Source organism: Apostichopus japonicus, chromosome 20 (genome assembly GCF_037975245.1).
Source record: "Apostichopus japonicus isolate 1M-3 chromosome 20, ASM3797524v1, whole genome shotgun sequence".
NCBI classification, from domain to species: Eukaryota; Metazoa; Echinodermata; class Holothuroidea; order Aspidochirotida; family Stichopodidae; genus Apostichopus; species Apostichopus japonicus.
In genome coordinates, this window is record NC_092580.1 from 30,412,552 (window position 1) to 30,541,210 (window position 128,659).

At 37.8% G+C, this 128,659-nt stretch overlaps 5 protein-coding genes and 1 long non-coding RNA gene across 7 annotated transcripts; 4 read left to right on the plus strand and 2 right to left on the minus strand.

The window, feature by feature from the left end:
* Window positions 1-6,472: 6,472 nt before the first annotated feature.
* On the plus strand, window positions 6,473-11,694 carry LOC139960894 (uncharacterized). Its single transcript, XR_011790654.1, has 3 exons — window positions 6,473-7,206; window positions 8,124-10,620; window positions 11,298-11,694. It is a non-coding gene; the product is annotated as an uncharacterized lncRNA (long non-coding RNA).
* Window positions 11,695-26,333: 14,639 nt separating this feature from the next.
* Window positions 26,334-34,673, plus strand: LOC139960881 (uncharacterized). Of its 2 annotated transcripts, none has more exons than XM_071959550.1 (3): window positions 26,334-26,743; window positions 28,210-30,692; window positions 31,584-34,673. In XM_071959550.1, exons 1-3 carry the CDS (start codon window positions 26,638-26,640, stop codon window positions 31,851-31,853), a joined length of 2,859 nt encoding a protein of 952 aa, XP_071815651.1. In that variant the 5' UTR covers window positions 26,334-26,637; the 3' UTR covers window positions 31,854-34,673. The 2 variants fall into 2 exon arrangements, with proteins under 2 accessions (XP_071815651.1, XP_071815652.1); XM_071959551.1 differs by having other exon boundaries at window positions 26,334-26,739.
* A 4,510-nt stretch (window positions 34,674-39,183) lies between these two features.
* Window positions 39,184-47,965, plus strand: LOC139960891 (small ribosomal subunit protein mS25-like). Its single transcript, XM_071959563.1, has 4 exons — window positions 39,184-39,451; window positions 41,380-41,486; window positions 45,169-45,256; window positions 45,979-47,965. Exons 1-4 carry the CDS (start codon window positions 39,318-39,320, stop codon window positions 46,211-46,213), a joined length of 564 nt encoding a protein of 187 aa, XP_071815664.1. The 5' UTR covers window positions 39,184-39,317; the 3' UTR covers window positions 46,214-47,965.
* A 17,376-nt stretch (window positions 47,966-65,341) lies between these two features.
* LOC139961261 (coiled-coil domain-containing protein 162-like) lies at window positions 65,342-86,762 on the plus strand. The gene is made up of 22 exons (XM_071960346.1): window positions 65,342-65,495; window positions 66,340-66,437; window positions 67,136-67,339; window positions 68,693-68,914; window positions 70,064-70,187; window positions 70,880-71,145; window positions 71,321-71,408; window positions 71,926-72,163; window positions 72,909-73,080; window positions 73,415-73,478; window positions 73,793-74,017; window positions 74,622-74,864; window positions 75,615-75,714; window positions 75,966-76,122; window positions 77,324-77,424; window positions 78,404-78,552; window positions 80,666-80,836; window positions 81,705-81,800; window positions 81,982-82,225; window positions 82,704-82,730; window positions 85,808-86,013; window positions 86,451-86,762. The coding sequence occupies exons 2-22, from the start codon at window positions 66,358-66,360 to the stop codon at window positions 86,568-86,570; spliced, it is 3,297 nt and encodes a 1,098-aa protein (XP_071816447.1). The 5' UTR covers window positions 65,342-65,495; window positions 66,340-66,357; the 3' UTR covers window positions 86,571-86,762.
* Window positions 86,763-91,640: 4,878 nt separating this feature from the next.
* On the minus strand, window positions 91,641-105,311 carry LOC139960887 (uncharacterized). The gene is made up of 5 exons (XM_071959560.1): window positions 105,140-105,311; window positions 102,811-103,021; window positions 100,578-100,782; window positions 98,899-99,472; window positions 91,641-95,685 (listed from the first exon to the last, which is right to left on the minus strand). Exons 2-5 carry the CDS (start codon window positions 103,009-103,011, stop codon window positions 95,673-95,675), a joined length of 993 nt encoding a protein of 330 aa, XP_071815661.1. The 5' UTR covers window positions 103,012-103,021; window positions 105,140-105,311; the 3' UTR covers window positions 91,641-95,672.
* A 10,522-nt stretch (window positions 105,312-115,833) lies between these two features.
* On the minus strand, window positions 115,834-116,601 carry LOC139961374 (uncharacterized). The gene has a single exon (XM_071960518.1). The coding sequence runs from the start codon at window positions 116,599-116,601 to the stop codon at window positions 115,834-115,836; it is 768 nt and encodes a 255-aa protein (XP_071816619.1).
* Window positions 116,602-128,659: the final 12,058 nt, after the last annotated feature.

A 128,659-nucleotide genomic window follows, 5' to 3' on the forward strand; every position in this document is an offset into this window, starting at 1 on the left:
ACTTGCATTCCAATTTTCAGCCAAAAAGCTCGTGAAATCCGCCCAAGGCCCATTGTGCACCTCTTGAATCATTTATTTCGGCAATTGAAGAGGATGTAAAAACACAGACCTCTGCCCCAGACTTTCGTGACAATCTCAACAAAACTAAGAGACAGGCTATCCATGAACTCCGGAAGCGCGATGACATTGTCATCAAGCCAGCCGACAAGGGTTCTGCAATTGTCGCTATGGGCAACAATTCTACAGAGAGGAAGCCAACAGACTACTCGGCAACCCTCAACACTACAAACTCCTGGATTCTGATCCTACTCAAGAAATCACACAGTCTCTAACGGTTCCATTGACCGCAAGTTAGGCCAAAACCTCCTTGAAAATGACCCAAAACCTGGTAGCCTAAAATTTACAAAGAAGGCAATCCCGGGACGCCCATAATATCGGGTAATGGTACAGCGACTGAAAAAAATCCAACTTCGTGGATCTTCTCATCCAACCTCTTGTTTCGGCCCTACCGTTTCTGGACATGGCGTTCACTTCCTGGACACCACTGTGACCCTACAAAAAAAAAAAAAAATTCTGGGAACTAAACCTAAAGACCACGGCACCATTCCGTTTAAACATCAGAAACGATTTGCCGTCCCAGATAAACCCAAACAATTCCTTTGCAATTACGACGGAATCGGATTAAAATAATCCGACGCGGATTAAATAATCCGAATTTCTAAAACTTCTGCTCAATTCAGCAGAAATCAGTAAGTCGCTTTGACAACCATGCCGACAATCTTCTCTATAAAATAGTTTCAATTCCTGCTACTCCTTGTCACTTTCCGTGATCATGCACTGAAGAAGAGCTAGTTTTGCTCGAAAGCTCTGCAAAAACCAAACATCGGCTGATTTACTTCCAATCACTTACCTAATTTAATTATTGTATCTCACTCGAGATCCAGCCTTTCTCTAAATGCAGCATAGTTGTTCAACAGTTTATATATATATATATATATATATATATATATATATATATATATATATATATATATATATATATATACATATACATATACATATATATATATATACATATATATATATATATATATATATATATATATATACATATTGACATATATATACACACATATATATACACACATATATGTACACACACATATATATATATATATATACACATATATATTGGCTAGGTGAGACCTGCTCATCATGATATCAGATGAGATTGTTTGTTACGAAAATGCCATTTTAATGATATCATCTTACAGTCAGCTGATAAGCTTGGGAAATATGATCTAATTGGACATACTGTGTCAGTTCAAAACATCATTATATTGTTTTACCTAACTAAGAGAATAGCTGAAATTAGAAGGGTTAGAGGCCATGTTTTCTGCTCTTTAAATTTGTAAATAAGAAAAGGGAGAAAGTGAAGAAAGAAGAAACAAACTGCCATCAATGTTGCATATTTCCACTTTCAATGGGCAAATATCTAGTTGTGTGTCTTACTCACTACTAGTATAACTATTAAGTTATCGTTGTATTAAAACTAGTAGTAATAAATAGGTATAGGCTATATTTTGGCTAAGATATTGTTTTATGTAAGTTTCAAGTTGTACCAATAATGTGTATACCACAATATTTGATCAGTTGGAATGTCTCTAATGAATTCTAAAAGTTCTGAAAATGAGAAGCCTTGTTTTCTGCTCGTTAAGTTTGTACATGAACCAAGAGAGAAAGTGAAAATAGAAGTAGAATGATAGTATCTGTAGTACCAAATCCAATCATGTATAGAAACTAGTTTTAGACCTCATTGATCATTGTAATTCCAACAATATTTCAGGTACTCTTCTGTTTCTAGATTTTGAAAAGGCTTTTGATTGTTTGGACTGGGAGTTTCTTTATCAAAGTTTAAAATTCTTCAATTTTGGTCCAAATTTTATTAGGTGGGTTAGAACTTATTATGGGAACGTCACATCTTGTGTTATTAACAATGGTCATCTCTCTCAGTATTTCAGTATTTCTCGAGGTATAAGACAGGGTTGTCCACTCAGTCCTTACCTCTTTATCTTATGTTCAGATTTTCTCACATTCATGGTTAAAACAAGCTGTCGTATCAAGGGTATATCTATTAATAACTCTGAAATAAGAATTTCACAATATGCCGATGATACTGTTTTATTTTTAGATGGTTCACGCGCTTCTCTTGTAGAGGTTGTAAACATTCTTAATAATTTCTCTGCCGCTTCGGGTTTAAAAGTTAATTTCAGCAAATCATTCCTTTTTCCATTGGGTGCTATGGTTTCCAGGGTTCCCTGGTATTTTCATGAGTATGGTTTTAATGTTAATCTTGGTCCAGTGAAATATCTTGGTGTCACATTTACTACAAAGAATGAAGATTTCTTTTCATTGAATTATCTTCCCAAATTATCCAGGCTCAAACAGTTACTTGGGATGTGGTCAAAACGTGACTTAACACCAACTGGTAAAATAACTATAATTAAGAGTTTGGCCATTTCGCAACTTGTTTTTTCTTTTTAGTGTTCTACCAAATCCTCCTCTTAGTTTCATTAAAGAGGTTAATAAAATTTTGTATAATTTTATTTGGAGCAATAAACCTTATAAGATTAAACGGAGCACCCTTATTAATAAGAAAGTTAATGGTGGCTTTGATATGACAGATATTGAATCTGTTATTAAAAGTCTAAACTGTAGCCGGGTAAAACGGTATTTAGCCCCTCAGAGAGGAAACTGGAAAATATTTTATGATTTATACCTAAAACAGTTCGGTGGTGCTTTTCTTTTTAAATGTAATTTCAATAAGGAGGCAGTTTCTTGTATTTCGAATATTTTTTGCAGAGAAGTGTGTGAGGCTTGGGCTGAGTTTAATTTTTATTATCCAGACAGTAATTATGGTAATGAAATCATTTTAAACAACAGTCATATATTGGTTAACAATAAAGTAATTTTCCAGTATAATCTTTTAAATCACAGAACAATTTATGTGAAAGATTTCATTAAAAATGATGGCTCGGTAATTCCATATAACACGTTTCAAGCGAAAAAATATATTAGAAATTTTCCTTTTACTTCGTACTTTGGGATTATTCACGCCATTCCTAGTTATTGGAGGGGGTACCATGATTCTGTTTTGCTCCCAATGAGTGAAAATAACTTTAATATGTGCATGCGCACACATAAAATAACCAAAAATGTTTATAATAAGCTAATTTCCGGTCTCTGCACGCCCCCGTCGTCTATTATGAAGCGGCAAGCTATGAATTTTCCAGTGAAAATAGTTTGGAATAAGATTTTTAGGCTGCCTTATACGGCTGTGAATGACCCCAGAGTATCATATTTACAATTGCGTTTTCTACATCGTATTTTAGGCAAAATAGCTTGCTTTAAAAAATGAAAATGGTTAATTCTCCACTTTGTTCATTTTGCAAGAATGCCGATGAAACGCTTATACATTTGTTTTATAATTGTAGTCACGTTGAGCGATTCTGGGAGGCAGTGAATTCAAATTGCATTAAAACTAATTATTCTTTTAATTTGACCAACATTTGTTTTGGTGATTTTGGTTATATAGATAATCCTGTGAACTTTTTAATTTTGCATGCTAAAAAGTACATTTATACTTGTAGGTTGGATAACAAAATCCCACATGTGCACGAAGTTTATTTTAAGTTTCGCTTTCAACTTGACCTCCACTATTTCATTTCTAAACATAACAACAATTTGTGTAACCTTAACGACTTCTATGATTTCTTTATGTAAGCTTCTTATGTAAGTCTTTTTGCTGATTCTTTCGTATTATGTGTTACGGTATTGTAAATAAATACAGTGGAAAAAAAAAAATCATGTATAGAAACAACCTGCCATTAAGGGTGCATATTTCCACTTTCAATGTGCAAATATCTAGTTGTGTGTCTTACTCACTACTAGTATCATCGTTGTATTACAGCTAGCAGTAATAAATAGGCATAGGCTATATCCAATTGCTATGAGAGTAATGTAGAATTCAACTCAGGTAATGGTGATAACACATTTTGTTGCGACTGCGATGACAGTTGTTTTTTCAAGTAGGCCTATAAAGGCTTAACTGATTTGAAACTTCTAATTAAGCTGCTGAAGATGAAACACGACGGGGTCCTCTTTGTGCTTTCCAAGCAAATGACCATGAAGTTTAAATGTTTGTGGTAAATGTATATCCATCCTTTCTGAGGTTATGAAGTGATGAATTTTAATATTTTATGACAGCTTGAAGTATGCAAATGTGAGTCACCGTATATCACTGAAGACATTTGAGAATTGTAAAAACTTAGAAACAGGGTGTCAATCATTATTAAACGACATATTTCATTGAAAACCTATAACCATTGCATTGGGAGGTGGGTAGAGGGAGGTTGTAGGGGAAAGTTGGAAATTTAAGAGAGGCTCTCTATGTCTTCTTGATCTTTGTTTTGCAAGCAAGGTGTATACCTGTGTCCACTTAGATAATCTAATACGTCCATAGAAAATAGCCAGAAAGTACAGAGAAATATAATTTGAGAAGTTCAATACAAGACCTATCTTCCAATTACTTGCATCATCAATTTATACACAGTAATAACGGCATCTTAGTTGTTTTTTTACTAAGAGGTACCTTTTAGTTAAACAATGCAGCAATTTTTCGAAGATCTTTCACGAGCTTCAGCTATTGTATAGACTTAAATTGCCATAAAAATGTTTTACATTAACATGGCTTTGCAGTGTATGTCAGTATTATCATTCAATGAGCAGTTGTCTAAGGTGGCCGTGTGGCTTCATTTGAATATTAACCCTTCCCCAGCAGTCCGGTAACCAGGCCGAGGTCCAGGGGGCATGCTCCTCCATTTTCAGACAAGTGCTCTCCCACCACATCACTTAATTTGTCCTACTATCATGTTAACAAAAACTTCACAACCAACTGCACATGGGTATTGGTTCCCCCCCCCCCTCTCCACCCATAAATTGTTGGTGCCCCTCCAACTCGGGGTGCCTTCTCCCAAGGGGCCTAAATATTTATGTAAAGCCGCCTCCATACATTGCTGTGTAATAAAATTGAGCATGCTGAACAGTAAAGTCGACTGGGCTTTGTCCATATGCATGCGTAAACGACCCAATTTATTTAAAGGGGGGGGGGGGGCGGGGACTTCAGGGCTTACAATTTTGTGCCCGAAATTAGCCCGAATCCTTGTCCGAAATTTCAAAACTCACAACACGAGCCGCATGAAACATGCTGAAGGTTGTTGCGAGTATGATTTCATTGAAATTTTATTTAAAATAGAATAGTTGGCACCAGGGCGGATACTTGCTTTTTGAGAACGATCCGAGCAATTATCGGGAACGATTCGAGCAAATATCGGGATGATTCGGGCAAGTATCGGGAATGATTCAGTCAAGAATTGGAAATGTTGGAATGGAATGTTTATTTCCACCTCGAATACATTTTGGGACACATTTGTGGTCCAAATATGTTTGAGGTCATTTGGTCCCATAAGTGGGATTATAGTCAAACTTGTTACATATATATATACACACACACACATTTATAAATATATATATAAATGAAAATCGTAATGAGTTGGAAAATCAAGAACAGTGAAAAAACTTTCAGCCTACAACGGGATTCGAACCACGGGCCTTCCGCTCTGTACGCGGACACCCTAACCACTAGGCTATGGACGCTGATTGTATGTCCACAGGTTCGAAACCGGTAAGGAAGGTCGTAATTCCACTATAGGCGTTTGTCACCTGTATCGCACAATACTAGTTCTGTTTTTGATGACATATTTTGCCTTACTCTAGAGATCAAACATGATGCTAACCGACTCGAAATCATTTGTGATTCCTAAAGCCGGATCTCGAAAGAGATACTTTGAACAGACTTTATGTTAATGCAATGGAGGTAAACGACAAAGGCAAATGAATATATATAAATGAAAATCGTAATGAGTTGGAAAATCAAGAACAGTGAAAAAACTTTCAGCCTCCACCGGGATTCGAACCACGGGCCTTCCGCTCTGTACGCGGACACCATAACCTCTCTCTCTCTCTCTCTCTCTCTCTCTCTCTATATATATATATATATATATATATATAGCCTTAACATGCCCCAGAATGCACCATTTATCTATTTAATTTTCTCGCGGACGTTTTAATGACCCCGGAATAGCCCTAAACGCAAGATTGCTAATACTGCTAAAAACTAGTAATAAAAACTCTTGAGTTTTGTGTGAGGTTGAATAATGGTGGGGGTTAAGACACTTTACCCCGACAATTCCCCCCCCCTTCCCCCATTTGTGCATGCCACTAGTCTATGTACGTATATAATCTCCCCTTCGGTGTTCTAAAACGAACCCAGTTGGAAGTGAGTGATCATGCTATGAATAATTTATCTGATGAGGGGAGGGGTAGGGGGAGGGGGTTTGGCGAGAGAGGTATCTCAACTATCGTATAATTTCAACTATCGTAGACTGCGTCATGTTTGCAGTTTGAATCCATCCGTAAACTAACATGTAAATCATCAAAACTATCATAGGATACGCCAGGACTTCGCATTACTTACAACGGGGTTAAAATACCCAGGAGCGAGATTCTACACTGTCACAACGATCATAACAGAAAATAATATTATCTATGCAAAACGTTGCAAATGACGTCGAAACATATCATCACAGAAGTTTTGTGACTTAAGTGTTGCAGTAATCACTCAGCCAGTATTACGGAAACTCAAATATGAGACTGGTGGTATCGTTTAAGAGATACGCATGCGTGCGTATATAGTTATATAATATAAAACGATCGTTCAATAATGTGAACAACTTACTCCGGTTTCAATTTGGTTATAGCTACAGGTGATACCTGTATCGTGCTTCAGTTGTCCTACATTTCCGTAAAGATATCTGATAACGACAAGCCGAACTCTATTGTGCATACGAACCGATGTTCTTTAATCCCAACAATATACATGTATAACCTTGTATACTTCGATTGTTAGTTACGACAATCTGCTTCAGTATTTCTTCTGCTATTGGATTTCTCGTTGGAAAGTAAAGGATATACAACAAACTATGGCTTTATATACAAATCTGAAAAGTGTCTTCACAGTGCTTTGGAGTATTCACGCTATCGTGGTACTAGGACAGTCGGAACCAGAAACGGAACTACTACCAGTACGTAAGTACGCAGTTCGCTGTGTGGCTAATGGGGTCTGCGGTGTGTTGTGAGCAGAGTAAACGTAGTTGCTGATGATCTTCCCGTGGCTGGTTTAGTGGGAGGGGGGTAGGGATGCTTAACTGACTGAGGGTGAAGTCCACTTCCGCACTGCTTCCTTAAATGATGATATTGTAATCAAATTTCGTTATGTTAACTTTCATATTATTCTTAGATCTTCCAAAATACGGGCTCGATTTGGTTACGTAGGCGTGGCATGGGGGCAGAGGAGAAGGGGCGGGGGGGGGGGGTGGGGATTATGACTGTGGTAGATCCATTCATTTAATATTGTAACAAGGAACCGCCAAGTTAACCTTATGTAAGGTCGTACCACGTAAATCCTGTCATTTCAAAACAGTTCCAAGTACGTATTAGATCTACTTAGGCCTATGGGTTGATATAGTCTAAAGAGTGCAGTGCGTTTGACAATGGAAATGCAACCATTAGTATTAATAAACAAATATGCTAACACTGTTAACACAATATGTCAGAAATAAAGTCAACATTACTACGATTAAAATATCGGAATGGAATAAGAAATGAATTACGGGGCAAAACAACATAAGAAAGATTTAGAAATTTCTTCTCCTGTGAAAACAATCAGTTTCCTGTCATTTGTCAAACATCAGTATACATCGCCATCAGTTGTTGTACCAAAACAAATTATGGATATGTCAGAAAACTTATAACAAGAAGGCAATTCACGGATTTGCATATCTCATTGCCAGCAAACACTGATTTCAGTTGAACATGTTTAATATTAGCTATGCAATCTGGCAATCGGAGGAAATTACTACTTGACATTTGCATTATTGTCAACGTAAGTATTCTCTTAGAAGTGAGGATTTATAGTTTTTCTTTCTTTTCCATTTACGTTACAGAAATTGTACGGACTGTGTACTGCGCTAGAGATTATGAATGTAGTTCTTCATGTGGTTCTCTGACATCGGTCAAATGTTCTTGTCACCCAGCTTGTGAATTATTCCAAGATTGTTGTTACAATACTATCGAAAAAAGTAATCGCTGTTCCAACGATAACGACACCGAAATATTTTTGTCTGAAGTTCTTCCCGGTATGAGAGATTACTTTCAGTGTGCTACGGATGTTATATCACAGCAAAAATACTGGATGGTGTCTAAATGTCCAGATACATAAACGGGGCTCAACGAATGTGACGTCACAGGCGACGACACAGATATCACCGTGGGTAGATTGGAAGATAATTTATCTGGTATTCCAGTTTTATCAAGGAAAGGACTAACCTACAGAAATTTTTACTGTGCTCTCTGTCATGGAGAGGATTTATCCGACCTTTCACCTTGGTCATTCGAGGCTCAAGATTGTGAAGACAGTGATATTTTTAAAACAGCTTTGAACCTGACCGTTAAAGATCAAATCTCTCTACTGAGAGAACAATGTCAAAGCTTGTCCTTCCTTCCACCTTCAGATCATCCATTTTACGTGTTATCTGTAACACCTTGTTTTGAAATTACCGATGACGTAATCGATACATGTGACGACAACACAACTAGCGAGGATATCAGACACAAATGTTCGACCATAGCAGTTCCATTTCGATTGGAGGGTACTTCAAAAATACCTTCTGTGTTGAATGTTACTATTCTTCTCGTAAATATATCGACTACGAGGTTTTAGAGTTTTGTACAGCATTTAACCGCGTAGAAGAAATTCCGCCCGTTTTCTTGGCGCCGTGTCTCATAAACTTTGAAACCGGTGAAATCATATGTCCAACACCTGAACCTCCCCCACCACCCCTCGTACCAATTTCTATAACCTTTAATTTTGGTGGTAATTCTGGTGGTATATCCATCACAAAAAACAATGAAAGGATCCAAGAAATATCTGTGACTTGTAACGTTGGACAGGTTTTTGATCCACTCGAGGCTAAGTGCAAACTATTAACATGTCCTAGTGGTTACGTCCTGAGAAGTTCACTATGCGTACAACTGCCAAATATTACTACAAATTCGTCAGAAGAATGTAATCACTATTCTATACATATGAAAGCTGACAACGTAAACTTTATCAACAATTCTTGTTTGGAGAACATGGAAATAACTTTTAATTGCCTACCAGCGGATTTGGTATTACTTTTACAAGCAAACATGGAACATTACAATACATCATGCAGAATGACGAGCCAAGTACAGGTTGTTTTAGAAGTTGTCACGACTTCTTTAGAAATAATTGGAAGTCTCTTGGCAAAAGCTGGCAGTACATCTTCGCAAAATTCAGATGCATGCAAAAGTTTGAACATTGTGGAGTTTTTGGCGTACTGTCCATCCAAAGTGGAGGACCCGACCCTATATTGTAATTCGGAATGGTACAGTGAACCCCAGTGGAGTACATCTGGTAATATTACTGCTGGAATTCTTTTCCAAAATTCATCGGAAACTACTGACGTATCTCAAATAAAGATTCGACATTTATTTCAATTTTCATCAACACATGGTAACATCTCATCAGAGGACATTTTAGTACAAAGATGCGTATTTAACTCTAGTGAAGTATCATCATGCCCGATGATTACACTCGATTCAAACGTCTTTCTCCCTTTGGAAAACGAGTCCAGTGTTTTAGTATATGCGGCGAATATATCGATTCAATTTACTCCAGATATGTTTACAATACAACAAAATGGTGACATACAGGTGTGTAACTTTTTGGAAGCCTCTGGCACCGTTGTGACTTATAGGTTTTTGCCTCAATATTCCCAAACACAAAGTATCCTGAGCACGGTTGGTATTTTTCTTTCGGTGATTGCACTGCTTTTAACATTGATCAGCTACTCCGTATTTCCTACATTAAGAACCAGACTAGCAAACATTATAATCATGAACCTTTGTGGTTGCCTTGTAGTGGCTCAGTTACTACTTATCTTCGCGGGTATTTCTACACTTCATCGTACCTTATGCTCAGTAATATCTGGTCTTGGACATTTCTTTTGGCTGACTGCCTTCTCGTCTAGCTCAATATTAGGTTTTCTTATGAATCAGACTTTCAGTCTCAGAAACCAAACATTAAGAGGTGTAAAACCTTCCAGAAAGTCAATATGTCTTTTCATACTACTGTGCTTTGTTTTGCCAAGTATCATCAGTGGGACGTTACTGATTATTTACTCTGTGGATGAAGATGGCATTTACGGAATAGGGTATGGTTCTAACTCAGGATGCTGGATTGGTGGACCAAAGATAAACTTGTATGCCTTTGGTATTCCGGTGGCAGTGAGTGTTGTCATAAATATGATATTCTTCATACACATAACCGTCTCAATTTGTATTCAAAAGAGAAGTAGTCGGAGAATCAGAAAGACCAAGGAGGAAAGCCACTTACGTGAATTGGTGATTTATTCAAAGGTGAGAAGTTTGGCAGATTTCTTTACCCCCTTCTTCTCATAATGTGCCAATGACATCCAATAACTACCTTACCAGGATACGTTTGAATATATATATATATGATACAACCACAATTAAACATTAAAAACGCTGTTATGTGGATATTATTTCGAGAAACCGAGTTCATATGTCTTATGCTCATAGTGCCTGTAAATTAGTTTGAACAGTGTGAGAGATACCGCTGGCTTGTTTTTTTTTTAATTTAGTGTCTACTGATGTCAATGATAACGACTCACGGGCAATCTAACTAGAATTACACCAAACTTTCAAAACCTTACAGTGCAGGAAATTACAAGAGATTCCGTCCAAGTTTGTTTAATTACAGAGCTCATGCACAAGTGACTAAACATGTAATTGCTGAATAGTAACGATGTTATTTTTGAAAGCATTATCCTTACAACTACCTGACTTTAAATAGAAACGAAAACCCCAAACAAACCCACAAACAAACAAACGCATTACCCAAAAGAATTTTGAAATGCCATACATCTAGGAAAACAGGCATCGATTGCATAATTTACTTTTTTGTTTTGAATTGTATATAAACAATTCAATTATGCCAAGTTGGTCACTACTTGAAGCTCATAGGCTATTATTAATTCATTAAATGTGATTTGGTTATATTTTTGCTTCTTCAGATATTCATAATCCTAGGGTTAACCTGGGTCACTGGCTTTGTTGCTGCGTTGTTTGATGAACCTTGGCTATGGTATCTCTTTATCATATTCACGTCATTGCAAGGACTTTTTATTTTTCTTGCCTTCACTGTCAAATCCGAAATTTGGGGGATGTGGAGGAAGCGGCTGGGCATGTCTTCTGACTCGCACATTTCATCTTCACAAGGTGTGTATTATCAACCTGGAAAAGGAAGACAGACATCTGGATTAACGGCCACATCAACAGTGTAGCACCTGTCACCTGTACTATGCCTGTACTATATTACCTGTACATTGCGTGTGAATCGCTGCTTGTGTATATCTGTTTATATATATATATATATATATATATATATATATATATATATATACATAAACACATATATACATAAACATACATAAACATATACATAAACATGTTTATATATATATATATATAAACACACTCATATATATATATATATATATATATATATATATATATATATATATAAACACATATATATATAAACACATATAAACACACACATATATATATAAACACACATATATATATATATATATAAACACACATATATATATATATAAACACATATATATAAACACATATATATATAAACACATATATATAAACACATATATATAAACACATATATATAAACACACATATATAAACACATATATATATATATATATATAAACACATATATATAAACACATATATAAAAACACATATATATTGGCTAGGTGAGACCTGCTCATCATGTTATCAGATAAGATTGTTTGTTACGAAAATGCCATTTTAATGATATCATCTTACAGTCAGCTGACAAGCTTGCGAAATATGATCTTGGACATACTGTGTCAGTTCAAAACATCATTATATTGTTTTACCTAAGAGAATATCTGAAATTAGAAGGGTTAGAAGCCATGTTTTCTGCTCTCTAAATTTGTAAATAAGAAAAGGGAGAAAGTGAAGAAAGAAGATTGATATTATTTGCAGTAACAAATCCAATCATGTATAGAAACAAACTGCTATCAAGGTTGTATATTTCCACTTTCAATGGGCAAATATCTAGTTGTGTGTCTTACTCTCTACTAGTATAACTACTAAGTTATCACTGTATTAAAACTAGCAGTAATAAATAGGTATAGGCTATATTTTGGCTAACATATTGTTTTATGTAAGTTTCAAGTTGTACCAATAATGTGTATACCACAATATTTGATCAGTTGAAATGTCTCCAATGAATTCTAAAAGTACTGAATATGAGAAGCCTTGTTTTCTGCGCGTTAAATTTGTACATGAACCAAGAGAGAAAGTGAAAATAGAAGTAGAATGATAGTATCTGTAGTACCAAATCCAATCATGTATAGAAACAACCTGCCATTAAGGGTGCATATTTCCACTTTCAATGTGCAAATGTCTAGTTTTGTGTCTTACTCACTACTAGTATAACTATTAAGTTACGGTTGTATTAAAGCAGTAACAACTAGGCATAGGCTATATCTAATTGCTATGATAGAAACGTAGAATTCAACTCAGGTAATGGTGATAACACATTTTGTTGCGACTGCGATGACAGTCGTTTTGTCAAGTAGGCCTATATAGGCTTAACTGATTTGAAACTTCTAATTAAGCTGCTGAAGATGAAACACGACGGAGTCCTTTTTGTGCTTTCCAAGCAAATGACGATGAAGATTAAATGTTTGTGGTAAATGTATATGCATCCTTTTTGAGGTTATGAACTGATGAATTATAATATTTTATGACAACTTAAAACTGTGCAAATGTGAGTCACCATGTATCACTGTAGACATTTGAGAAATGTAAAAACTTAGAAACAGGGTGTCAATCATTATTAAACGACATAAATCATTGAAAACCTATAACCATTGCATTGGGAGGTGGGGTAGAGGGAGGGCGTGGGGAGAGTTGGAAATCTATAGAGGCTCTCTATGTCTTCTTCCATCTTGATCTTTGTTTTGCAAGCATGGTTCTACCTGTGTCTACTAGGACAATCTAATACGTCCATAGAAAATAGTCAGAAAACACAGATGCTGATGCCGGTTGCGAGTATGATTTTATTGAAATTTTTATCTCAATACATTACATGTATAGAGATATTGTAACAGTAAGTGGGACTCTCTCTTCTCTTAAAAAAAAATAATTCAGCGTCTTCATACAAAGTTCTTTTTCTCTGGAATTTCCAGAGCAAGCATATATCATATAGGCCGACAAAAGTTACTATTTTTTATTCGAGAATTTTATCTCATTCTATGACTTTTTCACCGATTTATGTCCAAATCGGGCTGAAAAACAGTTTTTGCGAGCCTTTTTTGCACACGCTCCGAAACTTGTGTTATTGCGCAATCGTTAAACACTTCGCAAAAGCGGTGAAATGCATTGTAGGAGCTTAGCCCATCACTATATTTTAGTACACTGCGGCTTGGATATCGTCAGAAAATCCGTTTTAATACATATTCATAAAGCAGCAATCGAATTGCTTCAAGCAAAACTTTGAACAAAAGAAGTTGAATATTCATTAAATATCTGTTTGCGACGATGTCGGACTCACAATGTGGATGAAATTCGGAAATTTCTTCGCCTCGGCTTGAAAAATAAAAACGAAACGCAAGTAAAATCCTTTCATCTTTCGAATTGCACATTTTCCGTTTTCAAGAAAGTACCACTTCCATCGTCCGGTCGATTGTTTAAAACAAGTTGATTTGAGGCTAAATTCGGAGTTTTTTCAGCATTCTGGGTTGAATTAAAGTGACATTTTTAAGGTTGCACTTGTTAACGGGCATCAACGTATCCTATCGTGGTTAATTGCATGTGTACATGTATATGCACGTTACCATAGTGTGTAGCCTAGGGTTGTAGTTTTAAGTATTCTATAGTGCAATGTATTCATATTACGGGACCGTGTGTTTATGAATTATGATGATTGCTTTCAAGACATTGTTTACGAATACAATGTCGTTGCCTTGAATTTTGGAGGACCTAAGCAGCAAGTAGTAGTTGGGTAGTGATAGTACAACTACACAATACTAAGCCTATGCTGGTATTATTAGTTTACTACTGACTAGAACTTAGTGTTTGCACGGGTTATCCGGGTACCCGCCCGACGCGATACTACCCGGTTCCTAATTTATTACCCGAATCCTACGTAGTGTGATTTAAAAAAAAAGAAAAAAGTGGCAAATCGACAGTTAGGCAGATTTCCCATTGACTTAGTGTGGTGTTAGGCTACCATGTGGTCGAAAATAACTGCAATTACGAAGGTACCCGCCCGACGCGATACTACCCGGTTCTTAAATTATTACCCGAATCCTACGCAAATTGTTTTTTTTTTTGGCAAACCGATGGTTAGGCAGATTTCCCGTTGACTTAGTGTGGTGTTAGGCTACCATGTGTCGAAGATAACAGCAATAACGAAAGAATTCCATCGATATCTTATAACTGCGTCACAATTTCAGCGGTATAGGCTAGATTTCCCCCATTGACTTAGTGTGGTGTTAGGCAACCATGTGGTCGAACGTAACAGCAATTATGAAAATATCCATGGATATCTTATAACTGCGTCACAATTTCAGCGAATAAACAGATGGTAAGACCTAGCTAGATTTCTCATTGAATTAGTGTGGTGTAAGGCTACCATGAGGAAGAAATTATTATATATTCATTCGTTTAATTCATGGAAGGAAAGGCTGACAAGGAATTTTACGAGATGTTTACGGATTATAGACGGCATAACTAAAACATAATAATAGCAAGTGGCTGTTTACTAATCGTTTATGCCAAATGCGATCAAATTGCGCGAATCGCGCAATCTCTCGGCTAATGCGAACCCTGGGCCTGCATAATAGATAGTAGTAGTTACAACTGTTTACGAGCTAAATTGAATATTTATATGGTGTGATCAATAGACGTGGAGAGCAAACATAAGCAGCGACGGAAGTGCGATGTTAGTAGTAATGTTAATTATATGAAGTTATTAACAAGTTAATGAAAGAAACAATAGCAAATAGAAATTATTGAGGAAGGTTTTATACCTTATCTTACACCTACGTTTTTGAACATGAAAACATTGTCAGTAGAGAAAATGATTCATTTATAATAGCATCCAATATGTCATTTCATTAAAATCGTGATACTCATTTTTTTCCGGGTATCCGGATACCCGACGGGTAACGGCTCTCGGGTACCCGGTTCCCGATTTTTGGACCCGTGTAAACACTACTAGAACTGTCACTGGTGGTTTTCAGCACTGGCAATACCTTCATGCCCAGTACATATAATATATTAAAAAAGTATATATATTAAAAAAGTACTGCCTTGGTCGGCTCTGGTTAGTACGAAGTATAGTTTTACCCTTGTGTGATTTTATCCGGTGTACCCAGACACATAGGCCCACCTGCTAATTCTGGATAAAGTCACTGTAGGCTACATTACAGGTTGGTCGAGTCAGTGACAAGTTAACATTGGTTCTCTTCTTTCCCCAATGGATAAGTGTGCACTGAATTTTCGTACAGTGCTTGCAACGCATTTTGGCAGTATTCTTTTGTTTGTGAATTCATATTGCAGTTAATTTTTTTTTGGTTATGCATCTGCCTATTTCACTTTGTTTCGAAGTTCTTCACCCTGTAATGCTGTATGTTTCTGTCATTTTCAGAGAGAAAATGCATTTACAAGTTCCACTACAACGTGTTATGTAATATGGGCTTGTTGTTGGGCTCTTTCATTTTCAGGACTCTTTCTGCATCTGCAGGTTGGATTCTCCTATGTGGGCGCTTGGGATATAGTAACTTTTGGACTTCTTAATTTATTTCAGTACTTTTCACGCCCTTTCATTCATTGCCTTGATTCAATAAACTTTGATTAACCTTGAAAAAACACATTCCTGTTATATTCTTTTGCACTAAATCGTACATTCACATTCACCAGTGTGAAGAAAAATTAACAAGAAGTTCCTACATAAGATGTGCATTTCACGTTTCCGAAAATACTTTGCAATTCATCACGAAGATAAGCTGATTGATGTCTAGAAAATACATCATAAACTATATGACCAAATAGTCCAACAGAGACTGACCCAAGATGAAGGATACCACATAAAAAACAAGTTCTTAAATATTCTATGACATTACTAAACCTTGCAACGCCGTTCTTTCGACACACATGCAATGGGCGCTAAAGGCAACCCTCACAGGATGAAGTGTAACCTGCAGAGACTTTTCGTGGCAAAGTAGCGTAAATGCAAGTTCTGTATTTGTTGTACCATGATTGATATTGATATTTGTAGAGACAGAGCAAAGATATGAAACTTTTGCCCGAAGTTTGAGTCCCTGAAATTGGAGTGGGCAGTCTTTCCCCTGTCCCCCGCCTCTTACGTCTATGACTTTGTGGTCTTTGTATCTAGTAAAGGGCCTAACGTAAGATTGTACATTATTGGGGAGATGCTAGGATTTTTGGTTGCTTGCTGGGAGCACAGGAACCTACATGCAGTCAGGTTGGCGTGTGTGGTTGGGTTTGTGTCTCTTTTAATGAAGCGAGCATTGGGAATAGAAACAATGGAAACGTGATTACAACAAATGGAATAAACTTCGTACTCGGTATTGAGATTCACATTAGTGAATAATAGAAAATCATATTGTGAAGGTCAGTTGAGGTCAGCATGCACATAAAAATCTGGAAACCTTACTGTTAAACGTACACACAAACTCCAAAAGTAAAGCATGAATGCACTTGATGGTTGATGGGTAGGTCTTTATTAGTGCAAGAAGCTTTGCTGATCATTGAAAATATTATAAGTAATGTTCAATGCTTAAAAATGTTAGAATTAATTGTTTTTAGTGTTACTGGTGCATGTTCTTATGTCAAATGTGATGTTAAAGGAATCACAAAGCCAATTGACGTTCTGATTGGTTCTTTGTATGTATAATAATCACAGCACTTACTCAGACACATACTCTACATGAGGATAATATTATACTGTGTATAGGCTGACCCGGTAACCACTACACTGCCAGATAACAAATTTACAACTTCCTTATCTTGCTATCACACAATTGACTTTCAATGTCCACACTTCTGAAACTTTGTGTGAGATCTGTCTACGTTTCTACCCTGTTTCCCTTTCTCTTTCGTTCTCTCTCTCCTCTCTCTCCACCCACCTCTCTCTCTCTCTCCCTCTGTCTGTTCTCATTTTGCTTGGGGTGGAGGGCGTCCGCCCCATCGCCCCCTGGCTACCCGCTTGAAGAAGGTCACTATACTCTTAACTGATAACTGGTGTGTTCTGTACTCATACGGTGTCCAATACATAAACGTATCGTTCACACTTTGTCTACAAAAGCCTATGCATTTCTTTATAATCGAGTGATTCATTTTTTTTCAGTAAAATTTGTTATTTTCATATCAAATTTAGAATTTGGAAAAACTTAAAAAAAAAAACATGCTAGAGCGATGGGATTTTGACAATTGGGTTCAGTTTTCTCCCTATCAATTGTTTTTCTTAAGTTTTGGTCTGGACTATTCAACAGTACAATTAATGTTTAATCTATCTTATTGTCTATGATTCAAATAGATTTGTATATGAAGCTCAGTTTCATCGATTTAGGCTTTATTCATTCAGCCACAACAACACTGTCTGTCCACTGAGCGCCATAGTCCATCGGTTTTATTACATTAATCGGCTTAAGTCTGTAAATTCATTGCAAACAATTTTTTGGTCAAGCCAATTGTAACGACTGATCAGTTTGTGTGAGTTCATACGTGCGATATTGAAATTACGTAATATTTGATGCTGCAGCTTCCAAAGAACAACATCACATTAACTTTGAAGGGTATAAAGTGGTATAAATTATAAACATACACATGGTATAAAAAGCATGGTAGCAGGTTACCTCGTTGGGTAGCATGGGTGTTGAAGGGAGGCATGGGTGTTGAAGAGAGGGACATGGTGGGCCCCGTAGCGATGACAGAAAGCAAACTAATAGGATAATTGTTAACATGAGATGCAATTTGGCTTGTATTAATTTGAGAACTGCCATCAATAACGGATTAACTTCAACCGCGAACTAGTTTACCTGAGCCTTCAAATGTAGTGTGTGTACTTCTTCATAATTACAGTGACCGAAATTCATTGATTATCATGAACGAAGAGTTCGAAGATGTATTGTTTAAGTTTGCCTCTGTGTGCAACATTAAAAGGGTTTTGGAAATCTCCTCTCAGACCACCAGAAGGTTAATAATCTTTCAATTTCTTAAACTGATCGTATTGAATATGTAGTATTTAGTTCAAAGACTAAAAGATGTACCGTGGCATGGCGGAAAGTTTTGCCTGTCGTAGTAGAGATCAATTTCCTCACTTCTCGGTAATGAGTTTACCATTTGTTGCTGTTTAAACTGCGCATGCAAGGTTTCGTCACATTTGTTCACACCATATATTAAAACGGGTTATCTAAAAGTTGATACCTTGTAGTTGCCAATCTATGCTCCAATGTGTTTTGGACATGTAAGTCCTAAAATCATAAAAAACCTTTATATTTCATCTCCTACCTCTCCTCTTCTCAAAGTTGTTTCTTTCTTCTCTTCATCACTTGTCTACTAATCCCCTTACATCTATCTCTTTTGTGTTCACCTTGCTCATTAACCTGTCTGTATTCTGTTCGTGTATTTGTCCCCTTTTACTATTACTTGTTATTCAGCCTAAGAAGAAGATGCTGGTAGGACCGAAACGTCAGCCCAACGTACTTTTATACAAGATAAGAAGTCAAAATTTTGAGATTTGGAGACTTTTTTCCCCCTCCTATGTCCTTATTGAGCCACGGTCCGTACACTTCCACTTGTTTCAAAGATTGATTCGTAAAACTTGGCAAAATAAAATTAGATTATTTTCATATTTTCTGCATCGCTTCATACCTTAGAGAAATAGATTTTACAATCCTCCTTTAATGTGTTAATCAGAGCACCGATACGGGTTTCCTATTGGGGGGGGGGGGGCAAGACAGCCCGAGGCCAACGGCTGTCAAAAGTCATTGCTTTGAAAATTATTGCCCACGCCCCACCTAACTCCATCCCGGTGTCGGTGGCTCTGTAAATGTCATTTCAAAATCTAGTACATATATGCTTGGTTTCATTACAATGTCGCTTTGTTCATGGAGTTATTTCGTTCAATGTTATTTTGCTTTGTTTCCATATCCTCGGAACTAGACCAATATATGGAGAAAAAATCTTTTCAACTTATCCTATTTTAAAGGTGTGTTAGTTTTCCCATACAAGAATACCAGATATTACAACCAAGAGATTTTATTACGACCGCCCTCTCCCCAGTTTGGCATAAAGGTTAGACCATGCTTGTCGCATATAAACGCAGTACCTGGGCTGTAAAAAAGCGCAGTATCGACGGATCCTGCATGATAGGGAGTTAATCCATAGACTGACGTCCCATCTGCCTTTCCCTAAATTTAGAAACGCATTTGAATGGCTCTCATCCACTCACGTTGTTGAAACCGGTTGACCGAGAACTGTATGGTCCGAAATGTTGGGAAACTTACCAGCTTTGGGATCACATCACAATTAATCTTTTGTTTCAAATTGCGTCTATTAATCTGTAAATATACCAAAAAATCATCACGACCATTTAATTGCAAATTCGAATAGATGTGGCTTGAGGATCAGAGAGCTATATAATAATAATACAATAATATTCATATGCTTGATATGTACTGCCGCTATTTGTTCTTTTTAATTCGTTGTTTTTGCGTATATAGACCTCTACCATACTAGTTTAAGAATGACAGCAATGGGATCAGTTAATGTTCTACTTGACGTCAAAAACACATACAGGTCATATAACAGTTTTTTGGCTTCAGGTTTTATCACAGAAGTGTATGAGCGGAAGCAAGTTTTTAACTTTTTAACTAAGTTGCGTTCCAAAAAAATTGAGCAGATTCGTCCCTGGGACGCACGTTTCAAAATCCTAGTAAATCACTGGTTCGTGAACCGTGATTGGTTTATGTTCGATATCAGATAACGATATTACGAATATTTTATTCCTGACGGTCTTCTTTTCACCACATGTAAAGTTGAGTTGCAACACTGATAATGGTTATCAGACCAGTTGTAAAAGCTGGCGCCTAACGTTTTGTTTTCGATCATAATCGTAACCTTTGCTTTCATGATGGCATATGCGTGTATGCGTTTGTGACGCCCAGCTTGTGTGTAGAAGAACCACATTTAGTACAAGAAGCCTATTGTTTTTTAGTGGAAATCATTTGCGGTCACCATATGTCAAATTGTGAAAACCTTGTAAACGAGATATCTCAAGAAGGTATGCTTGGACAGATCTAATATTTAATATGTATATGAACCGCATTGAGTACAAGAAGCCCACAGGTTTTGTAGGATTTCAAAGGTCAATTGGGGTCAGCACAGTTCAAATTGTGCAAACCTTGTAAACATGATATCTCAATATTAGAAGCTTGGACAGATCTCACACTTGGTTGAAGGTGTATAACATTGAGTATAAGAAGTCTATTGATTTTGATGGAGGTCAAAGGTCATTTCGCGACAACATGTCAAATTGTGTAAGCCTTGTAAACATGATATTGCAAAAGGAAACCTTGAACAGAACTCATATTTGGTTTGTAAAAGTACCATATCAAATGTAAAGAACCTATTATTGCTTTTGGTGGAGGTCAAAGGTCATTTGAAGTAAAAAAACGCCAAGTATTTACTTCACTCACTTTTTTACTCCCTACACTAACGCACATTCCTAAACATAATATCACAAGGGAATCTTGGACAGATTGCATATTTGGTATGTTATTGTAATACATTGAGTACAAAAAGCCTAATGTTCTGGGCGGAGGTCAATGGTCGCTACGGTTCACCAGGGGTCAAATTGTAAAAACAAAACATGTTTTAAACAATATTTCAACAAGGACAGATGTCATATATAGTATCACATTTAGTATAACAAAAAGCATAGAAAAGAGAGCGGTTCTACATTTATCCTCTGTTAACAGCCCATCACATTATTAGCATCTTCAACATTTAAGGATTTTGTAATCTCGAGGTCTGTGAAACATGGGGTTAGCTCAATACGTTGACTAGAATACAGGTCACCATAAAAGGATGCGAGTATGCGAAGAATGGAAGTAGTATCAGAAATAATTGAACCACCTGAATCATGCAACTTGCGAATAGCATTTCTAGTCTTGTTGTGTCTTTCTAGATTAAGGAAGTACTTATTATTTTTCTCCCCATAGCCTACCCATCTCGCCCTAGAACGTACAATAATACCACGCAGCTTGTTATCAAAACTCTGTTCAAGCTTATTTCTTTCAGAATTGAGCTTATGAAGAACATTTAAGGAAAGAGTAGCAAAATAGTCCTCTTCCAACTTAGAAATATTGTTAGCAACATCTATTTCATGTTTTCTACGAGTCCTAGCATTTGCTTTACTATAATTTGATGCACTGTACAAATTTTATATTTTATATAATCCTATTTTTGAGAAGGGTTCATAAAGGTTTCATTTGTACAAATCAAGTGAAGAGTTTCTTCAATAATCCTAATGCACTCCTCATCATTAAGTAAAGAACAATTGAATTTCCAGTACCCTGGACCTCTCTTCTCGCAGAAAACATTTAAATCAATATTGACAATAGAACGATCAGATTGTAAACTGGGAGAAAACGATGTATTTCTTTACAAGAGGGCCAAGAGAGCGAGAAATAAGGGAAAAAAAATCAAGCTTGCAACTATGGGGCTCTGTTAATAGATAGATACCTCTCCTATTATTATGCAAATATGCGAACACTTTTCGCCTTTTTTTTTGGGCTGCCTGATACCTCTAACGTTATATGAACTAATTTTTAACTCCGCCATTTTGTAACGAAAGAGCTATTAAATAAAAACATTTTTATAAAGATCGTTCAAAAGTAATTATGTTATTATAGCACAATGTACCGATGTTTAAAGTTGAACTCATGACGGCATATAGAAGAAACAAATAAATGGCAAGAAAAGAAGAAGGATAATAACAGTAAGGAAAAAACATCAAGTCAAATGGGTACAGGGCTTCCTCCAAAGCAACCGAATGGAACCCAGAGAACAAATCTCAGCCCAACTTACAGATTCCTAGCCGGGAACCATGGACGAGGAAACAAACAAGCACATACTCATAGAAATGGAGCTGGTGAAATCCCAATATGAACAATAAATAGCAAAGTAGGGGTACAAAAGCAAATAAAAGTTGTACTTACAAAAATTCTCCAGTTCGAAAAGAAAAAAAAACGTAACAAAATGTCCAAATGTCTGAACTGAATGTAATACATTAATATTCAAAACGAATGGTATCCCTGAAGCTTGACGCCATTTGCCTCCAAAAAATCAAAGTTTTGTGCCTTGATCATATAAATCTTTTACTTGTGCCGACCATTTCTTCTTCTCTGCTAAATCGTCTTTTGTCAGGTCGTCGACTATGAAAAATATATGTTCTGTCGAAGCCAATCTCCTCTTCCTCGTGATAAAGCCTTTATCCTTGTATGATAAAGAACGGACGAGGATGTGGGGTGGTCTATTGCCATGGCCCTTACCGTCTCGATGACATCGCTCTATTTGTATGGTGGGAGCATCTCCAAATAGTGAAAAAAAAAACTTTGTTTTTACAAGCTCCTCGCAATTTTCTCCTTCTTCTGTAGTGATACCAACCACTCTAAAATTATTTCTGCGAGACATCCTCTACTGCGTGTTCACAGTTGAGTTGTTAGAGGTGAGGGCGTTCTCTAATTTAGCAACTTTGGTTGATAATTATTTGCATTCCTTTTCTTTGTCCGCCATTTTCTTTTATAGATCGTCAATACCTTTTAAATTGATAATATACATATATATATATATTATATATACATATATGGTTGCCGGACAAATACCCCCCCTGACATATACCCCCCTGACATATACCCCCGGACTCATACCCCCGGGACAAGTACCCCCCGGACAATCACCCCCCGGACAAAAAACCCCGAGGACGAATACCTCCGAGGACAGCTACCCCCCGGACAAATACCCCCCGGACATACACCACCGAGGACAAATACCCCCCAGACAACTACCCCCGGGACAACTACCCCCGGACATACACCCACGAGGACAAATACCCCCGAGGACAATTAACCCCACCCCCAGCAATTACCTCCGGGAAAACTCCACCCGCACAAATACACCCGCACAAATACCTCACCCAGGTTACTACCCGACCTAAACCAGAATACGCCCCAGCCCCCCCCCCCCCCCCTTCACGAGCCGGCTAACCAAGCGGACCTTGAGCTGGCGAACTACGTAGTACGAAAAGCCCATTAGGGCCATGAAAGACAATTTTCTTAATCTGGTATATCAGATTATTATTATTATGATATATCAGATTATTATTCTGATATGAAACGTTATTATAACTAGGGAAAATTAAATTGATTTCTTAGATTATCATCATTCTTTTTGCAAACAGAATGACCAGTGAATAGGTTTTTTCAAATGGTAGTGACGTCGTGGTCTCAAGCCTCTTTCTTTACTTATGTTTCATACAATCGTACATACTATTATGAAACCTTACAGGCAATTCTGTTGGTGTAACGGGCTACACCGTAACCGGGTTTGACTATGATAGCCCAGCGGTCCATGAAACAATGCACGGGGGTATGGATGATGATCATGCACACCAAACTAGAGGGTTGGACCGTGGTTGTGCTTGCCCCGCCCCTCCCTTCTGCTCCTCCCATCCTAAAATGGGGTGCACTTACAGGAAAAAATAGCTTAGAATTAGCAAAACAAGAGGAGCGTGGAGGCCGAGTGGCTAATGCTTTTGTTTGATATATAATCCTGTTATGTTGTGTCCTTGGGCAAGGCACTTTTGTCTCGACTGCCCCTATCCATCCAGGTGTATAAATGGGAACCTGTGAGGTAACTAAGGTGTGTGCGCTGGATTCTCAGCAGCCAGCCTGATGACCAGAGATTCAAAGTGCTATGAGATGGCTGTGCCATATAAAGCGCTATACAAAAATTAACATGACATAACAAATCATCAAGTAAAATTAGTCAGAAGAAAACTTGAAAATGGTAAGCCGCAATAAGCCGGAATTGTTCGGAGATTAATAATACAGAATAGTGTCACTATAACAAATAGTAAATTAATAGTTACTACCAGCAGTGAGCAATTCCCAACCCAACCCCCGGGCCTCGGTCCATTGTCAAACCCTATCCAGGAGTATTGGGGGCTTATATATGAAAAGCTCGAATCTTTTTAAAAGTCGGGAGGAGGTTATAAGGGCTAGGGCACACGACGACCCTAGTGGTGCCAGTTTAACCGTCACCCTGACCCAATTGTAAATATGCTCTCGGAGCTGCCCGAGGGACCAGGGTTTATGTTGAGGCCCGCGGGAAACTAAACTCGAAAAAAGACGGGCGTATCCGTCGCTGTATCCGTCTCCTAAAGTTAACGGCATATGTCCAGGGGTATATTCGTCCGGGGGTATTTATTCGGGGGGTAATTCTCTAGGGGGGTAATTGTCTAGGGGGTATTCGTCCTCGGGGGTAGTTGTCCGGGTGGGTACTTGTCCGGGGGGTTTTTGTCCTCGGGGGTAGTTGTCCGGGGGATTTCTGTCCGGGTGGTAGTTTTCCTGGGGGTAGTTGTCCGGGATGGTATTTGTCCGGGGGGTATCTGTCCGGGTGGTAATCGTCCGGGGGGTATTTGTCCGGTCACGATATATATATATATATTTATATATATATATATATATATATACATATATATATATGTATATATATATATATATATATATTTATATATATATATATATATATATTTATATATATATATATATATATATATATATATATATATATATATATATATATATATATATATATATATATATATATATATATATATATATACAAGCACCTGTATCATCAGCGTATACACAGTTATAACGGCAGCTTGATTGTGAGGTTGAATAATGGTAGGGGTTAGACACCTGGACGAGTGATACAATTGTTCCCCCTTCACTGACTGAAGAACATCCTCGACTGAAACATGAGCCCCTCCCCAACCACGTGTGCCTGCTAGTAGTCTATTTACGTAAAATTCCCCCTTCGGGCGGTGTTTCAAACGAGCTCAGTTTGATAGTAAAGGATCCTTCTATGAGTATTTTATCTGATGGTTGGGGGGGGGGGGGTCGGGGGTGGCGGTGACATGAGAGCTGTCTCAGCTATCATAAAATCTTCTATTAAATATATATCCTAAGCTACTCTCAAATACACAATGAATGCGGAGGTTCTCTACTATTGTAGAATCTCACGCTCTTTGAGGGGGAAATCACAAAGTAACTTGAACACTTTCCGATAAAATGGTTCCTCTGTACATCTCGCATCACCAATTTCAGTTATTTGGATGTTTTTTGAAATATATGGGCACTTATGTAATTACATATTCATTTAACATTGGCAACAAATTGGAATCCAAATGGACTACATTTTATCATTCAGAACACTTTTATATTAATTCATTTATCTTTGAATGAAACTCAAAGTGTATATCAAACCTCTGAAGGTTCTACCACTCAAATAACAGCTTTCAAAGTTGCTCAACGTCGTGACAGGTATGCCATTGCCATTTTGTCATCTCGACAAATAGCTTGAGTTCACATGGTAAGGCATGACAAATCCAGGGACACAATTCTGAATAGAGAGCTTCTACTGAGCGGACTGAATATAGACTGCGTCATGATTTCAGTTTTTATCCATCCACACTTTTACACTGTAACACCGACGACTAGAATAGAAAATATCAAACTGTATGCAATACGCTGCAAATGACGTCACAACAAAGTCATCTCAAAAGTGCTGTGTTCTAAGTTTTGTTTCTATAGAAAACAATAAAGAATTCCTTGTAATCACTCAACTGTTACGGAAACTCATATATGAGATATGCAGTATCGTTTAAGATTTGCACATGCATGCGTATATAGGTATGTAACATATACGATCATTCAATAGTGTGAACAACCTACTCCGGTTTCGACTTGGTTATAGCTACAGGTGATACCTGTATCGTGCTTCAATTGTCCTGCATTTCCGTAAAGATATCTGATAACGACAAACCGAACTCTATTGTGCATCGGAACCGATGTTCTTTATTCCCAACAATATGCATATATAACCTTGTATACTTCGATTATCAGTTATGATAACCTGCTTCAGTATTTTTTCTGCTGTTAGATTTCTCGTTAGAAAGAAAAGGAAATACAACAAACAATGGCTTTGTATACAAATCTGAAAAGTGTCCTCACAGTGCTTTGGAGTATTCACGTTATCGTGGTACTAGGACAGTCGGAACCAGAAACGGAACCACCTCCAGTACGTAAGTACGCAGTTCGCTATGTGGCCTATAGGGTCTACGGTGTGTTGTGAGCAGAGTAAACGTATCGTTGCCGATGTTCTTCCCCTGGTTGTTTGGTGAGGGCAGTAGGGGGGAGTGGCTGGAATGCTTAACTGACTGAGGGTGAAGTCCACCACCAAACTGCTTCCTTAAATGATGATATTGTAATCAAATTTCGTTATGTTCACTTTCATGTTATTTCTATGATCTTCCAAAATACGGGCTCGATTTGGTTACGTAGGCGTGGCAGGGGGCAGAGAGGGGGAGGGGTGGGGATTATGACTGGGTGAGGGTAGATCCATTCATTTAATATTGTAACAAGGAACCGCGAAGTAAACCATATGTAGGCTAACAAGGTCGTTCCACGTAAATCGTGTCACTTCAAAACAGTTCCAACTACGTATTAGATCTACTTAGGCCTATTGGTTGATATAGCCTAAAGAGTGCAGTGTGTTTGACAATGGAAGTGCAACCATTAGAATTAATGAATTACTTTTTTGATTTGGTTACGTAGGCGTGCCAGGTCAGAGGAGGGGGAGGGGTGGGGATTATGACTGGGTGAGGGTAGATCCATTCATTTAATATTGTACCAAGGAACCGCGAAGTAAACCATATGTAGGCTAACAAGGTCGTTCCACGTAAATCGTGTCACTTCAAAACAGTTCCAACTACGTATTAGATCTACTTAGGCCTATTGGTTGATATAGCCTAAAGAGTGCAGTGTGTTTGACAATGGAAGTGCAACCATTAGAATTAATGAATTACTTTTTTGATTTGGTTATAGGCGTGGTAGGTCAGAGGAGGGGGAGGGGTGGGGATTATGACTGGGTTAGGGTAGATCCATTCATTTAATATTGTAAAAAGGAACCGCGAAGTTAACCATATGTTGGCTAACAAGGTCGTTCTACGTAAATCGTGTCATTTCAAAACAGTTCCAACTACGTATTAGATCTACTTAGGCCTAAGGGTTAATATAGCCTAAAGAGTGCAGTGTGTTTGACAATGGAAGTGAACCTATTATAATTAATAAACCAATATGCTAACACTGTTAACACAATATGTCAGAAATATAGTCAACATTTCTACGATTAAATATCGGAATGGAATAAGAAATGAATTACGCTTCAAAACAACCTAAGAAAGAAATTTCTTCTCCTGTGAAAACAATCAGTTTCCTGTCATATGACAAACATCATTATACATCGCCATCAGTTTTTGTACCAAAACAAATTATGGATATGTCAGAAAACTTATAACAAGAAGGCAATTCACGGATTTGCATATCTCATCGACAGCAAACACTGATTTCAATTGAACAAGTTTTATATTAGCTATGCAATCTGGCAATCGGAGGAAATTACTATTTGACATTTGCATTATTGTCAACGTAAGTATTCTCTTAGAAGTGAGGCTTTATAGTTATTCTTTCTTTTCCATTCACGTTACAGAAATTGTACGGACTGGGTACTGCGCTAGAGATTATAAATGTAGTTCTTCATGTGGTTCTCTGACATCGGTCAAATGTTCTTGTCACCCAGCTTGTGAATTATTCCAAGATTGTTGTTACAATACTATCGAAGAAAGTAATCGCTGTTCCAAAGACAAAGACACCGAAATATTTTTGTCTGAAGTTCTTCCCGAGATGAGAGATTACTTTCAGTGTGCTACGGATGTTATATCACAGCAGAAATACTGGATGGTGTCGAAATGTCCAGATACATGGACGGGGCCTAACGAATGTGACGTCACAGGCGACGACCTAGATATCACCGTGGGTAGATTGGAAGATAATTCTGGTATTCCAGTTTTATCAAGGAAAGGACTAACCTACAGAAATATTTACTGTGCTCTCTGTCATGGAGAGGATTTATCCGACCTTTCACCTTGGTCATTCGAGGCTCAAGATTGCGAAGACAGTGATATTTTTGAAACAGCTATGAACCTGACCATTAAAGATCAAATCTTTCTACTGAGAGAACACTGTCAAAGCTTGTCCTTCCTTCCACCTTCAGATCATCCATTTTACGTGTTATCTGTAATACCTTGTTTTAAAATTACCAATGACGTTATCGATACATGTGACGACAACACAACTAGCGAGGATATCAGACACAAATGTTCGACCATAGCAGCTCCCATTTCGATTGGAGGGTACTTCAAAAATACCTTCTGTGTTGAATGTTACTATTCTTCTCATAAATATATCAACTATGAGGTTTTAGAGATCTGTCTAATAAATGATGGAACAGTTTTCTTCAATGTAAATCCGCCCATTTTAGAGGAGTGTTTCACAGACATATGTCCAACACCCCAACCTCCACCACCACCCCTCGTACCAATTTCTATAACATTTAATTTTGGTGGTAATTCTGGTGGTATATCCATCACAAAAAACAACGAAAGGATCCAAGAAATATCTGTGACTTGTAACGTTGGACAGGTTTATGATCCACTCGAGGCTAAGTGCAAACTATTAACATGTCCTAGTGGTTACGTCCTGAGAAGTTCACTATGCGTACAACTGCCAAATATTACTACAAATTCGTCAGAAGAATGTTATCACTATTCTATACATATAAAAGCTGACAACGTGAACTTTATCAACAATTCTTGTTTGGAGAACATGGAAACAACTTTTAATTGCCTACCAGCGGATTTGGTATTACTTTTACAAGCTAACATGGAACATTACAATACATCGTGCATAATGACGAGCCAAGTACAGGTTGTTTTAGAAGTTGTCACGAAATCTTTAGAAATAATTGGAAATCTCTTGGAAAAAGCTGGCAGTACATCTACGCAAAATTCAGATGCATGCAAAAGTTTGAACATTGTGGAGTTTATGGCGTACTGTCCATCGATAGTGGAGGACCCGACCCTACATTGTGATTCGGAATGGTACAGTGAACCCCAGTGGAGTACATCTGGTAATATTACTGCTGGAATTCTTTTCCAAAATTCATCGGAAACTACTGACGTATCTCAAATAAAGATTCGACATTTATTTCAATTTTCATCAACACATGGTAACATCTCATCAGAGGACATTTTAGTACAAAGATGCGTATTTAACTCTAGTGAAGTATCATTGTGCCCGCTAATTTCACTCGATTCAAACGTCTTTCTCCCTTTGGAAAACGAGTCCAGTGTTTTAGTATATGCGGCAAATATATCGATTCAATTCACTCCAGATATGTATTCAATACAACAAAATGGTGACATACAGGTGTGTAACTTTTTGGAAGCCTCTGGCACCGTTGTGACTTATAGGTTTTTGCCTCAATATTCCCAAACACAAAGTATCCTGAGCACGGTTGGTATTTCTCTTTCGGTGATTGCACTGCTTTTAACATTGATCAGCTACTCCGTATTTCCTACATTAAGAACCAGACTAGCAAACATTATAATCATGACCCTTTGTGGTTGCCTTGTAGTGGCTCAGTTACTACTTATCTTCGCGGGTATTTCTACTCTTCATGGTACCTTATGTTCAGTAATATCTGGTCTTGGACATTTCTTTTGGCTGACTGCCTTCTCGTCTAGCTCAATATTAGGTTTTCTTATGAATCAGACTTTCAGTCTCAGAAACCAAACATTAAGAGGTGTAAAACCTTCCAAAAAATCTATATTTCTTTTCATACTACTGTGTTTTGTTTTGCCAAGTATCATCAGTGGGACATTACTGATTCTTTACTCTGTGGATGAAGATGGCATTTACGGAATAGTGTATGGTTCTAACTCAGGATGCTGGATTGGTGGACCAAAGATTAACTTGTATGCCTTTGGTATTCCGGTGGCAGTGAGTGTTGTCATAAATATGATATTCTTCATAACCATAACCGTCTCCATTTGTATTCAAAAGAGAAGTAGTCGGAGAATCAGAAAGACCAAGGAGGAAAGCCACTTACGTGAATTGGTGATTTATTCAAAGGTGAGAAGTTTTTTCTTCTCTTTTTCTTCTTATAATGTGGCTATGACATCCCATAACCTTAGCAGGATACGTTTGTATATGATACAATCACAGTTATTCATTAAAAACGCTGTTATGTGGATATTATTTCGAGAAACCGAGTTCATTTATCTTATGGCTCATAGTGCCTGTAAGTTAGTTTGAACAGTGTGAGAGATGCCGCTGGCTTGTTTTTTAAATTTAGTATTCACTGATGTCAATGATAGGGCAATCTAACTAGAATAACACCAAGCTTTAAAAACCTTCCAGTTCAGGAAAAGTCATGAGATTCCTGACTAGATTTGATATCTGCTTCAATTTTTCTGATACTTAAGCTTGTTCATACATCATCAGTTTGACAAAGGTATAAACCGATATAGAAACCTGTTCTTGTTATTCCGAACGTAATTTTGAAATTATTCTTAAAGAGATAGTATGGAGTTACAAAAAAATAGATGAACGTAAATTACACTTTATGTCATTGGCATTTCCCTCGGTAATTAATAACCAGCAACTTTATATGCGTCGTTAAAGGCTGTGATTCTGAGCAACACTTCCTTCCAATTTTGTTTACATTACGGAGTCACTAAACATATAATTGCTATATATAAAAAAGGGTGATTCATGAAAGTAGTACCCTTATAACTATCTGACTTTATGAAGAATTGAAAATTCCAAACAAAAACACAAGCAAACGCATTACCCAAAAGAATTTCGGAATCCCATACATATTGGAAAACAGGAATCGATTGCGTGAAGGTACTTTTCTGTTTTGTACATTAACAATTCAATGATGCCAATATGGTCACTACTTGAAACTTATAGTCTAGTAATTCATTAAAATATGCCTTGATTCTATTTTTGATTCTTCAGATCTTCATAATCCTGGGGTTAACCTGGGTCATTGGCTTTGCTGCTGCGTTGTTTGACAAACCATGGCTATGGTATCTCTTTATCATATTCACGTCATTGCAAGGACTTTTCATTTTTCTTGCCTTCACTGTCAAATCCGAAATTTGGGGGATGTGGAGGAAGCGGCTGGGCATGTCTTCTGACTCGTACATTTCATCTTCACAAGGTGTGTATTATCAACCTGGAAAAGGAAAAAAGACATCTGGATTAACGGCCACATCAACAGTGTAGCACCTGACACCTGTACTCTGCATTTACATGAGAAGGACAAATACTGGCTGCGTTGCGTTCCTTACACTTCGTTGCGTGTGAAATGTTGTTTGTGTAGATCTGTTTGCTTGTGTATATGTATATTGGCTTTGTTGTACCTGCTCATCATATAGGTCTCGCACCACAATTAATTGTTCCATTGACTGACACACTAAACTCGTCACTTTCAAGATCTGCCTAAGCATAGATAGAAGTTTTCAACTGGTATATTCTACCCACCACATGATAGCTGAAATCTTGGCCTATCATGGCACTTGCAAACTTCTATATCATGACCGTTTAGATTTTGAGCTAGAAGAGGAGCAAGTTTAGCATACTGAACCCCAACCCTTCCATCTGCTTGCTCGGAGTAATATCAACATATAACCAAAGATTTTCTAAAATGGTTTATATAACCTTCGATCCTCCCTATTTTCACACCATCTGTACTTTAAATTATGCTCTTTCATATAAAGGGAGAACAAACGATGAGAGTTACTGATAACATGCTTAAACAAGCTTTGCCTAAGCTACTTTTACCCCTTTTCTCTGACAATGGTTAAGCTTTCGAGCGGATGTATATACACTACTCTAATTGTGGTGCGGTACCTATAATCTGATACAATTGACTATTACGAATATACTATTTTTATGATATCATCTTACTGTCAGCTGATGCTGACCTTGGACAGACTGTTACAGTTGAAAACACCAGTACATGTTCTACATAACTAACAGAATAGTTGAAAATTAGAATAGTTAGAAGCCCTTACTTTATGCACTTTCAATTTTCTCATAAAATGGGAGAAAAGAGTAATGATATTATTTTGTAATACCAAATCCAATCATGTATAGAAAAAACCTGCCATCAAGGGTCCATATTTCCCACTTTCAATAGGCAGGTCGGTAAATGCTACTAAAACCCACTATCCTTCATTTTTCATTCATCGGTCTTTTAAAACTTATAATAATATTAATTTGTTTTCTTGCCTTTTCTGTACAGCCTGCTGCTTTTCCATGTTTTCTTTCTTTTTAGTTTGACTTGCTAACCTTTTATGTTTTTATTGCCTTGCGAGCAGTATAGTTTCCTTTGTTAAGGATCAATAGAGTTCTTCTTCAAGTTTATATTATTCTTACCAGGGAGTTGTTATGGAACATAACAATTCCCTGGTGTATACATATATAGTATGAGTAAGAACAGGGAGTTGCTATGGAATTCTTACTCATACTATATATGTATACACAACAAGTTTATCGGCAGGAAGCATTACTTAGCAAAAGCACTACAACAATACTCTGTCGTAGTTCAAGGTGACTCTATGAATAGCAGGATTCACGGTCAAGGCCAACCACGTACCATACATTTTGTATATTTTTACCCTACGATAAGATCACTTACAAAGAAAAGGTGTCCTTGGGAAACTTTTGTTCCCTATTTGATGACTTACTGCAGTACTATTTCAATCAGAACTGTGTGTGTACGTATATATGCCTGTGTTTGTGTGAGTGCAAATTATCCATCCAGTCCGCAGTATGCAACTTGTTTTCAATAAAAGAAAAACTAGAAAAAACACACAAATATATGCGTTAAGTAGGAACCGTTAGGAAAGAGTTATCATAAAGGATGACTTAATATGCATATGGTTCTATATTATAGATATGTTATATATATATATATATATATATATATATATATATATATATATATATATATATATATATATATATATATATATATATATATATATATATAGCCTACTTATGCTAATTCTAGATTTGCGACTCAATGCAGAACAAGGGTATTAGAATAATCCTCAAAATGTGAGATTTGAGATCTGACATTGTTTAAGCTCATTCTTGTTAATACTTTATTGTACAAAGGCATATAATACCGAAGTGTATTGCGCAATACACTATACACTTGCAGAATATCTTGTTCCGTCGTCATATTCGTCATGACTATGTGGTCTTTTATTCTAACATCACTGCTGACATCTTGGTAGAAGAAAATAAACAACACCCCGTTACGAAATACAACCTGGACTGACGAAATTTCGTTTTTCTTCTTCGGAATATGCTTTTTTAACATATAAGAATTAATTTTGTTATATTAAGTCATCATTTTACCTTAAATGTACAGAGGAGGCTGAACTACATATGGTAGCATCTGAAAAATGCGTACAGCCTCAGTGAATATGCGTACAATTCGTGCAATGATGAGTACATTTTACAAGAATCTTTCGAAGCGTAGGTGAAATACCTACTCATTGAAAGTCTAGGTTTCTCGGTGGTTGAAATATCATAAGATTTTTTTTTCTTCATGTAGGGCTACATTGAATTAAATTATACGAGAGGTTTGCTTGATTTAATTTAACATTTCGACCTATACAGCGCATTTTGGATGTCTATATTTGTTATGTTCTTATGATATGTAATAAAAGTTATTTTTTACAACATTGAAACGACATCGAATAACTGTCCATATCATTTTCAAGTGGCACATACAACTTTCAGAAAAGAATTGACATAATAGTGGAATATGTATATGGATGGAAATAGAGAAATTTGAAATTTCATCAACTCACATTTCAGGACTATTTCGATCAGTCCATAAAGCAAGGGCTATTTCAGTCCATTTTCGCAATTACAAGTGTTTCACATGCAACACAATCACATATTTTAAGAGCATTGGCCCCTTTCTAGTGTACATAATTATCAATTTTCTCCCAAAACTCATTAGCTCATATTGTTTTCCATCCGGTGTATCATTGCAATAGATAATTACTTTCACAGATCTTTTTACTCCATCGTTTGTCTATTAATTATATCATGCTTATTTTTGTTTTCATTCCGTAGTGGTTCTGCTGGTTTCTCATGTAACGAGATGTGAGAAAAAGATTCCCACAGGAGCTAAAACTAAATTAAAGCTATCTGCTCCGCTAATTATGTTAGCACCTCTCAAAAGACAAAAACAACAGGAAACAAGAGAGAATGGGAACAAAATAGTTTTACCAGTTTCCCACGAACTACAGTTTAATAGTTATTTTAATCGACAAAACTAACTTTCTTTGCTGTTTGTGTAAATTGTTATGCAAAACATTCAAATATTTTTGTCAGTTTAGAGATTAGTCATACCACTATAAAGATGGAAAATTAATGGGGCAACACTTGATTACCTGATTAGATATTTATGGACAAACATCTCGCCAATCGGCATGAGGCCCTTATTATAGCTAAAGATCCCTACGCCCCTACGACTCATGCCCCAACCAGGGACGTAGCCAGGGGGGAGCAGGGGGAGCGATTGCTCCCCCCTTTCAGTGTCGATTTTTTTTTAAACTGTCGTTTTTTTAGCATGGTATTTTTTCAGTGCTCTTTTGATCTTGAATGCTCGTCAGCTACGTTAACTCGATTATAATCGTAGTAACAGCCTCACGCCTACTGATTCAACTACTTACTTAGTTTGGCAGATGCAATTAGCTAAATTTAGCATATAGCCTACAGTTGGCCACTGCGTAATAAAATACATATTGCCTACCTAACCGCACTCTATGGAATGTCACGAACCGTATGCACAACAACGTCGACAACGTTCCTTCTCATCCTTTCTATGATTCGTCCTAAGTTGTTGCACGAACAGCATGTTATGAAGCTAAGCTAGCAATCGTACGTGATACGCACTTCCTATAAATAATTATTACACTGCTAAAACACTGCGATAACGATATTTGTTTTAAGGCTACTGCATATCTGGCTATATTACAAAATATGAAAGTTTATATTGTCCATCAGTTAAGTTCGTCAAATGTATTCAAGTCCAGACATTGGACAATAAACAAGAATCATCCTGGAAAAATTGTAAAAGAGCAGTATGTTTGTCTTTCTGATATATTATGTAAAAGAACATGTAAAAGAATTCAAATTGGAAACAAAATCTGCTGATAATATGATATCATATGATCAGGGGCGTAGCCAGTATGTAGCACTGTAGGCCCGGGCATACACTTTTTTGGCCAAGTTATCTTTTTTTTTTAAAACACCCACAATTCAAATCCATAGGCCTGCTGGACGAGTTTAAGAGTCTAGACAGGAAAAACTATTGAAATGAACGTAGCAAGAATATGGCTAAATTAGATGACCTATTCTTAGTCATCTAGACTGTCATTTCTATTATATATATATTCTATTTTAAATACATTAGTATTGAATTACGTACAATTTTAACTCGTGTTTTTTTTGGGGGGTTTAAAAGTGATATTGAATGAGGTGTCTGAAGTTAGCAAGAGGCCAGGGAACCAGAATGAACACTCGGGAAGGGCCGTTTCCGGCCATCTGGGGGGTTTGTAAAACCAAAATTTTTCTTGTACGCACTGATGGTGGCGTTTCGCTCAGATAGTCGTGGCTTCAACTTTGAAAATCCATATCAATCGCAAAAAAGTGCTCCCCCCTTTCAAACTCCTGGCTATGTCGCTGGCCCCAACCCCGAGCCCCTGGATGAATCTCATCATACTGGAAGAAAGCACTTTCCAAGGTGTGGTATTGATAGTCCTTGTAGCTTTATCCTCGTTCAGAACCACACCAAGCATAACAAATCATTTCAATATCTCTCGTTAACTCGTTATGTTGGTATAAGCTCAGTAGTAAACGAACCGGAAGTCTATACAGTTACACGCAAAGTTTATTCAAACAATGGAGTTTTGTGCTGGATGTCCTAGTATAAAAACATGTCTGTTTCTATCGTGAATTAAAGGATGTTTGCACAAGACAGCCCTGGAAGGACGACATTCCCTTCTGAGGTGAAATGATCTGACCATATATCCGCTCAATGTGAAAGCATATTTCCCGCTTCAAAGCTCCGATTCTTCTTTGAAGACTCAATTCAAAACAAAACAAAAGGAAATCTTGCATGAACCTCGAGGTCACCAATGGTTGAATTTTGGCACAAAAGTCATTTTGATAGGTTACAGACCGTTAGAAACACTGCTATTAGTTTAGTAACCTATATAAATATTTCTTGAGAATTTACCACATTAATATCTGAGGCATATGAATTAAAGTGGATAGACTACTTTAGTCTGACACGAACTGACTATTGGGGCAATAGTTTTTCTCAGATACCCAACAACCTATCAATCACTGAATATGGCCCAAACAACTTTCGCAGTACAGTATAAAACTTCAGTAGACACGGGGTAAATCACGAATGGTGCTCAATGTCAGCAACATGGTGGTATACTGTTCAATTTTATATGAAATTGGAAGAACATTGCTTTGCTTGAGTTATTAAAATTTTGTTTGATATGGCTAGATTATCAACATTGGCAACTAGATCAATACTGGGGAACTAATCTCATCATCAATTTAGCCTTAAAGGGGCATTCTAGAGATTAGTATATTTTAATACTGAATAAACCGGACTAACGATGTAGACATATTGATATCACCTTCCGCCATTTTGTTTGTGTTAGACTACATAGATTATACCAAGACTCACATGTTGTCTATAATGCCATCTCTTAGCTTAACTCCACAGCTTATTATAGATGCATGGCAATGAAAGGAAAGTTTCGAGCACACTTCACAAGAGCGGCATCAACCATCGACATTTTCCCCAGACATTCTAATCAGTTGAAACAAGACCGTTAATTATCTCATTGAGGCCGAATCTGACGATGGCCTTTATCTTCATGCAGCCGCTGTATAAATTTTAGAATGATTTTACTTGCCGTATAGCCTTTCATAAGAAGAAACTTGGATTTTAAAATGTAAGAGTAAAGTAATAATACTTATATAGACCTAATTTTTAGTCTTAATATGCCTCAGAATGCCTCTGAATTTTCATACATTTGAGTCGGTTTCAATGATACCACGTCATCACCCATCCTTTATTAAATACTTCATTCGCATCTTGCCCTCTCATAAATGTTCAGGGACAATTTTGAGTCTAAAGATCTTAATTATAGTACAAATAAGCCTCAAAATGTACCATTTGATGCCCAAAGTTTGTATTATTTTGGAAGGACCACAACATCTCCTAAATTGCTTCAATTAACCCAGGGCAGGATCCCTGCATGTATAAACAAAGTCGTTCGTCTGTAGCCTTTCCACAAAAGTTCAGCCCCTTACATAAATCAGTCTGGGGAAATTTAATTTGTCCCCACAACCACCCCCCCCCCCTCCTCAAACATTGAAATCCTGCGCATGCCACTGGTCGGGCTCTAGAGACAATTGACACGAGGCCTCGGCTGTATCTCCTCCCATCCTTCCATTATCGTCAGGACTGGACAAGTTGAATCCCTGTGATGAGATGACATGAATCATGTTATTTGATAGATGTTCATACTTCGGCTTTAAATCATTTTTGTGTAATATAAGAGGGATAAAACAAAGTATTATAAAACTGGTAAAATTTATTAACCTATGTAATGAATTTAACTTGTTCGCAAGTCGGATATCACGGTCAACCCAAGTCAGTGGGTGATGTTGTTTATAGCACCATGCACAATTGGGCCTACTGTGACTTGTTTAAATATACACAATTGATTGTCCTTCCTCTTTCACATGTTTATTGTTGAAGCATAAACTGGAAAATACCGGTACGTGGACAACCAGCGACAGGAAATGATGTCACCACTATACAGGATATGAGACAGGTCTGATGACCGAAAACAAAATAACTTCACAACCGGATAGAAAAGTGTAACGTCATGCGTGCTTCGTCTGCGCAAAAGTTGGTTGAGTGGTGCAGATCAGTAGAATAGACCAACTAGCGTTCAGAAGCGGCGAGCCGCCAATCCAGTTAGTGTACAGATCAGCTTTGAGCTAGCAGAAGGTTTGGGAGTACTATGCTAAGCTTTCACCTCTTCTGGCTCAAAATGCAAACGGATATGGTGGCGTAATTTCTTTTATCTATGCATTAGAGGCCTTGGACAGAGGTGGGGGTGGGGTTGGTGGAGGGGAGATCATCTCAGAAGGGAAAGCCGTGGATAAGAAACCTAAACCTTAGTTGGTCGATCAGACACTCCAGACTAGAACCGGCCACACGACCTATAGATTTCATGCATGCTTCTAATATGCCAACTCGACAATACAGCTGGAATTGACGGTCACTTTGATATGGACTCATAGAGGAAATGTCGAAATGTAAATTTAAAACAATTCATAATGAAAATAATCGTTTCCAGGGGTAGCGGAGCTGGTGACGCTGTGGAGCCTGGGGCAAAAGTGGGCAAAAATGGTAGCGCACAGGCTGAAGAGGATCTGTTACACATCTGTTCACCTTTCATTTCCAAGTTTGGCCTCAAAGGTAGTTCCACGACATGCATGAGAGATTTTATGGACGAGAACCGTATTAATCTCGCAAGATTGACACAATTTGGTGGACCATAGGTCTCTTACTTAAAAATCGAATGTTTATCAGAGTTTGAGCAATAACAGAGGAGAATAATGCCTATGAAAGGAAAGTTTCCGTTGAGAAGGACGTTGCGGTATCTTGAAAGGGGAAATGTCTACCTAAGAGACACAGTGAAAATTGTAACCATTAACTACAATACGTTAGGAGAAACGCACAAGGGTGCCAGGTATTTATATGTTGTAAAGAATTGCATACAAACGTGTCACTAAGGTCTGTGTAGGCTAGATCCAAAGGAAAGATTGTTAGCTTTGCCATATAGATCTAGTCTATGCAATCATTATAATCCAAATGAATAAGTACTCTAACTTTATGGCCTAGCCTAGGCCTAAGTAAGATAGACACTAGGCCGCTTAGCCTAGGCCTACTTTGTGAGCTAGGCCAACCAAGTTTGTGAATGATTGCAACTTGAATCCATCTAAGAAGAAATGTAGTGGTTGGCCAAAAATTTGGTCAATTTTTCTTATGTAGGGCCTACAGCTTAACAGTTTTATTTGTAAAACACAAACTTGTGGTATGAGTACTGTACAACAGCATTCAGAGTACTGTAGGCCCCACAAGTTGTTTTGCCCTAAATCTTACAGTGCTCTCCAAATCTCCCGAGTAGCTGTACACACAATGAGGCCGTGTAAAAGCACAGTTATCTTTTCTAGAAAATTCAAGAGTACAAGTATGAAGACATACAAGGTGGGATATTATTTACAGTAGGCTGCCTGTATTCAGCCAATTTTCTGTTCAATAATGATCCCGGTCATGGAGGTTAAATATGACTGGTGTAACACGTTTTAACTGACTGTTACATAAACTCACATGTACGTATGCGTGTATTATTTTTATAAAATTATACTAATATACCTCCTACCGAATTAAGATTATTTATCTTCATACAAACATGCTTTTCTCTTTCGAAAACTTGATATTCCAACATTGTCAAGAGTATCTTTCTTATTTTGTGACAAGAATGTCTATATTTTTTCCCAACTCAAAGAGATTTTAACAAATATAGCAATTTACTGTGCACAATTACAAGACTGTGGAATTGAAATTGCTAAGTTGCAGTCTTACACAATACACTGTAGCTAAGGCTACGTTGAACAGTACTTAATTAGGCTTGACATACATACATGATGATCCCAATGTATTCCTAACGTTGTAGTAAACTTGTATAAACAGCCCATTTGATGCTGGAAGATATATCTTGATAATTTTGCCAAATTTACAAATAATTTACACAACACTGGGAGCATCTATTCATGATTTGGGGATGCACATAAAGTGTCTGTCACAGTGTTTTCAGGTATGTGACATGTATGTGTTAATGAGCAAATTCAACTTGAAATATTAGGTCATTGAAGCGCAAACTAACATAGAAATGAATAATGGATACATTTCGATCACTCCACAAACAGCTTTCAATTAAAGGCATTGAAAACTCTGAAAAGTTAACTTTCCGTTGCTTGCAAGTGAAGTTTTCTGCTTGTCGCTACAAAATGCAGACAGAAATGAAACGTGATACCTTGTTATCTTTAGCTGGACCTGAGATGTCCATCGCTGTATCGTTTGTACACTGTGCTGTGGGTATTGACCGCAGCTGTATGGACTGACTGTACACTAGTGTCTAATTACCGACGGTAGCAAGCTGTGTGTGTATTTTCTGGGAACGATGGTGGTGTCTAACACTTCGGTTGCACCTCATTCGAAACTGGGTCAGATTATCGGCATGAGACATTTCTTTGTGCGCGAGTCTTCACACCCTTTAAGTATGAAGATCGAAGAAAGAATTTGGAAATTCCCTTTCCTGCCACATTCTGCCTCAGATTGAATGTAACTGGGCTTTTATACCTGGCTATGTAGAAATGCAAAGGTACCGTGAAAAGTCACGGTTTGGATCCCATACATACAGTAGATCTAGCTAAGCTGACGGAGTACAGCAGTCTGAAGCCTATGTCACTGGGTTTTAGTTTAGCTTGATCCTATGATTCTTGAGTCTTTCGAAATTTGTGTATAATATTCATACTAATGCTGAATAGTATTTCTGAGATTGGTTTAATGTTAATTAAGGTAATTGAATTTTCTTTCTTTTTGTCTCCTCTACAGGGATTTTGTTTTTTACAATTTACCACAGTTGCAGTACAAGAACCAGAATGTTCAGATGCAAACATTCAAGAACCTCACACCATCACCTTTTATTCGCTGTTTCTTAAGTAAGAACGAAACATTCAAATTCTTTCCTCTTTCGGAACTTTTATTTGTTCTGTAAATATCTATATTGTTGTCTAGCTATATGTAGTAGTAGATCTCACTTTTGGATGGAACCAAAAATGTGGTGAATGGAGAAATAGTATTGCAGGTTCCATAAATTTGCAAACAAAATGAAACATATAATGTTAATCCATTTTCCACTTTAATGTTTAAAACTATGAAACATTGACCATCACAAATCTAAAAAAGTTGATGTATATATAAAATAAATTCTTATAACTCTAATTCAAAGGATGATACTCTGATAACAATCCATTCTTCATTTTTTGGGACTTTCTTTGGTAACTTGCCTGAGAGCAAAGTACCTACGAAGGCTACGGTGATCTACTTTTACTGTATGCATTCCGAATAGTGTGTGTGTTTTTGTATGTCCAAGCTTGTAAACACTTTCTCTGTATCTCAGTACAGATGAAAAGCTAAGTAAAATATAATATTTCATAAACTACAACTAGGACATTAATTGTACATGCCATACCTAAAAGGGATGGGTTAATACTAATTTATTTTGTAGTAAACAGTGGTTAAATGTGTAATAATGGTTGGTAATTGTTATAAAGTCTATTCTAACCCTAACCCTTTGAACTCCATCCCATGCCCTACCATGATGTTAAGAGTAGAACAATTCAACTTGTGTTTTAGTTCATGTTGTTACATTAAATTACCACCGGTCTAGATGTTATCACTAAGACACATCATTATGCTTCCTATCTGTTATCAAATGATTTATTTTTCATAACAGACGCTTTGCTATCAAACACAAGCTGTTTTCTATCAAGAGACTTCAAAAGTCAAAATAGGAAAAAGTTGTTGTGATCTGCTATAAACATTTATTGATCAAGTATCGTTTAAATAATGATTTCATAATGCATTATGTCATTAAAATAACTTGTAAAATAGATCAATACTTAGAGAGATTATAAAAATCATAGTCTTCATTCTGCAGACAAGAGTATTGTGTTTGATAGGATTTTCACTGTCAAGGTTCATTTGTATCTAATGCGTGAATCCTGTCCATCTTTTGCTTGACAAGTTGACAGTAACATGGGTATTGCCCAGGTTTCAGAAAGTGCCAAAAAATGTTCAAGAAACCGCAATGTTGGTTTCCACTGCTTTCAACATGTGCTGAGATGTTGCCTCAATATGTGCCTCAAAGAACTGTTTTGTCAGATAAGTGACACCAAAAATATGAAAGGCAATGCTTGAGAAGTTGAGTACAGCACCTTAATGTGAGAACTAGAATTGAGAACTGGTGCTAAATGATCATGACTGGTGCTAGATGAATATAATTGGTGATAGATGAACATAACTGGTGCTACAGTAGATAAATATAACTAGTGGGAGATGAATATAACTGGTGATAGATGAATATAATTAGTGCTAGATGAATATAACTGGTGTTAGATGAATATAACTGGTGATAGATGAATATAACTGGTGGTAGATTAATATTACTGGTGATAGATGAACATAACTGGTGCTAGATGAATATAACTGGTGATAGATGAATATAACTAGTGCTATATGAATATAACTGGTGCTACAGTAGATAAATATACTGGTGCTACATGAATATAACTGGTGCTAGATGAATATAACTGGTGTTAGATGAATATAACTGTGCTAGATGAATATAACTGGTGCTGCAGTAGATGAATATAACTGGTGCTATGTCAGTAGAATATAACTGGTGATAGATGAATATAACTGGTGATAGATGAATATAACTGGTGCTAGATGAATATAACTGGTGATAGATGAATATAACTAGTGCTATATGAATATAACTGGTGCTACATGAATATAACTGGTGCTAGATGAATATAACTGGTGTTAGATGAATATCACTGGTGCTAGATGAATATAACTGGTGCTAGATGAATATAACTGGTGCTACATGAATATAACTGGTGCTAGATGAGTATAACTGGTGTTAGATGAATATAACTGGTGCTAGATGAATATAACTGGTGCTGCAGTAGATGAATATAACTGGTGCTATGTCAGTAGAATATAACTGGTGATAGATGAATATAACTGGTGCTAGATGAATATAACTGGTGCTGCAGTAGATGAATATAACTGGTGCTATGTCAGTAGAATATAACTGGTGATAGATGAATATAAATGCTGCTAGATGAATATTATTGGTGCTAGATGAATACAACTGGTGATACTGTAGATGAACATAACTGGTGCTAGAAGAATATAACTGGTGATAGATGAATATAATTAGTGCTATATGAATATAACTGGTGCTACATGAATATAACTGGTGCTAGATGAATATAACTGGTGCTAGATGAATATAACTGGTGCTACATGAATATAACTGGTGCTAGATGAATATAACTGGTGGTAGTTTAATATTACTGGTGATAGATGAATATAACTGGTGCTAGATGAATATAACTGGTGATAGATGAATATAATTGGTACTAGATGAATATAACTGGTGCTAGATGAATATAACTGGTTCTAGATGAATATAACTGGTGCTAGATGAATATAACTGCTGCTAGATGAATATAATTGTTGTTAGATGAATACAACTGGTGATAGATGAACATAACTGGTGCTAGACGAATATAACTGGTGCTAGATGAATATAACTAGTGCTATATGAACATAACTGGTGCTACAGTAGATGAATATAACTGGTGCTATGTCAGTAGAATATAACTGGTGCTAGATGAATATAACTGGTGATATATGAATATAACTGTACTAGTTGAATATAACTGATGGTAGATGAATATAATTGGTGCTAGATGAATATAATTGGTGCTAGATGAATATCACTGGTGATAGATGAATATAACTAAAATGAGTTTTACGGTTTAATAGCCCTATAAACACAATAAGTAATCGTTATACAGTGTTTTTCTTTCTGGAATAACCACTTGCTCATTTCTGTTCATTTAAAGTACAGCAGACACCTAGACCAACTAGCCTCATATTCAGTACATTTGTTGTGTTTCATAAACTCATTCAAAATCTGTTGAAATGTTTGAAAAGCTCCTTTTCTGTCCAAGATATACAGTACACATTTGAAGTCTCTGATAAATCTGGGAATCTTATTAAATATTTGCAAATTATGACGTGGAGTGTTGCCCTCATCAACATTTCTCCTTTTTAGGCCTTAATAAGTTAACCCCTAAATACAATCCCATATATATCATTTGCACAATGAGATGTTCCTCCTTTTTTTTATATAAATATTTCCAAAACTTGCCTTAGACCACAAAGCTGTGTTCAGTGTCCTTGAAATGAAGGTTGTAAAAACAAAGTAATAACATAACAGAAAATTAGGCAGTCAATCCCTCTACATCATCAAATATGCATAATTAGCTAATTTTTATTCATAAATCAAATTAGAAATTAAGAAAAGACTTGACAAAAGAATGGGCAATCTTTCATGTTTTTTTATGTGAGATGCAGCAATTTTCATGATTTCTAATGCCTTTTAGAGTGATTAGGATGATGCTGTCCATAGGTGTCTGTAGACATTAACTGACTATTGCACTCTTTTTTATTGAGTAACTCTTCAACTTACTGTTGGGTGGAGAATTTATGTTGATTCTTGAACAGTTTATGATATTCTTCTTCTTTTTTTTGATCTTTCAGATGATGGTGATGAGGTGCTTATAGATATTGACAGTAAATCCAATACATCCATTTTGGAACATGTAAAGAAACTTTTAGGAAAATCAGAGTGAGTCAGATAATTTTCAAAATTTGTTTTTACAATACGATTTATGATGTGTCCTTTGTTAGTATCTCTATAGTGGTACCTCAATAGCCAGCTCCTTTAAAATTTGAAAATGAAATGTTTTCTGAAGCATCTTGTTTGCATATTTGAAAAATAAATGGCCCCTGGCCACTTAAGTATTAGATTGTTTAAATGTATCTATTTTTATTTAGAAGCTGTCAAAAAGGGGGGGGGGGTCAGCTGCCTCTACCCCTTCCTATGCATATTGTACAGCTTTATCAAAGGCATGCACCAAGTATTTAATATGCCAAGTAAGGCAGTAACCTTTTCCATACAGATCTATGTTAGTTCGACCAAATTTGTATCTTGAATTTGGGCATAAATTGTCATAGTTCCCAAAGAACTGATAGAGCCAGAAACCACCAAAGAAGACCTGTAAGCTATACCCTAGATGTGGCATGCCCGGTATGTACATATGGCCGATAACCGCGCTTAGTGTGAGCTATACACTTAGATGTAGCATTCTCCATATGGCTGGTTAGTGTGTAAAATAACTGCCTCCAATCCCAATAGTTTGAGACAAGGTGAAATATATTCTCGTTATCAAATGAACTAACGGCACATTGTCAACTCATCAAAGCCCTCCAGGTGTACCAGATATCTAGGCCACTCGTCTACAAATTTGATAAATAACAAGCTTGGTCAAATTCTTAAACTTTTTGCAGAGAGATTCTGTCTGCAGAAAGGAAAGCTAGGGAGAAGAAGACAAATCCAGCTAATTTCGGAAGAGAGTTTGCCAGGGAGTGTATTTGCCAGGTTCCAGGACAAGTACCGTGTCCATCTGTCGTGCCTCTACCCGAAGAACTAAGAGGAAAGAATATCGATTACAGAACTCTATTGCTTAAATCCGCCCGTGGAAGAGACCCAAATATTCCAGATGAAGAGGAGGAGGAGGATTAGTAAGGGTGATGAAGCTCTGACAAGAGGAAGGAAAAAGAATGGAGAAGTGGCTTTCGACATGCAATATAAACCTGTTAGTTTTCATTGAATGAATGCATGGCATAGTCAACAGTCACGTGGGACAGTCACGTGATGCTTACACAAACAGTTAAAAGAATTGTTCTGACCATATTTTGAACAACAAATGAGTAACAACATGGATTTGTTCCTATGGGTTCTAGTTTTGAGTGGATTGTGATACAGTTTCTACTATGTATGTAATATCATGACATCATGGACATAGATACTGTACTTTCAAATTGATTGTCTGATTGTCTATGCACAATACTAGTACTGTATTATCCAGTGGGCCCTTTGAGGCAGTTAACTAGGGGCCCATTGTTCAAGGGGTTTTTGTGATCCTTTCCCAGCAAAACATACCAACTTTCCAATTTTGAGTTGTTCCTGCAAATGGGATAAATGGGGGGGGGGGGGCAATGGGTTGGTGGGAGTGGAGCACATGGGGTCTAAGTGCTACAGAGGAGTTCATCTAGCACTGCACATCACTAAAATTCTCAACTTCTACATCAGTCTGTGGATGTGTACATTCAGAGTTGGCAGAGGAGGGTCCAGTTATGGAGGGATCAAGAGGGTGAGGCCCCACACTAAACTTCGAAGGGCAGTGGGACATGTGACTTTGTTTTGAAGGGGCAAACAACAAGATTGTCATCAGAATGCCTCGACAGAATTGGCCCTCAGTGCATTTTGTACCACAAATTCCTCCACTTGTACATTTTTTCTCTCAACAAAACAGCCCTTTTTTAATTACTATTTTGTTTTGATCTTTTATCCAAAACAGCCATTTATTTTGTCACATTGTATTATTAATTTCTCGACAAGAGGACATTACTAAATACACAAGAGCACTTTCTCACGAAAAAGATAGCACAAAAGTTAGAACAACTTAGGATAACATTGCAGCGTCATGGAACACATACAGTAGTTATACAGCTCCTTTCTCCATATTGCATCTGAGGTATGACCCTCTAAACTTTAGTTGGACAATTTCTCTTTGCACCCGCAACTAGTATTGTGACTATTGAAAGTTCATAAGCTAAATCTTCATATTTTCCATATTGATGTTTTGCCACAGATTATGAACATGGCTTTACATTCTAGCTTCACCTTTACTTTTGTGTCAGTTTTTGGGGGACTTTTGGAGGTCAAATCTTTGCCCACATGAGTGGTCACATGAATCCCACATCACAAACATAATGTCAATAGGAATATATCTACATTCAGACACATAAGTAAAGACCCATGGCCAGGCTAGAGCACAGGAGGACTGTGCACCTTCCCCTCCCCACTCATGTGTGTTACCATCATGTCTACAAAAACTTCATATAATACAGGACACAAAATACTGTGCTCCTCCTTAAAATTGTTGGTGCCCCTCCAACTCAGAGTTGCTGAGTGGGCCTACAAAAGTAAGCAGGAGGGCATAAGCAATTTATAGGAAAACAGCATAATGTATGCATGCAAAGTTGGAACCAAGGGAAAAGTTTTCTTACGTACTCCTTCTTTATGTGTCAAAGGCTCACCCTGTGGTCAGTAAAGCTTGTTTTAAATTTTACATCACTTAAAGACATATGATAGGTCTACTAACACACCCAATTAATTTAGTACTTTACTCTACCATGGTGAAGTGGCTGTTTGAAACATTAGAGTGAAATTTTAAACCTGATGAATGGAGATTATATTCTGAAAACCTAACTTATTTGCAGTTTATTTGTATTTTTCATATTTTTGGGGTAAAGGGAAAGTTGCTAATGTAGGAAAGGGGATGAAACGATAGCATGTGGGAGTTGATTTGTTGGTGTATTTTGATTGAAATTACTAGTTTATGTAGTTAACAAGTAGGTGTTGTTAGGAAGTGGTCCAGAAGTAGTTTTGCATTAAAATTTTGAAGAAAATTGGTAGAAAAAGAAAAGCAGTTAGGAAATCATTTTTATATTCTCTCTGCCGCTCTGTTTGCTTGTTTGTTCCCTTCCTAAAAAAAAACACTCACAAAACTCTTTGCAAACAAAATGTTGAATGTTTTACTGTTTATGTTGTTCCAGACATGCATATTTATATGGATCATAGGAGGAATTTTATGTAATACATATTCATTTCTAAGTTCATTTGAGCTCATATGGAAACCACTTAATAGTTTAGTTACCTACTACACAGACGGTCCAAGAAAAACAAAAAAACAGGGGTCTATGAGAGGGCGCTATTCATAAATACCTGATCACAGTACCTACTGCCGAGTTTGTTTAGCAGGAACGAAGTACATAGCCTATGATCTTTAACTGTATTTCAAAACTCACGCCTATTTTCACTGGCGGATCCAGGGCCTTTGTTTGGGAGGGGCCAAAGTGGCGTTAGAGTGATATGGGGCAGGGGTCTAAGGGGAGGGGGTGCCCCCCTCCCCTTTGAAAAATTTCCTATTGCTGAATGCCCTCAGATGCAATTTGGTGCGACAAAAGTGTACAATGGTGATGTTAATTTACTTCTAAAAAAAATGTTTACCAGGTGTAATTTTCTAAAATATTTATAAAACAAAGTGCCTATTTTGAGACAAAGAAGCCAAAAATCATGAGATACTTACCCCAAACTCCATCATCATCGTCCTGATGCCCATCAAATTAATAAATGGAGTTTGACCGTGACAAAAGAATTGTACAACATCTCTGTAGAGATTTAAGGCAGATACTAGTGGATAGTCGCTTGAAGTTACAGGCCAGATGTAATAACTGCTGAAGATATTGTCAAGTCAATGCGGTAGAGAATTTAAAAAAGTCCCTTTCACGAAACGGTCCGCTTCGTGTCTTGTAATAAGAGAGGGGAGGGGCTTCAGCGTTCCCAATACGTACTATGGCTAATGGTTATACGGACGTGGAACTTTATCAGCATCCTCTGAACATCCAATTTTGGACTCTAAACGAAGTCGAATAAATAAATGGGGGCGTTTAAATATTAAAAAGTCAACCCCTAAAAACAAAAACAATAAATAGAAAGACGGAAGAAGCAAATCAAGTGCCCATTCAATGTAAGGAGTAAATAGTGGCTGACCTTGCCAAGCACGTATTTACGAAAGATAATTATACAAACTATAATAAGCGAATTCCTCGCCTTTGTTAAATACTACGGTTGTACTACTACTCTTGATTGATGTGTTTCACATATATGTTGGGTACGTAACCCGACCCATGGATGGTTACGGAAATAGTAACTCAAGTTGCGAGGGTCTGTTCTAATCACCGTAATGTTTGGAATTAGATAGTCGGTCTCATCACCGTATTGTTTTGAATTGTGGGAGTGGTTGATCCAATTATATCCCTCCTAACATGCGATGCGTTGTGTTTGGCAATATATTGTGAAAGTTCATCGTAATGTTACCTGCCGTGCACCACTGCGGTTGATTTGATTTGATTTGATTTGATTCGGCAAGATATCAATCTTCAACTGCATACAAACAAAAAAATTGCACATAAAGATAAACATTTAAAATACAAGAAGGGAATATACTTAAATGCATCAAAAAGAAGATAACATGCCAAGGATAACCCTTTAAGCTAAAAGCTTAATTCCAAAAGGGTCCTTATAACCATTAAAATACAAAAGATAAGAAATAAACTATTAAAAAACTAAAACATGCATACAAACACTGTAAAAAAGAAAGATATTTACAAGCTAGACATTCATATGATTTAAAAGGTAGGCTTTGGCATCTTTTTTAAAATTGTATTTCAGCAGGATGGATTTTATGTTTTCAGGTAGCCTGTTCCAGTTTTTAATTGCATTGTAATAAAAAGACCCAGCACAGTGCGTTTTAATTTTGGGAAGTTGAAAATTAAAACTACTACCTCTTGTGTTATGGCTATGAACACTATTTACTCTAATAAAACTCTCCCTCATATAGACTGGAGAGGTACCATGGAAAACATTAAAAACATGATTAAGACGAAGCTGTTCAGCCCTAGTGTTGATGTTCAAAATACCAAGAGTTTTAAAGTCAGCATGGTTAATGTGGTAATACAAATCTTTACCCAGAATGAATCTGATAACTTTGTTCTGGGCACATTGTAATCTACGAGCGTGGTACTTAGAAATACCTCCATACCAAGATGAGATGGAATAATCAAACAGACAAAAAACAAGGGCTGAGGGTTTCAACAAAATGCATATGCCTACCGATCGTGTTGATGCCTCAGTGCTTGGGCACTTTGCCATCAGGTGTGGTCGCACTCTTGAGGTGAGTAACATGGCTTGCGAACAAGGGCGGCGGAACCGGTAGGCACAGGGGGCACGTGCCCCCCCCCCCCCACTTTTCCTCAGGTTAAAAATGTGCCCTTTTTCTACATAAAAATTGAGGTGTCTCAAGTTAGCAAGAGGCCAGGGAACCAGAATGAACACTCGGGAAGGGCCGTTTCCGGCCATCTGAGGGCATTGTAATACCAAAAATGTTCTTGCACGCTCCGCGCCAACCGATGGTGGCGCTCCGCTCAGATAGTCGTGCACACAACTTTGCAAATCCTGGCTACGCCCCTGACTTTTAATGAATTTATGTGGGTCAAACTCAAAGCTATTTCGAATGGAAACAATTTGTTAAGATATTAAGAAGATATAAACTCCAATTCGGAAGTTCCTACATTATCAACTAGCATGATTTCACCTCATTCTGTCTCAAAAGAAAACTTGTTCCTTGTTTCCCAATTTGCACATTGGATATTGCAGTATTGCAGTGCTAGTATGCATATTTTCCTTGAGGGTGGGGGGGGGGCGGGCGTTGATGGAGTGATGTGTATACGCAAATAAGATAATACAATAAGAGTTATAAAGGGTACTAAATATCAGGCTGTATCAGTCCAATCGAATTTCTGCAAAGTGCCCTTCGACGTCGGTGCCCCCCCCCCCCCCAGATTAAAAGTGCTTCCGCCGCCCTTGCTTGCGAATAATGGGGACTACAACTGCCATGGTGTACAACCGGTTGAGGTGGTCAAATCGCCACGACGATTTGAGAAACCTGTAGGTATGTATTCCATCTTTGTGACTTTATATATTATGCATGCTTTTACGTTGTTGTGCTTATATGACATACTCCTATGCAGGCTTCTTCATGACTGTCGTATTAGTTTTTGTGATGTCGAGTATTATCTGCTAACATCACTTATCAAATTTGGCTGCTGATATCACCGAATATTCTTTTTTGGCTCCGCCTACCCCTTGCCGATATGTATTAATATTTCCTGATATCAATGTATGTACATGTTTACATGTGGTACCTCACTTTACGGTACGCCATCATGATCACGTGGTTACAGTCTCAATATATAGGTCAGAGGGTATTGGGGTTGAAAGTGGATCAAGACTTTCCCAGGGTCTAACTTGAGAGGCTTTTCTAAAAAAAGTAAATGGCAGTGCGGATGGTAGTGTACATGTGTGGCGCATAAATGGATACTCCTTTCGGCATTTTGACTGGTCATCTGTGATCATGCACTCGTGTTGAAATCGTGGTACTAAACTGGAGTAAGACTACACCGGAGTAAAATGTTTATCGCCCCCCGTTTTATTTTCTGTAATGGAGATGCCAAAATAACACCAAAATTCTGAATATGACCTAATGAATGCATGGTTTCAGTGTCAACACTTAGCTGTTTAGGAGGTAAAAAGGGGGGGGGGCGGGGTGGTCTGCAAAATATATAAGCTAAAGGTGATAGTATGATACTTTGCAAAAATTTAGATCCACGATCAATCAGGTTGTTTCGATACGTACTTAAACATATATAAAGAATGTAAATAGTTATTAAACCAAACTGTCAATCTTAAAGGTTCATTATGTATGGGCTAATTATGGTTATAAGTCTTAATGAAACCAAAAAAAGAAAGAAAGAAGGAAATAAAAGACAATAGGAAAACACAATGAGGAAATTACGAGAAAAATAATCTCAAAACTAATCATTCGGGAGCATTTTCAACTGTTTAGAGAGCGCTTGTCCTGAAAGATAAACATGAAATACACAAAACCGAAATGTTGTGATTTTTAAAACCTTTGAATCAGAAAATAGAAAGGATTATCCATCCTTAAATGTCGATTAATGAGCTGAGGATTTCGGTTTTTGTGTGAAATTGTTGTATATCATGATCTCACTAACACATACCTGTACCGGATGCCGGGTGACGCCCTTCCATTTAAAGAGAGGTTTGTGATCGAAACCGATTCGACGGGTGCTTGTATGTTCTTCGTTCTCTTATTTCTATTTATATATTTTTTGGTTGATGAAACAAGGATGATACGTTGAAATGGTTCTGGTGGCACAAGGTTATATTTTCTGAAAGATACTTAATTTGGATATATTGAAGTACCGGTATACAGGCAACCGAATATATAATACAGATATGTAATAAAGTAGATTACCCATAATATTGAGTACGGTGCATACCGTATTGAATCACCCTGCACCAAGGATATAGAGCTGTGAATTCCACCTCACCAAACGCAACAAGTATCGTAATAGTAAGATCGCTGTTAAATTCTAATAAGACACTCGTCATGACGTTTCCAGCATATTAACGTTACTTGGCTCAGCGCTGAATAATTCTACTGGAGAGCGCTGACTGCAGCCGACTCCCCCGCTTTCCTTTCGGGCAGGCTGGGAAAGGAAGACATAAATAGAAGAAAACATATATTATGCATAATGATTGTACTAAAAGTGCTCTCTACTACATTCACGCTGCATATACATAGGTATGCAGACAACACCTTTCATGGTTTCGTACATGCGTAAGCGTACTGAACCCGTATTGAAACGTCTATATGTTAGTACTCGCCGTATTCCATATAACACACTCCGTGGATTTATACTGGGACTCTATGCATGACGTACCGTAATACATCTAGTAAATGACTTAATAGGGCAGGGTTAATACTTACTCTTATTCGCAAGTATTGTATTCGTTCTAGTACTCAAACCAAGGACATTAAGTGTATACTTCCAGACATTGAGAAGTGTTAAAGTATACTACTGCAGTGTACCAGTGTACTTGCAGACATTGAGAAGTGTTAAAATATACTAGTGTAGTGTACTAGTGTATTTCCAGACAATGAGAAGTGTTACATTATACTGGTGTACTGTACTAGTGTACTTCCAGACATTTAGGAGTGTTAAATTTTACTACTGTAGTGTACAAGTGTACTTACAGACATTGAGAAGTGTTCAATTATACTGGCGTACTGTACTAGTATACTTCCAGACAATTTTGAATGGTTTCCCATGGTACCGACAGAAATTAGCAATCACATGTGACAATTAATGGAACATTTTAGGCTTTGATAACTCTATGCTACCGTTAGCGAATTTGTAGTAGGGATGGTGTTTGAAATATCCAAAGCAAAGCATAAATAATGTGATATAAAAGTTTACAAATAAGTTGCAGATGTCTTAAAGACTCCAAATCCACCATTCGACTTGAAATAAAATCGATTCAGAATACCAACTGCTTTCAAACGGTAAACTATAGATAATGGGCAGGTTGTATGCCTCCAGTGGCGGAGAAACAGGGGGGTTTTTTTTTTTTAATCCCCCCACTTTTTGAAGAGGGGGGTTGGCCCACACAATCAACCCCCCTAGTTTTTGCCAGTAATGTTCTGTTATAGCCTATGTTATGTGCTCCAAATGGCATAATAAATCAAATTATTAATTTGAAATTGTTAAAGTCATTTCAACCTTTTACCTGGTAGGCTACATCAACAATTAACGACCGAAAACCGAGTTAGAATTGACCCACACAATATTTCTAGCCCCTTTCCCCCACCTTGCGCATTGGAACTTGTAGCTCATAGCGCTAACTTCACCCCACAACAGACATACACAAAATAACGTTTTGTTGCTGTTGAATAGCTTTGGAACTGTATACACTTGCCAACTTCAACGAGGTGAAGGAAGGAAAAGAAAAAGAAGAAAGAGAGAAAAGGAGAAAAGGATGGAGTAGAAAATACGGCAAGAAAACGGGAAGAGAAAGAGGAACAGTGACAAAATTATTCGAATTTGTAAAGCAAACAGCAGATATCACATCATATCAGTGAGCATGAAAATGGCGTTCCACGATAAACAGCCTCCAAACCATGGGCGCAGATCCTGGTGAGGACAGCGGGACGCGTCCCCATCAACTTTTTCAGTAGTGGGGACATGATATACCGTGGCCCCACCAATTTGTCTTGACCAATAGCTGCATTTCAAGTTCCCCTGTATTGAACTTTGGCGCAGTTTGATCCAGCATTGTGCAAATGACATGCAGCAGTTCTCATTTTATTGTATTATATCCACAGTTGTTAAATATAGGACGGAAATCGCATTTGCGGCAGTCTATATTTGTTTTCTGGGAGAGGACCCCAGACCCATCGTATATACATAAGTCTGCTTGGATTATTTGTCCCTGATTTTCTTTCTGCAGACGCCCATGTATTTCTCCAAACTAAATTTCTAAGCCATGAGATCTAAAACTTAAGGAGGTTTAGGAGCATCGATAGGTCTGGGAAGTGTTATTTCCGGCGATCTGGGAGGTATATTTGCCCAAAAAAATCCCACGCTATACGCGAACCCATGGTCGCGCTCCGCTTAGATAGTATCATAGAACAGACACGCGTCCCCACCATTATCCAAGACTGATCTGCGCCCATGCTCAAAACTGTCGATATGTGTAGTGTTCGGTTTCGGAAATATCTGGTATATTTTTATTTCCTTCAACGAAATTTTTTAGTAGCCGTCTGAATTTTCGAAAATTCCCTAACCAACATTCTTCATCATACTTCATCATACTCGTGCAATTTTGACCCGTCTGTTAGGGTTTGAAGGAGGTTTTTCTATATCGGTTGTCCATAGATGATATTTTGTGCAACATTATGGGTATGTTTTGAAGTGAATTTATTCACGAGAATTGTGAATTTTCAAATTCTGAACAGTGGGGCTGACGGATATTGTGGGCCGCGATGAAAAATCACCTACAAAAGCAATGATCCACAGGATATGTGATGAAGTCGAACGTGATGTGTGACTGGTGACAATCTTCAAAAAGGTTAGATGAGAAAAAAGTATTTGGAAAAAAACTTGGTTCTCAGGCAAAAGTGTACATATGGTTGGTCAGTTTCAAGCCCGAGAAGTGCCATTTCCGGTGATCTGGGGGTACCAAAACCAGAAATTTGCTTGTACGCTGCGCGCCAACCAATGGTGGCGCTCCGCTTAGATAGTAATACGCGCCCCCCGGGTTAGAAAATCCTGCATACGCCCCTGGTTAAATGCAGCTTTTCAAGGCCTGGGCAGTGCCATTTACTGCAATCTGGGAGGCAATATTTGCCAAAAAATTCTTGTGCACTTCGCGCCAACTTATGGTGGCGCTCCACTTAGATAGTGAGCCAGCAGTTATGACTTTTTATTTCATCAATGGTCTGCAACCCCCCCCCCCCCACTTCTGACAAGAAATCTCCGCCACTGTATGCCTCTACACTTCAAACGAAATTACAACAACTATTCACATTTCATGTGGAATAACTGATGATATCTAAATATGATTATATAGCTGATCCATTCGGATATTGATACTTTAATAAATTCCCATTGTTGATGGAAGGCTGCGACGCCATCTATCCCTTATTTGTCTCGATTTGTGTGAAGCCCTTTTCTTATCATAGTCCTACTAACGGGAGGGGGAGGGTGTTCTAAGATTTTACTAAGAGTTGGTCGTGTAAATGTTCGGTGTGATTTCACGATGATTTTAGAAGCTACGCTTATTATTGTAATACTGTTTATGACTGGTAAACTAATTTCAAGTTAGGTAATTGAGAACTTCTTTTATATTTACTGTTTCTTTTTATCCCGCTCAATATGCAGATTAAACCATCATCTTTGTTGTCATAATCATCTTGTCCTGCCAGATTGTCATCCTACAGGGAGACATCTTTACAGTCTAGGAGCTATGTGACGGAATAAATATGTGTCACTGCAAATCTGTGTTTTTTTTGTATTCACGATAGTCTTACTAGACCTAGAAGTATCGATGAGTTCACTACAAGGGCAGATATTGCAACTGTCACAGTATTAGGGGCTACAGGATTATAAGAACAATGTTGGGCCACATGTCAGCAATTATCCCAGTTTGCGCCACTAAAAGTAAAGATATTTCCTTTGACAAAACGTATTCAAACTTTGAAAACTAGGTCAACATCTTTTGTTATTTCATCTCTACACGTTGTGTACTGGGTATCAGTGGCGGAGCGTCCATACAGTCAGGGGGGCGGATGCCCCCTGACGGCCTCAAATGGACTGCTGGCGCCCTTTTCAGCTTTTTACCACTTTGTACTTATTCCCGTTTATTGAGTATTTCCAAGAACTGTACGGGGTTTTCGATCTTTACTATACGCCACGCGCAGAAGCTGAAAGCGCCCCTACAGACCATTCTCACCCCCTGACCAATACCCCTCTCTCCGCCACTGCTGAGTATGTGATGTTTTACTCTATTTGTATGCACAAATTGAAAGTAAAATTGCTGCCCACCTCAGACCTCAAGATGCACTGACCTTAAACTTGGTGGGTTGGTCTTACTTAGACGTCATTTTCAAATAATCATCACGCCCTGAGAAGATTTCTATTGTTAAGGAGTGTTGCTGGGGTGAGGTTACGTGGATTTGAACAATACGTCCCTCAGAAACCCACCATGTAAGTCGTATATGGATGTGTGTTTGTGTGTACATGTCTAGGCATCACGATTGGTGACCTGACACACCCGATACTCATAGCTAGTACAGTAACTACTGTTCATGTTCCACACTGTAACACATGTTACCGTGTTACGAACACAGCGCAGTAGTTACTGATGCACGGTTGTAGTTACTGTACTAGCTATGAGTATCGGATGCCTGGCAAGAAAAGAATCCTTTCTGCAGTCAAACACAAGAGAACAATAGTTATCGGTAGTTTACACAAATAGTTAAAACCAAGGGAAATGTCATGGGTTGTATAGCTTATATAATAGAAAACAACTCTCAAGTTGGATATGTGGGTGCATGTATGTGTGTTAACCAAAATGCATGAGATATAGTACTCAGTGACTTGTGACGTCATAAGATTGAAAGTCAGAGGTCAAAGGTTAAATGTCATAACTCATAACCAACCACGATATTTTTGCCCAAATGTTTATGCGAACAAGAAAAATGGCCGAAACCTTTAAAACCATGTATGATATCAGACTCTTCTACTTTTTTTGTGCATTATAATAATGCTAAACGCCAAAGGTCACGTAATCAAAGGAGGTGAAAAGTCAAACTTCACCAATGTTGTATGAAAATATAACATAAGCATCATGTCTCTTAACTGCACTATAATCAATTTTCATTTCCTCATTTCTGCCTAATTTCTACTTTGAAATTTTCAGTAGCCGCGTTTTCATAGGTTCCAGAGTGGACTTATTTTAAATTACATTTGAGCATTCTCGATAGTTCAGTAGTTGGAACGATCCCTCCGGCCACATATGACTTGGAATATGATGTTGTTACGAGATAATGTGCACAGCACAATCTCTGGATACGAATGGTATATCTTAAAGGTATACATACAGCCACCACATAGTTTATGTCATTTATATTGATTGGCATTACAATGCATAACATTATACCATCTTGCAATGGAGAACTCGCCTGGACTCGGCATCAAGTCCGAGGCCCATTGTTCTCCGAGTCCACTGTCCAATCCAACAAGAGTCTGAATCCACAAACAATTATATAATGGCTTGAGTCCGCGTCTGAACTTGAGTACTACAGCAATGTTACCTTTATATATTGTTTTCCTAAAGTGTAAATAAGAATTGATGCTTTGGCTAACTCCTAGAAAATAAGGTTTGTACTGGACAATTTTCTTGCAATAAGTATCACCAATTACAAACGTCTGTTGTCAGACTAATTAAGATGAAAGTATAATTGTTTGGAACTTCCATACTACTGCTGGAATTGCAATTGTCCTCTTTCATGTAAACTTTGACAATGAACACATCTAAGTTCTTGCAACGTCCACCGAAGTCTCTTTAACTATGATACAACGGAACGCAGCTAAATATGCTATATTTGTTTATTAATTAGTCTCTGTCATGAAATTTTTATGTTATTTTTGAATCGTTAACACGATGTAACCTCTATCGTTCTTTATACTACGTAGCCTAAATGGGACATTTGAAGGGGTATTAAGAGAGCACATTTCTGGATTCAAAGTAGATATTTCGACTAAACGATATATTTCCCAATGTCCGTTCTGTGCCACTATACTGTACTATACTGTTCGTCTTCTCTTTCTTTCTTGTATGTTACCGTGTGAATCATATCATCGACACTTCTTATTCTTATTTAAGCTAAGTTCTGAAATATTCGTTCCGGATACTTTGATTGATAGATAAAACTTTAAACACACGTATCAGAGGAACAAATTTAGGAATGGTGTAATAGGGAATGCTGTTTGAACTATGAAGGCGTGTTGAGCCTCACTCAGGGGCAGAAAGGCTCATGATAAGCTAATGCTAGTGCTTGGGAAGTTTGTGATTGACATCCTCACAACGTATCACTCACTATATCTGTGCTAATATAAATTTAATATTATGATTATTACAACGAAAACAGTTCTGTGCATGCAAATCGACCAATTCGACATGATCACGGTCATTTTTAGGCTACTACTTTCAATCCGCTGAATAGAAATGTACGAAATAGGACAACCATGCAGCCTAGTTTACCGAGCAGCCTTGAGGCTGTTTGAAATGCCTGAATTATGTTATTAAAGTTTGTTTGTATGTTGGCATGTCAGGTAATCCTTACGTATGATAATAGTAACTAAATCTGTCCTTTATAATACAAATGCGGTCGATGATTCTTGTTCTCTTTGCATAGTAAATGGTAAACATTAGTCTTGTTTTTAGTACGCTGAATACACTGCTTTTGATCTCTTATCAACCTTTTACAAAGTTTATGTGTAGTATCTATTCCCTGTCCATTAGACTCGTTATACCTGACGTGACGTAACACGATCATACCTACACGGTTACTGTCTTCATGACAAGGAAACGGGCTTCAGAGTTAATCGTGCATGTTTGGTTTTCCTGTTTAGACTTTGCCTTGGGTGACTTTTCTTACAACTTATACCAACTATATAATCCTGGTCATAGACTGAAAAATATTTATCATAGTACTTTTCCAAATAGCATTTGACAATTTATTCTATGGTCAAGATTGCATATAAAACGTCTGCTTCGATTTTGCTACACGCCAACATTTGCAGTGGTACGATTTGACGATATGCAATCTATATATTAATGCAGACTACAGTAGACAGTGATTTTCAAAATAAATTTTATTTTATTATATTTAATATTTTTATATATGTAATATATTTTATCTATTTAATATATTTGGATTCGGACTTGAGATGTTGAAGTAACAAGACCTCTAGTTGCTGGGCGTAATATACTTCATAAAAAAGACACAGAACGGACCTGCGGTCAAGAAATACGAAGCCTTTAAGCCACATTTTATATAATTTTAAGCTCCTCTTTGCTACTCTTTGCTGCAAAATGCCTGCTGGACGCCCCAAAGGAAGCCTGGGAAAGAAAAAACTCCAAGAGTCGGCTACACAACCTAGCCTAAGCTCCAGCCTAAGCTCCAGCCTAACCACACCTAGGCATGGAGACTCAGGCACAGAGGGGCTCAACGTAAAGAGAGACGTTAACTCGAGCATTGACCGGGTACGCAATACTCTCCTACAAGAAATAACATCATTGCAAGAAAGCTTCAACAAAGCAATTTTAGACCTCAGAGGGGAAAATGCCGCATTAAAGAGACAGTTTAGCTCGCTTGATAATAGAGTAACACACCTAGAAGAAACCCAAACCATCCATGCCACCCTGTTAAACAAGCAGGGACGTTTCTCTAGAAGGAACAACATCAGAATCGTCGGCATAAAAACATCACCTAAAGAAGACTGCATTGATTTAGCTACCAAGGTTTTCGAGGATTTAGGAGTCAAGCCGTTCAAAATTGAACGGGCACTTCGAGAAGGTAAAGCCATACCAGGGAGGGACAGACATCTACTGGTTAAAGTATCATTATACTAGGACAAAATCGGAATTCTCAGATCTGCCAAGCAGGCTCTTGCTAATCGAAATCACTACATTTTAGACGACCTCACACAAGCTGACCTACGTGAAAAGAGAAAATGGGGGCCAAAAGTACCACACCTCTATCGTAATGGAGTGAAACTAAGATTCCTGGGGCCTCTGGAGAGGAAGCGATGGAAAACCGTATACATTTTATTGATGTATCTCCTGGCAGCCCCTAAAATACTTCATCTACCCTGTAATGTCTCCAATCTGTTCTACAATTAATTTACCATTCCTGCTGTCCAGCAACTTTTTTGTCAACATTGGAATGCATCCCCACAAGAAGCCACCGACGGGAGTTTTGTTTACCCAAGTGGATCCCAGTCTCGTTGCTCCCTTTTTAACAGTTATCTTGGATTTCATTTGTGTTTTTTTGTGTTTGTGTATTTGTGGACTTTATTTCCATCTTAATTCTGTTTTTCGTTGTAAGTACAACTACATGCAGAGAATGTATTTCAAATTTCGACTCACATGGCCATAGCTGATTTTAAGATTTGCTCCTGTAATGTCAGGGGCTTAAGGCAGAGTAAAAAACGTAGGCAACAATTTACATATTTTCATCGCCATCATTTTAATATAATTCTGTCCAGGAAACGCACAGTACCCCTGAGGTGGAGCGCTTCTGGACTAATGAGTGGGGAGGGAAAATGATTTTTTCTCATGGTACTGCTTTAAGTAAGGGGGTCGCTATTCTTTTTAACTCCAATCTTTCTGTTGATATTGTTAAAGTGCATTGTGATCAGCATGGTAGACTCATTATTGCTGACTTTTACTACAATCATCGTCTCTTTACCATTATCTGTACCTATGGCCCTAACCAAGATAACCCTGCTTTCTACAATGAAGTTTCTCGTAACTTAAATTCGTTCAATACTAAAACTATAATTTGGGGTGGGATATCAACTTTGTATTTAATCTTGCCATCGATAAACTCGGTGGTGACCCTAGAACAAACTTTAAAGCCCGTGATGAATGCCTAGCTCTCATGGATATTCACAACCTGGTCGATATCTGGAGAGAGAGAAAACCTCTCTTAAAAGATTTCAGCTGCCATTCTAACATTGCCGATATTCATTGCAGATTAGATTTTTTCCTTATATCTCGTAGTCTTGTTGGTAAAATCGTCAGTATTGAATTTCAGCCTCCTCTTAAATATGACCACTCTATGGTGGTTTTATCGATTCAAATTCATGAAGATAATAGAGGTCCGGGTATTGAAGTTTAAGAACTCTCTTTTAGCTGATTCTGCGTATAACGACCTAATCCGAAATCTAGTTGCTACTGTTACTCGCAGCACACGTTCTCTAAACCCCTCCGCAAAGTGGGAGAACCTCAAATATGTCATTCGCTCCAAAACTATGCAATTTGCCAAACAAAAAGCTAAAAGTACACGTAAAAGCGAAACGCAGTATCTCCAACCTGGAAAGAGAGTTATATGAAAACCACTCTGATGCCATTCGTCAAAGTTTAGATAATGCCCGTAATAAATTAAAAGGTTTTTATCATGACAAGCTTCGTGGCATTATTGTTCGGTCGAGAGCTCGTTGGGTTGAGGCTGGTGAAAAAAAACACTAAATATTTTCTGAATTTAGAAAGGCGCAACAAGGCAAATAACAGCATTTTTAGCTTAAATATGAACAGGGGCAATGTCACCACCTACAGTAGAGAAATTCTTCGTGAAATTCGTTTGTTTTACAGTACTTTATACTCTCATTTACAATGTTATCCTTCATATCTTATTAGAGATTTGCCTGACTTTCAGAGGAATCGGACTCCAGCTCTTGCGACGGGCCCATTACTTTAGATGAATGTCATAGAGCCTTAAGCTCAATGGCCAACGGTAAATCTCCTGATAGTGAGGTTCTCTTTACTGAGTATTATAGACATTTTTGGTCATTTCTTGGTCAGCTTGCTGTCGATTCCTTGATTTTTGGTTTTGATCATCATTCATTATCCTGTGAGCAAAATAGAGCGGTCATTACTCTAATTCCTAAACCGGATAAGGACCATAATGTTATAGCTAACTATAGGCCTATTAGTCTCCTTAACACTGACTACAAGATAGGAGCAAAAGCATTAGCTAACCGGTTAAAATGGGTCGTCGACAAAACTGTTGGGGATAACCAGACTGGTTATATCAAAAATAAGTTTATTGGGGAAAACATTCGTTTTGCGCTTGACCTAATCGATCATACTACCACAAATAACATTCCGGGTCTTTTGTTCTTTATTGATTTTGAAAAAGCTTTTGATTGTATTGATTGGGATTTTATTGACCACACTCTTATTTATTTCAACTTCGGGAACAGTTTTCGTCGTTGGATCAAAACACTCTACACTGGTAGTTCTTCCTGTGTTCTAAATAATGGTCATTCGACAGGTTTCTTCCGTATTCAGAGAGGAGTAAGGCAAGGTTGTCTCCTTAGCCCGTACCTCTTTATTCTTTGTGCAGATATTTTAGCTAGAAAAATTATTTGTGACAACACGGTCAAGGGGATTAACATATTTGGGCGGGAGATTAAAGTACTGCAGTATGCCGACGACACCACTTTATTTTTAGACGGTACCCGCAACAGCACTGTTAAGGTGCTGAACACTCTAGAGAATTTTCGACTAGCATCAGGTCTCAAAATTAATCTCAGCAAATCCCAGTTTCTTCTCCTGGGTCCTTTCATTTCAAATAACCCAGCTCATGTCAATGAATTCAATATTTTGATTACTAACTCTCCTATTAGGTATCTCGGTATCAACTTCACTCACAATGGTAACGATCTCTTTCGCTGAAACTATGGGCAGAAAAGGCTATCTAGGCTGAAACACAAGCTTAGAGTTTGGAATGGGCGTGATCTCACACCTATTGGCAGAAACACAATAGTGAAGTCTTTTGCAATCAGCCAACTCGTCTTCCTTTTTCAGGTTCTGCCTAGACCCCCAAAAGACTAATAAAATCCAAAGCACTATTTTTGACTTTATTTGGAACGGGAATCCGGACAAAGTTAAGAGGCTTACTTTGTATAACCCAATTGAAAAGGTAGGTTTAAAAATAATACATATTCACAGTGTTGTGGAAGCTCTTAAAACCTCATGGGTCATGCGTTATTGTAATAATGCCAACACTGGGTATTGGAAGCTCTTTTTTCATTACCCTCTTTCGCCGTTCGGTAAAGAGTTGCTTTTCAAATGTAATTTTCATGTCAAGGATATTTCCTGTATCAAAAATATCTTCATTAAGCAAATTTACATGGCTTGGAGTAAAGTTACCTTTAAGAATCTTTCGGATCACTTTGGTGATCAAATCCTTTGGAATAATCATTTTATTAGAATTGATAATACCATTGTTTATGACAAAAAACTTCACGTTGCCGGTTTACTGTTTGTTAAGGATATATTTTTGCCAGATGGGAAGCCATTGTCCTTCAATGCTTTTCTAACCAAATTTAAGATATTAAGGTATCCTTTTACTTGTTTTCATGGGATCATTTCTGCAATTCCTAGAAGTTGGAAAGATTCTGTCAGTTTAGAAAACGGTGTCGAGGAACAGCAAGATCACCTTGTCTATCTCATGTCTAGCATTTCTAAATTGTCACAAGTAGTCTATCCTCGCCTTATAGACTGTATTTCACTCCCGCCAAAAGCCTGCTCTAAATGGAGCGTTACCTTTGACTTCTCTCAAGACGATTGGTTAGTGATATTTAAGGTGCCTTCCCGTACGCTTTCTGAAGCAAAAATACAATATTTCCAATTCAGATTCTTACACCGCATCTTAGGAACCAATCGGCTTTTAAATTTAATGAAAATAGCGGCTTCTCCACTCTGTACTTTTTGCAATATTGAAGAGGAAACTATTGAACATTTATTCTGGTCCTGTCATGTGACGTCTAATTTCCTTTTAGATTGCGAACAGAAATTTTTTGGTAGACAGTTTATCTGCTCAAAAAAAGATCTTTTCTTCGGTAAACTGGTAACAGGTTACGACCCATTGAATTTTTTATCCTTCACATCAAATACTTTATCTTCAATTGTAAACAAAACAATGTTAAGCCTGACTGCTACAATTTCTTCTATAAAATGAAATTCATTCTTAACGTTGAGAAGCACATTGCCTCGAAGCGAAACTCTACTAGCTCTGCTCGTAGAAAATACATGGCATTAAAGACTTGCTTTTCTCATTCAATCAATGAACTTTGCAACTCTTGACTTAACCTCTGCTTATCATCTATGTTTTTCTGGATATGTATACATATATTTCGGTATAAGTGGAGAAGAAGAAATACTCAATTCAGAATCAATTTTCACATGATGTTAATAATTCATTTGTATCATTCAGATGACATACCTATGTTGTTATCAGAACTTTAAATATAATCGATGTACCACATACATGTTTAATAATCGTGAATAAATGTGAATAAAAAAAAATAGTTTTATAACTTTACTAGTAGGATGATTGAAAAAACCCTCCAAATGGAAGTAACCAAGCACATGCAAGAAAGTTATGAAATATTAGTTTATACTCTGATGAACCAGTTTGATCTGTATAAATGTCTCAAGTGTCACTTGTGGGTTTAATATCATCTCATCAACTGCAGTGAGTTAAAACTGAGATATCACTCCATGGCTCACAAAATTCTTTGAAAGGTTAGTTTTCTTAGCATATAAGATCTTTCTACTTTAAGGTTAAAAGGATCCTGACAACAAAGTTACAGGCAACTTTGTAACCTTTTTCTCAGAATTTTTACATATGGTTGTTAATTGTAACATACCTTACAATTTGGTTGTAATTCCTTTGTATGTTTCAACACACATTTTGATTAATTTCCTCAAAGTTTATTTCTTCTCATATCAGACCTTCAGTTAGCACCGTTGCCTTAAATGTACGTTTTACCATTGTTTTTCTTTATTTTATAGTATCAAATCCTCCGATTATAGAAGTGAGAGAAGCTCATTACTGGCCACAGCAGCAGGGGATGCGAGCAGTGCCGCTAACGCTTTTGTGCATCAGTTGAAGGCTCATACCGAGCATGAGAAATTTACTCCGGAATCATTTGTATCACTGCAACTGGAAAAGGTTCCCTTTTAACTTAAGCTACAAATTTAATTTCCACCTTGATTTTATTTCTCATATTTCTCTCACAAGGATTGAAAAAAATGAATTTCGGGTTTTCTTGTCTGATTAAAACTTAAAAAAAACATTTGTGGAAGTAATCTGGCAACTGTAAGGGTATTAAGTGATCTTTAATACATACAAGTACTGTAAGTACATCTATGTAGACTTAAGCCATCTTGTATCATGTTAAGTGTGACACTTGGTCAGTATTCAGAGTATACAGTGGTGACATTTGCTGCCAATTAGAGGCATAACCCTTCAAAGTTTGGTTCTGCATTTTTGCTTTATATTTAACAACATATCTTTCATTGATAAGAGTGCACATCTGGATCTGATTGTGCATGTATGTGCACATATGTGTGTGTGTGTATGTCCTTTTGTGCTAACGTAGGGGTGTATGCATTTCAAGCAAACATTTTCTACACCATACCTTTTGCCACTCTTGGAGGAAATGCTTTGTTTGAATGATTTGTTAAAGCAAAAAATGATGCAGTTTTTTTTATTTCTAAAAAAATAGGGAAAATATGTTTCTGTACAGACAAGTATAAACAGTTAACCTAGACTGACCACACTTTCATGGTAGATTTACATAGCGTAGCCTACTTTCCATGTTGGAATTCGAGCTAGCTAAAATAGTTGTTTTCAGTACCTTGTGTGGCTAACTATGAGCTCATTGTTCACCTGTTTGGTTAAACTACACATTTTGAATGAAACTAATAACAATTAGAATATAGTTGTCATAGGCAACCGTCTACTATTAAAAAAACGTCATGTTTACCGCTCTACTGCTGTTCTATTTAAACAGAGACCTTCTAGAGATGTGATGTTGAACCATTTCCTGAATAAGAAGACCACGATGGGTACCATCTTGAAAAATCCAGAAGAGGCCGAAAAGCTGAAAAAGTGAGAACAGTTTTATTTTAAGTAGAGTCTTCTTATCTAAGTGATAACCAGCGGTAAAATGAAACTGTTTAAAGAAACATTACATCAAAGGGTTTTCTTGACATATGTTGACACACACACAAAACCTCATTGAATGGTTCGTCATGGCTATAACTGTCTTGTGTGGTTAATAATCTCTTAGCTTGAAATATTGCTAATGCAAACATCCCCTCCCCAATGATGTAATTTCTATGAGAGTGTTTTTGCACTTAAAGTTTGTCACTACTTTCTTCTGCAAGAATTTTTTCTTTTTCTGCCATTTATTCATTATTTCTGGATATATTGACTTTACAGACATAGGTGCCAATGTTTTGTGTACCCAGGTTATTGGGGGTTGGGAGTAGGTTTGGGGAGGGAGAAATGGGTGGTTGAAAAGAGGATTTTGCTCAAAAAATGAAAATCCAGTTGCATCCTCCAATTTCTTTACTAATTTTGGCCACAGATTACAAAAAAAACCCCAGCACATCTATTTTACGGTATGAATCAATAGTATCTACTGTTAAAGTTGGTTCTTCGCTTTTCTTACTGTAAAAATCTCACAATGCAGATTGCAGTATTTTATTTAGAAGTTAAGTGTTTTTTCCCCCTTCATTACTACTTTGTACCTTTAATAGTTTTCTGAACAACGTTCATAACTAATGTTGCGATGGTTTTTACAGGTCTCTTATCGTAGAGTTTTGTCAGAGGTTCCACACTCGTATCTGCCAGTATTCACTCCGAGGTCAAATCATCGCCTACCTGAACTGCTTCTTAGTTCTTCTCAAGGATTTCCCGGCGGTGAGAAAGAACCACTTCGTGATTGGTCAGCCCAACGAAAAGAAAAGTAAAGACGACAGCCCTGCAGGACTTACAGCAAATCCAAGGTCAGAGATATTTACTGGAAATTTAATATTCGAAGAAGATTTTAATCATTACCATCTCGATGAAATATCCTTTAAAGTGGTCGTCAGTCTACTGCTTTGATGAAACTCAAAACACTGATATAACACTGATGTAACACCGTTGTAACACCGTTGTAAACCTGTTGTAAACCTGTTGTAACACTGTTGTAACCCTGTTGTAAACTGTTGTAACACTGATGTAACACTGATGTAACATTGATGTAACACTGTTGTAACAATGTTGTAACATGGATGTAACACTGTTGTAACCCTGATGTAACACTGTTGTAACCCTGATGTAACACTGATCTAACACTGATTTAACACTGTTGTTACCCTGTTGAATGAAGTTTCAGTTAACATTAGCAATGCAGTATTTATCTTTTAAGTTATTTAACACCCTAATATGTCCCGATCCTTGCTAGGAAATATCAATAGTAAATGTGCTTCTCTGTGAAGGATTTATGTGTAGGGAATTTGTTGTTTAGTTCATGCACTTGTCATTAAAAATATCCTACAATGAAGCCTTACTGTGATAATAAGGTACGTTTAAGGCTTAGTCTTATGATTTAGACAAGAAAGGGGATGATTTGACCTTAAGACAAGAAATTATAGAGTTAACTTCCCAACTTGTATTTTACATCTCAAGAATACTACCACCGTCTCTTAATGGGTAATGGCTCAGAGATAACGGTTTAGGTGAGGGGAGCAGGGATGAAGCTCGTCAACGAGAAGTATCTAATAAATATTCATGATGGAAGATTCTAGTTCTGACTCAGTGTGGGGTTTAAATTCTTATTTTCACTTTTGCAGATGCATTGACAGTTCTTTGGTATGTTATAAATCAGGATATGAATCTGCTAGTTTGCCGAATAGGTTAAAAAACTTGCACTGCAAACACAAGTACATTATTTCCTGAGGTGGTTTACATAACTTGGATGAATTGGTCATTAAGTAAAGTCCCCTCCCCAACCCTTCCTCGTCCTCGTCCCTGTCCCTGTCCCCGTCCCCTCCCCCTCCTCCCCTCCCGCTCCCCTTCCGCTCCCCCTAATTCTAAACAGTAAATTTAAGGCTACTGGGTAGCCCCAAGTGACCATTATTATTCTAATATATTAGGATAATTTGTTTTTTCCAGGTTATGAACATCTCATGCCATTTTTGTCATTTTGTTGGATTGGCAATCGGTTTTCAAAATGTGAATTTGTCTGATTGGGTAAATTACATCATGTAAGAGCTTTCCAACTATAAGTTGCTGTCAAAAAGGTACTTTTACTCTGATGGTTGTTTAAGAAAGAAAAAAAGAAGATGTTTTATTTGTCTTTCTTAAACCAACAGAGAGCTCAAAAAGAGACCCAGAAGGCTTTTATCCCAGGATGGTTCAACTTTGTTAAATTTGTGGTTTCTACCTCATCACTCGGAAGTACTGATCATGTTTAAGACTCTCGAAAACGAGGCTTGCATGAAGGCTTTACAGTGCACTCTCAGAATTGTATCATCGCTGCACGACATTTTACAATATCTCTGCGCTCATTCTAAGCTTGGCAGCTCTCCAGGAAGGTGAGACATCTTGTCATTTCAAACAAATGTATTCTAGATATTTATTTCTCAATCAGTTTCTTAAAAGTCCTGTTGATTGGTTAAAAAATATATTTTAGAAAACTAACAAAAAAAATTTGGCCGTACATTTTTTTGGGGTAAATTGTTCCAGGGAAAAGAAAGAGAAGGGAACTAGTTCATTGATCGAATAAAAAGAAATTCTAACTGTTCACCAATTTATGTTTTTTATCCATGAATTTACGAAAACTTTGTGATGCAAAATGTCCCTGGGACGAAAACTTTGTGATGCAAAATGTCCCTGGGCCCAACGTGACTCTTGATGGCCCTGGTCTTTACAAAACAACCATACCTGGCCTAGTAAAGTTGTGTAAAGTGACTAAATGTGGTATATGTCAACTGAGAAACATTTTATCCACAGGACTATGGTACTTTTATAGCTTTAAAACTCAGTGTTTGACTGCTAAAGGCCCGGTCACACTATACCGATTTTTTATCGGAATACTATCCGATTTCCCCGGAGGAATCGAAACAGCCTGTTTTTCGTTCGGGTCTTCTAGCCACAGTGATAAAGGACCTGATTTGCTATCTGTTGAGCCATTCCAATGTGGAATAGCCCTCTCCTAACTTTTGATATTAACTCCGTTTCCTTTTATCGGATAGCTATCCGATTTCTCTTCCGATTTTTATCGTTTTTCGATGTGACGTCACTTCAGAATGTAGTCGGTTCCAGAACCCCTCAGATTTGGAGTAGGTATTCGAATATTCCACTGCATTCATTACATTCACTACCACAAACCTCACTCTTCGGCCTAAAATCGGAAAAATCGGACCGTATTCCGATAAAATATCGCTGTAGTGTGACCAGGCCTTTAGGTTTGCATTTATGAAAATTATGTTTTTTCCATGAATTTACAAAAACTTCAAAAAGGGGGGCTTTGTGATGCAAAATGTCCATGTGGCCCATCATGACTCTTGATTGCCCCAGTCTTAGCAAAACAACCATACTTGGCCTAGCAAAGTTATGTAAAGTGACTAAATGTGGTATATGTCAACTGAGAAACATTTTATCCACAGGACTATGGTGCTTTTATAGCTTGAAAACTCTTGGGTGTGCACTTTTTAATAATACATTTATATGGTTTACTTCAGGGTACACCTACAGCAGAAAGAATACATCACGGCAGATTGGGGAGGTACAGAGGGCATCATAGCTGAACTGAGAGAAACCCAGAAACAGATTAACCATCTGGATAATCCAACAGATCCAGAACAGGTAGGAACCACAAAAGCCCAGTAGGACTTATTTCTTATATCTTTCAAAGCTCAACGTCCCACATACCTGTGACCCCCCCCCCCTCATGTTTCCTGGTTAGGTTTTCATATGTTGTTTCTGAGACCTCCATAGTGTAAACCAAAGTAACATGATGCTTGAGCATCTTACTTGTGTGTAATTTTGCTAAACCAAACAACAAGAAATGTGACAAATAGTAAGGTTCTAATTGACCTTGTTTTTGTGTTAATCTATGGTTTGCTGAGTCAGTTCCATAGAATCGACTTTTTAATAGAAATGTCGCTATGTCTTCTGTGGGTTTGCATTATTTGGTTGGAATTTTGTCGTCAAATCTTCATCTTCATATTCTCATTACTGATTGGCAGTGACTATAAAAATTTATCCAAGTTTGCTGGCTTCATTATACGGTGCAAAAGGTTCCTAGATTTTAATATTGGCTTTGGATCAGAAACGGTTTGCCATTTCTATTACAGTTTGTTGTCATAGTTTCGTTTGTAATAGTTTTTACAGTGTTTAAAATTGCTAATGTAATTATTTGATATTTAGTAATTAATTGTCAAAATAGTTTTGAAGCATTAAATGAATGTTGTACAACACTTTTTCTAAAGTACTAATAATTTAATAAGAAGTAAGGGAATTAATTTTGGTATTTGCTTTCATTTTTCGACGTCAAGATTTCATATTTATTATCGTTGAGAAGAGACGTCTTATTTTTGGAGTTTGATGCTGCCGTCCGTCACTCTCTCAGAAACACTTTACTCTCGACCAAGAACGCAGATGGTTTTAAGAAAGTGACCAATAACATGAACGCGGGCTTACCGGCCTTGAGCAACATACAACAACCATCGATTTATGGTGCATATCTGCGGATACCCGACCCTCTGCAACCCAGGGATTTTAAGGCACAGGAAATTTTCCCGTGGAGAGCATTTCTTGGCAGGTAAATTGATTGGCTCGCTGTAATTTTGTTTTAAAAACTCTCACATAAATGACATGACAATGTCTCATATTGAATAATTCAGTTTTTTATTTGTATGATCTGTGTTGGGTAACAATTAACTCTTGTCGAAATTCCAGACTTAAATTTGGTTTTTGCATCTGCGATAATTTTTCAGGAGGGGGCCGTATCCGATACGATTCTGGCAGTGGACCAGGATTGAGTCTTACATGCAGCTGTGCTTATGTGAACTTAAAGATGTTGACAGTGTTTAGCCAGTCAGAATAAGTTCCATTCAATCAACCATATCTTGAGTTAGGAACAAGCTATTGAGATGGGGTTTTCAACTAACAGTGTGGAATATTTTTCTTTTCCATATAAGCATCAAATTGTCTGCCACTTGAATATCCCATTTAATGTTTCAAGTGCAGAAATGGAAGTGAGAGTGATGAGAAAACTGTAGTAAAATTGTGCGTTTCAGTGATAGAAAAGTGTATGTTAGTTTCATGACAAAACTTTTATGCACTCATAGAATGAAAACTGAGTTAAATAAAAAACAAAAATAAAGGGGACAAAATGTTTGATACATGCACTTGATGCATTGTACTCAATGGAGTTGTGACTTGTTAGTGTGAAGTTGAGGAATTTGTAGGATTAATTTTGACCAGAAACACCTTCAATGTATATTACGTTTGATAGCAAAACTGAAAAACATCTGTCTATGGGGAAAGAACTAAAAATATATTATATATGTAGCTTGACTCCATCCTTGTTATGATTCTTAGACACGCCGCCAACGGTGAAATCCTGGGTGTGGCATTACTGATGGAGGACGTCTTACAGGGTGGACAACAAGAGATTGTGATGTCACCTGACGAAGGCAAGGGTGAGGATCAGCTCATCGAGTCCGAGAGACCGGGCAGCGCTGCTAGACCTAAGAGTTCAGCCAGTGTGAGAAGTAAATCATCACAACAGAGCCATGCAGAGGAAGATGTGGAGGAAGAGAAGAAAGATGTTACTGGTGAGGAACTTTGAAAAATTCTTCCAAAGATAGGGAATCAGTACCACCCCCCCCCCAAAAAAAAAGAAGTAAAAAAGTAAAAACAAAGGCCTATTTCAATGAAAGGACAATCTCCTAGTCGCTGATTCAGTTACATCATGACTCTGGTCATAAAGATGGTTTCCATAGTCTACTGTAGTGATTCTGCTTAAAAGTAAAGATAATACAGATGATCGTAGCTAAAGTTTCGGAATAGTTTACAGAAGTTGTATGACAGGCCTTTGGAAGTCAAACTAGTTTGCCTAACATATGTTCATGATATTAGACTTAGATGCCTAAAGCTTTTGTGATGAATGGTTGTAAAGACATTGTATGATTTTTAATTGATTTTGTTTGGTTTGGGGAGGTTTATGCAAGTAATTTCTTCACAATATAATACATTGGATATTACTCGTTTCAGAGATTTTTTGCGAGAGTCCAAATATTAAAAACGATATGTGTGGTTCACGTCGTTGCAAAAGAAGAATTTTACAATCCTGTTAATGATTTGAAACAGTTTAATTAAACATTTTCAACTTTGAGACAAAGATAGGATGTCATCATTTCTTTTGTATCCAATGAGATTCTGTTTTCAATGTCTCTAGTTGTTTTGCAATTTTATTTTCCTATTTTCTCTCCATATTTAACTATTTTCTATAGAATAAAAATGAGATGTGTCTCTTACTTTTACTGACAAATAATATTCACACTTCTTTCTTTTTTTCAGTTTCTCTAAAGAACAAAGCTCTTTCTCGGACAACTGAGCCGGTGAAAGCTAACATATTACTGAAGGACTTCCTGTTGCTATGGAAACGATTGGAAGTGTTCAAAGAAGAGTGGGGTCAAAGGAAACTTGGAGTGCAAGTGATTGATTCCCCATTCCTCTACCAAAAATTCTGGTATGTTTTAACTTCTTTTGTAATTCTTCTTTTATGAAAATTTTAGTTTTTCTGTCAGTTTATTGTATTTATGTGTATTATGTTGCTAATCTTTTTGTCTGAAAGGGTAAAATTACTTTTTGCATTTTGCATGAGATAACTGCAGGTTTAAGCATTGTGAAGCTTTATGCCTCTTCCCATTCCTTAACTCTGGTACTCTTACCCTTCAGGAAATCACTATTGATCGTTTTTGTTCACATGTCGATATGTGACTGTATGTATGGACCTAAGTTGCAATGTACATCCTTGTCTTGTTTATCTCATATTTATCTGATACCATCTTTCTATTTTATAGCGATACTTACAAGATGGACATCTTGTATCCAGTGGTCAAGAGTATCGCCAGCAAATACGGCCAGGTCAGTAATATTACCATCTTTCCGAAAAGTCCTGACTCCCGTCTCTTTTACATCACTCTTATAACTTAGTACAATACTAAGATGCATTAAGTCATATGGGCAATTGTTGCCTTAGATCAATAGAGCAGGAATGCTCTTCATGTTAGACTTTGGAAGCATGCAAGATAGCTTGGAATTGAAGATTTTCTTTCATCCATCTTACAACTCTTTAAGTTTGAAAAATCCTACGTGGAAGTAGGATTATCATTCTTCTTCAAATTGTTTGTGCCATTATTTCCGTTAATATAATTTTTCTGCAAAATTCTGTCCCACAGGGAGACCTGTACGAGGGAATGACCTTAGACAGTGAACCTATCGTTGCATCGAAGGAGGCCTCTGAAATGGAGATGAGAGCCAAGCAGCTGGTCAAGCTTTTGGATGAGCTTGAACATCACATGATACACGAAGTCCAGAGGAAGATAGCTAGGGAACATGCTCTAGTTATCGCTGAGAGGGCCAGGGAAGAGGGTAACCTCCCCACCGACCTTTGGAAGAGACCGGTGAGTGATGATTATAAACCTCAGAGGCAGGGTACATCCTCCCTGTCTAAGGTTATACACCCTCACAGCTGCCTTGAAGTTGTCAGTTTCTTAAAGTTTTGTTAGAGTTTTACTGGCGTTTGGTACTATTTTGTTTTACAAAACTTAAAGGGTTTTGTTCAAAGCATGAATTTATTCTTAAACTTTGACAATTGAACAGCTTTCGTCAGCTTAATAGTAAGAGCTTCTCAGCATTCTTCAAGTTTTGTAATATTTTAGCAGAAATAACAGGATCAGATGTGACAAGAATTCCCCTTTATGAGCAAAGAAAAAAAATATGGTAATAATGGAAGAACAAATTAATCTTACTGCAATGCTGAAACATTACAATTTTGAGATTACACAACCTATAGGAACACTGGATTTAAGGGTCTTGAAGGAACAAAAAGAATAAAAAAAAATTCTTGTTTTATTTTGAAGTGGGAGTTAAGTGAGTTACCCAACAAACTTATCAAGGGCATGACAGTGTTGGCAATCACACACAAGTGGGACACAAGACCCAGGTTTTGTTATGGCACTCAGTTGGCTAAAACATCCTATTAATTCTTTTGGTTTCTCATCACAGGCCATTAATGAGAGACCTGTCATCCCCAAACCCCACATCGCTGAGGACTTCTCCAGGGTTCTCCTGGGGTACTGCCGAGAAGATGGAGATAAAATGGTCATCCCCAAATCCGACCTGAACGATGCACTTTCAAGTTTGACTAATGTCATCATGATGAGAGAAAAGAACAGCTACGAGAATTATTCAATGTTTTATGAAAACCTGATACGACAACATCATCAGTTACTGTACCAGAAAGAACAGGTGACTGTCACGTGACATGATAATAATTTACATATCTGCATATATTATGAATTAGTTGAGAAAAGAAATCGTAAGAAATTAGCAAGCCTTCTGTTCTAAGTTTATATCATACTTATAATAAATTCACAACCAGTATTGAGGGAAGAGCTAATAGTTTGGAAGTCCAGAACATTGAAACAGCCATTTTTGTTTGTCTAACTGTTAACTAGGATTTGGAATTTATTGCTTTTAAAGTAAGGCTTGCATATTTTAAAGGTTTCCTGGTAATTTTATGGGCTCCTTATATGTCATTTGTAGATTTGTTTGCCTTCTTATTAGTAACAGCAATGTTTAATCTATCATTTGATCCACTTATTCAAAATATGGATCTCAAAATTGTGACCAACTTTACAGATTACAGATTGAGGACAACATATGTAAAAGTATTTACAACTTATCATATCTAGGCTTTTCAAGAAGCTCTCACATGCCCCAAGGAATTGTTTGTTATCTGAGTTTATGGTCTAACATACCAAGTGATTCATCTTTCAAATCAGTTAATGGTGTCATTTGGGACAAATGTTAGTACCAACAACCTATTATATAGAGGTTTTCAAGACACTCTCACATTTCCAAAGTAATTGTTTCTTCTCTACCTTTGATGGTCTAAACATTCCACGTGATTGAAGCTTTTAGTCAGCTGAAGGTACACTTCTCAGTGAGAAGAGTCTAAACCAATTTTTATGGTTTGAAATCTTTCTAACTTAACAGGAAATTAAACACCTGCAGAGGGCTTGTGCAGAAGCTAGCTCTGTGTCTCTGGTTGACGTCCAATGCCAGCTTGCTGACAGAAGCCATGAACTGATTTTAGGTAAGACAAACATTACAAACACTAACAAAGGTAGGATGTGGAAGGGTGGGGCACGAGGGTGGGGAGGGGCGGGCTGAGTGTGGTGTGGAGTAAGACAAGAAAAACTAATTTTGCCCACACACCCTTTAAATTTACTACCCATGTGAAACATTACCAACTCAAATAATATCTCCATCATGCCTCCCCTCCATTAAGTTATCTAATAGTTCATGTATTGATGAATGACATGTTTGTCCCCTACGTCGTTTCAGAAATCACTGCCCTCCGCTCAAAGATTCACGAGATGCGGGAGATGACGCTGACCCAGCAGCAGGAGATACGAGAGCAGGTCAGAGACGAGTACGATCAGCTCGTTCAAAACTTATTCTCGTCAACCTTCAGCCTCAAGAATAAGTTTGATCAATTTGGGTGAGTGAGAATACTGTATGGGATCCAGAACAATGAGTCAGTTTCCAACCATGTTGCTAGGGGTTACCATTACCCCAAAGGTTGCATATTGTTACTTTATCATCTCTAGTACAAATTGAGGTAACTGAAGGCTATGTTGGGGCTGGATTTACCATTCGAGTAGAGGGGGCTCTTTAACATTGGATGGGGAAATAAATTTAAAGGAAAAAGAGTGCAAAAAAAAAGAAAAGAAGAAAAGGACATGAAATGAACAAAGAAAGAGAATTATTGAAAAATATTCTCACCGAAAGATATTGACTGACAACACCTGGCTTGGTTGCCTGTGTCTTGGTTGCCAGTTAGGGCACTTACATAGCGTATTTTACTGTGTAATTGACTGTGTTTTAATTTGTAATATGCATACTACGTTTGGAACAATTTACCTAATTCTTAGCATTTTTTATAAATTTTTCCTAATTTTTTTTGGTTTATATGCGTTTAGGGCTTCAGTTATTATCGTGTAGTACGGGTGTTTTTCATATTGTTGCTTTAGGCTTTTACATTTTATGCCTTATTGGTTCTATATATTTAATATTTAGGTTTTTGATACTATTTGTTTTTAGGTTTTACACTTGTAAAGCGCTTTGAGCAGCCTTGCTGATTATGCGCTATATAAATATTACTTATTATTATTATTTTCCTGCCCTACCCTCATGAAGCTCACGTCCAACCCGACCATATATGCCTAAGCAGTCGGGTCCAAACATATTAGTGCCTTAGTAAATGAGGAGTTTGTTAGAAAGATGAACTAGGTTATAAGAATTTCATACTTCTGTCTTGTAAACCCATGTAAAGGTACTATGTAGTTACCTTAAAATTACTAACTTGGATAAAATGGTCAGCATTGCTTTTAAATCTTTAGCATACTTTGGGCATTTCCATTCATGATATATATTAGCTATGAGAAAACTTTGTATTTCAAAATGTTTTGTATCCAAGAGGATTCATTCTGGAACCAACTGGCCAGATAGTTAACCTTCTAAACCTAGCTAAAAAAATTAGCTTTTTTATTATTTTTTATTAATTAGCTTCATAAAGTTTTGGCCATTTTGAACAACTTTTTGGCGTTTATCATCAAAGTCATGTCATATTTTGTATGTTAGCGAAACATCTACTCAGAAAATTACAAAAGTAAGTGTTTGTCTTTGGTAAAATTTATCAGAAAGGGCCTCTACGATGAATGCTACGGGATCGTGGCTGAGGTGAGAGAAGAATCCGCAGAGGCAATGAGCAAATACAAATCTAGATCTGTGGGATCTGGATGTGAGTTCACTTTCATTCATTCTACTTCTTCTGATAATCATTTTAAAGTGGCTGTTAGTGTTCACCGACGTTCAAGAACTTTGTCGCATATTTCATTCCTAGTTCCTTGCAGTATTCACTAGCATAACGGATATTTGATTTCTTGAGAAACTGTCTTTTTGCTTGTAAGGAAATGTCATTACATAGAGTTGTGTATGTCACTTTAAAAGACTGAATTGCTTAAGTCTAGGCAAACTTTGCATCTTTAGAAAGGCTAATATTATTATTGTTGTCAAGTGAGTGCACAAATCTCTAATTAATTGCTGGCTTTCTTCTTTGGTGAAAAGAAATACTTGCAAGTGTTAATATGTAACATTGTTATTTCTTGATGAGAAAACAAGTTCATTTGTTGAGAATTAGGCAAGGGTAGTATTTTTTTTGGGGGGGGGGGAGGCGGGCTGGGTGAAGCACCAATTTCTTTAAGCAGATTTAAAATTGTTGCAAGTTCTGTGAAGTATAATTTGGACAGATGGTTGATGAGTCTTTGAAACTTTCATTCCTAATCATGCATGTGGGTGGTGTACTTAATGTCATCATTATTTTATTTCACTTGGTAAAAATTTTTGCAACATCCAGATTATTCTTTTGAGAAGATATCTGTTGAAAACTGAAAAACCTGAACCACAGAAAATATCAGAATGATAAGAAAATTGAGAAAAGGTTCTGCGGAGCGTGGAAAATAATGGAGGCCAAAACAAGAGCTATGATGTTTGGTTGAGTCCTTTGGGTCCTTGGTACCCAAGGGTCCTTGGTACTTTGGGTCCTTGGTACTTTACAACAGAACTGGTATGCCTATCTCTCCATGGAGATGCCATCAAAGTTAAACATTCTAAATGGCATAGTTGCACATTGTTACTGATATATTTCCAAGCTAGTTGAAAACTCTCTTCACCATGAATGTTCTTGTTTTCATTTTTTCCCCTCTTATACATCCATTTAGCTGATGAGGTGATGGACATCAATATGAAGAGAGCTCAAAGTCTTTACCAGATGAGGAAGGAGAATGAGGAGATGGGCCAGGTGGTTCTGAAAATGAAAGCACTGACTAATTGGAAGGTCACAAAGATAAAGGAGACATACAACAGGAAGGTAAAAATGATTACTTGTTGAGCGTTTTTAGGTAATCGTAGCGGCTAGAGTGACTGCCCGACAACCTCTAGGTTTCCAGGTTTAATTTACAAACCACCGACAACCTCTAGGTTTCTAGGTTTAATTTAAAAACCACCGACATCCTCTAGGTTTCTAGGTTTAATTTAAAAACCACCGACATCCTTTAGGTTTCTAGATTTAATTTACAAACCACCGACAACCTCTAGGTTTCCAGGTTTAATTTACAAACCACCGACAACCTCTAGGTTTCCAGGTTAATTTACAAACCACCTGCAACCTCTAGGTTTCCAGGTTTAATTCACAAACCACTGGCAACCTCTAGGTTTCCAGGTTTAATTTACAAACCACCGACAACCTCTAGGTTTCCAGGTTTAATTAACAAACCACCGACAACCTCTAGGTTTCCAGGTTTAATTTACAAACCACAACTGTAGAAAGTAGATTCTTGTGACCTAACGAAACATTGCTGTGCAGTGTTGTTGAATGGATTCTATCACAAGTTATTGCCTTTTCTGGTTTTAGGAAATGGGGATTAGGAAACAACTCTGTTCACCACGGCAACACTGCAGCGATGATGAATGAGGTGTCCTAACCTCCCTCAGTATTTAAGAAATTGTTCACATGCTGAGGTACCTGCTCATGTGAAATTACATTACATGCCTTGCTATCCTCTGTACAGTCAACTCTTATAAAAAACGAGAAGGCTTGACATGAAAGGGGTGGGGGGGGGGTGTTGTTCGTCCATGGTCATCACATGGATAGGGTTTCAGAGGAGCATATGTTAGCTTACTATATAACCTGGCTTTTGGAATTACTGAACTTAAACTACAAAGACTATCACATTTGATCAAGGAGCACAGCTGGGCTGTTTCAAGCCTGAGTTTTGTTTTCTTCTGCTGCATTAAATATCATGTTGTTGTTTAGATAATTGCTTGAATATTCAGTGACATGCATCTTCTGCCTTCTGTTTGTTGACTTTATCATACACGATGATGCCGAACAGATGACTTGTATGATGTCTCGGTTGTTAGTGGCATAATTGCTGGATTGTCAGGAGGGAGCTGTAAACATTTATTTTACTGATTTACATGATCATCTACATTGTGAATACTGTCAGATTTAAATAACTCCCTTCCCAGATTCAAATTCTTTAATAAGAATGAAAAGTGATTAGGTAACCTAAATGTCACTCATTGATAAACTAACATACATACATACATCCACGCATACACACAAACAAACACGTAAGTGTAAAGACTGTTGTCTTTGCTGATGGTCAATCTACACCTTATATCAAGTTCAATGGAGTGTCATGTACTTGGAAAGAAATGATTGGACAAGTAAAATGTAACCATTGAGAAGGTTATGTTTTCTTGGGTAATGCTTTGTGGGTGCATTTTATGAATATGAGGTTAATATTTATGTAACCAGGGCCTCGGGTTAGATTAGCTTGTTAGCTAACCGAGTCTTTTAACCCTGTATGAAATGTATAATAAATAATAATAATAAATATGAAATTCAAGAGCTGCAGTTGTTTTGAGACAACTGGAGTAAGACAATCAATTGTTGACAGTTATGAGCATACCAGCAAATGGAGAATAAATTACCTGGTACCACCAGTCAATACGATATGCAACTTGATAGTCAAATTGTAACACAATCCAAAGATGTATAGCAGTGTTTATGAACATGGTATGCAGAACCATATACCATTTCAGTGTCTTTAGTTAAAAAAAATTACTCCACATTATGTGAAGACTTCTACATCAGTCCTTGCCTGCCAGAAAATAAATCACAGAAGAAATGGTTCCCAGAGTGACAAGTTGTATCACAAATACTGGGACAAGAGAAACCCCCAACCCCCCCCCCCCCCCAAAAAAACCCCCGGCTATTCCACAGAACAAAACTTTGCACCTAATCTGAACTTGAATCTTTGCATAAATAATTGACATTTTTGTGTGTTTTTAAAAATCATTTGTAGTTTTAAATATACTCAAAAAAACAGTAGCTGAACATTGACAAAATGTGCACAATTGTGGCAGCTGTAATTTTTTTCGTGAGATTGCATCTGATATTTCTTGTTGACATTCAGGTCAGCCGGCTACAGAATGAGATCGACAAATGCCGGAAAGATTACCTGTTCATCAAGATGACCGCCGAGGAGGAGGTCATCCTTCTCAGGCAACAGGTGGTCGCTCTGAGGGGCGCTCTGTCCGAATCGGAACGAGAGAGGGAGAGCACATCCAACCTTTTGGAGAAGGAGGTACCATCATCTACCCTTTAAAATAATTATGATTGTCCTTTGAGAGGATAAATATTTAAAAGTTCTGTTTTAATGCCATATAAGTTGTTTTACAGTATGTTAAAAAGGCTGATGCTTTAATAATTTTAGCAGCCATTTTGGTACATTTATTTCAATGAAAAGTCTTCCCATTTTGATACATTAATTTCAATGAAAAGTCTTCCTTTTTTCCCTCTTGATTTATCATTGAATGGAGAACAAAAACCCTGCCGTCATCATTGGTCTATGTGACAGAGATAATTGTCACGACCCACTTTCTCGAAGAGCGACAAAAAGTTTTAGTCCGTTTGGGAACTTTTAGAAGGTTTTGATGCTATTTCACACACAAGGCTGAAGGCTTGATCAAGTCTAAATATGACATCATCAAGCCACATGGACTTCAATCTTTAACAATTTTGATTTATTTATTGCAATATTTATTTTCTGAAAGATGGGTTTTGAAAATGTTGAAGTGTGAAATAATTGAAGCTCTTGACTAGATCTAATGATGGCATTCGGTTCCAATGTCAAGAGTTTACCTTGAAAAATTGAAAAAATGAAAAACAGCAAAAAGTCATAGTTTTCAGATCTTAGTGACACTATGACGTTACAGGTTTACAAAATGACAGCCTTCAGACACACCTTTCAACTTTGGATATCTCTCAAACGGAGCAGTATTTTTCGTAGCTTTTGGTAAGCTGTGCATCACAAAGATCTCTGTTGTATGAAGTAAAGACAATGGTTGGGTGTGTGTGTCCTTTGAACTTTATTTACATTCAGCCATTTTTGTATCCAAAATGCTGTCTTAGAGATGCTGTACAATGTGTTGGTTTTATTTGTCTCTCTTTAGTTTCGGATCAAAACAGACAGGAAACACAGAGAGGATCAAGAAGCGTATAACGCTCGGCAGATGGAGCTAGCCAGAGCGGATAATCTTCAAAAAATGGTGAGATATGAAATGACATTATTGACTTAGGTTTTTTGTTTTTGTTTATGGTAGTTTTGATTTTAAAGAAATCCTTCCAAAAACACCACTGCTAACTTGAGGTTGACCATGTTTTAAAGCGAAAATGTCAATGTCAATTCAGGTTCTAACTTCAAAGTTCCTAAATGCGTCTGTTTTTTAGTTGGAAGACATCGACGACAAAGAAGTGAGGATCCAGATTATGTCGGATGATCTCCAGCGTACCACGCACCTGCACCATACCGCCCAAGAGAAGAATCGCAGAGAGTTCACTCACGTGAAACAGAGGCTACACCACGAGAGGAATCTCAAGCTGGACGCCTTCCAGAGAGTCGACGAATTACAGACGCAAGTCTACGACTACGAGGCAGCCATGTCCAGCTTGTCTAGACCGTTCACTTCAATGAGTAAGGGAAGCCTGTCCGCCATTTTTTGTCCCATATGTCTATATATTTGTGGGGTGATCCTTAGCTCAGAGTCGAGTTGAAAGTGCAGTAGGGCCTAACGTCTTGATAGTCCTTGGAATGAGTGGGGTGTTGGGATGGTTGTCTAGAAGCATTCCTCATTCTCCAGCCATGAGGGGTCTACAAAATTTCTGGAAAATGAAATGTATGAGGGAGGGTAGGGGAAACGAGAGGGGCTGTCAGCAGAGGATAGGGGTGAGTAGAGAGGGGAGGGGGACGAGAGTGGGATAGAGAGAAGGGGGGAGGGGAGATGTAACGGTTAAAATGGGGATAAGGGTTGTTCATAGAATGCATGTAGTCAAGTTCACATTTTAACAGTAGATGCAATTTGAGCATTATTTCTTTAATGCAAAATAAATGCAACATACAACAAAATCATAGCCAACAGATAATTTTGATCGCCTTTTTCCCTCACAAACAGGCCTGTTTTCATCAGGAAAGCTTCCTCGTAAGTCTCACACAGCATCTATGATTGGTTACATAGTCTATCCCTCAAATATGGACTTTTCACACTCACCTGTTAACACTCTGATTTTTAATACATTCTTGTTTGCAAGAAATCAACCAAATAATTAAGTGACTTGAATTTGCTTCAAAAAAATATCTACTTCCATGTTAACAATCATTTAACACCTCAAACAGTAGCTGATTTTAACATCAGGTCATATCGAAGGAGAATAATTTTTTTTTTTTTTTTTTCTTGGTTATTTGACACGGAGACTAAGAGAGTTCATGAATTTCGTACATTGGAATAATTGTTAAAAAAAATAATAATTAAAAAACAGGACTTGTCTCAATTTTTATTCTGGTTTAAATTTTTGCAAAAATGATTTTGTGTGAATTGAATCCTGCCTTTCTAGGTCAGAATAGTGTCTCATGTAGATGATGAAAACAAAAGATTTCATATTTGATTCACTTGTTCGACGAGCTCTGTCCTCAGGCTCCTAAAGAGACTTTCAAGAATGTGTTATAAGAATAATTTTAGTTTATGAGGCATTCCATTAAATAAGTGGGGTCCAACTTTGTGACAATTGTGTCTACTAAATGACAAAAACAAAAGATTTCATATTTGATTCACTTGTTCGACCAGCTCTGTCCTCCTAAAGAGACTTTCAAGAATGTGTAATAAGAATAATTTCAGTTTATTGGTCATTCCATTAAATAAGTGGGGTCCAATTTGGTGACAATTGTGTCTAGTAAATGACGAAAATAAAGATTTCATATTTGATACACTTGTTCGACCAGCTCGGTCCTCCTAAAGAGACTTCAAGAATGTGTTATAAGAATAATTTCAGTTTCTGGGTCATTCCATTAAATACATGGGGTCCAACTTTGTGACATTCTTGGGTTACACACAGAACCAACTTGGTTTGCCATTTGTAAAATAACTGTCGCGCAAAATTGTGATAATTGGTTAGCTTGTCTACAGTGACGTTATCTCACATGTGTATTCTTTGCCTTGTTACATTGTAGTCGAAGGTTTCATAAATCCGTATCATATATCCATCTGTTTGCAGTACAGTAGCAAACCTACAAGAGAAAAATGTCACAAGCTAAAGTAGGATACCTAATTTATGGAATGACTTGTTTGTTGGTCCTTACATGATTGGTATACAACCTATCATACCATCATGCACCCTTTCAAATTTGTCAACATTTCCTTGCATTTTAACAGTCGTTAACCTCTACTTCATAGTTTTCTTTAACACCAGTTCATGCTCTTACTGCTGTTTAATACTCCCTCAGCCATGATTCCTAAGCATATCCAGTGTTTATCATGAAATACCTTCTTAGAAACGATTCCTGCTGAAATTTTTCCGTGGAGAAACACTCTTTAATGTGGTTAAGTGAAGGACTGTTGAGGAACACTAAAGTGTACCTATCTGACTAGTTCATGCTAAGTTTTTTGTGATATAGAAAGAGGAATGTAGTTACAAGTATAGTAACAAGTATATAGTCACAAGTATGTAGTAACAAGTATAATGGTAAGTATATAGTAAAAACTATCAAGTATGTAATAAGATTTTAGTAACAAATATTGAGTTGCGACAAACAATTTTATATTTAGATACATGTATAGAGTAGGTGCTTATTTAGTAACAAGTAAATGGTAAGGATATAGTAACAAGTATGTAGTAAGTATTTAGTAATAAGCATATTTTAATAATTTAGTAACAACTATATTGTAAGTATTTAGTAACAAGTATATTGTAAGTATTTAGTAACAAGTATATTGTATTTAGTAACAAGTATATTGTATTTAGTAACAAGTATATTGTAAGTATTTAGTAACAAGTATATTGTAAGTATTTAGTAACAAGTATATTGTAAGTATTTAGTAACAAGTATATTGTAAGTATTTAGTAACAAGTATATTGTAAGTATTTAGTAACAAGTATATTGTATTTAGTAACAAGTATATTGTAGGTATTTAGTAACAAGCACATAGTAACAGTGATCAAGTTTTAACAAGTATATATTAGTTACATAGTGACATATTTAAGAGCATGCTCACTAGTTACCTGGACTAATTGCCATTTAATATCAACTAAGAGTTATGGTATCTGCCTTGTCAACTAAATCAATAAACTAACCCACATTCATCCTAACCTTTATATCTGAACAATACACTGTGTCGATTAATTCAGCTTGTAATATCTAACATATCTCTTTTATCATATTACTTACATGCATGAAACATATTCAAGAGAAAACCTCTTTTGCCACGGTTCTCTTTGCTAACCTTTATGTTACCGATTGGAATGAATGGCGTGTAAGCCATTTACAAGAAAAGTAATGTCTTCTCACAACAGAATAGTGAGAGGTAATTCTTACTGTGTATATCGCTTTCGAATTTGGTTTTTTTGTATATAATGGTGTTTAGCTTTTACTGTATATATGGTGTTTTTTTCATCAGCAAGTTTAAAAAGTCATACCTACTGTACCTAGTTTAAAACAAAGAATGTTGACTTGTCTCCTAAGGGTTTATTTCTACTATTTCCCCTAAAAAATTAGCATTTACATGCAGAATCTTTTATTTAATGAAGAAATGTGTACTCTCTTTACATCCAAACTCCCCTCACCGCCCGCCCCCCCCCCCCCTCATCATACAGCAACTTTTTGTGTATGAATGAAGGATAATGGGGGAATGTTGTTCTTATCATGAAATGGTGAGTTCATTAGAAAAAGTGCCTTGGAGAACTTTATACTAAATAATCAGTGAATTTGGTTGGATGTAAGCGATGAAGCAAAGTTTCATTTCAAAAGAATTTCTATTCACCTCCCAAAACTTCAGGTTGCACTCATAAATCGAGCAACTTCTTCACACTCTTTTCAATCTCAGTAAATGATACTTGTTATTTAACAAATCCTACTCAGTATCAAATGGAAACAAGCTTCCTGAGCATCATGAAGATTCGGCAAAGCTAAAAGACAAATGATTGTATCTTACATCATAGCAGGTGGGTTCTTCTTTTCATTCATCACTGCCTTATTTACAAAGATTTTTTTGTTGTTGATATCCAGCCATGCGGTCTCGTGCCAGCACATCTATGGACAAATCTGCTAAGAGTAGGGCGTCGACTTTCCGAGATACACCGAGCAGCACACCCTGGCCGCCGGGGACCAGTTTCCCTCCAAATTATCTTCAGAGGTCATTGACCCCTGACCCAAGGATGGTGTATCAACCGGGTGAAGACAGGTCAGAGAGAATGACCCTTCGTCCCAAAACAGTAAGTTACAATCCACGAATGTCACCACTTTACAAAGGTCATCAGTATTAAATATGCTACAAAATGTGCTACAAAGTCAAAAAATTGTCAGTCATTTTGAAGTTTCTAGAAGCCTTCTACCGTCACCCTCAGAACTTTTGTCGTATACAATTATCCAATTGAACCCTCAACTTTATGAGTCATCAGAACTTCCAGGGAAGTTATGTGGGTTACATGAATCAATAAATGCCATTTTTTTTTTCGTTTTATTTCTTCAACAATTGATTTGCAAAGTGAATACTTTTATGACAGTCACTTGGGTCCATTCCTCTTACTTTGCTCTCATACCAAATCTTCAGATCAGGATTACTGATAAAGGAAAGGCCAGTTTGCTATAGAGATGAATTATTTTCCTGTTTCTAAATCTATTTTTTTTATGTTTTATTTTATTTTAATAGGTTGGAAGCAGATTAAGGAACAAAATTGCTGAACAAGTTTTGACTAATCTTGAACCTGATAATCACCAAATGATTCTGCAGCTACAAGCGATGGAACAATCTAACAACAAGTACAAATAAATAATTCAATTCTTTGTTTTCTATCCACAATGCATTGTATATGGATTAGACTTTTGTGTGCTATGGCCATCTGAGAGGTCACCAATGTTTGTTAGTTTTCTTTCCTACAATATTTCGGATTCTGCAAGAATGGCATGTATGGTTTGATATGGAGCAAGAGCTTCCTAGTTAATAATTTAAAACTTATTGAATGAAGATAGATGATATGATTGGGGGGGGGAGGGTGGGGGATGGCAGGATTGCAATTAGATGGATTAGGATGGTAACTGTCTTGAGAGATTTTTTGGCCTAATCTTGTTTAGTTTCTTATAGTTTCAGTAATGCAATTAGGTTTTTTTTTCAAACTTTATAGAAAGATTGTATAATTATAGAATATGGTGTAAAGTCACTTTAATAACTTTGTAAATATTATGATGTCCTAGAAATTAAATCTTCATGGACCATTAAAGTCTCTTTCATCAACTTGAAGTATGATGTTGTTAAAAGTAAAATATAATCCAATATCCTTGAGCCTTGATTGTATGAGCAGTTGGTAGTTCTGTTCTTCTGTGAATCTCCAAGTTGGTTAACATTTTTTTGTGCTATTTATAAAATTTTAAATATTTTGATTGCATGTGTTAGTTACAAATATACAGATAATATTTTTTACAAGTCGGAGACTCTTGTCTTTTTGCCATTCCGTCCTGTTCAAGATAGAAACAATTGACTATTATTTAGACATGACATGAAACAAAGGGTTAGGGTATGATCCAATTTTTCAAAATTTTGGTGAAAGTAATAAGCAAGTTATTATTTCTTTTGTATTTTTACAATGTCAATTTTGTATCAGTATCAATGTATCAGTTTCAATGAATTATATTTATGGATTTGTAGAAAATAACCAAAGTTTACACGAATGAATCATTGCAAGAAGGGATAACTCTTCACAGTGATTCCTTGTGAACTATTTATTTCAGTCAACAGTGCTGTAAGATTATGAAAATATATTTACCATCCAGTCAAATATAATTTCACTGCTTTCAGCAGAAGTAGCAGAAATCTAAATACTCAGGTGCCTTCTAATTTTAATAATTCATAATACTTAAAGGCTTCCAAAATCGTTAAATGTGAAGAAATTAAATAATGTAGATTTCTTTCTAACTTTTATAACTGTTCTTTTTGCTTTTTTTTGGTCAAGAAATTGGACTTAGCATATTGAACAATTATTCTTTTTCAGCCAAATCTTTTGTGGGCCATCTCACTCACATGTGAATATTATCAACCATCAATCACTCCAATTCAGAATAGATGCAGAAATGGAAATTTGCTATTATGAATTTTATCAGCAGTCTCATTCAACAGTTTCATTGAATTCAATTATATGTTTAATTTTTTAAGCATCAGAAATTAATAGACCAATTGGAAACGTCTCGTTCATATTTCTTAATGTTTCAACAGAGGCTGTATTCATTGGTCAATACATTAATTTATTAATAACGGGTTCTGCTTCAGTGAAGTATATTTGTATTTCTTTGTGAAGTAGGTAGCTATTAATATATCTGTGATTACTAACAATGTGCAATTTGAAAAAAAAAACCTTGAATTTCCAAAATCATGTCACTTCATTCCCAAGGTCCATTCATGTTGTTGTTATTGTTGACTTGGGTCACTATATTATCTCTCTTTTGGAAGTTTGTGTCTTGAGTCATAACTGTTACAAAACACTGGGTGTCACACCGGTCACCTCTAAATCAACTTGGTGCCTTATCTGTAGTTTTGCATTATATTTAATATCTTGAGATAAACAATTTTTGAAAGTTCAAAATTTTTAATAAAGTTTTGTGGCTCTTCAAATAATTTCTCTTTTGTACCCAAAACTAGTCATCATCTTCCACAAAATGTATACCTCAATCTTTTATTAAAACTTCCAATTTTTTTATATTTTTATTTATTAATTTAGCCATTATTAATATTTTTGTAAGAATATGATTCTTAAAACGTCGGTTTCTGGTGTCATCGTTTCGTCTAGAAATGAAACTTCTCAAGTGACACTCCAAAGCACAAATAATTGTCTATTACTTGGAAAGTCTGTTAAATATCAGGCATTGCTTTCAAGTAGGCTTGAAAACAAAGAATTCCATCAAATGTATTATGGTGGTTTTAATTGTTGAAACTGGTGCACCAACCATTTTATTTATGGACGAATATTTTCAGGGAAGAAAACTGATGCATGAACTTATTGACATATTGCTGGTTACTGTATCTGCTAATGTTTTCCTGTTTTATAAGAGCTTAAAAATGTTTTTCTATAATTTATGAACCAAAATATCCCTCCAAAATTATGATAATTTTATTTTGAATAAATATTGAGACTAAATGACTACAGTGTCATTTTTTCTCACAATAACACAAGGTCAAGTGTCGTTAAATTATTTCTTAAATGTCAGCGGGATTGTCTTCTACATCTGATAAAATTAACTTCCTTACAGTCTAAATTGTTCTGCCCAGTGGTTTTTCACCAATCCACCCCACCCCACAACCCCCTGCAAATAAATAACAATGATACTAAATAACCAGTTCGTAAAGAGCCAGTAGGTCTGATGGGAGGGAGGTGGCTGTCAGATGCAACTGAAAGCAGGTGAACTTGAGGGTATTTGTGGATGCAAAAAGTCAGCAACTTTACAGAAAATACCAGCTATGACTCCCCTGGTTTCAGCAAATTTGACCAGAATCCCTTATAAGAAAATGACACCAAATTAGCCAAGAGAGCAAAGCACACGATTTTATATAACAGCTGACTGAACATGTAACTCTAGTGAATTATAATTGTGAACTTTGTAACCAAACACTGGGGTGCCTCTCAATAACTCGGGAGGTTGACAACTGTTGAGTTGACAACTGATAAAAACTTCTTTATCTTACGTCAGTCTGGCTTTGAGCTCCAGATAAAGTCTTCAGCGTCAAAAGCTGAAATGAGTTTTGTATTTATGAAATGATTAACTAGCTTTGTATAAGGCATTTTGTTGTGGCAAGGAAAGAAGCATCTCTTGATGATATTAAGAGATCAGTGAACGATTAGTCCTATTGTGTCGACAACGTCAACACAAATTTCATCAGAATATTTAGAGCACCATGATGTAAGCAGCCAGAAAGTTGTCAAGTTAATGTTGCAATTTTGGTACAAGTATTTGGCCACTTGAAGGGAGGGGGAGCCAAAAGGGAGGGGAGCCAAAAGGGATAAGGAAGGGGGTGGGTGGGGAGTTAGTAGGGTGATGGGGCGGGGAACAAGTTTGAGGGAAAGGATCGTAAATGAGCTGCTGTTGGTTTTATCACCAGGCTTGATAAGGAACATGAGTTGAGAGATGCTTTCAGGAATATTGTAATTATGAGCTAATGGTTGCCCGTTAGGATAGACCTACATTTCTCCTATGCGTTAATGGCTGTTTGTTACGATAAACCCAACTTTCTCCTATGCACCAATGGCTGAGGGTTAGGATAGATCAACGTCTCTCTTATGCGTTAATGGCTGCCTGTTAGGATAGACCTATGTTTCTCCTTTGAGCTAATGGCTGCCTATTAGGATGGACCTACGTTTCTCCTATGCGTTAACAGCTGCCTGTTAGGATAGACCTACATTTCTCTTATGCATTAATGGCTGTCTGTTAGGATATACCTGTTTCTCCTATTAGCTAATGGCTGTCTGTTAGTATAGACCTACGTTTCTACTATGCGTTAATAGCTGCCTGTTTGGATAGACCTAACTTTCTCCAACTTCCAGCATGCTGCGTTGGTGATCTCCTTACTAGGAGAATTTGTGGAGTATGAAAAGTATAACTTGGTCTTGCCCACTGATCTGTACACTAACAGAGTTAGTGTACAGATCAGTGGTCTTGCCCCGAGGGATTGGGACTTCCTAATCTCAAACCAACAAATGATGAGAAAATATGTTTACACTGAAGATTTATTATCTTCTTTCAAAGGTCAATCAATATTAATAAAACAGAAATCCATCAGGCAGTGGCGGCGCCAAGGGGGGGGGGGGCTTGGGGGGCTTTAGCCCCCCCCCCCCCCACTGAAGTAGTCAGCCCCCCCATTAGCCCCCCCCCCCCCAACTGAAATAGGCAACAACCAAAAAAACCTCATTGAAACAATATAGCCCACCCAAATTTTGTCAGCCATAACGCAGTGCTACAATGGTCAATGGAAATTTAGATGAATTTTTCACATGATAATAGTCAGTGACTCAGTTGTGGTGCAGGAAGCCTTGTTTTGGTGACTGATAAAAACAATTCAGAATCCAGCTTTATCCGCCAGGTGTTGATGAGTTGTTTCTCAGGACTGCAAGCATAAAACATTCTACAATTTTGCATGTAGGCCTTTCCAGGATTGGAAAAAATTTCAAAAGGGGAGGGGGTCACCCCCTCCCCTTATACCCCTCCCCCAGGATGGCGATCACTCAATCTTGTAAGCCACCAAAAAAATGGCTCAGCCCCCCCTTAGCCTCCCCAACTAAAAATTCCTGGCGCCGCCACTGCCATCAGGCCATAACTATAAATGATCAGAGACCTGTTAATTCTGAAAACAGTTAACTGTAGATCTGAGAAGCTCCTAATAAAATATTGATTTGCATGAGTGGGGATATGTTTGACATTATGATCAATCTGTTCATAACACACTCATCAAGTCTACTGATCTTTCAATCACAATTGTACTCAAATGATATAGAACATAAAATGAAAAGATAGGAATATAATCCCCTAGATACACATATATATATATATTTATATATAACCATATATATTGTTTTAATGCCATCAATGCAAGCACCATTGTTTAGAACCACAAAGACTTGTTAGGAACCAAAAGGAAAGAAAGTGAGATGTGTCTTACTGCGCTCTAGATAACACGATTGACGATTGACGATTGATTATTAGTAGTGTTTGGTCATACTGCATAACTTCCTGGGTTGGTAACATAAATAAGACATCCAAGAAAGAGTTAGATGATACTGTTATACGGGCAGGTAGGGCTGTTGGGAAACGCTTGCCAATGGTTGATGGTAGTCGGGTTGATGATAAGCTTCATTCAGTTGTCAAGGATATCGATCACCCTCTCCACGCTCCATTAAATAATTGTATTATCCCTCGTAGTGGGGGATGAGACCTCCGAAGGCTCATACTAATCGTTACCCCTCATCTTTCATGGGACAAGCTGTTAAAATTTTTAATGCATCTTTTAATCGCTAATCTCTTGCCTTTGTCTTTCCTTCTTTCATTGGGTTCTTATCATATTTACCGTTTGTGATTTGTTTATACTTTTTATTCCTTGCCATTCTGTGAGCTTCGGCCCATCTGTTCCTGTTCCTTGTTATTAGCATTTCTTATGCTTTTATTGTCCTACTGTTTGTTCTCTTATTGTTGTATAGTATCGTTTTCATATCTTACTGTTTTATCTGCAAGCATGTAATTTCCCTATCGGATGCAATAAAGTTTATCTTATCTTATCTTACCCCGAAAGGTCTCCCTTATTTCTATTATGAAAATGGATATATTATTCTTTATCTTAATGTTTTATCTTCCTTTTGACCAGGTGCCCTGGGGTATTAGCCATCTAATAACCCCCCCCCCCTCCCTTTTTGTCAAGCCTGAATGAGACACCATACTTTCTATTTCTCATTATATATTGATAGTTATAACCAGATGACAAATAGTGGTTATGAAGATCATACTTCCTTGATGTGTATCACAATTATATTTGAGTAGCAAATGCTAACGCAAACTATGAACAATATAGTCTGTGCTCATCTGCTTCAGCAACACCAGACAGTAGAATGATAACCCAATGACAACCACTGCACTGGCACCAAGAAACAGCATGAAGATTAATTAATAGAGGTTAAGAGATAAGAATATTAAACTGTTTACTTAAAACCTTCAGATTTATCTGCTTACAGCAATAATCCTTGACATCTATAGACATTAACGTGTACAGCTTGTTGCAGATGACAAAATGACCTTATGTGGTTAGGTTTATATATCTTTAAAAAATGCCCACTCATGGCAAAATAACAACACAACCATGGTACATAAAATGTTCATTTCATCTTCTATACTGCATCCTATGACGACTACCAAATATTCATGGTTCCTGAATTTCGTCTCTGTCACTACACAGGCCAATTGAAAAATTGGACGGATTTTGTTTTCTTAACAATGAAAAACTTCAAAACTGAATAATTGATTATACACCATGTCATTAAATATAGTTATTTTATTGAACTTTACAAACATTCACCTACAAATTATTTCAATAGTACTTTTTTATAAGAATTAAAACATTCTTCTCATTCGAATATTTCCAATTTATAAATATATATATTTGTTATATAATTTACTGGCAGAAAAATGGCATGATTTAATACTGAAAAGTTGCATTATATTAACATAAATATCATTCTCATTTGGTCTCTTTGGCATCTGGCAATAGTTGTAAAATATTTTTAACTGAAAGACTAATTGATTAATAATACAGATAATACTTTTGCTGATAATAAAGAGAAAATTTATAGTTCTAATCTACCAACGTTGTTAAATGGAACCCCACAAAACAATTTAATTTATTTTGATAAGATTTTTAAATGTATATATTGATAATCATGTTACAAAGTCAATGCAAATATTTGTCACACAAATCAATGTTATCTCTGTTTATGCATTTTTTTTAACGGTTCGACTTATAATATAGATTTGACTGCGTGCATCTTATGGGCTTCGATTTGCCAGATATGTATGTTACTGGTATGCTATCAAGAATTAATTCAAATAATCTGTGGTGCGGAAGAAAAAAGAGAGAAGAAAAAGGAGAAATTATGGGCACATCTGGTGTTTCACATTCCACCATAAATTTCTTCATAGTAAGTTTAGAGTTATTGCGAAAGCTTTATCAATTACAATTTTTATATTTGCACAAACTAATATTGCATAATTTGCAGTACTCTTCTTGCTATTTGTTCAAAAGTTACAAGGAAGAGATATATTGCTATGTTATCATCATTATACAGAAAGGTAACAGAAAGTCACATGTTTAGTTAACGTTAACACCTGACACCAAAAGTATATCTACCTTTAACATCTTATACCACCATATACACCTGCATTTGCCACAATGCACCATTTATATTTCTCTTTAACACCTTGCACTAAAACACAACTACGTTTATATGACATCTTGCACATTTGACACATAGCACCATGTATTTTTTGCATAAAGTACCATGTATGGTTTTTATCTTAAACACCTTGCACCACAAAACACCTACGGTAACAGTTAGCATGGCACCAAGTACAACTATCTTTAGCACCATAGGTAGATTAGTTGCTTTGCACAAAATGTAATACAAATGCTAAGTAAACAGTTTGGACTGATTGGTAAAATGAAAAAGAAAACACAACTTAAAGTGAAAGACGTTATCTCTCTTAAAGACATGGAAAGAAGTGAATTGGAAAAGAAAAAAAATGCCCAAATGAAAAGCCTTAGGCTACTTTGACAGCAAACATTATGGAGGAAGTTTCAAGTAACTTTTCTTTCAAATTCAGAACTTTAAGAATAGTTCTAAAGTATGTATCACTTTTAGTAACATATTTGTACCTTATAACTCTATAGCTAACACATTGTACCATGTACCATACCACTAGTGCTAACACATTGTACCATGTACTGTACTACTAATGCTAACACATTGTACCTTGTACAACTAACATATTTTACCTTGTAACCCTATAGCTAACACATTGTACCTTGTAACCTCTATAGCTGACAAATTGTACCTTGTAACTCTATAGCTAACACACTGTGATATGTACCGTACCACTATTGCTAACACGTACCATGTACTGCTAGTGCTAACACATTGCGACATGTACTGTACCACTAGTGCTAACACATTGTACAATGTACTGTACCACTAGTGCTAACATATTGTACCTTGTAACTCTATAGCTAACACAATGTACCTTGTAACTATATAGCTAACACATTGTACCTTGTAACTCTATAGCTAACACATTGTACCTTGTAACTCTATAGCTAACACATTGTACCATGTACTGTGCTACTAATGCTAACACATTGTACCATGTACTGCACCACTAGTGCTAACATATTGTACATTGTAACTCTATAGCTAACACACTGTGACATGTACCGTACCACTAGGGCTAACACATTGTACCATGTAGTGTACTACTATTGCTAACACGTGCAATGTACCACTAGTGCTAATACATTGTGACATGTACCATACCACTAGTGCTTACACATTGTGACATGTATTGTACCACTAGTGCTAACATATTGTACCCTATTCCCCTATGGTTAACACATTGTACAATATATCTATATGTTTAACATAAAGTACCCTGCATCATTACGGTTAACACATTGCACCATTCATGTTAAGTCACTTTGAACATTGGTAACATTAATGTTTATACTATTTCCAACACAAAAATCACACCTATCATTAATGCCTTGCAAAATACATAATACATTTTCAACGATTTAAAGCAGCCTGCACCATCGAGAACCTCAAATTTAAATGCTCACATACAGTGCTCAATTTACTATTTAAAACTTTGTAACTAACCTTTAACACTTGAAAAGTTTATCCAAGAAATCTTACAATTTTACCAACATTTCCAGAATAAATTTAATGAATATTAGAGGAACTTTAAATCACTACTCTGCCACTAAAAATGAGGATATACCTGACAAGAACGAAACAAATTTCATTTCATTTTACTTTCCATCATGATTCACTATTTATGATTTTTGTTTGTTCTAAGTAGAGAAGTTTACAAGTTGAATTTATTTTCCAGCTTCTGGGCTGAACCTGATCTTACCAAATTAAGTTCAGAAGAAGTGTAGCACCAATGATAAACAACCCTAAGTCCTCACGAGATCGCAGATCAACCGCGTCGTTCATTTCTTACAACAACTTGACGGCTTATCTGGTAAGAGTTGGTTGCGTTCAAACAAGTGTCCCTAGAATTTGGAACCAGATGCTTCCGTTCACATTAAATAATACCACATAGCTTGTCACTGGGCCAATGGTATCAAATGGCGTTAGCATGACAACAATAAGATAAGATAAGATAAGTAAGATAAGTAGAACTTTATTACTCCAAAGAAGGAAATTAAGATCTTGCACATAAAATGTAAAAGACAGTACAAAAATATAGCTATGTTACAAATATGAAAAACAGGGAAAGAACGGAACGATAAAACATTAAACAATCGAACAATAAAACACACATAGGCAGGACCTAACGGCTCAAGTTATCATTGTAAAGCCTTATTGCACGTGGAATAAACGAATTGCGATGACGGTTTGTTCTCATGGGTGGGAGACGCAGTCTGCCAGTGCCCCTAGTTATGATATTATCGTGCAGATAACAGTGAAGCGGGTGATCATGGTCATTCCAAACAATGTCTAGTTTGTTTTGGAGCAAGCACACATAAATTTCCTCAACTGTTGATTGGGGGTCTCCAATGACTCTACCCGCTTTACGAATAATGCTGTCAATACGGTCTCTGTCAGTCCCCGTGGCGTTCCCGCCCCAACCGACGAGACAATACCGCCATACGCCACAGATAGTAGCGTTGTAAAAAATATCCATTATAGAAGTACGGACGTTAAAACTGGCCATTTTATTTAAACAATACAACCTGCTATTCAGCTTCTTGATTAGAGCATCCACCTGATCGCCCCAAGTTAAAGAATCGTTCAAGTGAACGCCAAGGTACTTGTAAGAGGACACCCTTTCAACTTCCATACTCTTGATAATGACAGGTGGTGGTGGGACAGTACTACGGCGAAAATCAATAACCATCTCCTTCGTTTTGGAGATATTCAATTGAAGAAAGTTGGTGTCACAGTAGTCCACGAATGACTGCAGCTGGCGGAGATATGCCTCATCATCATCACCATGGATGAGACCAGCCATGGCTGTATCATCAGCGAACTTGATGAGGGGGCACATCTCCTCCTGAGACCTACAGTCAGCCGTGTACAAAGTAAAGAGAAAAGGTGCAAGGACAGTTCCCTGGGGAGCTCCAGTGTTGGACAAAATTACACCTGACCGGCATGTAGGACCGAGACTAACAAACTGGGTTCTTTCTGTCATATAATTCATTATCCAGTTAATGAACCCATGAGGGATGTCCATTCTGATCAGTTTCTTTGTGAGAATGTGTGGCTGGATGGTATTAAAGGCGGAAGAGAAATCGAAAAACGTCACACGTGCAGAGGTGCCTTGTTGCTCTAAGTGAGAATATAACCACTGAAGTAGAACGAGGATTGCATCCTCGCAGCTACGACTGGCTTTGTAGGCAAATTGTAAGGGGTCTGAAAAAGGGGTGACCAAAGGCTTAAAGTGGTTCAAAAATAAACGCTCACAGACTTTCATGGGCACAGCCGTTAGGGCAATTGGGCGGAGGTCATTCATACACGATATGACCGGCCGCTTAGACACAGGAACTATCCTAGATTGCTTCCAGAGATGAGGCACCTGTCCCGTTTCAAAAGATAAATTGTAAATTTTAGTAAAAATATGAGCCAACTCTAGGGCACAATGTTTTAAAACTCTGGGTGAAACATTATCTGGTCCGGCAGCCTTTGATGGATGTAACTTTAAAAAATGCCTGCGAACCTCATTCTCTGACACTACTATGTTACAATTAGAATCTGTTAATGAAGTTTTCAAACCATGGAGTTCATCCGAAAAATCATGATCATCAAAACGGTTGTAAAATGTGTTCAAATGATTGGCATAGTCTGTGGTGATTGCAGGTAAGTGGCAAGATTTAGATTTATTGCTATAGCCACTCATAAGTCGGATACCGTCCCAAACACGTTTCATATTATTGTCTTTGAATAAGCCCTCGATCTTGTCACGGTAAGCGGATTTTTCTTCGGCGATCACCTTTTTGAGCTCCTTCTGTACCTCTTTCAATGCATTTGTGTCACCTTTTTTGAAGAGTCCTTTCTTCTTGTTGATAATTACCTTCACCCTCTTCGTAATCCACGGTTTATTATTCGGGAAGATCTTAACCTGCTTCGATGGGATGGTATTCTCGACGCAGAATGAAATGTAATCACTTATTGTCTGGGTTAGCTCGTGCACGTCAGCGCTGGCCTCCACGAATATATCCCAGTCGGTAGAGTCCAACTCTGCCCGGAGATGGTCAATAGAGGCATTATTCCACTGCTTTACTGCTATTGTTCGGGGTTTCTCCCTTTGTATCTTGGGTCTATAGCGAGGCACCAGATTGACAAGGTTGTGATCGGCTTTTCCGAGTTTGGGTAATTGAATGGACAGGTAAGCATCTTTGACATTCGTGTACAATAGGTCCAGGATAGCTGCATCTCGGGTCGGGCATTTAATCTGTTGGTAGTAGTTCACGCTACTCCTTTTAAGATTACAGTGATTGAAGTCGCCATTGATAATAGTTAAAGCATCTGGGGCCATGGTCTCAAATTGATCAATAATGTCAACAAGTTCTGATGCTGCCGATTTGGCCACGTTACGATTTGGCACATAAACAGTATGAACAATCGCATGCGAAAACTCTCTAGGCAAGTAATAAGGGCGTAGACTAACAGTTAGAACTTCGATATTCGGTGAACACGAATGGCGCTTGATGAGTGCATTGTTCTGGTGGCACCATTTCTCATTTACGTAAATACATACACCACCCCCTTTTCCTTTGCCAGATTGGGCAGTCCGATCCCCCCGTAATAGTTTAAATCCATCGATTGAGACATATGAGTCGTTATGATGATCTGTAAGCCAGGTTTCGGTGAAGGACAGTATGCTAGCGTTACGGAATTCGTGGAAATATTTACAGTTAGCAGAAATCTCGTCAATTTTGTTGGTCAGTGATTGTACATTACCCATTACGATGGCTGGTAAATAGGGCTTGTGCTTCAGTCTCTGCATTCTCTTTCGCACGCCTCCTGCTTTGCCGCGTTTCCGTTTGCGAACTTCCTTGGGGATCGATATGTCCGCACTGAGTAAACGTTGTAGGTCGCCGTGTATAGGCTTACTACGCAGTGCATAGAGTTCGGCTGTAGTGTATCGGATACTGACAGGTGGCAAACAATTCTCCATTTCCCCGAAACAAGGATATAATATCGAGAGAAGCATGAGTAACATGATCGTCCATGTGGTAGAATCCATCCTGTATGTGTGAGTATAAGTAACTTTACGATATAGACAGTGAAAAAGACGGTAAACAGACGAGAACAAGTGCAAGCGTGTCGCCACTAGAGCAGCGCCGTCAATGTCCAAATATTACAACAATACTACAGAACGAGAGCATGACTAGTAGGACGATAGAATTACATTGATTGTGAAAGCCCTGATTCCCTCCACACAGCTCCAACGGTTGCTTCGGCACACACCCCTCGTTGACCTCCTGTATGAATACTGATACTGTATATGGGTGATTCTGGGCATACGTGCATGGACCACAGCTCGAAAGATCGGGGCAGTTCTCCGTCGGGTTGCACCAACCGTAGATGGCCACAAAGTAGTGACCCGGAAAGAAATCGGGGTCTGAGTATCTCAAACTGATGCTCCTCCTCTCGACGGATGCCAACTTCCAAGAATGGTCCGATATACTCGGCTGTTCGATGGACCGCGAAACGATCAGTTCGGGCCAAGCGTAGTCGGTCGGGCAGGCTTTCGGGTCCACGCAGTTCGTCAGGAGGACCTCGATGTTGGAACAGCTGCTGGGCACGCAGAATCGATAGTAGTCGTATCCGTTCACCGAGAGGGTCCCCGGCAGAGTGCCGTTTAACGAGATCTCTGAATGTGGATGGACCGATGTCACAGTTGTCACGTAGACGGAAAACCGAGCATCTGTCAAAAATCGAGAGAACACAAAGCGTTACGAGGGAAGAGTACTTTTCACGATAGTCTTCGTTATAACTCGGATAAACCTGTCGGGCTGACCTACAGTTGGCAAGAAGATACTGCAGAGGGTTATAGTAAGGATCTTATACATGAGGGCATGTGAGGGCCTTGTGGTCAAGTGGTTATGGCAGTTGACTTGTGATCTAAGGATTACAGGTTCGAGTCCTGGCCAGATCATTGCGTTGTGTCCTTGGGCAAGGCACTTTATCTCCATTGCCTCTCTTCACCCAGGTGTATAAATGGGGACTTGCGAGGTGACTTGTAAATATAGTTGCGTGTGACGATTTGTGGCTGCACCCTATGGGAAGTCCCCCGGGGAACACGTAGTTATGGTGCACAGTGGTGCCCCAGGAGAGATTGATTGAATTGTGCACACTTTGGTGTGTAGGTGTGTCAAGTTACCAATGACCAGGGTTGTAAAGTCGTGTGAGAGGGCCTTGGCCCTGAACAAGACTGTAAACCTAAATAATAAAAATAAATAAATAGTGATGTGCGTGATGATCCTGTGAGTTAATTGTCTGATGCTACTCGACTTGCATTGTGTGATGTACTACAAAATATCATGACAGTGGGTGCATGTCAATATATCGATACAAGGGGTTTATCATGTCTATGATTTGTAGAAGAAACCAGCCGAGAACCCAGCAGACTTTGTTAAGTATTTGTCACTATCTGAGCGTTTCTGAATCAGCTTATCCCATGACCATGGAAGCCACTGTACTGTACATATCATTTATCTGATTCAACGTACAAATTTAAAATGTGATCAGATTTCTACCATGGCAAACTTTGGAATATTTTTCATCTAGAGTTCTCAAGATTTCTTGAGTCCATGGGAAGGAGGGGTGAGGGTTTTAGAAGAAGGGTCGGGGTATTAGCCATAATTTCCATGTCCCCCACCAGATGAACAACTAAAGTAATAAATAAATCTCCTAAAAATACATGTAAGTAAATGAAGTATTGTAAAATTTCTCAATTTTTCTCAATTTCCCAAATTCTCAAAAGGAAGTGACATTTTACATGTATGTTAAATTGCTGTACTTTTATTTACCAGTGTATCCCGTATCAACGTCATCTCCACAATAGGCATGTACTCCAATATAGAAGGTCCCAGTAGTAAACTCTGGGTCCCAGCTTGAGATGACCAAATCTTCACTGCCCCAATCATAAGAGGACCAAGCCAAACTGCTGTAGGTAGGGTACAGGTTCGGGCTCTTGCTCACATATAAGTTAGGTTCACCCTCAATGACGTCAACCTGTCGAATTATCAAAGAGTATATACATAGGTCTGTAGGTGTCTTCAAGGTGTATATCACTATTGTGCAAACATAAACAATAACAACATCATCATAATAATAATCATAACAATGATGAAAATAATGATAATAATAATAAAAATAATTTAAAAAAAATCATAAAAATAACAATACTAATAATAAATAAATAAAATAATACTCCAAAACTCATCTTGGTTTGAGTATTCACAAATATCGATGCTTACCTTTCTCCAATCCACATAGCCAGCCAGCCAACCAACCGACCTAAAAACTCCCCGGTTACACTAAACCTTCTAAGATTGCAGAGCTACGCAACATACATACTTTTAATACCTAAATATATTTTTAACTGTGTACCTTTGTTTCATACATTACACACATACCGTGTTTGTGTTTGCATTCATACAATCTGTTCCAAGATAAGCAGGATAATCAAAGACACTAATAAGAATACAGTGTACATGCAGTAGAGTGGTAATCTAATCTCTTTTATCACATTCAGTCTCTGCCATGTTGGAGATTAACCTTCATATCCTTGAACACACATGCAGTGACAAATAAATGACCAAGTATCATCTACATTAATATTTCATCATCAGTCAAAGTGCAAATGTATACAGACATCATGACTTTGGAGTTCACTGTGGAAAGTTTCACAGTTGGCAGTAGGACCGATCCATTTCAAGTTTGCTCAAAGGTATTCTTAATTTCTTACTTACACATAACGTCATGAACACAAAGAAAAATATGAAAAGTGTGAAAAGGAGAATTTGTTGAAATAATAAATTCTCACAACAAGTGATATCGGCAAAATATTCTAAGCTTGTAGATCATGCAATAAAATTTCTCGGTGTGTTAGAAGGTTTAATCTCAGAACACAACTCATAAATGAAGGCCAGATTTTCACATCTAAATGCAATTTGTACTGGCATATAACACAAATGATCTACGGGCTAGAGAATTTAGATCAACTTGTAATCATAAACCGTTCTGGTTTACGTCTTGCACTGTGAACCACCATACTACTGTCAACTGGGATCCTGAACTGATGCAAAGCAATTAAGGAAAAAACTGTAAACAAGTAGTTTCATCCGGTCAGTAAAGGTCAGTTTGGACCAAGGAGTTACTGACACGCCTGACGGAACAATTATGCAACAGGGCTGTGTTCATGTGACACAGTGGTATCTCTAGTTGCAAGTGACCGAAGGATCCCTTATCCTCTCATTCAAGGACTTCTGGATCTTGAAAGCTTGGAAAGCATTCATGACATGAAAGTACATGTATGCATACTACTTTGTGACTGATAGGTTTAAGAGATATATGATAGTGGGAAGATAAAAGACAAGCCCCTACAAAGAGAAGAGGAAGGGAGAGGTTGTCGGGTGCGGTGCAGAAGGGGAATGCCCCAAGAAAACTTTTTAGTATTCCAATTATCAGACTGCAAAAATGTTTTGTACAGGGATGTTATGGTTTGTACGTACTAACTTACCAATCCCCACCCTCATCCCATCTTGAATTAATTGCTTCTCATGACTTTTGGTAACTTTAACTGACAGAGTAACTGCCGAACAAAAGTTACATAAAACCCGAGACAAGTTATTAAGCATTTTGTACACATTTTGAAACAAATATCATATCCCTTGTGGCCTTCTCCTCCCAATTTCTCATGTTGTCTAAAAACTGAGCAAACTTCTGGTAACATCAGAGCATTTTGCATTTCACTTATCCCTCACCCTCATCCCATCTTCAATTAATTGCTTCTCATGACTTTTGGTAACTTTAACTGACAGAGTAACTGCTGAACAAAAGTTACATAAAACCCAAGACAAGTTATTAAGCATTTTGTACACATTTTGAAACAAATATCATATCCCTTGTGACCTTCTCCTCCCAATTTCTCATGTTGTCTAAAAACTGAGCAAATTTCTGGTAACATCAGAGCATTTTGCATTTCACTTATTCTAATCTCTTTAATACTTGATAAAAAGATTAGATTATAAAACTCACCTGGATACGTAGGTCTTGACATGGCTCTGAGACATCTATCTTATAATATGCATACTCATTACACTTAGCAATCTGATTCACCAGTCTTTGGCCGAAGGTCAGCTCGTTGTGCTGCTGTGCTTCTGTTAATCTGACGCACGACGGTACCAGAGCAGCCACCAGCACAAACGATAAAATAGGTGCCAGACGTTTAGTCTCCATCTTGAAAACCCTATAAAAAAAGAAAGAAATGCAAACCCAATATTTGAAAGATCAAAGGAAAACAACTCAATTTGAAATATAGAGATCTATAATGTTAAAGAATAAAGTCTGTTTGAATACAAGTTCATGTTCATCATGATGCAAAAGTGAACCGGATTCTATGCAAAAGTTTCAAGTTTCTTGAGCTCTAGTATACATACATGTATACCTCCAGAGTTATGTGCAATGATGACTTCTTGCTTGCACTCATAAGATTCAGGACTAGAATTTCACAAATTTTGGCCAAAGACAGTTTGTGAGAAGGATAATATTTACTGGATTATAAGCAGTAGCATACTTTTGGTATGGAAATCCTGCCTATTTTGTTACATATCATGTCTTTTATGATTACTTTTAGAGTGATATGCAAGTGCATTTTTCTGGCAAAGGGTGAAATCCAGCATCCAGCATTTAGTCAGTAAATATAGCACGATCTTTAAAGCCAGCTGGGATTGCTTTTGAATGCAAACTATTGACTATTCACCATTGTATTTATATTATGTGGAATTAAATCAAACTCATTATTGACCATAGGACCAACTTGGTCCAATTTCCAGTCATATGCCACAATCAAAACCAGCATTTCCTCAGAGGTGCTCCCAACTTGTATACGGCATAAAACTTAACCCACAAATTTATGGATCTCATATACTGTAACTAACACAAGTCTGAGCTCTACTTTCAAACTGGAATTTCAGCTTCAGAATAATGATAATCATGATAAAACTAATTTTAACCATAAATTGTAGATTCCAAATTGGCAGAGTCTGACGGTTATGGATGACTTGCGTTATCTGATACCTGTTAAGGTGATCAGAAATTTCATGAAATGATGAATTTGGCAGTTTCTTTAATAAAGGATTTAATAATGGTGTCCGAGGGACCGTGCAGTGTAATATGGTATCAGCAATCAACGTTTTTTTTTCACCTGCAGTTTACAAGGTTCACTGTACAGCACTATAATTTGAGTACTAGTATCGGAATATGGATAGTAGCCTACTTTCAATTTAAGGGCTCTTTTCTGGGCAGAAAACAGTGAAAATACTACAACATTATAAACATATATTTGAACAACGTTGTTCAAAGTTTGTGACTGATAGTAATGTTTCGTTCTAAAATATTATTTGAAGTACAATTTAAATGTTGAAAACTGCAGACTGCCGTGGGGATTGGAATGCTTTGCCATCAGACATTGTGCATGCACCGGCCTAGCTGTTTCAAAACTTTAAAAAACAAGCTTACTAACTCTTGTTTTGTTAACTAATAAGTTATACTCTTACTCATACTTGGTTGGCGTTTATGTCCTTTACTTTAGTATATGATTTTTGCCGATTTAACACATCTCCAGATTCAGATGTGGTGCGGAATTCTCCTCATGCACTGCCAGAAGCCCTCCCAATTAAGCGAAAACCCAAAATGTCAGTATATTTTATCTCCTCTTCCACAACTGTGATCAATTTTGTGTAGCATTCTTGATCAGGCTCTGAAGTATACCTCATGTAAAATATATTGGTTCACATGGATATATGCTACTTGCTAGTATGTTTTTCCACATGTTGTAGCCTAGTCTATAGTAATTTAAGCATTTTGCGATGTGATTCTGGATAAAATATTCTCTGCAAAGCAAGATGTTTTCATTGTCTTCGGACGTAATGAGATAGCAATATAATGGTAGTGTAGTTTAATGAATTCTGGAATCTCGAATCGCCAAATACCCCCTCCTTTACCTCATGTACATGTGCAACGTTAGGGGTCTCTGTCTGAACAAACAATAGCTTGCAAGGCAGCCTAGACCCTGGGTAACAAAAGCACCATCAATGCGTCACATTGACAGTTCTTCTAGGGCAATAATTTGGGTACGTAGGGTCTAGCCTTGGGAATTGGAACACTACGTTGGAGGACTTGTTTAGCCAGGCTAAAAAGGAGATCCCATCCGTGGGCTACGACCTAGCCTACGCCTAACTTAGAGTCAGACCTGGGAGTGGGACCTAAGCTAGATTACAGTAGGCTGATTAGGTCGACTGCTTTCAAGTCGAGATCTCTTGAAGCAATCATCAATAGCATATACATGATACAAATAGGATATTACCTTGGTAATGTCTAATGCGTCGGTGAAGACTAAACCAGTCATAAAGAAGCAATTATTGAGCACCGATTGTGGCTATCACCGCCTCATTAAACACGAAGCGCAATATTATCAATCAGTTTCACGAGAAATCACTGATTGCTTAGATGAATTGACGCCAGCGAACAGTACAGTAACCTGGTTAATTATTACAAACGATTATTCTCGATTATCTAATAATAACATAGCACTACGGAGTACACGAACGACCATGCAGTTTCTGCTTCTGCTTCTGTAGGTTCTCGGGTATCACAACGAGGATGTTGGTGTGCAGCGCAGCAGAGCTAATAATAATGCGTGGGCAATCTTGTCTTAACCCCTCAAGACTAGGGCTCTCTTTAACGGCCAAGGATAATGTATTCCAGTCTTTTATGGTCCTAGGATTAATAGCTATACTGAAAAGCACGATGATTGTGTAGAATTTTAGTATAGCGACCACGCCTCTCTGGTTTCAAGAAGGGATTAGTCTCGTTTGGGACTGCAATTAGGCCATAAATAATTTGGTAAAAGAGCATAAGTCTGGCTCTTCCTTCTTTCTGTGAGGGGCAGGGGCGTCAATCCGATTTGAAACGTGGGGGGGGGGGGGGGACGGAATCGATTCGAGTATTCCGGCCGTAAGTAGTCAGGTGGCTTAGCAACTTTAACGTTACCGGCCGGACAAAAGTACCAAATTTGGCATGGAGTTTCTTTTCGACCTATCTATCGATTTTATCCGTGGAACCCACTTTATGGGTTCCGATTTTTCAAGATGGCGACCAAAATCCAAGATGGCCGCCAGGAAAAAAGGAAATGTCATATATCTGGCTGTAAAAATCGAAGATGAACAAATGAGGGGTCAATTCAGATGTTTCCGGGGTCACTGAAACAGATGATGACCATGGCATGTTGCTTGACTAACCCACTTCCAAGATGGCGGCCAAAATCCAAGATGGCCCCCAGAAAAAAGGAAATGTCATGTATCTGGCTGTAAAAATCGGAGATGAACAAATGAGGGGTCAATTAAGGTGTTTCAAGTGGGGGCGGCAACAATTCATACAGTTGATAAGGTTCGTAATTTGGGTATTATTTTTGATAAAAGTCTTTCACTTGACTTACATGTTGCAAATGTGTGTAGAAAAGCAAATTTTAGTATTCATAAGCTTTGGCATATTCGTAGTTACTTGGATGATACCTCATGTAAATCACTTGTTCATGCATTTGTTACGTCACACATAGATTACTGCAATTCATTATACTGTAACTTACCTTCACATCTCATAGATAAACTTCAGAAAATCCAAAATGCTGCTGCCAGACTTGTAACGGGTACTTCCAAATATGATCATATAAAACCCGTCCTACATAACTTGCATTGGCTTCCAGTTAGAGAAAGAATATCTTATAAGATTTTATTACTCACTTTTAAATGTATTTACAATATTGCACCGCAGTACCTTTGTGATTTAATTTCTCTTTACACTCCCTCTAGACCGTTGCGTTCCTCGTCCGCTCTGCTTTTAACTGTTCCTAACATAAGAACTGCAAAATTTGGACCGAGATCTTTCAGCTATGCTTCGCCTGTTTTATGGAATTCACTCCCTGAGGTTTTAAGAAAAATTGAAAGTTTTACCCTTTTTAAATCCAAACTTAAGACGCATTTGAATATATATATGTTATAGTATTTGCGCTTTATAAGGAACCATAATAATAATAATAATAATAATTTCCGAGCTCACTGAAACAGATGATGGTCATGGTATGTTGCTTGGGCCACCTACTTCCAAGATGGCGGCCAGAATCCAAGATGGCCCCCTGGAAAAAAGGAAATTTCATATATATTCATTCCCAAGACCCCCTGTTCCCTTTTTTGATCGGGACCATCAAACCTTCCGTCCTCCAACGTGTAAATGAAACCGGGCTAGCACCCTGACTATATGTTATGGCTGGTATTCTAATTGTGTCACTTTGGTTCAGGAAGACACTTAGGACTTATTGGGGAACTTTGAGGTGTGATCGACCGTGGATAGACACTGTCGCAAACCCGTTATTATATGGGAGTTACGAGTGTCATGTAAGACTGATTACATTGAGTCAACTATATAATAGGGTAACTTGAGGTAAAACCGACCAGATGTGAATACCGACTCATTGAGAGATTTTGTACGATTGTGCACCCTTCATAAACACAACGTCAATTGTGCGAACAACACACGCTAAGCAGGTCACTAGGCATCTGAGGTATTTAAGTCGTTCTTTTCGAACCTGTACCCCAGGGCTACTGTTAGCGAGGATCTCCAGGAAGACTCGTAGTCTGGTATAGAAAAGGCCCCCCCCCCCCACTCATAGTAAAACTATAGCTTGGGTTCGAATCTCTCCGTTGGTGAGCTCTGGACAGCGGTAGCAGCGATGAAGAAGGGAAAGTCCCCGGTCCCGATGGCCTCCCTGCTGAGTTCTATATGACCTTCTGGGAGGTTCTCGGTGGGGACTTTAGAGACGTGTTCGCTACCGCTTTCCAGTTGAATTACATGAGCCAAACACAGAGGGCTGGAAATATTGTTCTCCTCCCAAAGTCAGGAGACCCTTTGGACCCTAATAGGTGTACAATAACGCTGTTAAATCTTGACTACAAAATCCTGGCCAAAGCATTAGGAAATCGCTTAGCGGATGTGATGCCGGATATTGTAGGTCCTCTCCAGACTTGCGCTGTGCGAGTCCTTCGGATTCGTTGGGTCTCGTTACTATATAAGGACGTCACGAGCATGGTCACTGTTAACGGATTTACTTCTGGTCCCATCCCGGTTCGAAGGGGAGTCCGTCAGGGTTGTCCCCTCTCCCCGTTGTTGTATGTTCTCTTCAGCGAAACGCTCAGTACCTCGCTGAACAGATGCTTGGGGTTTCGACCTTTCAATGTACCGGGTGAGGCTAGAGTTAAATGCGTGCAACATGCCGATGACGTCACTTGTATTGTGTCGGACCTCGTCTCCTTCAAGCCTTTATCGAAGGTTTTGGCCACCTTCCAAGAGGCTACTGGTGCCAGACTTAACAAGTCCAAGACCAAAGGGCTACATTCAGGAGGTTGGCGTGGCCAATCCCTCCCGTTCGATGCTACTTGGTCAGATGTCATGATCAGGGTAATTGACATCTGGCTAGGTTATGGTGCCCCGGAGGCCACCACTTGGACCGAGAAGTCTGATCAGGTGGAGGCAAGGCTCGACACATTCAATCGGAGGTCACTCTCCCTCCCTGGGAAGGTTACAGTTGTCAATCGTTTTATTGTTCCTGTCCTTTGATATCCTGCTACGGTGATCGCTGCATCAGATTATGCCTTGGTGCGATTGGAGAGGATCATTTTTTATTTCATTTGGGGAAAGTGCAAACCAAACCTTGTCAAAAAGGACCGTTCTGTAAAAGACCCCCTTGAGCGGGTGGGCATGGTTTGGTCTACCTACCATCTTAACTGCGCTTTCTCCGATTGAAAGGTTTTTTCGTTGCGTTTGAGAATAACTCGTTTGCCTTTTTTGTTAGGTTCTGGGGTGGTTTTCTTTTTCGCCACTACTGGCCCGGATCCTTTTCCAATAACCAGCCAAGGGCGACACGCCCTTCGGGGGTGTATACTCAGATTGGTGACTCACTTTGCCATCAAAGAGGAGGGTGGGCCAGATGTTCTGCTGAACGTGGCCCCCTCGGCTTGCCAAACCGCCATCTCTCCAGATGTGTGGTGTTCTGTGTGTTGTAAGTCACTAGAAAGCCGTCTCCGGGACTTGGCGAGGAGGATTGCACATGGGGTCCTCATCACTAACCATTTTCGCCTAGTCAGGTGGCGATTAGGTTATGGGATTTGTCCCTGTGTGGGCTGTAAAGCCATCAGGACTATGCAACACCTTTTGTTTGAGTGTCCCTTTGTCTGGTTGGTGTGGGAATGATGGTTTCACGCCTTCATTATTGGTGTTATTGGTTGTTATTGTTGTTGTTTTGGTTATTAGTGTTATTGGTTGACCTTAGATGACTAGTGACCTAACTTAGCGTGTGTTGTTCGCAGAATTGTCGTTGTGTTTATGAGGGGGGGGGGGTGGGATGTACCTCAGATGACTAGTGACCTAACTTAGCGTGTGTTGTTCGCACAATTGACGTTGTGTTTATGAAGGGTGCACAATCGTACAAAATCTCTCAATGAGTCGGTATTCATCTGGTCGGTTTTCCCTCAAGTTACCCTATTATATATTTGACTCAATGTAATCAGTCTTACATGACACTCGTTACTCCCATATAATAACGGGCTTTGCGACAGTGTCTATCCACGGTCGATCACACCTCAAAGTTCCCCAATAAGTCCTAAGTGTCTTCCTGAGCCAAAGTGACACAATTAGAATACCAGCCATAACATATAGTCAGGGTGCTAGCCCGGTTTCATTTACGCGTTGGAGGACGGAAGGTTTGATGGTCCCGATCAGAAACGGGCACAGGGGGTCTGGGGATTGAATATATATGAAATTTCCTTTTTTTTTCCAGGGGCCATCTTGGATTTTGGCCGCCATCTTGGAAGTGGGTTAGTCAAGCAACATGCCATGGTCATCATCTGTTTCAGTGACCCCGGAAACACCTGAATTGACCCCTCATTTGTTCATCTCCGATTTTTACAGCCAGATATATGGCATTTCCTTTTTTTCTGGCGGCCATCTTGGATTTTGACCGCCATCTTGAAAAATCTGAACTGATAAAGTGGGTTCCACGGATAAAATCGATAGATAGGTCGAAAAGAAACTCCATGCCAAATTTGGTACTTTTGTCCGGCCGGTAACGTTAAGCCTGAAAATTGTTGCTAAGCCACCTGACTAAAGTACTATCTAAGCGGAGCGCCATCATCGGTTGGCGCGCAGCGTACCAAGAAAATTTCAGATTTCAATATCTGCCAGATCGTTGGAGATGGCACTTGCCAGGCTGGATAGCAGCCATCTGGTTGCGTGATTTCGGGAGAAAATTACAAATTCGTCACTCATGAAATCTGCAATAAAGTTCATGCGACCTTCACTTTTGGTGGATTATTTCTTTTAGTGATTCCAATTGACAAGAACAATTAGAACCCAGTGCAAGTTTACAAATGATGCGGCGAACTGGAACTCCAGCCCCATTTTGCCCTATGTTTCAGGATAAAATACCCCTCATTTGTTCGAACCCATGACAACTAACAATCTGTGAATAAATATACTTCGAAATGGGCACATTATATTGCACCAAGTCGGTAAAGGAATTACCCCAGGGCCTCAGAAATAGGCCTATAGCAGGGGTGGGCAACCTTTTTGAATGAATGGGCCAGATTTTAGGAGTGAAAGATTGAAAGGGCCGCACCTAACCAACGACCTGCTGTTGATTTCAAACCTTTGCTTCCGAGGACGTTCAAGCAATAGATGTGCGTACTACTCTGTATTCACAAAAACATAATGTCAATACAGTCCAGTCGATAATAAATGGTGATAATAGACCTGACAGCATCATTAGTGCAGATAAATTCTAAGCAGCTAGTTCGTTTTATGTGATGATGTAAAATAGATTGATTTTTCTTAAGACATCTCACGGGCCGCAAAAAATCACTGGCATGTGGCCAGCGGGCCGTAGTTTGCCCACCCCTGGCCTATAGGAACGATGTCCCAAAATGTCCCCGGACATATAGGCGAAGGAAGCTATCCGCCGCGACTGCATGTGAGTTTCTCGACTTGCCGTCCTGGGAGTCATACCACAAATGGTGCATTTCCTCATACGCCATTATTAATAATAATTTAAATAACTAACTAATTAGGCACAGACCAGATCCGAGTTCGTATATTGAGCTTAGCGAAAATTTGGCCAAAAGTCGTCATATACGCCAGCATGTTAAACCACCAATGACTTTTAATGCCACCCGTGACACACTTCCAATGGGACTGTGTCAGTTTAAATGTTTTGCTAGGTCTACGAGAATACATTTCTATGAAATTTGAAACAAGAATGGCAAGACAAACCACTTTAATTATGTTTTCAGGACCTCACACACGCGCATGTATCGTCAGACTTAGAAAAGGTCCCATGTGAGTGGTGACTAAAGTGATGAAGGCATCAAAATAAATCAGCGGTTGTTCGTTGGAGTCCTCACGCAAGTTACCTCGGTTGCTAGGTGGATCTGCATCTGGTAATCGGGTGAATTCTGGTCGGAGCGTAGTATGTAACCACCGTGTACCCAGGGACGTAGCTAAGGCCTTATGATTGGGGGGGGGGTAGTGGCTGAAAATCCAACTAGATGGGTTTTGAAGGAAGAAAATTCCGACAGCTGATTTGTACCCCCCCCCCCCACACCTCGCGCTACTCGTCAACGATACGGTCAGTGTCAGTCAGACACCCAATCTTTCGCGACTGTACTTTTGTTCCGAACTTTTTTTCGATACATTTGTACCAACTGGCACTCATTTCACAAACTTATTAGCCCCCCCCCCACCCCAACCAAATATTTTTTTGAAAATTCGGGCAATATGCTGATAACATTTCGGGCCCCTACTGAAGGAAGATAATTTGCAATGTGTTTTCAGTGGTTAAAGTCATATTATTATTACCATTGATATTGTAACGATTTCCCCAATAATTCTAACCAATATGGAAATAAGACGGAAAATGATTGTATGTTATTTGCATGCGATGTAAAAACCGATGCATGTCTACATGATATGCACATTAACATGTGGAACGCGCGCTAAGCGCGCGAAAAATGTTGGTTATATTTTTTGAGCAAGTCGTTACAACCCCCCCCCCCCCCCAATCAAACTGGGCTTCTAAACCTATGACGGTAGTTCTATTAGGCATTTTTTGGGAGTATTCAAAATCATACGAAGTTTTGTACGGTGGAGTATAAGAATCGCGAGATACAATTTCTCAAAGTGGCAAGTAAAACGTGGTAAATATAACGGATTAAAGGTCAATTTTGACCACAATTTTTAGGTCATGCACAATCACAGGAATAAATGCATAGGCCTAGATAAGCTAGAGTGCGACTGTCGGAAATTCCGACTACAATTTTCCAACTATCGTCAGTTTTACCTAGTTTGGGGTGAGACACCCCACCCCCTCCCCCTCTAGCGACGTCCCTGCGTGTACCCAGTGTTCTCACTGTGGAGTAAACTCCGGTATCACTCAACAAGGTTACATGGGATGCGCTGCCATGGAATATGCTCCCTATTTCATTTCCCCAATATTAGGGAACGGGCACCGTCTTTGAAACACCATCTACAACTAAACAACAACTATGTACAAGCTTTGGCTCTAGCTATGAAGTGCTGTCTCTTATGATAATGACTGAGCGCACTAGTTTTCTACTGGACTCGCCCGCAGATGCGGCGTCTGTTATCCGATGAACCAACGAACTTCTCTGCTAACTCCTCAGACTTCAACTGGGCTAGACGTTCGCGGTGAATATGGCACACCATCACATGGTTCAGCTTCTGTCATGGCTTCTGAGTCATGGTGCTCCGTAGCAATGTCTTTAAACGCCTCAAAGCACTAAAAGATCTCTCGGATGCCGTCGAACTGGTGGAGGAGACGAGGAGCAACCGCAAGAGAGCTTAGACTTCACCAAGCATAGCCCGTACCGCTGGATTCATCGACTTGAATATTTGTCTATACATTTCAACCGACGACGACTGGAACTGGCCTCGAAAGAAAGGCAGACTAAGCTTAAGATTGTCGGAGATCTCAGGGTACCAACTCACGAGATCTGGGTGGAATTATCCATTCAGCAAAATTGAGTGATATTCGATGATATGAATCCTGAGATGTGTAAGCCCTTACCAAATAGAGCCACGACACTACTCTTTTCCAAATGTGTGTGTGGGGGGGGACATTTGATATTGTTTTCCCCACCCATCGAAATGTGGTAGGGACGTGTCCCCCCTGGATTGACGCCCATGGTGAGGGGTTCCACTTCAAAGTCTTCAAGATCTCAGTGACGCTGGATTTTCTACGGAAATCTCGAGTTACAAAGCGTGCTGCATTCCTTAGAATTTTTTCTATTTTATCTTGGTCTGAGACCTTATATGGGTCCCAAATTTGAGCTGAATATTCAAGAGTAGAACGACACATAGACATATAAGCCAATTCACGTAATTCTGGTGGGCAGGAGCGCAAATTCCTATTTAGGAAGCCAAGGTACGTTCTGCTGGTCCTAGAGCAAATCTTATCAATATGAGTAGAAAAAGATAAATTGTCACTAAACAGGATACAAAGATAAGTTTGCGCAGTGACGCACTCCAATATTTGATTGTATATGGGGAAAGAACACAGATCTTGCCCTGCTACGCTTTGTAGATATCATGAAGCATTTAGAGGGATTGAATTTCATGTCCCAAAGCGTAGCCCAGGATTCAAGGGCCTTCAGATCTTTCTGGAGGATGAGATGGTCGTCAAATGAGTGAAAAGGCCTATACAGCAAAGCATCATCCGCAAATAAACGAAGTTGCGATTTAATGTGATAAGTAATGTCGTTTATATAGCATAAGAACAGAACTGGACCAAGACAGGTGGCTCGTGGAACACCTGAGAGAACAGGAGCGGATGTTGATGATATACCATCGATAATCACACTTTGAGTCCTATGTGACAAGAAACTATTGATCCAACAGGAGAGATCTCCCCGAATTCAATAATGGCCGATCTTGGCCAGCAATTTACGATGAGAAACTACATCAAATGCCTTAGAGAAGTCAAGAATATTTATATCAACCTGGGTATTCTTATCATAATAGTGATCTAAATCTGAAATAGTCATGAGAAGCTGAGTAGTACACAAACGACTTCTTCTAAAACCATGTTGTAGGTCTGTTAAAATGGCATGATTGTACAAATGATCCATAATGTGTTTTACCACTATTTGTTCTAACAACTTCGAACAGACACACGTTAGAGAGACTGGACGGTAATTGGATGCAAGATGTTTATCATCCTTCTTAAATAGGAGCGATTTTAGCATTAGTCCAATCGGATGGTACAGCACCATCAGACAATGACTGGTTAAACAATGAAGCAAGAATTGGAGCAAGTTCGATAGCTAGCTATGAGTCAATAGACGGTTAGGAATATTGTCTGGCCCGGAAGCCTTAGACTCAACACTATTTGATAACCATGGAGCTGCTACTCTAACGTTAGAGTAGCAGCTCCCTGATATAACCATCCATTTCATATGAAAATGAGACGCAAATAGTCAGTGTATTTAATTATCATGATTTCGGATGAACACAGAAACATCAAGTTTGACTCAATATCAGGTAATGCCCATGTCAGAGTTAAACTACTATCGTATATCTAAACAAAGCAGACAACGGTAAGTTATGTTAAGATGATGGTTACGGGTCGAATCTCTGCAAATTTATCATTTTCGAGGCCCCTGAACTTCTTGCAAACAAATGCACTTTTAACTCACAGTAGGCGGACTTTCTCTTAATACCAAATATTAACCAATTAACAAGCGTGAGATTAGGACATATGAAGTATACGAAAGATTTTAAAACGACACTCCATCAAAATACGAATACATAAGGAGCTTTTATTCTGTTTTCTTATAGACATATTGTGTATGATATCATTTTGATCTAAATGCAAGTCTTAAAAATTGGATGAAACTAAAGCAATAGAAAACGAAATATTATGGTGCTTATAAACTCTCAGGCATCAACTGAGTTGATTTGTAATTTAAGCAAAGTAAGCTCTTTGGGGTAAAAATCAGTTTAATGGGTTTTAAAAGTTGTGTACAGTGTCCTAATTTTAGCATTGTCTATTTCGCCTTCTCTAGTCGATTCTGCAAATCTCAAAGCGCTTAGCTCCCCCAATGAAAAACTTCCCATGCGGACTGCATCCTCTCGCACAGAAGCAGATACATTAAGCCGAGACAACTTTTCGGTTTTTCTTTATACTGTGTAAATCAGTTATCCACAAAAGACCGAAGGAGTTTTCTCACAGATTAGTTGAAAGAAATTCAGGCTCTGAAATGAAGTCATGAACACTAACCACGAAACAAACATTCCAAATTTATCATAATTTGAAGGAAAAATCAATAAAAAATTATGATAGGCAAGTAAGACTTTTGAGGGACCTCACAGAACCACTTACTATACAATCAACTTCCTGAAGATCGGAATGTTTTTTTTTATATCTAATATAAAGATAGTTTACATTTGATAAATTACCATCATAACAAACAATAATTTAGAAATTGGGCTAGTCAAGTAACAAAGTCGAACATTGTCTCTTCCATACATATTGTCACCTTGCTTTTTTTCTACCACCGAAATCGTCTAATGGAATTGATGCATGCATCAGTGTCCAAGGAATGGGCAACTTCCAAATGTACTGCTCTGGAGGAAAAGCAGGTGAAAATCACACCATAACGTTTCACTTCAGACCGCCCCCTACACACCATCAAGGGACCAAAATAGTCCATGCCACAGTGAGTGAAAGGTGATAATTCTGCTTCAATTATGTTGCTTGGTAAATCTGCCATCAGTTGCTCGCAAGGTTTAGCTTGGTATACTTTCGACAACTGACACAATTTGTGGCCACTGCCTTTGCTAACTGGCTTCCTCCATAAATCCAAAATTTCTCCCTTAACTTAGCCAGAATGCTACTTCTGCCCAAGTGGCCGACTGCAGAATGCGCATCTCGCACAATCAGAACCGTGACTTGCGACGCTTTCGGTAGAACCATTGGGTGCTTTGTTCCATAGGGCAAGTCAGCTTTAATAAGTCTACCCCAATGCGGATGACTCCCTTGGCAGTTAGCATAGGAGAATACTTAAACAGAGGACTTCCTCTAGCCACAACATTCCCATTCGACAGAGCTTCTATCTCCTCTGAGTACACCTTTCTTTGAACATCCTTTACAATGATTGCTTCACTTTCATCTAACAGTTTAGGAGTCAATCGTTGAATACCTTCAAATTCTCCTGTTGATCTACCAATCAATTTCAAGAACTTCTTCGTTGCCAAGCAAACCCAAGCCATTACTCTCCTTAAAGTCAACCAATTGGATATCCTCGTCACTAAGACATCTGTAACGGTAGGCTCTTCGCACCTCAGAGATGCGCAGCTCACCTTCACTTCTGGATCACCTTCTTCCATGCTCCTAGCAATTATCTGTTTTGGCCACTCTGATTCTTTCTTCCTTAAGAAGTGTGGTCCACCAAACCAAATACTGTTGTTAAATATGCTTGTCGTCTTAACACATCTAGACGGTAGGTCGGCTGGGTTCATCTTGGTAGCCACATGGTGCCACCGGGATGGAGTGGACACTTCTCTGATGACCTGAATGCGATTTGCCACAATGGTATGATACCTTGCTTTATCATTAGAGATATATCTCAGTACGGCTGTACTTTCTGTCCAGTATAGAACCCTGTCGATCTTTAAGTCTATTTCCCTCTGCACAATAGCAGCCATTCTCACAGCCAAAGTAGCAGCAGTGAGCTCTAGCCTGGGAATGGTTATTTTCTTCAGAGGGGCTACCCTTGCCTTTGCAAACACGAAAGAACATTGTAGGTCACCAACACAATTAGTCTGCTTTAGATATATTACACATTCATAACCTATCACCTATCTCACTGGCTTCAGCAAAAAACGTGTAGGTACCTGGCCTTAGATGCAATTTGGTGCTCCAAATAAGATTTTTGTCTCATTTCGAAATGAAAAAGGGGTTTTCAGACTCGCGAGGCGGGGGGGGGGGCGGAATGATACTTCTGCCCCTCCACATTTTTCACTGTGGGGGGGGCTGGCGCCCCTAGCCCCCGGTTCCTACGCCCTTGAATAAGCACACAAATCCTGACGAGTTATCAAGACTGCCATATAGCCCAGATGACTGCGATTGTTCCGACGGTGCTACTGTTTTAGCCGATCTTCCGTGTTTGTGTTGCTAAAATGTTTGAAGAAACTTCAATCTTGGTCAGAGTTCACAAAAAATCGATAACGTCGAGCCGCTTGCTTTTCAAATAAACAAGTTGACGAAGTTAACCAAAAATGCAAAATGCATTGAGGTATCGATGAATTCATTGCACCACACTTCTGCTTGTTAAACAGAAATGGCTGCTGTTACAATGTAAATGAACCGAAGCACTTATGATGTCTAAATACACTATGGCATGATAAACACAGGTCAGTCTACTGTACCTGGCAATACACATCTCCACCAAAAACAAAATGGGTCTTGTACTCAATGTGATGCATGTAAAAACCAAATATGAGAAGTTTCCACGATTTCCATCGTTAGGTATTATGTAAAGGGTTTTCAGAGTTTGACCTCTCGTGACCTCAATGAGATTTAACCTCACAAACAACAAGATACCTTTACTCTATATGGCAAATCCATATACTATGTATGAAAGTATCCATAATTTCTAACATGAGAGATCATGTTTTAACGGTTTTCATGCCTCTACGAATATTCTTAAAAGTACTCGATATGTGTCGACCGTGTCTACAAATCTACTTGCCAAAACGCAACTTTCACTCGCCACTACGATTGCTGTTCAAGTCTATATACTACAGATCTACAACATTAATACTTCAATGAACAAAAGGTTAGGCACTTAGGCAGATACATGGTGCTACGTAAGTGCACATTGGAAAATTATTTTTCTGTGCAGTATGAAATTTAAACTTGCTCCCACAAAAAGCATAAATGATGAACAAAGTAAAACATGTCGCAGAATCATAAATAAGCAGCTACGCCTACTGTAGTGTCTCAAACAATTAAAAATAAAACATCTGCAAAAAACCTACGAAGATACCATGCATCAGTTCTGTTACATTATAGGGTTGCATATTACGAGACGTATACTATACAGTAGCTATAGGTGTGCGCGAGTCCTAAGCCTGTACAGTACCTCACTGCTACCTTGAACCGCTACTCGATTAGCGCGACTTCGTACATTTTCACAATTATTTATCATGTCTAATTACTCCATTACACCGCCTAAATCAAAGCGATCGTTTACGCGATGAACAGCTAAAATTGGAATAGCATCTGGAGGAGTGTTAGCGCAGTGATTACTGCTGGTGCCTTTCAATCATAAGGTCCCGAGTTTGAGTCACTCCAAGATTAATGTATGTCGTACACTTACATAGTTGTTGACAATTGACAATTCATAATCATGGACGTTAAATATGAATCTAAGAGACTGACTTCGGTCAACATGCCGTTTTGATAAGCCAATGATGGCTTCATCGCAAGTTCCTGCTTTCAGGAGGATCTAAAATACATACATATTAACTTGTGTTGAGTGAAAATCTTTGCAAAAAACCTCGCAGCAATAACAGTAAACTTGCCTAAAAACTCTTTAAATTGTTGTATATTCTGCAAATTATGACTGAAGGCAAGTAGGAATGCCTTGCGTTTAAAAGGTTTTCACAATTTGACCCTAGTGACCCCAAATGAATTTTTACCTCCACCAAAACAATAAGCTGCTTCTACTCAACGTGGTAGTCCTACATACAAAGTATGAGATTGGTCCAAGCTCCCCTTCTCGAGATATCGTGCTTACAAGCACGTCGTCACACACACACACGCGCGCGCATCCAGTATGGCATAAAGGAGGATATGCGAAAACGATGATTCCGTAAATGTGATGCATAATTTGGTGCTCGGAAACGACCTCAAAATATCGTGCTAGTTGCAGGCGATGTTTTCACCAGGTGGACATATCCTATACCTGACTTCAACTGTGATAGCTCATACATTGGTATACGAGTTCTGTTCGCGATTTGGTTGCCCTTGACCAAACATCCACAATAATGAGGGGAGAGTGCAAATTGTTAAGAAATTAAGAAGACCAGATCTTTCACTAGGCTTTATCACCCTGACTCAAATGGGATGATTGAGAGATTTAATCAGACTCTTGTGAATATGTTTTCCTCCTACGTGGACGAAAAGCAACAAGAATGGGACCAGATATATTTGCCACTTTTGACTGCATGATACAGAGCTTGTGAACAAAACGCAACCGGCCAAAATGCTGTTAGGCTTGGATGGGAAACTCATACACTTTAACTTTGTTAATAGTGACCGAAGCAAATAATCAACCTGGCGTTTCTAGCTGTAGAGATTATGCCTGTGAATTGAAAGAAAAATCTGTCATTATGTATGACCTTATTATGGAAAACTTTGGGAAAACTGGAAATCGCCAGAAGAGAAACTATGATGTAAAGGTAGCATATAACAATTAAAAAGTTATTGACTTAGTTTTTTTCCCCGAGAAGAACAAAAACTAGAGAATTGTCACCAAAACTAAAACGAAGAAAGTGGATTGTACCATGTGTTCTAACACGAAATTAACACGGTTGGGCGACAGACCGCCCAACCGTGCTATGAAGAAATAGGCTCACACGACCTTTTGCGTCCAGTTGTCTGAAGATTGCCCCACAGGCGTGAATCTCGAGTAACAACGTTGTTGTATATTATCATATACGTACCGTACTATATTATGTGCTTGCTCTAATTCTATATACTGAGTACTTTTGCAGCAGGAAGTGGCAACTGAATCTTTGACGTGACAAGATCACTTGTTCGGCGGCCTTGATGTTGACAGATGTTGACAGAATTATATGTAGTATATATAGATACAATTATATATTCAAATATAATAATACATTCATGTACAATTTGTCGCTTACAAACGTTTTGATTAAACACACAACTTATTACATGAAAATCGTACAGTACTTCAGTTGTACAAACATCATCCATCATTAATTTAATGTTATGTAGACATCATACAATTATCCATCGACAATGAATCCCCTTATTAGACTGTAAATACGTATGTCAACGGTTAATTTAAAGTAGAATTTGAGACCAAAAGGCAATATTTAAATAACTCATGTACTGCTGTGCTGCTCCTTCCGCAAGAATTGGTTTTGTAGATGCTACTGTAAGCGATATGTGACATGCGAAAGGTCAACCAAATTATACCTTTAACTACTCAAAATTTCGACAATTTGACTATTTTCCCCGACATTCGACTACTTGCTGTCTCACGTTTCGAATACTTTACCTCAAAATGTCGACTGCTTACTCTAAATTTCGAGCTTTCGATACTCTGAAAGAGGGAAACATTCTTTTCAAAGGTGTAATTTGAAACATTTGTTTTTGGCTTGAAAGGAAGTGATCATTGTATTAGTTACTTGCCGCTTCAAAATAACAGGATCCCTATATTATATGAAAGTTGTTACAAATAAAAATGAAATGTTCTAACGGTTAAGGTTAATGATTTCAAATGTCATAGCAACTCCTAACAACACACTGTGATCACAGTCTGTCGTGTCTGCGAGAACTTATTGAGTAGGTATCGAAATATATTGAACCATGTTATTTGTATTGCTATGAAACGTCATTATACTCTGACAAGTTTGTTAACTATAAGAATGACATTAGGCATACTTGATCAACTAGGTATTTTGCATACAAAAAAATACGAAGACCAGTTTACATGATGCAGTGTAATTTGATGGCAAACTAATTAACGATCCGAATAAAATTGCTCATGCATTTAATGGTTTTTCGTCAAAACTGGGCCAACGCTGGCTTCAAACATTCACAGCAGTACAACTGCAGATAAGTATATGGATAATTATAATCCTTAAACTTTGTTTTATGTCACCGACGGATGAACATGCAATATATAACGTTGCTCTCTCCTGCTTAAAACCAAATAAATCTGCTGGTTTTGACAATATAAAGCCTTCTACATTAAGAAAAGTAATTTATTACAACGTAAAGCCTTGGCTTCACATTATAAATTTATTCCTACTTACTGATATTGTCTCCGATCGCATTTAAAATAGCCAAATTTGTTCCAGTTTATAAAAAAGGTGATCCTGAAGTTTGTGACAACTACCGACGAGTCTCTGTCTTATCTGGGATTTCGAAGGTATCGAGAGAATAGTTTATAACCGTATTAATATTTTATTGATAAACAAAATATTTTGTTTAAAGGTCAAAACGGCCCCGTCCAGGACACTCAACTGAACTTGTCTTAACAAACGGTTTGGATAGATTGTCTGACGCTTTGGACAAGAAAATGATCTCAGTATGCGTTTTCTTAGATTTTTCTATAGCGTTTGACACCATTGATTACCAAATTTTATTCATGAAACTATATGTCATTATCAAAGGTACGGCACTTAATTGGATTGTAAGTCATCTTTCTAATAGAATGCAATTTACATCATTCAATAATGTCGAATCAAATCCATTGAAAATTGTATGGGTTTTCCCACAAGGTTCTATTTTAGGACTTCTGCTTTTACTATGTATGATCATGATATTTACATTGTTTCAGAGAATGCTCCATCATTTTTTTTTGAGGACGAAAATAATATTTTCTTTACTGGCCGCAATCCTACTACTATGAATGATACCAGTTGCTATGAACTTTCCCAAGTTTACGCATGGTGTTCTGCTAATTAATCTCTCTTAATGTGAGCAAGACAAATTACATTGATGCTCATAATAAAGTTCAGAGAAAAGTGTCATTTGGCATTAAAACGCATGGACGTAAAGTGTTTAAATAGGGTAAATTGTAGCCTACATGTTTTGAGGAGCTATCATTGACTCTATAGTCTGACCTGCAATAATCATATGAAGTCTATTTTAACAAATATTGCTAGAGGTGTTGGAATTCTTTCTAATCTGAAGCGTTCACTACCTAAGAATATTCTTCGTTCATTGTACCTTACTCTTATTTATCCTCACTTGACTTATTGCGTGACTGCTTGGTACAGCGTATTACAATATTTAAGAAAAATGGACTCCCCAGAAATGAGCAAGTCGCCATGTATCGTCTGCTTACTACAATGATCACACTAGCAAGCTATTCGCTTCAGTTAATAATATCAAACTTCTTAGTTTTATCAATGTTCGTATAGCCAATTTTGCTTTATCGTTCTATAAATAACGTTAATCCTCCCGTCTTCAGAATTGTTTTACAACAAAAAATTACACATGCACAATACGAGACAGGCCAACAACATGAGCATGCGACGTCCTGGGACTGTAATTACAAACATAACTTACGTTATCGTGGTATTACTTGCTGGAATTCTTTGCCTAATTATACTCTGAAAATTTGGTTTCACCACACCCATTTAAGAATGTCAGATCATTCTACTCAAGTAACTATAAGGACTGTTCCTTACATTGTCCTATGATCCTAGATATCTGCCTCATTTCAGTTGATTTATTTCTTTTTCTCAACATGTTATGATCATTCTTTCTTTCTTCTTCCTTGGGAGTGTAGTAGGAGGAGGGGGGTTTGGTTTTTGTTTTGCCATTTGATATATTTGCTTTGCATGGGAGTGGCAATTCTCGTTAAGAGATTCTTTTAACAGGAAAATGGATGTAATGGGGAGGGGGGGGGGGGGGTGGTGCAATTTGGCCGGTAGAACGGTATTATATTACAAAACGAAACCGAAATAGCATTTTGAAATTGAAAGATATGAGATTAAAAACCAAAGAGTAATCATTGATGACCTATTTGAGAGCGAATAATTGACGTTCACAAACCGTGATTAAAGTGATGCATCTGTTGTAATTAATAAGACAAATTTAGAAATGTAAATATATTTGACTCAAACTGGTGGTAGTCTCTGATATTCTTATCTAAACCGAGTGGTTATTCTTTTCCATTATGTAGCAAATAAACCGATCCACGTGGTGTTTATAAAGGGGTTTGATAACCTTTTCAAATTTTCAAGCATTGTTCTCCACCTCTCATATCATTGATTGTGTACTTAGCTGTGATAAAGTATCTAGCTTATACAAACTTAACTGACCTAATTAACGATGCATCGCACAAAGTACTTTAACCTAATCAACTCTATCAAATATTCTTAATTTAAATTTATTTTATATATATTAAATGTATTAATTATTCAATAAATAAAAATTTAATAAATGAAAATAAATACAAAAAAAAAATTCCGTCTCATTTATTCAAGATTATTAAACATGTATATGGTATATCGATTATATTTAGAGTTCTGATAACAACATAGGTATGTCATCTGAATGATACAAAGGAATTATTAACATCATGTGAAAATTGATTCTGAATTGAGTATTTCTTCTTCTCCACTTATACCGAAATATATGTATACATATCCAGAAAAACATAGATGATAAAGCAGAGGTTAAGTCGAGAGTCGCAAAGTTCATTGATTGAATGGGAAAAGCAAGACCTTAATGCCATGTATTTTCTACGAGCAGAGCTAGTAGAGTTTCGCTTCGAGGCAATGTGCTTCTCAACGTTAAGAATGAATTTCATTTTATAGAAGAAATTGTAGCAGTCAGGCTTAACATTGTTTTGTTTACAATTGAAGATAAAGTATTTGATGTGAAGGATAAAAATTTCAATGGGTCGTAACCTGTTACCAGTTTACCGAATAAGAGTTTTTTTTTTGAGCAGATAAACTGTCTACCAAAAAATGTCAGAATAAACGTTCAATAGTTTCCTCTTCAATATTGCTAAATGTACAGAGTGGAGAAGCCGCTATTCTCATTAAATTTCAAAGCCGATCGGTTCCTAAGATGCGGTGTAAGAATCTGAACTGGAAATATTGTATTTTTGCCCCAGAAACTGTACGGGAAGGCACCTTAAATATCACTAACCAATCGTCTTGAGAGAAGTCAAAGGTAACGCTCCATGAGAGCAGGCTTTTGGCGGGAGTGAAATACAGTCTATAAGGCGAGGAAAGACTACTTGTGACATTTTAAGACATAAGATTGACAAGGTGATCTTGCTGTTCCTCGACACCATATTCTAAACTGACAGAATCTTTCCAACTTTTAGGAATTGCAGAAATGATCCCATGAAAACAAGTAAAAGGATACCTTAATATCTTAAATTTGATTAGAAAAGCATTGAAGGACAATATCTTTAACAAACAGTTAACCGGCAACGTGAAGTTTTTTGTCATAAACAATGGTATTATCAATTCTAATAAAATGATTATTCCAAAGGATTTGATCACCAAAGTGATCCGAAGGATTCTTAAAGGTAACTTTACTCCAAGCCATGCAAATTTGCTTAATGAAGACATTTTTGATACAGGAAATATCCTCGACATGAAAATTACATTTGAAAAGCAACTCTTTACCGAACGGCGAAAGAGAGGAATGAAAAGAGAGCTTCCAATACCCAGTGTTGGTATTATTACAATAACGCTTGACCCATGAGGTTTTATGGGCTTCCACAAAGCTGTGAGCATGTATTATTTTTAAAGGTGGGCTCGCTCGTAAATTCCTCGTAAATTCTGTCCTTCACACCAACCGATTCAAAAATAATATCAATACTACCCTCTACCGGTTCGTCGCTGTTGTCTCGTAATTTTTTAGCAATCCCGTATTTACGGCTAGTAAGCAATAAACGGGTTTGGCTACCTCAGGAAGCGGTGGCGTTGACGAAATTCCTGCATAATTTCTTGTCTATGGCAGTGTCAGTATAGTATGCGGTAAATTATTACACCGCGTTTTCGTGTGTGTTGTGTGATACAAAACTCTGTAGTTTGTTAATACGTTCAGAACTGTTCAAGACTAGTGGGCTGTACAGTACAGGTTATGGTCGAATTTTGCATCAGGCGTAGGCTTTAGTTTGACCAGGGAGCTGCTACTCTAGTAGCTCCCTGGTCTATTTTTATGCCTACATGGTGAGCAGTCGAAGTCCGACCGGTTTGGGTGCCCTGGTTTCGTAGTTGATTCACTGATTAGGAAAGCTCTGCATGTTTTATGCTGTATCGAATATTAGAAGTTTAGCCTATAGAAGTACAGTAACCTAATGCTATTTTACTGTAAATAAAACAGTGTATTTCAAACTTTTACAGATGCACCAGTCTTGTACTAACCTGAGTAAAGTATTTGAAATATTGTAACCGAAGTCGCGAGTCGCCATTTTGTTACAACTCAAGAAACTAATAGTGAATATAAATCCGATACACACTGACGCGTGTCACAAAAATAAAAACGCAAATACAAATGAAAAATTTTTCTGAAGTGATTACAACATTGGGTATCAAACGTATGGTCAAGTCTGTCATTTGTGAACAATTGGTATTTCATTAAATTTCAATTGGTTTATACATAGTAAGTCTCTTAACTTTGTCAGGATTCCCGTTCCAAATAAAGTAAAAAATAATGCTTTGGATTTTTGTAATAAAGTCTTTTGTGTGTCTAGGCAGAACCTGAAAAATGAAGACGATTTGGCTGATTGCAAAAGACTTCACTATTGTGTTTCTGCCAATAGGTGTGAGATCATGGCCATTCAAAACTCTAAGCTAGAGTTTCAGCCTAGATAGCCTTTTCGTCTCATAGTTTAAGCGAAAGAGATCGTTACCATTGTGAGTTAAGTTGATACCGAGATACCTAATAGGAGAGTAAGTAATCAAAATATTGAATTCACTGACATGAGCTGGGTTATTTGAAATGAAAGGACCCAGGGGAAGAAACTGGGACTTGCTGAGATTAATTTTGAGACCTAATGCTAGTCGAATTTTTCTAAGGTATTCAGCACCTTAACAGTGCTGTTGTGGGTACCGTCTAAAAATAAAGTGGTGTCTTCGGCATATGTCACATTAGAATAGTGTAATTTAGTTAATTTGAATTTTTATGACAGAAGAAGTCAATCTGTCAGCTGGTTATTTTAGAAAGTTTGTCAAGTAACCAAGTACTTTTAGTCAACCCTGGTTGTTGTTGATGGAAAGTAGTGTCCAGGGATGTAGAACGATTTACATCAACCCTAATCCCTCTATTCACTACAAAAGTACAGGGTAGCATAATTGAGTATATACAAAAGAAACATCACCAGGTCAGGGCATAGTTAAGATAATACAAAGGTACAGGGTAGCATACTCTTAAGATAGCTAGTGCACACAAAAGAAACACTACCAGGGCAGGACATAGTCAAGATGACAATGTGTTGTATCGCCAGGTGATGCTAATTGTTACACTAATAATTATGCGAGACATCACATCCAGCCAGTGAAGTGAGGGTTGGATAAGATTTTTATTCACTCTCCAAAATACCATCATCGGATTGAGTCCTGCTATGTCTCTTAGCTGAAAAAGACGGAGCTAAAGTATTGTGATTTTTCATATCATGGGGCACAGGATCCTATAGAATACCTGTATTGAAGCCTGGGCTGGCATACTATAATTATTGTCTGGCATTTAACTGTGAAAGCTTATGAAGCGAACCGCAGATGGCGGGGGAAATTACCGGGTTTAGGGTCCTTCGCTTCGAACTCATAAGTTATCAATGAGGAGGCAAGAGTGTTCTTGAAACAACGGCTGACATTTTATTACAAACTCTACACAATATGAAAATGAAAATATACAAATGAACAAATGGCTTAATAAACTTAAATGGCTTAAAGGACTCTTAACTCTCTTATTAAAACTATCCTAACTCGGGGAAAAACCTAAGCTCAAACTATGAATTACCAATAACAGAACTCTATCTGTACCATAAATACTCAAGCTACGAAATACCAATCTCGCAATAACTGTACGAAGTGTAAAATAAACAATGTAAGATGAACATAATGAAATAAACTGCATAAATAATAATAACCGTTTGCCAACAGGCGAGGAATTTTACACCTTCGTAATGGCCAGCCTAGGGCAACACATGCCAGCTGCAACACATTATAGGCCTTTTCACCTAAACTGTTCCTAGACAGCAGGAATTTCCACCTCCTGAACCCACAAACTCTCAAGAGACTTGGCACTCTATAGCTATCCATAAAGGCTAAGATTAAAAGGACAAGCTCTGAGACAACTCTATAAGTAACAACAGTAACAATAATGTTCAAAATACAAAATACGAATACGTACACTCTTTACACCGCGAGCAGTACAATACTGAAATACAGGTACAATAAATAATCTTACTCAACTGAACTGTCAATACAGTACAATACACGTAACTGTGAATAACTCTCTGTAACTTAAACCCAACCTGACCGGTACTGTCACTCTACAGTACAGTATAAAAGTACGCAATACTACTAGCACCCATGTGCTTAACAATACACAACCACCGATCTACACAGTGTACACAACACACGCTATAAACCGATAGGACCAAGGTCCAAATACACAACCTAACATATACTCTGTACGGTGAAGTACAACCTAACCAAACACTTAAAATTTCAATTCAATTAAATAAACAAAAGGGTACGTACGGCAGTATAAAAACAATAATATGTATTACTTAATCCCTTAATATACTGAAGTCAGCTCGCTCGCGAATAACAAGAACTCTCCACGCTCGCGGACATCGAGACTCCATCGCCGCTAGCCAGCTCGCTATACAGTATGTTGGTATGATCCGCCATCTTGGAAACCAATGGCTTCGAGCCAGAAGCCGAACCATCCAAAAACCTGAGGCATCCTACCTCTAAGAAGGGTGACATCTCCTTCCTGACTTCAGGTGATAAAGATATAGGTAAATCTGGGCTAATGACGACCCAAGATTAATGAAATATGATGAAATAATAAGGGGTTTACGAGGCGAGCCTCGGAGATCTGCAGGGACGATGCTGCCATTGAAACGACGTATACAGAACTGAACTACAAAACACGTGGAAACAACTAGGCCGTGGCTATTCTTACAACTAGTCGTAACAATTATTGAAAGACGTTAAATTTATAAAACTTGTTCTGTATCATTAGTTGGTTGGAGTATTTTTTTTACATTGCATAATATTTTTGGATAGCCGCTAGGCGAATGTGTCGCATTGCCACTTACTTTTTGTGGGTGATAACCACTTTTGACTTCAGAGGCTAAAAAGTCACCCAGGAAAGAGCCTGGGCACGAAAACCATACAACCAAACGACTGATCAGCTCTCAACCCCAGTCCCCTTCCATCGAGACTGTGACGGCGGTGATCATCGTCAGGTATGTATATCCAGGGAGTTTCCATTACAACTCCCTGGTAAAGCGATTCCCTTTGAAAGGTAACATATATATATACTACACATGATCTTAGTAAAACACTGTTACATTGTACAAACGGCGTGCCACAGAAATAGTACGTTAAAACTTTCATCTTTAATATACGGTAAGCACTCAGCTCTTACGGAAACTCATGATACGAGATTGACGGTATCATTAGGGATACGCACATAGGCGTAGGAGCCTGATTTGATTTGGGGGGCTGTAACGACTTGCCGAAAAATATTGCGTTCAACATCTTAATGTGCTATCGTATAGGCATTCATCGGTTATTACATCACATGCCGATAACCGATGAATGCCTATATGACATGCACAAGAAGATTTTAAACGCGCGCGAAGCGCGAACAATTTTGGTTATATCTTCCCTGTTATTTACCTTCCATATTGGTTATAATTATTGGGGAAGCCGTTACAGTAATAGCGATAATAATAATATCAGTTTAACCGTTGAAAAACACATTGCAAACTTTTCTTCTTTCAGTAGGTGCCCG

Bases quoted from the DNA above. Each gene is read 5' to 3' on its own strand.
- LOC139960881 (XM_071959550.1), top strand. From the start codon at position 26,638: ATGGCTTTGTATACAAATCTGAAAAGTGTCCTCACAGTGCTTTGGAGT. The intron at 26,744-28,209 runs GTAAGTACGCAG...TTCACGTTACAG, and splicing joins AACGGAACCACCTCCAGTAC to AAATTGTACGGACTGGGTAC. The intron at 30,693-31,583 runs GTGAGAAGTTTT...TTGATTCTTCAG, and splicing joins AATTGGTGATTTATTCAAAG to ATCTTCATAATCCTGGGGTT.
- LOC139960891 (XM_071959563.1), top strand. From the start codon at position 39,318: ATGCCTATGAAAGGAAAGTTTCCGTTGAGAAGGACGTTGCGGTATCTT. The intron at 39,452-41,379 runs GTATTTATATGT...TCTCCTCTACAG, and splicing joins GAAACGCACAAGGGTGCCAG to GGATTTTGTTTTTTACAATT. The intron at 45,257-45,978 runs GTGAGTCAGATA...AACTTTTTGCAG, and splicing joins AAACTTTTAGGAAAATCAGA to AGAGATTCTGTCTGCAGAAA.
- LOC139961261 (XM_071960346.1), top strand. From the start codon at position 66,358: ATGTTGAACCATTTCCTGAATAAGAAGACCACGATGGGTACCATCTTG. The intron at 67,340-68,692 runs GTCAGAGATATT...TTAAACCAACAG, and splicing joins GGACTTACAGCAAATCCAAG to AGAGCTCAAAAAGAGACCCA. The intron at 73,479-73,792 runs GTCAGTAATATT...TCTGTCCCACAG, and splicing joins TCGCCAGCAAATACGGCCAG to GGAGACCTGTACGAGGGAAT.
- LOC139960887 (XM_071959560.1), bottom strand. From the start codon at position 103,011: ATGGAGACTAAACGTCTGGCACCTATTTTATCGTTTGTGCTGGTGGCT. The intron at 100,783-102,810 runs GTGAGTTTTATA...ATAATTCGACAG, and splicing joins GTCAAGACCTACGTATCCAG to GTTGACGTCATTGAGGGTGA. The intron at 99,473-100,577 runs GTAAATAAAAGT...GATTTTTGACAG, and splicing joins CGTTGATACGGGATACACTG to ATGCTCGGTTTTCCGTCTAC.
- LOC139961374 (XM_071960518.1), bottom strand. From the start codon at position 116,601: ATGGCTGCTATTGTGCAGAGGGAAATAGACTTAAAGATCGACAGGGTT.